Source organism: Pyrgilauda ruficollis, unplaced genomic scaffold (genome assembly GCF_017590135.1).
Source record: "Pyrgilauda ruficollis isolate IOZ18807 unplaced genomic scaffold, ASM1759013v1 scaffold87, whole genome shotgun sequence".
Lineage (NCBI taxonomy): Eukaryota > Metazoa > Chordata > Aves > Passeriformes > Passeridae > Pyrgilauda > Pyrgilauda ruficollis.
Window position 1 is genome coordinate 2,287,438 of NW_024530710.1, and position 144,179 is coordinate 2,431,616.

Sequence of the window (144,179 nt, forward strand, 5' to 3'; positions counted from 1 at the left end):
TTGCTGATCTGTAACCCTGTAAACTGGGAAGATTTGGTACATTTTTCACTGAGGTTCAGTAACAAGATCTTTGTCTGAATCCTCAGGCAGCCTGAGCTCACACTCAGTGTTGCAAAGTTTCACCTTTTTAAAGAGGGGGTGATAATCTCCTGGGCTCCCAGGATAAGCACCAGTTCGATTCTATCACTTTCTGATGAAAAGACAAAATATTTCTTCCGTGCATGGCTGAATGTTCATCTTGCTGCCCCATCCCATTTTCACAGCAGCAAATGCTGGGCTGTGACCAGAGCTGGAGCTTGGATGGGGCTCTGAGCAGCCTGGGCTACTGGAAGGTGTCCCTGCCTGTGGCAGCAGGTTGGAAATGGATGATTTTAAGGTCCTTTCCAGCATAAACTGTTCTATAATTCTATAATTCTGTGATTGTTTTCTTGGACACTGAAATCAAACTGAGGAGCACTCAATTACAGCTTGATCTTTGCTGGGCAGAAGATCATTTGTGATAGCCAGGTGCACTGGGATCTTGAAGTCTTTGGGAGATGTTTCTAGCAAGCTATGAGAACAAAAGCATTGTGAGACGAATGGTTTCAAACTCTTGAATTCCTGATGGAATTTTAAGCTGAGCTGAGGGGAATTTATTTTTTTCAATCTCAAAACATATTAATAGGAAAATGATAACAACGAAAAAATTGAGTGAAGGATTTTTACCTATTTTGCAGAAGCTCAGACAGAGTCAAAAACTTTCTTAGCAAGATTGGTTTGAGCTGTGTTTTACCAGTTCAAAGCTCTCTTTTAGAGGTTCAAACCAGTAGTAATAAAATTAGAAATGTGGTCAAAATGCAGCATTTTGACCAGTTGAAACAGATTGTTCCCATGGTCCTTCCTGAGCCTTGAGGTTTCTTGCAGTACTGCTGAAGTTGCATGAGGTCCCTTAATGCAACTGAATTTGCAATTACTGTTTTTTTGGCATTTCTCTGAATTCAGCAACCTGACAGCAGCCAGAGCCCAATTTTTATTCCTTTCCAGTGTGGAAAAAGCAGGTTCAAACAAAATGTTTTCACTTTCTCTTAATGCCACAATGTCAGGCCTTAGAAATTATTTTCCCTTGCATGGCAGAGGTTTTGGGCAGTGCAAGGCCCAGAGCTTATCCCAAGACTTTGCTATTGCTTGCAGAAGCTTCCAGTTCAGCAGCTTCTTGAACTTTGTATCCCACCTATTCAAGTGATTTAAATGCATTTAAATGTCTTCCTGGATACTTTCTTGTTCCTTTGAGTCCTGGTAGGCCTTGTGGATGTCTCAGAATTCAGCACAGAAGCCAGCAAGAGAATAAAAAGAGCTCAGAGGAAGAGATGCAGATGAGGATCCATTTTGCCAGATCACTATCAACTTCCAGGCTGAATTACAACTGAGCTGCTCCTATCTTGGCTCAATCAGTCCGCCCTTAGAAGAATGATCTATCAAAGAAAGTCTAAATATATCCAGGCTTGGAGAAAGGGCTCCCAGCAATTCATCATGGAGGCCAGAGCCAGAGCAGCTTAAAGGTATTCTCAGCACAGCTCCTTCACCTGTAGCTGACCTTTCTGCTCAAAAAAAGAATTAATACTTTCAGGCTGTCAAGAACTTGTTCTTTGGAAGCATCACTAAAAAGGAAAGTGCCTGTACCACAAGATATTTTTGTCCTCACCAGGAAGCTACAAGAGCATTAATTTAAATGCATTAACACGATGTTGCAATTTGTGGATATTGGAGGGAAGCCCATGTTCCTCCCCACTCCCTCAGCTGCCTTTCAGCATTTCTGTCTGTGACAGGGCTGTGCTGGACCCGGTGCTACTGGACACTGAAAGATGTCCCACTGGGAAGGGTAGGAGGTGTGGGAAGATGAACTGGGTATTTCCAGGTCTCACTGCAGCAGCTCACAGCACAACAGGGAGCAAGCCTTTTGGCCTCCAGCTTCTAAAATTTGCCCTTAGATCACCCAGGTACAAGCTGTATTAATCAGCAGAAGCTCTGCACTAACAGAACTGATGGAAAGCTGAAGGCAAGGATGACTTGGCCAAACCAAAAGGCCTCATTCAGATCTCCTGAATACCTCTGTATTTCCCCAACAGATTTCCAGCAAGCTTGGAAAGAGCAAAACTTTGCAATTAGTTGGAAAATTTCAGTGAGGATTTCAGTGCCTAGACTGGGATTTGTGGTGTTTGAAAGTCCCAGTGCTCACTGTTTCATGCCTTAATTTCCCTACCTTCAAATGGAAATGATGTGGCAATAATTAGTATTTGGAAAGCACTTCAGATGTTTATACAGGGCATTCCCTAGAGCCAGTTACCTACAATCAATGGGATATAATGGCCTCATATTATCACAATAATTAAATACTTCCAGCTCTTCACTTAACTAATGTTTACAGTGCAGCAGTGAGATAGAGGAAATCTTAACATTACCTGGTTGACAGAGAACACATGTAAAGGAAAAAAAAAAAAAACTACAGTATTCAAGACCTCATATATAAAAAATCCCCATGTGTTTCTGAGCAATTAAATCCAAAGAACTGTTAGGCAGCCTAGATCACTTCGTTTTTGGACTGCAAGCGTCCACCCTGAAGCTCAGAGAACTGCAGCCATGCACGGCAGGTCTTACCCTTAGATCCTGGTAATAAAAATTATACAGACTGTGATTGGAGCAGCTGTGCTTCTGCAGCCCTCTCCCAGACATTTACTATCTCTGGTTCTAAATATAGATCTTCAATAAATTATTGCTGGGGCAGGAGTCATACTTGTTTTCTGAAGCATCTGTCTCTAAGGCCAAAGAAAATTATTGATATTACACTTGTGATAACCAGCTTGTCTTTAACCCACACATGGTTTTGGAGAACATTTTTACCTTTATCACACTTACATGGTATTCAAATGTAAAAATCTGTTTGGATTGAGAATAGGTGATAGAGGCATTTTTTACACAAATGTGTCTAGGATTTCATGAAAAAGACCAAACAAAATCTTCTAGGATTTTACGTCTGAAGGCTGGGTTCTGTTCTGCTTCACCTTTCCTTCCTCCAACCTGGAAAAGAAATTATAAATCTGGTGCAGTCAGGCCTATGGTCTGGGTATATATACATATATTCCTTTTATTTTGAGCAAACCCACAGGCTAGAACCATAATGACAAATGCTGGCTCACCAAAACCTGAACTTTTTACAACCTACTCCTGTGTTTTGTGCACTTGAAAGAAAACAGAGACTAAAAAGATGTATCTGAATAATACAAGAAGTTCTGTGCATAGGATGGTGCAAAGTGCACCTCCAATGTGATTACCAGGAGCCAAGTGGGACTGTGTAATTTCAGCCTGATTCTGAGTTGTATAATGTATCCCCCAGAGAATTTATTGCAGCATAAGTAACAGACCATCTCATGTATGAAAAACATACTCCATTTGATGCATCTTCAGAGTAATACTGAATAATAGAAGATACTGTGTATCATCTTAATTTTTTATGATGCAGCACCACAATACAGGTCAAATATAAATTTTCCTTCCTAAAAAAAAAAAAAAAAAAAAGGAGAAAACAAGCTTAAACATGTAAAGCTCTAAAAATACAGAAAGTGTGACTCTAGAAGAAAGACTCTAGAAATTGGGAAACTTTGCTTTGACTTCTGTGCTAGATCAGGCTGCTCCTATCCTTATTTTCTGTGTCCTTCAAATATGACATGTGATGTCATTTCTTAAACTTGAGATAAAGAAAACTTCATGAAGAAGGCTCTTTAAGCAGCTTATGAAAAAAAAAATGAAAGGAACTTCTGCTGCCCATTTCTTTACACCTCCTCTTGCCACTCTGTTATATAAAATTGCTCATAAGCATTCACTGAGAAAATGCAATTCAACCTCAAGTAGAAATATAAACTGACATAATGGTTCAGGTTGGAAGGGACCTTAAAGACCATCCAGTTCCAATCCCCCTGCTATTGGCAGGGACACCTTCCACTAGACCAGGTTCCTCAAGGCCACCTAATAATTCCACCATTCCTGATGGACTTTCCCATCAGATGCCTGACTAAAGTTTGACTGGAACCTATATAAATTCAGTGTTGTGCCAACAGGAGCTCATTTCAGCAATGCATGGTAGAGATCCTTGGCCTTTTGTTAGATACCCTTGACCCAACTTTCTGTCCCACATGCCTTCAAATCCACAGCTCCTGCTGCTCATTAAATCTCTTCTTTTGGTTTAAATGACTCCATCAGTACCATCAACTGACATGAGCCAAATTTTGCTTTATGTGAGCAACCACAATAGCAGAGAGCTTCTTGTTGGCTCAAAAGGTTTTTGAAACAAAGGGAAAAGATATAGAGACCTTGCCTTCAGCAACATCTACTGTGTCTGTGCACTTTGTGTGATTTGAGAAGCATTAGCATTTTGTTTTGTTTCAGTCTTGTAATTAGAAGGATTGTGCTTCATTATCCCACTGTAGCTCCCACTGTGACACAGTCCTGGTTATCTTTGTAAAAGCAGTATTTTATACCAGCATCCAGTTCTGTCAACTGAGTACAAAAGCACTGGATGTTTCTCCATTTCTTATTTCAAAACAGGATTTAAATGAAAAGGAAACAACATCTCCCCCCCCCCCCCAAGCCATTTCTTTTTATGAATTTTTATGAAGTCCTTATATTTGGGAATGATATAAGGAAGCATTTCAGACAAGGGAGTTTATTTCCATGGAACTGAATACTTGAGCCATTGAGGGGAAAGATATATTTTGGGGGCTTGGATTTTTTTTCCTTTTTCTTTACATGATAGCTCTTATTAAAAGGGGAAAAAAAACCCAGTTCATATTAATTAACTGATATTTATGTGATGGGGGGGGTCTTTTTTTTTCCCCCAAAAAGGTCCTGAAGAGCTGTTCTTATCAAGTGTGTTTGTAGATACCAGCAGTTTTCAGTCTAAGTCTCCAAGGTTGTATCTATGAACTGTATCCAAAGAGCTCCACTGCCTCCTTCTTTTCGTCAACTCATCTGCCAGTATCCTGCCCTTCCTTTAACAATCAGAGCTTCTCCTTGTACAAAACATATGCTCATAGCTAATAAGATGATGTTGTCAGTGATACATATAATCTTGTGTTCCTGTGTGCATATGTTAACTGCAGTATTCATTTGGAGTATTCTGATATTCAGAAGGGAAAAGGGCTTTCCTGTATTTATGTTAATTAGCATAACATAGTCTACCCAGAATTCATCATATTCTGCTAAGCTCTGCCAGAGAAAATGTATTAATAGCTGAACTGTTGCGATCCTTTATTAATATCAGCACTGCAAGCTCTGTACCAATTTTAAGGCTTATCCAGAAGACAGAATTCTTGTATTTATTCCTTAAGTCTTTCCTAGTAAACAGAGAAAATGAAAAAATTGCTCCAGGGGAAGAAGCTTGGGAGGAAAGTCAAGTGGTTTTTAACACCATACTGGGTTGTGATGTCCTGTAGCTGTTGGATCAATGACAATGAATACTTCCAAGGATTCCCAGTTCAGGGGAACATTTTGTGCTTCCTCATCCCATATAATACTTGCCATGAAGGTCTGGGGAGGCCCCTCTGATAGCAGCACTTCCAAAGCAGCTATGTCTGTTTATTTGGAAAACTCTGGTGTAGCAGGATGTTCTGCCTAAGTGGGGATAAATCAACTCAAACTTTGCCCAATTTTCAAAAGTTATCAGTGGATGGAGAAATGGGGTCACACTGCTTTTGGTACTGGAGAGTGCTGAGATCAGCCTGACCCATCAATCCCCGAGTCAAACATTGGGAGGATGTTTTCTAGCTGAAAATGGCACTGGTGAGGGTGTGGCCCTTGCAGCTCACCCAGAAACATCTGACAGACAAGTCAGTCACTTCATACTATAAAAGTCCAGTCCTTTTTAATGGCAGGGACTTCTAACATACTCCTAGGAGTGTATGGAGATTCCTCCCTGGAGTGGGGATGTCCCTCAAGGTCACTCCTCTAGGCTGAGCAAAAGAGAATTGCCAAAAGTCATTGATATGGATAAGTAGCACCAATCTCTACTTAATAATTATTAGGCTTTGGAATTGTTAATTTGATAAATAATGCACTATATTAGTAGTTATAACTATCTATACTGTGTAGTAAATAATACTTATTAAAGCCTCTTAGTCTATTCATTATCATTATCATAATCAATTTAAAGAAATAATTTATTTTATTCATATATTTGGCTTAACATCCTTAATCCTGTGGGACAAAGTCATGTGAAGGGTTAATTACACCTATATAATCCTTTAGACAGAAGTCATTGACAACGTCTGGGGCTAGAAGATGATCCAGCCACACCCAAACTCCTTTCTGAGGAATTTAGAGAGCAAGGGGGTCCTTTCTGCTTCTTGTGACTAAATGGAAGGGTCTCCCTGATCAACCTTGCCCAGAGCTTCCATTCAGCCCATGATATTTGGTGTGACACTGTTTTCCTCTCACAAGGATTCACTTCAACTTTCTTCTTTTCACTTCAGCCTTGATCTTTCCTCTCTGCTCTCACATTTTCAGCACTTTTTGGTACCCTTCACTTCTTTTTTTCAAGGTGTCCCCTTCTCTTTCTAGCTGATCATCTCTGAACTGCATGTCTGACCTGGGGCATAATTTTTGCAGAGAAAGGAAAGCAGGGAGAATTTTAGCACACCCTGTGTGGGCAGTGCATTGTCTAAGACAAGATATTCTGTCTGGGGGATCTCTTCTGTTGATGATTTTTATCAAAGGAACTGTTTTGCTTGCATACTAAAAGGACTCATTCTTCTTGAACTCCTGGGTACAAACTGACACAAATATGATTAATACAAACCTCCAATAATTACCACTGTTTAAAAAAAATCATCAAGCTGAATAGGGAAAACATGAAAATAATTAAGAGAAGAAGAAAGGGGAAGGAAATGCTTTATAATTTGAATAAGAACAGATGCACGACTATGAAGCTGAAAGGAAAAAAAAACATGAAAAAATTTCAAAACAGCAGGACATGTTAGTTCCTTTCTAGTATCTCTGTATTTGCAAAAGAAATCATTGAGTCAAGGCCTACAGGTGAGAACCACACCAAGGAGAAAACCTCACCTAGGCACAAGTTTTACCAATTGGCTGCATTGACCAAGAATATGAAAAATAGTAACAATCACATATCTCCATCTGGCACAATTTTTACAAGTCAGTCCTGGCACAAAAGCAGCTGTTCTAGCAAGGTAAACCTTTACACCTGCAGGAAAACACTACAGGGGACACACATTTCTGTTTCCAAGTCCTAAGGTAAGGACTGCCTCCCGATGTGCCAACAACCTTTCCTTGCCTTCATTTCCTACTATGCTTCCCTGAAGGGGATTTTGAGATCCCACTGGTTTCCATGAGGTCTAAATTTCACTAAATCATAATCTTCCCCACTCTATTAATGTTTTATTGGAGAGCATTTTTTTTCTGAGCTGCTGTCTTTGCATCTTTCCCACATTGCTCTGTTTCATCAATATAGTTTTGCATCTTCCCCACATTGCTCTGTTTCAACAATATAGTTCATCTTTTGTTTTCTTTTTTTTTTTTTTGTGAGGTTCATTCATTAAGTTTTGATATGAATTTGAAAGCTGCTAACCCTGACTACTTATCTTTAAAGAAAAGAAAAAAAAAAGCCTATTTTTACTAGAAACCTTGTCAAACAGTCTCATTGGGATCACAGAGCTGTGGTGAGATAGGGAAGATGGCTGGAGTGCTACAGGGGAAGGATAAAGGATTTTCAGGACAGGCAAATTGTCCTGTGTGAGCTGCAGAAAGGCATGGAGCTCTGCCCAGGGATGGATGATGAGCCAGATGAGAGGCCAAGAGCAGTGGTCAGACAAACAACACACATGGCTGATATAGCTAAAGGCCACTGGAGCTGAAAAGGCAGTAGTTCAGCTACTGAAAAAAGCTAGAAAAGCTTCCAGAAGCCTCACATTCACAGACTCTGGTCTCCAGCTGGGTCTTGAATCACTCTGGTATCTTCTGAAGGGGGAGCACAGCAGGTCACAAACAACTCTCTGCCAGGCTCAGAGTTCTGTGGTCATGTCTTGGTTTGAAAGACAGGTGTCTGCTTAAGGAAGGCAGGATCCTCCCTTGAAATGGAAAATGTAAACACCCTCCCTCTGAAGTATTATAATTTTGAAATTAAAAGGCTCTCAGGCAAAGATATGGGAATAGAAATAACAGTTATTTACTAGGAAAACTAAAATAAAATACAAACGTAATAGTGCAAAAAAAAAAACAAAAAAAAAAAACCAAAAAAACCCCACCACTGACAGAGTCAGAATACAGCCTGACACCCTGTGGGTCAGGAGGGTGTTGGTAGCAGTCCAGCTGAAATGGCAGCTGCAGCCCTCCTGCAGTGCCAGGTGTGGTTCTGTTGGAGCAGGGATCCTGTAGAAGGGTGGAGTTTTCCTCCAGAGGTCTAGTGGTGGTGTAGATGGGCCTGGTCTCCCTCTGGGAATCCAGTGGGAAAGGCTGCCTGTGTTGTTCCAAATTTCAGATTATATCCAGGTAGGAATGCTTGGCTCCTCCCCCTGGGCAGAGCTTTTCACAATGGGATGATGTAATTTTATCAGCCATGCAGTGACACTCAATGGCCCATTAACAGAAGAGATCTCCTGGAGGGAAGATTGGCTGTGGAACAGATAAAGAAAACTGCCCAATTAACAGAAGATAACTGTCCCACCTTTAGCAGATAGGAATAGAATACACACCCCCATTTCCAGCCTAAGACAGGTCAGCAGCAGCCTGGCCAGAGGTCAGTCTCTACGGGTGTAACATGGGTTTGATGTTGGCACAAGTGTTGTTTAACACCTGCTGAACTGGCAGGGATGACTTGGCTGTGTACCCTCGGGAGGTTTCCAAGTGACACAAAACTGGAAGAGGTGATTGATACATGAAAGGGTCATGCTGCCATTCAGAGGGACCTCAACAGTATGGAAAAACAGATTGACAGGAATCTCATGAAATTCAGTACTCAGAAGTAGAAAGCCTGCATCTGCCAAGGAACAACTCCCTGCAGCAGGATGGACTGGGTGCCAACCAGCTGGAAAACAGCTTGTCACAACAGGACCACAGGGCCCATGGTGGACACCAAGTGACCATGACACAGAAATTTGTCATTGCAGCAAAGAGGGCCAGTGGCTCGTGGGCTGTGATAGATGGAGGTGCCAGCAGTTGGGGGAGCTGATCCTCCCTCTGCTCACCCCTGGTGACACACACCTGCAGGTTGTGTCCAGTGCCGGGCTCCCCAGTAGAAGAGAGACACGGACACAGTGAAGGGCTGTGAGAATGATCAGGAGCATCTGTTGTACAAAGAGAAGCTGAGAGAGCTCAGATTACTAATCCAGCAGAAGACAAGGATCAGGAGGATCTTATCTTTGTGTATAAATACCAGTTTTGAGGGAGTGAAGGTGATAGAAATTCTTCTCACTGGTGTTCAGTGACAGTAAAAGCAGTAATAGCATAAACTGAAATACAAGAAATTTCACTTCTAACAAGAAAATGCCTTTATATTGTGAGGGTATTTGAAAATGGAATGTGTTCCCCAGAGAGTCTCTAGGGATGTGTAATGTCCATCCTTGGAGATAATAAAAATCCAACAGGACATAGCCCTTGGCAACCTGCTGTAGGTGACCCTGTTTTGAGCAGGGCATTGGACTAGATGAGCTCCAGATGTGCCTTCCAACCTCAGCTGCTATGTGATTTTGTGAAATAGATTCAGCCCAACTGCCCAGTGCCTGGATACAAAAAAGCATTCACAAATATTCTTTGGTTGAAAGTCAGTCACTGTATGGCTTACATTCTGAAGATGTATAAAACAAGGAGTGACAGGAGTGCTTTGCTTGGTTCTTCAATGAAATAAATTCTCTGGAGTAACACTTCAAGGTCACTGCCTCCACCAAGCTAAGACCTGGGGGCTTGTACTACAGGTCTGACATGCTCAAATCCCTAGCACACACAACAGTGTTTCTTTATTCTTAAACATGAGATTCTTAATGAATTTTACTGGAGTGGTGGGCAAAACTAGAGGTCAATAGCTGACCTAGGAATTAGAGCCAGACTCTGAGCTTAAGGTCAGACCGCCACCTATGATACTGGGACAATGCATCTGACACTGGGATATGCTTTAGTGATTAGACTGTTGCCAGTTGGCCAAAACAAAAATTCCACAATTTTGGGTATCTTCAGTTGCTCTTGTTCAGACTTGAGCAAGATTTGCCCTCTTTCAGAGCAGCTGGAGGATGTTCTGAGTTTACAGTCGTAATTAGACAAGGAGAAATTGTTGGAGGGACTGAATACTGATCATTTGGTGTCTCAACAGAGTAACTCTTTAGAAGTCAGCACAGAAGATACAAAGATGGAATCAAGGTGGCAAATATACCCTGGACACTGACATGTTTGTCCTTCCATCAGGAATTCTTAGGGGACAATTTCCTCTGGCATCCAGGACCTTCTTTTTGCAAGAATCTCCATATTTTTGGCATCCTAATGGTACAGTTTAGGAAGAACAATATTCTCTAGAATTTAATTTTTTCTACTTCAGCCTAATAATTTCTTGATCGGCTCCAGCAGGGATTCAAACTTAAACTTCCTAATATCTTATATATAGTAGCAAGAAACCAGTAAATGCATTTTGATTATTGCAGTGGTGATCAGCTGTGCCTCTTGATACAGCAACAAAGAGGAGGTGCTGTCTGGAGTCATCTTGAGATGCTAAAGGAGGGGGAATAGAAAGTGAGAACCAAGATACTGAGAGTCCCATGGCTGAGTAAAGGCAAAGGTGTTTGCATTCAGCACATTAATAGTGGATGAAAATTACTCTGAATATCTCAGAACAGCTGGAAGTGGCTTTGTGCATGCTCATGCCCATGTAGGACCATAAGTGGAGGGTCTGGAAAAGACATGCTGGGGGTTGCAGGTCTCTGAGATCTCAGCAGGGAACAGACCTGCAGCCCTCCAAAAGCCAGAGGAACAAGAGCTGAGAAGGAGATCTAAATCCACCATGAAAGCTATGGTCACTGGGTAAAGTCTTGGCTCAAATGGTGTAGCATTTGATCCCTGGACAGAAAACCTCAGCCAATGTTCACTGGAAATTACAAGAGTCAGGCCATCTACTGCAATGCAAGAGAGACAGAGGCCATTTCAGAATTGAATTAATTAATGGGGAAGGAAAAAGTGTTGTATTGTGAGACCCAGCCCCTTAGTATGCAGAGAGAGATATAAAAGCAATCTTTGGTGCACACAAGCCCAACCTATGAGTCACTGTGCCAAATCCATCCCTGGTTTTTAAAGGCTGAAGAAAACAAAAATAAATTTATTCTTTTCATTCTCTAGAAACAATCTTTGAGCTCAAATACTTACATCAGAAAGAAACTCAAAGAGGCTGAACACTGTGTTATTCAAGCAGGTTAGTTAAAGTTCTCCTCAGTGTTTGTGCTAGGGTCTAGCTCCTTACAGATGCTGTATCTGAGCTCTCCTTAAGGGTCAACCAGCCCTTCTCCTTTGTCATACAAGCACTTTTCCATCCGGGTTTGTGGAGCAAAGAGGACACTCAGTGGCTGGTTAGGTTATCACAGGTGTGTGTTCCAGCAGTTTTCCAAAGGAGCTGCTCCTGGGCGCTGTTGGCAGAGGCTGTTCACAGAAACATGCAGTGCCATGTTGGGTACAACACCAGCTCCAGCTTTCAGAGAAGGGCAGGACTGCCCCACTCCAGTCACGGGCATACTGAGGCAGGGATCTATTTCTCAAGTACATTTTTGACAAATGCATTTCTTAACAGAATTTCTTGTAGTTTCTAGGTGGAAGGAAAAAGATTTGACAATGTCTCAATGGGATTTTTTCTCTTTGTGTTCTTTGTAGAAAATATGATTACCTCCTTTTAGTATTCACAGCCACAACTTTCCATAAACCCAGGGGCATTTTGAGCACTGTAGGCACTGGATGGAGACAAATCAGGGCCATAGTGATGCAGCAAGGCAAAGGTAATGTTTGTGGGCTGAAAGGATGCAGGCAAGCATTTCCCCAGTATGGAGCAGAACTGAGTTTCAAGGGGTTTAGCCTGTGCCCCAGGGCCCTCTCACTGTCATGGCTGATGGAGCACGCTGGTGTGATGTAGAAAATATCTAGCAACCACTTTGCAAGCAAAAGACCTTGCTAAAAAGCCACCAGCCATATGGTGTGTCCTACACACAGTGTGTGTTTATTGTTATCTCTGCAGTGCCTGCTCATTTGCCTCAGCACCTTCCTTCCACAGGGTCCCCTTCCCAGACAGGGAGTGATGCACAGTCTTGCTTTAGTGAATGTTGTCACACAGCTTTCCCCTCATCCCTGTGACTCCCAGAGAAAGGCTGCAAGCAGCCTGGAGGTTTGACCACAACTGTGGTTGTATTCACTGCTGAGTTACCCAGACAAAATCAGCAGTGCCCATTTATCAAAAAATAGGTAATGTATGGGTTCCAGAATGAATGTATCCATGGGCTCCTTTCATTATCAACATAAATACAGGGAAGTCAGGAATTCAATTCCTTCTGCTCCCTGCAGGTTCCTGGCATTGGGGAATAAAGAATATTACCAGAAGAGCAGAGGCAAACCGCACCACTGCTGCCTATGTTATCTGGCATATTATCTATGTTATCTGGCATGTTATCTGCCTATGTTCCCTTAAAGAAGGGAAAAATTGGAATCTCCAAGGCTGGTCTGGCAACATTTGCTGCAATTAAGCTGATGTATCAATAAAGGGGAAAGGTGGGTGGAGAGAAGGATTACAATTTCTAACTAGAGTAGTGCTCATTTGGATAGTGACTGACACTGGGAAGTGATTGGCAAAGTCTTTTTTGACATCCTCAGGCTGATGAAGGCAGCAAGGGGATTTCCCACTGACATCAAGCAGAAATTTGCAGAGATCAAAGGCAGAATAAAGCATTCCTGCAGTGAGTAAACTCTGAAAAAAATCTTTGTTACTTCTAACATATTGCACTGGCTATAGTCAACAACATCCTTTGCAGCACATCACCCTGCTTTATCCTCCTTTGGCATCTGGCTTGGATTTCCTTATCTCTTCCTTTTTTGCCTCTCCTGCAGTCTCCCTGGCTGCCCCACCTGACAACACAGTCAGTAGCAGAGCTTTTATTAGTAGCATCTTCTGGATTTGGCAATTATTAGTCATCTCCAGGCTAAAAAGGAAATAGGTCTGATTACATTTATACTCCTTGCATGCTCTTTAGCACAGGGACAGTGTTTTCACCCTGTATCTGCAAGGCACAGCAAGTGATAACGAGTCACACTGGAACTACCATGGTGGAGAAAATAGTGCAGCTGCTGCCAACAAGGGTCTGAGTGACTGGCAGACATCATTCAGAAGAGGGGTTTTAGGCTGCCTGCAGAAGTGCCAACAAGGGTCTGAGTGAGTGGCAGGTACAGACATCATTCAGAAGAGGGGTTTTAGGCTGCCTGCAGAAGAAATAGCTAATGCTGCAACAACGTATTTGGGAAATTTTGTCAGCAGATGTGTTGGTGACTTAAAATACAAAGAGATTGATATATTTATATGCTTATAGATGGATATGAGCTTATGTATACTTGATCTTCCATACTATGCAGAATAATTGCCAAGCATACAGGTACAGTGAACACCTCAATGTGGACAAATCCTGTGGCCAGGCTCAGGTTTTGATTTGTCATATCACTGAGTTTCATTGTTTTTACTGCTCAGCCTTGTATCAAAATAGACCTGGCACATTCTTCTCGTCCCTTCAAAGCAGACTGCAGTAAGGTGATGCTCCTGGACTGTATCCCTTTACATCCATCTGGGACAGCTCCTCAAACTAAAGGCTTTTTGCAAATAATCATCTCTCAGATAAACTAATATGGAACCCATATACTGACATGTTTTCTTAAATCATATTTTTGTTAAACCTCCTAAAAGCAGTTCAGGTGTCTGACAGTACTGAAATCAAAACAAACTAATTGTTAAAATGTTTTAAAGTATCCATTGTTAAAACAGCTGCCTGGGACATCACTGGAGGGTTTTCTGCAGGGATAAGGACTGAACGGGCTAGTTTAGGATTTGCCTTGTGATTTCTCATTGTTTGCCTTTAAGTCAGCAATTTCAAACTAGTCCCACTGTGATTGCTTTGTCCTTCAAAACTCATTTCTTCCTGCCAAAATCTTTCTAGCATTATGTTATAACTTGTCTCCAACTTGCCTAACATTTCTGGAGTTTAATTGGATGTAGTTCAGTGTGACAATTAATGCAATATAATGCATAATCAATGAGCAAGAAAAAACAATATTATTATTTCTCAGTGCGTGCTGCAAAAGTCAAACTAGACCAATCTCAGTCCACAGTTATACATATTCCTTTCAGTACACCCACAAGAACTCAATTGGGGCTGGCACCAAAGACCAGAACTTTCTGAGAGTCTTTTGAACATGGTTAGTGAATATAAAAGTCCTTCACACTTCATCTAAAAGTTTTGAACAGGACTTCTGTAGGCTTCATAAGAATTTGGCTTGCATGCTACCAGATTATTCAAAAAGAGCCTTTGTCCTTATACTTGAATAAACTAGAATAAAAATGCTTAAAGAATACTGGAACAAAAGTAAAATCAATATGTCAGACAGAGGGACACAAATTTAAATCTGATAATGCAAATAGGCTCACGAGCCCAGAAGATGGCAAATGGAAGGAGGAACACATTACAGAGTAATTACAGAGAGTAATGTTTGCAAGCAGTAAAGTCAGGAGCTGCTGCTTCACAGCTGCTTCCCATGAAACCTGGAGTGGGAGAAACCCGGGTCTGCAGTCCAGAATTAGAGTGACTTCTTTAAAAACTGTGCTTTCCCTACTGCTTTTCAGGCTCATACCTAATTCACTGTTTGTGGTTTCCTTATGCCTCCCTCATTGTTTTTGCTTTCCCAGTGTCTTTCTCCTGTTCAGTGTTTCACCTGATTTCTTTCTTCCCACCAACGTGCTCTCACACAATCACCAAGTCCCATTTAATTTCCTGCTCTTATTGTAAACTTCTAAGAAGGCTTTATCCAGCAAAGGGGCTGTGTTTTGTGTCTCTTGTAGCCCACCAGCTGTCATTACTGGGATTCACAAGGCCCTAGATGCCTCAGTGTTCTCCAGCTTTCTCTGTACCTCATCAGCAATTACTGGCACTGCATTTCCCAAACTGAGTGCAACAAGAGTAGGATATCCAAACTGAAACACTTTGTCTTATATTCTTTCTGCATCCTAAAAAGACACTTCTAAAGTAGGACAGTTCTTTTCAGTCTGGACCTGTATCTTTGGCAAGGTTGGCTATTAAAATATCACTGCCCTCTCTGCACTGGCTGTCAAGTAGTTGGGACCTCTACAGAATCTTGTTTAATACTGTGGTTTGGGAAATCTGTTTCCCACATAATGACTAGCAATGACACTAAACCACTCCATTCCTTGGTTTCATTTTCTTTAGCAGAACAAACCTTTTATTCATCCTCCTGACACCCTTCTTCAAAAAGGCTTAGTGCTAGGTAGAAGAAAATTGCAGGTGGGTGCATGTAGCTGAATGTAGCTGCTGGAGTGGAACTGCCTTCCACAAACATTTGCACAGCCCTAAGGAAAAATAATATCTCAAATTCAAATTTAATTCAGGTTTAGTTCTAACAGAAGCTTTTAGAAAGATATTAGCTAGATCAAGATGTCCAAAGAAGAGCATGTCCTAGGAAGATCAGCTGGGAAGTACTTGGAAAGTGTGAGTGAGCCTTTTAGGAGTCATGGCATATAGGCAAGGTGGCTGTGGAAGAGATAAGTAATGTTTTTTGCTCAGTGAGGGCAGAACAAATGGTGCTGCTTTAGTCTACAGCATGAAGACAATGTGGCAATAGATGCTGCTTTTAGAGGCACATGAGGCAAGCAGCTGAGAAAATCTGGGGGTAGCTGTTCTGATCTTGAGGAACTGAAACAGTCCCTATGTGTTCTCAGTGTTCTGATTCCTCTGGCTCTAGGGGACCCCCAGCAGTTCTGGGAAACTGGTGCCAGGCTCATCCAGTGCTGTGTGGGTGGGCACAGGAAGGTCTTGACAGCAGAACCCCACTGGGATGCAGCTTAAAAGCCACACCAGCTGTGAAAGCCACAGGCTCTTTATGGCTCTTCACACCTCTTTCCCAAGGGAGTAGCTGCTCCACAAGGGAAGTGGAAGAGGGATCTCAAAGCCAGTCACAGCTTTGCCAAGGCTGATTCTGCTGGCATAGTCTCTCAGAGTCATCAGTGATACTGGTTTAATTGCATTTGCATACTGTGCTATTTCCGAACACCCTGCGCAACAACCCTAAATTCGCTCTTGACAAGATGTGACGTCTGTGACTTCACTGAGAGTCTAAGGTGCTGAAAATCTAAGTTTTAACTCACAAGTGACTCATAGTCCTGGCCTATGATCATGACCCTCAGTACTGGTTCCATTTCCTTTTCAGATCAGATCTGTCTGTTGCTCTTTAGATTAAATAATTGAGGATGGCTCCTGTAGGAGGGCTCGATGCTCTCAGAGAATTGTAACATGACTGACCCAGAGACCAAACTCTCCCTATTTAAATGCAAGTGATTTCCTCTCCTGCTCTGCCCATGGAAGGGCATCCATCACAGACTGCAGAGGAGCAGTGAGACTGGTCTGCACTGCCAGCCAGGGAAGTTCATGGTGGTCTTCAAGAAGAATCATTAGTAGGAAGTAGAAAAACAGGACAAAGGATGAGATTCAGATCATTGGGAACCTTAAATCACCTCCCTCAAAAACAGAAGCAAGTAACTCAATGTGTAGAGAGGTAAGGGGTCAATCATGCTGTTGTTAATATCATATCACAAGGCACAGCAGGAGCAATAATTTGGAGTTGACCTAAAATTTTTATAGTAGTGGAGGGAATTCAGCCATGGTTTAAAAGCCTGTAATGATGAAGACTTTACTTGATTTATCATGAAGTTAGTTAATTGCCCTCTCAGTTAAACATTAGCTTCATTTTTCCATTTCTGGCAATGTGGCTCCCTGGTTTTATAGTTTATAGTTCCTGGGTCTTGGTGTACCTTTATCCCCTGGACAGGAGGGCCTGTGGTTCCCTGTCAGCTCTTTGAGGAGCTGCCTGTGGGCTGCCAGGAGTGTTCCAGCACTGCCTCTGGGCTCCCACATGGAAGCTGGGTCTGGGGCTCTCACTGGGGTGTGGTTTTCAGAGCCAAGCCAGCTGTCACTAAAGCCCAATTCGTAGACTCATAATTCTAATACAGGCACTTCTTTCTCTGACTTTGATCAGTGCCCTGTTATCTATGATCTGCAAACATGGTACAAACCACTAGTTACTCATCAAATCTTCATCAATCTCATGATTTTCAGTCACTGTTTTAGTGCAAATTCAGGGGCTTTTTAAATTAAGTTTTTCCCTCTGTTCCTTTTTATTACTGTTTATTTTTAGAATAAGAAATATGCTTAACATCATTTGATAGCTGAACACTGAACAAGTAGTTCTATTAATAGACTGAAGTGTTCCTGTTGCTGAGGGAGATTAGTACAACTCTGTCTGCTGAATGAAAAGCACAATAAAAAGAAAACATTAGCATAAATGAGAATGTTTTGATTGTTTACTATAGTTGTCCTTGGTAATGAAATACAAGGTGAAGCTGCAGAAATTCTATGAAATTGAAAAAATTCACATATTTGAAGAATTATTTGTGTGGGGGGAGTTATTCTATATGTGGGATTGGTTTCTTGGTGTTTTCCCCATGGCAGTGCTCCTGCAGATCATGACATCCTTATTAATGCAGAAGATGTTAGGTTAAATGGAGTACACACCTCCTTAATTTCGAGCATAACAGGTATGACTCTACCTCTTCACTTTAGGCTATCTGAATCCAGAACTTCAGGCAACATTTCTGTGTTACAGATTGAAACCCAAACTAGCAAAGGTAGCAACTATCAACAGAGATTTGTGTAACCTCTGACCTCTCTCGTGACCAGTGAGAGGAGCCAAGGGAATGGTCTGGAGCTGTGTCAGGGGAGCTTTAGGATGGATATCAGAGGTGGTTGGGCATGGAACAGGCTCCCCAGGGAAGTGGTCACAGCACCAAGCCTGACACAGCTCAAGAAGTGTTTGGAGACCACACTTGGGCACATGGTGGGGTTCTTGAGATGTCCTGTGCAGGGCCAGGAGCTGGACTCCATGATCCTTGAGAGTCCTTTCCAGCTCAAGACTTTCCATGATTCCATGGTTCTGATTCTTTGTTTCTGATTCTAACCACCAAGAGCACAGTCAATGATTGTTTACTGAAATTAGTGTTTTGTTTTGCTTTAAAATGAGCAGTAACATGCTTGGCTTATATACTTTCATTATATTTTATGCAAGTATTTTGAAGATGCAAGAGTATCTTCTCCAACTAACTCCTGGTGAAAATGACGTGGGTGTTAAATATTAACCTGCAAGCTAATTAAAATTCTTAAATAGTCCTGGTGATTTTAAGTCCTGTCAATTTTTATTTCACTGGCACTTGGGTTACAATCTCTTGGCTGATTCTGATCTCCCATAAAAGTTTTGTTTGGATGGTTAAAATGTTCTCCTTATACTTTTATAGCATTTCTTCTCAGACTCAAAAATCACACACTTCTAAACTGATCTGGGGTTGGCCTTACTGAAGCTGATTTTCTCCATGGCCTTAGGTAAACCAATATTATCTTTATTCTATGTCAAACTGAATTTCACAAACACATACCCAAAGTCATAAGTGTTTTAAAATCAGCTTTCATTTAATAAACCTTTGAAGAAAAGTATTTGAGCACTAAAAGGCACAAAGTGCAAGGTATCTTGCAGACAGGGAGAAATGTCCAGCAATATGCTATCACCATGTGAATCACCAGTATTTGTTTAGCTTTAAATCTCTTTCCTTCTCTGTGAATGTCAAAATACTTATTATATTGCTATATATGTGTATAAAAGCCAGGTGTAGTAAGATAAGCACTGGAATTACTAACACAGGCATTAAATGAGCACATGATTGGGCTTCCATTTGCTCTAAGTAATGCAGACCAAGAGTTGCACTGTAGCTCCAACATATTGAACTTGTTTTCTAGTCTTTCTAGATTTCTTCCTACCAGGCCAAGCTGCATCAAAATTGCAAGGGAACTCAGTTCTGCTGCTGCTGACAGCACTTTCTTGTTAATCTTGCTTTACAATACATGATGCTATTTGCTTGATTGCAACGTTTGCCCTAGCCTTCATAGAAATTTTGTGCCATGGAATAATTTTTATATGAGGAAGAAAAAACCCTTTTCATCTACTCAGATGCACAAAAGTCATGAATCCAGACAGCTCCAGAGCTGACCTGTACACTGGACTAAGTCCTTAGGTTATGTCTGCATCCCCAGTCTGACACCAAGGGCAGCTGCCTGCTCCTGTAGGAACAAATCCTTTTCCCTGTGAAACAGAACAGCTGCATCCTTAATCCCACAGGGAATAACCCCAGTCCCTGTTAGCTCCTCAGCTGTGTCTGGGGACTGTGTGGGAGCATGTTGGTTGGTCCCAGGCAGAAAATACACCAGGAATAATTTCCAGAAACTGTGGATAATCAGCACTGTTAACTTAATGGTACAGATGTAGCCTGAGTCCTCTTCCAGTTAAACAGGAGAAATAGATGCTTTGTCATAAACACCAAAAGTAGATAATTCACATCTTTAGCTGCTTATTTCTCTTATTACAGAGACTTTAAGAGTATGAGGGGTGAATAGGAGAGAGACCGACATCTCCATGGTAGAAATCTAAAGGTAAATGGGATGAATCTTTCTGAACTCACAGCTACACTTGCAACATAATGTCCCATATTAAACTCAGTGGAACTTAATTAATAGTTTAGTTTTACACATGCACTTCAAATGTCCTTCCTGTCCATCAATGATTTCTAAAATCAAGGCCAGTTCTTTTAATCCTGTTTTCACTGAAGCTAAGGGCAAGCTCCCATTTCTTCATTGGACCCTGGATTTCCTTGTTCAGGTTCAAGTCTCCGAATGAGAGATGCTCGTTTTAATTGGATTACTCACCAGTGTCTCTGCTGATAGGCAGCAGAGACTGAGAAAAACAATTATAACTCTGATATTTTGGACAGCTCTGCTACTCTAGCTCTCCCCCAGCATCTGAAGAATTGGCAGTTCTTAGAAGAAAGTCCATACTAAATTAGGAAGTGTTCCTCTCTGCTCTATATTAACAGCTTGCAAGCAGCAGGAGACCAAAGAGTTTTGCTCTATGATTTTTTTTTTTTTTTTGAATGCAGAGAATTAGTTCTTTTCTTGTTCTCTATTTTTATTGCAACACTTTTGCCAAGATTCCATATGCCAAGATGTAATTAGCTTTCAGAGAAGACATTTGCAGATCTGGCAAAGACCATGGACAGTTTAACAGCTTCTTTTCTGTTTCTTCTGAATATTAAGCAGGAGCATATAATTGCTTGTGACTTCTTTCCATGCATCTCTGGAGTTTAAATAATTTTTCAGAATTAAATAAATATTTTAAAAAATAAGATTAACACAAATAGTATTCAAAGAAGATATTTTAGGCACATACAAAATGAGGAATTCCTACAATTATGTGGTTCATTTCAGTGCAAATCCAGCCCTATCTTTTAATTATACATATATTCATTCTCTCTCTCTTTCTATATAAAGATGCCAGGTGTGTGCACTAGAGAAGAGCTGATTTGCTGAGGGCCACCATGTCTTTTGGTATTCCTTGTCTCTGGAGTGCTTAATATCCCATTCATTTTTCTTTATATTTTATGGCTTTTAATTTGCTCAGCAATTTGTTCTTATCCAGACATCTGGAGCTAGCACAATAATTTCAATTAGCTTGAAGATCATTGGGAGCATTGAAAATTTTTACTGATATCACTGCTTTTCACATCACCCAAAACCAGTGCCTGCTCTCCATGGTACAAGCCATGACTACCCTGCCCCTCAGCTCCCTCAGGCTGGCTGATCCTTGCTGTTTTACTGCCCACCATCATCTGAGCCAAGTACAAAGGACACAAAACCTCACAGCCATGGTGGTAGTCCCCACTTTGCACTGGAACAAGCATGCAGACAGGAATGAGGGAAATCAGCCTCACTCCTGGACAGGCTGAGAGTAAGGGAATGTCTGACCCAGAGGTGGAAGCTGCTGGAAGGTGCATTACCAGTGATACATTGACTGGGGGATCTCCTCCTGTGTCCTACTTGCAAAGAGGCCCTCTCTGACTGCAGCAGCTCTGTGAATAGCTTCTCCAGGATGTCTGGATCTTTTTGATGAATTTTCCACAGCATATCTTCAGCTCTGTTTGCTGGACCACATTTGGCTCTGTGGGCCTCTGTTCCCAAAAGTGACTGGTATTTTGAAGGGCTTTTTCCCACACTTTTTGTCTGGCTCTTCCACACATTCACCTTCTGGCTCCTGTGCAAAAGCAGCTGCCAGTGGGACTTGCAAGAGCTGCTCTCAGTGGCAGTGAGCTCTCTTTACTGTTTCCCATCAGAAAAAAAATATAAAAATTAGAAGTTATTTTATTTCTGTAAGACTGTCAGGAACTAAACTCAGTGATCCTTGTGGGTCCCTTCCAGCTCAGGATATTCTGTGGTTCTGTGATGACTGCCAGTTGTGGCAATGCACCTATTAGACAGTACATTGTTAGAAGATACTGTGGCACAGGGACACAGCAGGAACAAATTGGTGAAGCAGCCTTGTGTAGGTCATGCATAGGCATGAGGCTGCTCTGTGCATGGCACCTCTGCTCAAGAGTTCTTAGGATGTGCTGCAGTCCATGCAAAGAGCTGGTTAAGTTTCATGTAGGTAATGTTTGGCTGAGGTAGGAAAAGACACTTGAAAAATCACAGACTTATGGTGGGAAAGCCCCTTAAGGATGATCCAGTTCTTCATGGCAGGGCTGCCATCCACTAGATCAAGATGCTCAGGACCCCATCCAATCTGTCTTTGAACACTTTCAGTGACAGGGCATCCACAACTTCTCTGGGCAACCTATTCTGCCCAATTAAATAAGTCCTCAATTAAAATGGAGTGTCCAACTTAAAAACTGCTTAGGATTTTAAATTAGAAAGGGTGACTTGACCTGAATAGATTGAAGACATAACAAAATTCAATTTCTTACATAAAATACCTAACTGAAATGTTTTGCTGCTTGACTGCACCGTGGTAATGCACCCCGAGGGGCAAAAAAAGGGATCTTGGTTTGCTCAGCAATTTAATATGTAGGGCTATCAAACAAAAAAGATGTTAGTGTTCACTGAGCTGGTAACAGAAACTAATCCACTGCAAGGCTGGAAAAAATATGCCTTGGGTTGTACCTTGGTAATGCACCCAGAGGGGAAAAAAAAAAAAAAGGATCTTGGTTTGCTCAGCAATTTAATATGTAGGGCTATCAAACAAAAAAGATGTTAGTGTTCACTGAGCTGGTAACAGAAACTAATCCACTGCAAGGCTGGAAAAAATATGCCTTGGGTTTTACATAATCTGGACAGCTTAGCTTTTAATGGGATGTATTTTTGCATGCCAGAAAGTCAGGTTCTGATTAATAAGGCATTTAACATAAATGACATGGTTTTGACAAAGGAGAAGTGACAAACAAGCAGAATGTAATACCTCCCCTGCCCTCTAGCTCCCTCCAAAGACTTTTTCAAATCCCATACCAATTAGATGCATGTGCAAACAATTGATGTGTCATGCCTTTAACAAGCAAAGGCTTGTTTTCTATGAGCTAATTGCACCAAAAATTCGTGCAGATTCTCCTGTCTTATCCACAGGCAGGGATGTTAAGGATGGCTGAGTACCACATGCCGTGGATCACCTGCCTTCAGCCTTCTGGTGTCCCTCACCAGCTGATTCCCACTGCCTGAAGAGCTCAAGATGAGGCAGCCACTGTGAGATTCCATCCACTACTACCAGTTGAAATTCTTCAGACAAATGCCTGGGATGCTGCAGGCTTTCTTCACCTCTCCTGTATGGACACTCCAAAGCAGAAGGCTGGCTGTTGTCACTGGAATGAGAAGCTATGGATATTGCAGTGGGAAGCTTCTGGAAAGCCATGGATGTTTGATCTAAACAGCATCCTACTCATGAAATCCAGCATAAACCAGCTGAAGGCTGCCAGCACATGTCCCTCCTCCACAGCTCTGCACATGCCCCTCCTCCTATTTTCCTTCACCCTTTGTGTGCATCCTCATCCTGTGCAAGTGTGAAGAGTGTGGAAAATGTGTGCTTTTCAGACTGCCATAGTAAGGACAGTACAGGTCTCTCTATTATCACCACTGCAGGAGAAATTTTGTTGCCTTACAACTCAAATATTCCCACTTTAAATTAGGAAGCAGACAGAGTGAGGACCATGACCACATAACTGCACCAATCCTGTGAGGATTATAGGAGCACTTAACAAGAAAGAAGCAGGTATAAGTGACCTCAGGAAGCTGCAGGGTATATGTCAAGCTAAAACAAAAAGTAAAATAACATAAATAGGAGCAATAAGGAAAAACTTTTAGCAAGGCCGTTGTTTGACTCTGAATACAACACCAGGAACCAGGCTAGAGCAGCAATAAGGCTGAAGGTTGAGCCCCCATACTGCTGTCAGCTCTGCATGGGTGCCTTTCTGTACAACATGTGGAGCTCTGCACTGTGGGAAATGGATTTGTAGAGAGTTGTCAGGGCCTGACAGAAGGCCCACACAGTATGCATCTGTATGCAAACTATGAGATTAGAAATGCTGACTTAGAAATGCCATGGAATAGGACAGATACTGTTGAGAGAAATGGAGCTAGAAAAAAGTTTTGAAGGATTACCTTGCAAATAAGACTAGATACTTTGAAGAAATAGAACTATAAAAGATGCATTGTAGTGGGACCCACGAGGGGTAGTTTTAGATTATTGGCTTTAAGGTCTCTGCAGCATGGTGTGGCAAAAAGCTGATATGCCAAGAAACACAGTGTAATGTAATTGGGAGATGGCTTCCGATTGTGGTGGTGTGAATTCTAACATCTGTATTGTCTCACCCTTCTCATGAGACTAAAAATGGAATAGAAGTTTTAGAATGCCTCTCAGTTGCCCCATCTCTGGGTCAGGAAAAGGGAATTGTCTGACACTGCACAGCCTGAAGGATGCCTGCAGGGTGGTGATGGAAGAGCCAGGACCTCCAGCAGCATTTCTGATTGGGTAGACATGGCAGGAGAAAGAGACAGTGAAGGAAGAAGTAGGAGACAGAGACAGTGAAGGAAAAAGTAGGAGAAAGAAAGGTCAACAGTCCTCTCCTTCCTAGGCCACACTGAGGGTTAAATTATTCACTTGATGGGCAACGTGAGGATGAAGGCAGCAGAACTGACACAGCAGAGATCCACAGCAACAGCAGTCATTAGGATGTTACTTGTCTGAAGCATGGTGGAGGAGAATGTATTTGTCACCAAGCCATGGATGGCATGGACATGTGGACTGCAGGAGGAGCACCAGCTGGCATCGCTTCTGTTGCATTCTGCAGCTCCTGAGATATGGCTGCAAACATGGGCTGAGAGGCAGGGCCCCATCAGGCTCCTAGAAGAGTTCAATACTCTTCCTCAGGATGGACTTTTTTTATCTAAACTGTCACAGAGTAGAGCTGCTGTCCTCAATTTAAGCCAATTTGTGAAATAGAATGAAGAGTCTCTTCTTTTGCACCCGGAGGACATCTAGAAAGCTGGTGAAAGGGCTGCAAGGCACGTCCCATGAAGAGGGCTCTGGGCTTGTCTGGTTTGGTGGAAGAGAAGGCTGGGGGGAAACCTCAGTGTTCTCTAGCAGCTTCTGGAGGGGGTAAAGGCGAGGGGGAGCTCTTCTCCCTGGGATCCAAGTGACAGGATGCATGGGAAGGGTTCAGGTTGTGCCAAGAAGGTCAGAAAGGACATTGGGAAGATGAATTTCTTTACTGATGGGACAGTCAAAGACTTGAACAGGCTTCCTAGAGAGGTGATCAATATCTTAAGTTGTGTCAAGAAGGTCAGAAATGACATTGGGAAGATGCATTTCCTTATTGATGGGACAAAGACTTGAACAGGCTTCCTAGAGAGGTGATCAATATCTTAGGCCTGTCGCTGTTTAAGAGGCATTTCGACAATGCCCTTCACAATGTTTTAAATTTTGGTGAGCCCTGAATTCATCAAGCTGTTGGACTAGATGTTTGTTGCAGGCTTCTTGCAACTGAAGCAGTCTGTTCTGTTCTATTCATTTCTGTCCTACTCTATCCTATCCTATCCTATTCTATTCTTTTCATCCCACTTATGTGGGGTTTGACATATACAACCTCAGGGGTGCATCAATGGATTTATATGCATAGGTTCTGCCAAAATTCATATGAGACCTTGTTTCCAAGGATTCAACATCTATGCATGGAGTGCAGTTGAATTTCTCTGTCTGTCTGGTATTGAAATGCCAGAACAAAGGAGGAGACCAATAAGAGTGACTCAAGTTCACAAGGACTTAGTGCAAGAATTTTTCATCTCCTGTATTCAGACCACAATTCTTTCTCCTGACTGATGTTCTCAGGTTCACTGATGTATTTGCCATTTAAAAAGCTATTTTTGAACTCCCAAGTCATGCTTCACTCCAAAATCCTTTACAATGGAATTCACAATGAGTTTCTTGACTAAGGTCTAAACAAGTCGTGCATTTTTTATTGTCTGCCATATTTCTATACCACACTATCAGAATAATCAAGGTTAAACTGCCAAGGTCTGAATCTCCTGACAGAGTGCAGTAATAAATTTAGTGGAGACACCGTAATTGCTTCACCCCGAAATGTCAATGAATATGTTGAATATTGTAGGGCTTCTCATTGCCCTCTTACCATTTCCCAGAAAGATGTATTATATGCAGATACTAATCTGTTAATTGTCGTGCAGTCAAAGGCATGCAGATGATGTAAAAGTGGATCTACTAAAGAGTATTGACATGCAAATTTTAAGTTCTTTCAAGTCTAAAGGGAACAAGAACATTCAGCTCTTTCCAGCTCCAGTGAAAAATAAGAGTTTATTCGCTTCAAAAAATAATTTAAAAATAATTTGTATATGGGCTCCTAAAGGTAAAAGTAAAAATATGTACCTGTAATTATTGGAGAACTTCTCTGCTGGAGTGACCTTTCAATTGAAAATTGCATTTTTGAAAAGCATTGTAAAACCAGATTGCAGTGGAAGTGATGACATCCCAACAATTTACTCTCAGGAAGTGATATAGACAAAAATGCTTGAAGGGTTTTTTGCCCTTAGTGCCTTTGGATCTTGGCATGTTCTCCTTTCTCCTCAACTCCAGTCCAGAAGAAGGGAAGACACTCTCTCCTCTGCTTTATCTGCAAGTGGTGGTGTCTTTTTTCATCTCATCTGCCTTCTGGGAAATAAATCTTGTGCATTTACCTCATCTGACTTGAAAAATGCTGCATGGGAAGTAAGTATTTTGTGTTTTTTGAAGATGTGTTCTTGAAATTCTTGCTTTTGTGTTTTGTGACGAGTCCCTGTCCAGAATAAATCAGAAGTTCTGCTGTATTCTAGTTTCTGTTTATATATTTCCACAGATCCAAATCAAGTTCTTAAGCAAGAACTGGTGAGTTCAAGTTTAAATTTCTCCAAGGAAATGATGAAAGGGTAGGGTCTGATCACTTATTGAAAAAGTGGAAAATCATTGCCCTCCAAAGGCATCTGAGATTAGATACTAAATACAGAAGCAATTGAAATGGCCAGTCATATGAAAGATTTACTGTCAATATTTCAACTCAAATAAAAATACTTTTACTGAGCCTATGGAAACGGATGTTCTGGTTGATATAAGCATTCATTTTTTCAGAAAGATTTTGACAAGGTTGAAAGATTAGGAAAAGGAACTAAGCTGTCATGGCATAAAAAGGAAGGTCAGCTCAAAGAATTTCTTAAAGACAGGCAACAGAGTAAAAATAAAGATTTTTTCACAATGGAGAATTATCTGTGGATCCCTAGAGAGACCAGGGCTCAAAGCTGAGCTGCTCAACACCTTCTCAAATGGTCCAGAAAAAGAGATGAACAATGAGATGATAGTATTTGCTAAAATAAATGTTGAAGTGATAAAATGGCTTGCAGGAATCATATCTCTGACTGTCTGAGAAAAGCACAAAAATGTCTGAAAATCCCAAGGAGTTGAGTGACTAAAGGAAACAATAGCTCAATATATCTTAATACAAAGGGGAAGATAACTCTGCCTAAACCAGCTTGATCTGTCAGTACACAGGGGCAGGTTCTTGCCTAGCTATTGAAACTCAGGAAATAAAATTTGAGCTCCCTGTAGGCAGTTTTATAAATATGTGGGCACAGTGCTTGGCAGTACTCAGAAGATAAGAGACCATTAGGAATCTGTAGGGAAGTGAGAAATAACATGGTGCTGTGTAAAACCACAGGGCAAACACTTAGATTTTGCCCCACTCTGTCCTGCATGTAACAGAAGTAGAAAAGGTTCTGAGGAAAACAACAGGATGAATCAAAGGAACTCAGAATCCCCAAGGATATGTTGATAGGCTTGAAATAAACTAAGGCCAATATTTACAGGATGCACAATTAAAGCACAAAGCTTGTAGCCTCAGGATAAAGGATGGAGGAGGTTTATAAGCACAGTTAGTGTGAAATACCAGCAACACAGATTCCCAGAGGAGCGTTCCATCAAATATAATTGCATGTCAGCCCTCTAGGTCAGACTCCTCTAGTTGCTGACTGTCTGAGATTGTGTCAGGGAAGTATCACTCTTTTCAAAATTTCTTATACAGACCAGGCTCAAGTCTGTCACTGTCATATTTTCTGGAAAAAATCTCTTCACCAGGATTCTTCTCCTGGGAAGCTGAGAAGCCTCAGAGAAAAATGAAAACAATAATTATCTGATTTGCTTCTCCTGTGTTTTGTTGCTTTGGAATATGATTTGGACATTGTTTACCAACAGGTGCATGTTTGATTGGTTTGTGAATTATTGATGTGAATTATTTTGACTTAATGACCAATAATGGTCAGACTATGTCAGGACTCTGGAAGGAGTCACAAGTTTTCATGATCATTCTTTGTAGCCTTCTGTCTGTATCCTTCCTTTATTCTTTAGTATAGTTTAGTATAGTATTCTTTAATATAATATCATAAAATAATAAATTAGCCTTCTAAGAACATGGAGTCAGATTCATCAATTTCCTTCCTTCAATGGGGACCCCAGAAACTGCCACACAAGTCTTCCCAGCAGGGTATGCAAAATTGAATTTTGCCTCTCCCAGAATGAGGGGAAAGGGCTGGACTAGGTTGAAGTGTGCAAGAAAACCTGCCTGCCTCAAGGGTTAGCAGGTGTGATGGAGCAGTCACACACAGCCCTCCAGAGTAGTGGGAGATTGTTACTCACTGTATTTGCTGGCCTAGAAATGTTCTCCTTGAACTGAGGCACATCTTGGGCTAATTGGGCTTCTGTCTTGGCTTCATCTGGTCTTCCTTACACCTACTGCTGTGGGAAATGGCATAAAAATTTATTGGTGAATTTGTGCCTCCTGCCCTTGAGTGCTAGTTTTCTGAATTATATCCTCATCTCTGCCACTGCTGGATCGAGTGACTGAGGTATATCACTTTATCAAAAATTCTTCATATGATCACCCATCAGATGAGCATATCTTTTCCCAGTTTTGACTCATAGTTCACCAATAAGTTCAGCATCAATTAAGCTGAAGTTGGGAAGCTTTCAGGGTTCCTCAGGAGGTGAGTAGAGACTTGATAAAACAGTAGAGCTCAGCCCTTACTGGGAAACTGCAGAGTATGATGTATGAGGTTCTGAAGTAAGGCACCTGTGGATCTGAGTGCTGGGAAGTTCTTATTGCAAAGGCATTTTTCCTTAAGTGACTCATCCTGACAATAAACCATGCTAGATGCAGAATTTAAGAGTTAGTTTGTAAATCAAGCTGTTAACTCAAATTCCTTTAGCAAAAGGAAATGGTGAGAGCTCCTATGAACTCTAACCAAGAACTCAAAATCATCATGAAAGATACAAACCAGCAGCACATTCTCATGGCCTGGAAATGGACTGGTGGAGTCTGGTTTAGTTCAAGACTGGATGGCAGTTTTGAAGTAGGTCTCCATTTGTTGTTGCCCTCTTTGCAAGGTCGGGGAACAGATTTTTAGAACCACCTGAGCAGACCCACTGTGTCATGGCCCAGAATGGGCACGGAGGTACAAAAGCGGTGAGAACACTGTGCAGGACAAGAGATGGGGAGAACATTCATACTTGTGTTCACACACAGATGTTCCTTCCTCGGACAGACTGAACAATACCTGGGGTCCTCTTTCCCAGTCTGAGTAAAGGTCCAGCTCAAAGAGTCCTAGATAAAGTCTTTACAACCAAATGGAACCTGGAACCTCAGTCTGTCTGACCAAACTATGCATCTTTCTTTTCAAGATCCCAGTGATAAATTCAAGGTCTGATATTTCAAGAGCTATCAGTTGCTGAAACTAATTTCACAGCTTATTTAATAGGCAGACTTCCCTGTCTCTAACCACATGTAGTAATTTTCTTTAATCCTGTGATTCAGATATATCCAGTAATAAAATCTCTCCTACTTGAGTCCCCAGCTGATTTAAATGGTCATTTTTGCCAGCTGTCCTTGAGTCTTCTACACGGAATCCTGAATTAATACAAGGGGAAAGAAAAAAGAGCTTCTTTGTCTATCAAAAGAACATGAACTAGATTTGAGGTTTTCAATGATGAGATAACAGGTTTGAGCTGACCCAGAGAAATTCATTTGTTGGATAACTGTGATTTCCATGCCACAAATTTCTCTACTACTTATGAGCAAATATTAGATTGAGTAATCCCTTTGAAACAGGCATTAAAAAGCTTCCCTCAGTCATTAAATCCTTTCATTGCCTCATTAATTCTAGCAGTATAATCTGGTTTTGATTAACCAGGTTGTTAAGCATCCAGTGTTGAACACTGATAAAGAGGGAGAATTTGCTTTACAGATCACAGACATGTAATTATGTATCTCAACACAGCTGATAAAGTGTGAGAAATTACCTGCAGCCCTACAGAAAACCCCCCAGCATATTAGCACCAAGTAATCTGTGACACCTTCACAACAACAGGTACATATTAACGTGTCACAGGAGCCTTTGATACTTCACTACCACTTTGAGAATGTTCAGACTGAAACTCAGGTTTTGTAGGATAGAAACTGAAAAAGTTTAATTGATTTATCTAAGATACTCTAGACCTATACTGGAAGCACACTTGGAAAAGTTTTAAGAATGTTTGACAGTGACTTAGTTTCACACATGAATTCCCAGATTGAGCTAAAGTGTCGGCATAAATTTAAAAAGGCAAGCATTTTTATATAGCATATTGAAAAATAATTTTAGTGAGATGAATATATCTTTTACTACAGACATAAGGAAGGGTGACACTTTAAAGCATTTAAATAGCTGAAGCCGTAACTAGATACTGAGCAGAAGTACACATAAGGAAGTTCTGGAAATGGTGCAGGATATCAGCATCTTTAAATATTCAGAAATACATTACAGAGTCTTAGGTTCATGGAAATTTTAAAAAATGAGTGAAAAAAAAAATGGACTTGATTCCCTTAGAGGATTTCCTTTCCACTGCAGAATGGAGTTAGGTGCAGGAAAAGCAGACAGCTTGGATTTCTTCTGTGGCTGATGTCATGCTGCACTTCAGCTATACTTCATAGGTGTCTGATAAATCTCCGTGGATGCTTTCCCTTTGAAAATTTTTATACTGATGATGCACTTTCATTTTAAATATGGAAGCATATTGGAACTTTATTATCAATCTCAGTGAAATCCTTAATTAAAAAGTCAGATGGCTGCCTGCCTCATTGCAAAACCAGAGGAGCCAACACTAATTTATGTACACTGTCAAACAAGCATAATTATGCTGCTGGTAGACTTGCAGATGGTTAACAGTAAGAGCACAAAAACAAGGGTCAAAACATAACCACAGGTCACATCTTTCTAGCCAAATGTTCACCGGTCAACTCTTCTATACACATATTTCCTACAAAGTTTCTGAGGAGAAAAATGCTTATTGTTTAGAGCTGTGGAGTTTTTAAGTGCTTCTGTTCATATGATACATGCTGTAACTTCTGAGATCTTTTTTTGCCCAGACATTCAGGCTGTACTACACTGAGAGTTGTATTTCCAGGAACAGAAGTACAACCCCCAGTGTGGACCTGGTTATTATGATTTTCCTAGGGATCACTTTTTCATATCAGAAAAGTGGCTTATAAGTAGAGACATCTCCATATAGTGCCCTATATGGGAAAACCGACACTTTGTGCAGGTCTGAACTCATCCAAGGGCAAACTGTTATGCTAACACCTAGACAAAGCAGAGGGCTGTTTCTATCCCATCTCCTTCAGGGAATCGGCTTTTGTCTCTTGATCCTTGGCCAATTCCCACATCAGGCCTTCTCTATGAGGAGCTTTAGAGTCTCTTTAAATGGATCTGTGGCTCACATTTCTGTGCTCTCTGTAAAGGAGTGGTTGCTGTTGTCTGTAGGGTTTGTAAGGCAGAAGAACCTATGCCCACTCTGTCTAACATGATTTCCTTGCTTCCCTACTCCTTCTAATCTCTGTGTTTTATAATTAGCTCAGGTAATCCATGGTGATTCTGAAACCAACAAAGTAAACAGTCTCCAGTACTGATGTACGCTGCAGCTCTCACAGTGTTTTGACTGTGACATGTTTGATGCAGGAACAATTTGTACAAAACCTGCCTCAGAGAGATCTCACCTGATTATTAGATAGTTCCAGTGCACAACTGTGCAACCAAGAGCAGCACTTCTGGCACTAATAATATCTTTTATCATTTCTGCTTTTCAAAAAGTAAAACATGAACTGTCACTCTGAGTAAGCTGTATTTTCTAAATTATATCTTATCTTTTGTCCCTGTTAATTCATACGCTGTTTTCTTAGATTTCAGCTTCATTGAGCTTTCACTCTGCCTGGGTGTATCAGAGGTGGAAGGAGAAAATGTGTTCTGTCAGTATTGCTCAGGTGCTGCACATGAGAACAGTAAGCTTCAGCATGCTACAGATGACTCTGTAACAGAAGATATAAATTTACTCACAAATAATTTGCAGTTAAACTGTGGTCCCCAGTGACAGGACCAGAGACAGTGGGCACAGGCTGAACACAGGAAATTCCTCCAAACATCCGAAAAAGCTTTTTTTTTTACTGTGAGGGTGACCAGGTGCCTGCACAGGTCACCCAGGGAGGCTGTAATTCTCCATCCCTGTAGATACTCTAAAGCCATCTGTATGTGGTCCTGGACAACTGGCTCCGGTTTAAACAGGGAAGTTGGACCAGATGACCATCACAGGCCCTTCCAACCTTGAACATTCTGTAGGCTATGATTTAGTTTGGGTGAAGTTACCCAGTCCAGTACTGACAGCAAACAGCTGGTCTTTAGCAACTGTTCAGAAAAAGACTAATGCTCAGGCCCCCTACATCTTTCTTTCATATTCACTAACCAGTAAGAAATATATTTGCTACTCACCAGTTCCCCCTGATGGGAATTGTCCTGTGAAACATGCAGTGGGAAAGCATATTTTGCATGTCCAGTACTGTTACTCATATGTAAAATACGCTTACTGAGTATATTCAGAAATCTATCTACGACTAAAAGACTCTTTGATAGTATTGAACCAAGTTTGCTATCTTATTGCACATTGTTCTGCACTACAACTGTAACTGGAAGAGTAGGATAGCTTTACCCTGTCATAGTGTAACAGATTCCCTTCTCCTTTTGTTTTTTTTGACCTAGATGAATCAATTTAGTGCTGGAGGGAACTGGACACTTTCTGTTTTGTACATCAACAAAGCTCTCATTTTGATGGCAAATCCAAAACTTACATCCCATCCCAATTTTAGAACAAGAGGAAGATTTTGTGGCAAATCCAAGAGCATTCCTGAAGTGTTACACATCTTTCCTCTCAGTACTGCTAGAATTTGTCACTAACTCCATCCATCTCCTGTCTACTGGATGATGAGTAAATCCATCAACTGCATACTGCTAAAATTCCTCCAGTCATATAGTTAGAGGTCAAATATCACAACACACACTCAGTGCTTTCTGAAATTTTAATCTACTTAACCCAATTACATAGTAAGAGATAATGCTGTATGTTCAACTGCTGAGTCTGCAGTGGCAGAATGCAGCAAGAGGCAAATCAAAAAGCAGCACTTTTTGTCTCCTCTAAGTAGGAGAGTTGTGCTCCAGATGCACAATGGCTTTGATCAGCTGTCATGTCCTTAACTGGGGGGGACAATGCTGGAGTTTCCTTCCTCAGTCTTCCTTTCTCTGGTGGGGGCTCTGACTATCTTTCATTCCTTTTGTTATCTTCTAATTTTCACTATACAGGGAATATTCAATCTGTGTTGGCTGCATGTCCTTTGTCCTCTTTTGTCTTCTTTTCTCAAAATTGCATTGCAGTAATCAGAAATTTTGTAAGCTGTGTTTATGCTCTTGTGGTGTCACCTTGTGCTCGTGATCAACCTCTGCTTGTGTTCTCCATGGCCCATACACAATTGAGAGGTTTACTGAGGTTTATTGAACTGAGAGGTTTATTGAAGCTGATTCTCAGAAGACACTCCATTTTCAGGCTGGATCCCAAGATTATGTTACCATATGAAACATCTCTTTCTTCAATAGTTCCAAAAATGTTTTGCTGTTGATTTTCCTATGAGGTGTAATTGTAGCTCAATAATTTTTTTATTTTTCACCCCAAAACCAGAGCAAAATCTATTCACAATGAAACCAGATGAAAAAGAGAAGTAAATTGGAATGGGGAAAGATACAATCATATTATCCTTTGGTTTGACATTAGAGATTAATTTTTATAGTTCTCTTTATGAAAAAATAAAATAACCATACCTGACCAGGCTGCATGGATGCCTCTGTTTTCCACAATTGTCTCAAACTCTTGACAGATTCATCCATATTGGCTGAAGGTTTGAAAGGTTGATAGTCGCTACAGATTTTTAGAAATAAGCAATGAAGGAAAAAATGAAATCCTGTAAAAGGTTCACTTCTTAGAAACATCAGGAAATCCTCACAGCAATCAATGAAATTACAGGAAATAAAAAATAAATTTTGGATCTGCTGCCAAAATTTACTGATTTTTATCTTTAAAAAAGTGGTGGAGCCTTTTCTCTCTTCATCTATCCCAAGGTTAGCAAAAATTCATATATCTGAAACAAAAGGAAGTAGTCTTGAAAGGAATAAAAACATAAATTGTCCATCTGATTGCTAAAAATTACTTTATTTGTTGCCTGTTTTCCCATTTGGGCTGCACTGTTTCATGAAATGGCACCAACTTTTAGGACTCCCAGGCCTCTCCCTGGGTTGCAAGGTTGTCTCTGTTCCATGGGGATTTCTCTGGGGCTGCCAGGGGGGACCCCTTCTCTGAGCCTGCAGCTCCTCCTGCCCTCCTCCAGCTCACCTTGGGGTCCCTCCTCAGCTCCTCCTCCTGTACTGCTGTCACCTTTGGCCCTTGCTGGAACCTGTTTGTCCCCAGTATCCTGCAGCCCCACTGCCACCCCTGGGACAGGGACACCCTGTGCAATCTCAAATACAGAACCTTGATGTGCAGAAAAGGATCCATGCTCATCCTATTGGCATTTTACTGCTCAGTGAGATCAAGAGATAAAATTTGTCTTTTCCATAGTTAGCTGGCAAGGTTAGGCATTTCTAGTGAATTGGGACATATTGCAAAAGCAGTTATGTTTTTATACTCCATTAACCAGAGCAGAGCTGATTAAATATATTCCAGGGCTCAGAGGTTTGCATCATTGAAGAATTTATTCTGGAGTTAGAAAAATTGAGTCAGTGCAAAAGAAAAATCCAAGATGATATGATGGTCCATCAGATGATGCCCAAATTCAACTTTGGTTTATGTCTTTGAGAGATATAAATTTTCTTTTCAGCTTTTAGTATATCCAGTATTAGTATGAAACTTCATTTTTTACTCTATATCCATTTCAAATTGCAACCAAAGAAAATGCATCGGTTCAAGCCATCAGCCTTAGTTGATGAATATTTTCTGCTTCTCTTCAGTGCACTTTAAGATAGACTATTTATCTTTACCTTACATTAAACATCTGTGAAGAACTATAAAACACTTTAGAGTGGCTAAAAATTCCCAGAATTCAGTGGGAATATTTTCATTCAAACTGCTGAGGTTTTTGCACGATGTTTTTCACAATTAAGGACACAGCACTTTCAAAGGCTGTGTTATCAACGTGACTATGTGCTGAGGATACTGTGGGCACTATCTGAACTTAAACAGTCATTCAGTTATAACTGCAACTTACTAATCTTCTGTCTTAAGGATGAAAACAAGTTTTAACCAGAAAATATTGTTTGATTCTTCATAACTTTTCTTGCTCTTGACTAAAAGCAAAAGCTGATTTGAATCTGAAGCATTTTCTCTTCCAAATGAAGTCTTCCATTATAAACAATTACAAACGCATAAGGAAGGTGATGTAGGTCACTCAACTTATTTTTTTTCTTGAAGTTTCTCTTTATTCTCTCCCAAAACCTTCAAGGAGTGGGATTGTTAGGAAAGCTCCAGAATCCAGGAGCTGTGCATTATGCTGGAGATTCAGTGACGAATGGTAGATTACAGCAATATCTCTCACTTCAACCATAACCTTTTGTTCTCCTGTTGTCTGTCATGAAAATGAAAACACTGAAGAAGTACACAGAGATTTTTCCTATCCTCAGTTTAATGAGAAAAATCATAACTCTTGTTACAAGTGCTTTCTTCCTTCCTTCCTTCCTTTTCTCTTTTTCTACAGTAATGTGTCATCTCTCAACCCAGACAGTAAATTGTTTGAAGAAATTACAATCTGTGATATAAGGCCCCTATTCTACTTTCAGAGTTACTAAGTAAACAATCTAGAAAGAAGAATTTATATAGCAATATAATAATGGAAAATGCAGCGGAAAACACCAGCATAAAAAGTTATTGATAGGAAAGGTAATGATATTGCCAACTTCAGCTCTATCTTATTTTATTTACACATAGGGTAATGAATTCAACACAAGCATTCACACTACTTTAGAGGGAATATTTCAGAATGTTTCAAATTAAGGGAGGAACATCTTCATTATTTTCAAAATCAACACAGCTCTTCTTAACCTCAGTAACCTTCTGCGGTTGGAGCTTTATAGGTCCCTGTCCAGTTCGTTCCTTTTCTTGGATTATCTTTGTCACATCAGGGAATGAATATTTACTAGGATCCACTTCCAACTTCTCAACTTGTCCACTCCTGAGACAAGAGGGAAATAAATGGAAAAAGCATAATTTCAGTGTCAAACATAACAGGACTCTTAATTTATTTTGGGTGCCTGCCTGTAAACACATGGTATGAAGGTTGTTACTGAGTCCAATTAAACCAGGGTTAAGAGTTCTTGTAACTTGAGAATTGATTGCTAAATAAAAACCCTAAGTGTAAACACATGAAAGTAATACAAAATCTCTAAGATTTTTTACAAAAGAATCCTTAATCTTCAACTTCAAAAGTTAATTTTAGATAGCTGTAATTCCCTTTATATCAGAACATGGTGACTGCTGGTGTCACAGGACAAATGGTTCGCAAGTGTAGGAACTTGTCTGCCTTGATCAGCTAAGTTTTATATTTTGGGGCTTTTAATGTCAGATAATTTTTTTTAATCCAATTTTTTTTTCTTCTCTTCATTTTTACACAGTTCCTTCCCACTGATTGTCTATTAATTTCTAGGTGACAGGTCCATCTTTGGAAAACATAAATACTTGCATTTATAGAGAAAATACAAGTGTAGGAACTTGTCTGCCTTGATCAGCTAAGTTTTATATTTTGGCAACATGAACCCTCATCATGTTTTTATTATGAAAAAAATTAAATTAAATTAAAAGTCAGAGTTTTAACACAATTTTCATATTCTATTGCTATTAAGGATATTCTTTCAGATGACACTCAGAAATGTGTACTGGCCACTCATTAAGGCAACCTATTCACATCACATGATGATCAAAGATGTGAAACATACTGTCTGTCTTGCAGTATTTAATCTCATTGTTTATTTCTAAGAGAGGAGCTCAATGATTAAACTGAAAAAATCTAACCTGCTTTCATGCAATTTGTAACTGTTTACATGGAAAAATGGCAAAATGGAAATTTAATTGTACAATTATGTTTAATTTCTTCAAATTACAACATGATTTGTACATTTTCATGCTCTTCATTTTATACTGAGTCACAGTTCCCAGCTCAGCATTAGAAAAGACAATGCCTCACCCTTCAGAGATGTGAGAAAACTGTTTACCCAGGAGATCAGAAAGGCTCCTTAGAAATGGAACAAACAAGGGGGAGGCAGAATTCTGTCTGCGTGACAGAATGCATTTTATGGATGACACCACAGAAAATAAAAATTTGAATATAAAGTACAGTAAAAGATTTTAAACTGAAAATACACCATCTTTAGTTGTTAAAACAGGGAGAGTTTAGCAGGGCAGCTTCCAGATTCTGCCAATGCTTCTCCATCAAGGCTCCGGGAGATATGAGCAGGCATCCCAGCTCTCGCTGAGTGCAGGAAGGGCTCCTCCAGGAGCTCCAGAAGAGGCAATCACCAGCCTAACCACCTCTTTCAGCTCTATGCTACTAGATTTTTCTTGTACCAAAAGAATAATTTGATCATTTTTTTCTGAGCAGAAAACAGCCAGAGAAGCTAGCTGCTTTAATAACCTGCATAAATCTTTTCCAAATAGTGGCATAAGCAAAAATTACTCAGAGTAGAATTTTATGGGTAATGAAAACAAATACAAGAAAATTCTTATTTCTTTACTCTGAACATTCTTCAATTTATAATGCTAGATTTTTTTCTGATATTGCGCTATACTATTTAATGAAACAAAAAAAGTGTTCATTTGTAGCAACACTCCAAAAAGTGTTCATCCCCCAAAACAGATGTTTTTCTGATATTGCACTATACTATTTAATGAAACAAAAAAGTGTTCATTTGTAGCAACACTCCAAAAAGTGTTCATCCCCCAAAAGTAAAGGGCATTTTTTTCCCCGTGTAATTTATGAAATGTGCTGTGACCTGGAATCACTTTATCAGTAGCTGTTGGTGAGATCACAAAGAGAGCAGACCCTTAAACTACTCATTTACCACTAAGCTGAGGCACCTCAGAAAAAGCTAAAAAAGCATAAACATGAGAATAAATTAGGCTCAGCTCATGCCTCCATCACATGCTAGAAAAGAATTTCCTTAATTTGAAATATTTCAATTAGCAGTGGTATCTCACACTTGTTCAACAGCTCTAAAATTGTACAAATTGTCAGTCATGAAAACACAATAATGGACTTTGAATATCTTATTGCTTAATAGCAGAATAAACTTCAGCATTCCAGAAATAAATTAACACTGAGTCATAAGTGTCATAAGTAACAATCCACATCAGCAAGCTATGACAAGGTTATTGCATCATCTCAAAATTGCAACAATACATGTAATCTCAAAGTATGTTAGCAACAGGCAACAGGTAAGACTGAGAATCAAACACAGTGAATTTTTCCAGAAAGGAAGTGGTTTTTCATGTACTTGCATGAACATGATCAAACATTCTACACTTGTTTAGTAAAGCTCCACAATGCTATCCCAGCTACTACAATACAACATTTGGCTGACAGCAAAACTCTGCTAGGCTGAAATCAGTGCAGCTACAACACAGATCTACTCCTCACGTCATGCAATCTATGCAAAAGAGGCTGGATATTATTGAGGTCAAGGTCATTTTATGAAGAAAGAACAAGGGTTTTTCCACGTAAGTAACAGACTAAAAATCATCTTGTTGCTGAAGCTCTTCCATGAGCAATGGTAAAACAGCTGTTATGGAAACAAAAATATTCCTTGAAGCTAGAGAACATACCTGAAAACCTCAGTGTTTGCAAACTATTTCAAGTTCAGGTCTAAAACCAGATGAAGTTCACAGTTTTTATGGCACTGCTACCTGCTGCTGAGTGTTCTCAACCTAAAAATTATGTTCAAACACTAGAGTACCACACAAAAACAAATTAAACCCTTTATTTCCTCCTGACAGTTTCTTCCCTTTGAAAGGCTATTTCTACCTCCACACAGTTTTATTAGGCTTTTAAAGAATAAAATTAGAAGACTCCACAAAAAAGAAAGTTTTGCATATCTATAGCAGCCTGCTGAATAATCTGGTGTGTGACATATGTCATATCTGATAATTTGGTATTTCTTGATAATTTACACTTTTATTTACACAGTCTTTAATCTCCATACTTGATATTTAAATGATTTGACAGTTATATTTCCCTGTGTCAACTTCTGAATTTCAATAAAATTTAGATTGCTAGAGATTTCTCACATCTTTGATCCAGAATATATGGTTATTGACATGTGACTGAAAGTTTCCTTTCTGGTATCAGGATATAAATATAAATATATTTAGGACGCACAACCAACCACTTTGAAGAGGCACTTTTTCAAATCTTTTAATACTGTGAATGAAACAGGACAAAAAATCATTATCACCCTAGACGAAGTACTAATAAATCCTTTTCTTGAATAAGAAAATAGACTGATTCCAGTATATGGAATGACATCTCTTTTGAGAGCTTAGAGCTTAGACAATTCTTTATTTAAGTGTGTTAAAAACTGACGGTGAAGGTAGGACACTTGTCAAACTCTGGTCTCAATTTTTGAAATAATAAGCTTTGAAAAAATCTACTAGGTAATCTAAGCAAATAATTATGGTTTTTAAAGTACCTGGAACATTAATTCCTCTTTCATTGTGTAAGAGACCTTTTAAGTCTCCATATATGTGTGTAATCTAGAATCAAATGCATTTGTCAGGGACAAAACAACAGTGAAGAATAACTAACAAATCAGTGGTAAATGCTCTGATAAAGAAAAGGCTGATATCTAGGCCATTCTGTTCTAAAAGACAAATATATTTAACAAGTAGGATTCATCAGACTGAGAATATATCTATTACTAATGTTCATGTTTCTAAAAGTTAGACAGAAAATAATAGCCACTGTGACATTTTCAACTTCACTGTTAAATCCCTTTCCTTCTTTTGAATAATCACTTCAAGACACTAAATTTTAAACTAACCATATCTGCAAGCAAGAAATATGCTCCAATACCTGTAATATGCAAATTGACTCTGAATTTCCATATGTGGCTATAGTATCATCTTATTTTCTCTCCTTTCACTGTTAAATTTGTCAGCCAAACTTGAAACCCTTGAACATTTGGGAAACATATACCGAAAACACACTTAATTCTAACAAAAGTTTTTTCAAAGTTATGGAATGGTAGAAAGCAACTTTCAAGTCCATTTCTGCCCTCAGACTTTTGTCCTTGTCCCATCTGCAAAATCAAAGACAACATTAGACTGCAGTGATCAGGAACTAACTGAAGTGTTCTCTTGAGAATGCTTTCTCCAGAAGGGCACATTTCTGAAGCCTTCTCACCTTTATTATAGTTAAGGATTATCAGATGTCAATGTGCAAATTAGTTTTCAAATCACTTCTGAGGAACCCCACGTTTTGTTCTCCTGGTTAGTCAAATGATGGAAATGCACACCCTCTACTTTGATTAGCTCCAGGTCTCTATGAGAATTCAAATGACTCCATACTTTGAGATTAATTTGATTTAAAAACACTTTCAACATGTTGCTTAGTCATATCTGACTACAGTGTCTGGTTAAGAAGCCAAGTGAATTACAGTTCCTATGATTCCTCTTTCCCATACAATATTACTTGCATTCTAAAAGTTCTCAATGTCTTCATGACAGCTAGCAAACTTCATTACCAGAAAATATTAATTCTGCAAACTATTCAGCTCTTAAGATTTGTGATCTAACCCCAGGTATTTATCAAAAGAATCACATTTCAATAGAACTGATAACTAACTTGCCATTTGTTATTTTTGCACACATTTACTTATCTGTCATTCAGGCCACTCTTCAGATGCACTTGTCTTTCTTTACATTGAAATGTTTGTGCTTGGTTTAGACAATGAGAATTTGGCTTCTGAAAGATCACGTAAATCCCCTTGCAACTCTTTCAGATCAGTTTATCAACACCATTCAGTTTCTGACCTCATCTTACCTCCCCTTCCCAATCCTGAGGAAATGACTCATTTTGTTCTACTGCATTTCTCTTCACAACACAGAGTTCTCTCCCTTCCAACTCATCACATCCCTCTGTGTAAGCCGTAGGAATTTAAGACTGGGAGAGATTTTCAGCCATTCAGTCTGTGGAAAGGCAGTATTCTGACACTTCACAAGGACTGCTTCAAGAATTCAGATTAGAACTTCTCACTCCCAAAGAAAGATTCTTACTCTTAGATCTACAATTTTTCCCACAAATTTTATCTTCACCTCTTCTCCACCAAAATGAACCAAGCTAAATTAGGGTCATTGAGTAAAACAGAGCTTTGCAGTATGTTTCATCTTCAGCAACAATAACATCTCAAGTGAGATGGCTGTAGCGAATTTTTTAAATAATCAGTCTTTTATTTTTTATCTGTTAATAAGCAAAGAAAAGCTCAACTAAAATCAAAGACTTTTCCAAGAAAAGTAAAGTAATGCTTGTTTATCACTGAAACTACAAACCATAAAAGTTCTGTTAATGAGTCTTTTCATTACATGTTTGCTAGAAAAATATTGGAATTAAAATCCAATACAGTAATTTAAAACATTCAAGTTTTCTCAGTCTCAAGTTCAATATAACTTACAGGTTATTTTATATATTTTATGTCTCTCACAATTAGTGAAATTTGGTTGAAACTGGATAGCCTATTCAGAGGCATTTAGGGGCTCACCAGACAGAGGTGGACAATCCAGCAGCATATTTTTCTTTTTTTTTTCTCCTTAAGAATCCAGATTTTAAAAAAAAACCAAACCAAACCAAACAAAACAAAAACAAAACAAAAAATGACCAAAAGCCAAACATTATTCACTGCCACTAAGAACTGATTCCAGTAGAATGTAAGTCAGATTTCCAACCTAATATATTACATGGCATTCTCTAGAGCATGTGCTGGCTTGCACTCAGCGCACTCCTGCAAAGCTAAGAGGGGAAAAGACACTTAGAGCAGTCAGATTTGCAATGCCTGAACTACTAAGATAGGAATCACCTCTACCTTACTTTCCTTATTTCAACATAAAAGGTGTGTATAGATCAGAATTTGCTGATTAGTTTTTAATTCTGCAGAAGTTGCTACTCCATTCCTTTGCATCTTCAAATTAAACCAATCTCTGGCTACATTTCTCAACCTCTCTGTATATAAAGATCTACAGTAATAAAAAAACTCCAAAATAAAAGCAAAAGAAGAAAACTCAAAAAATGAAAGAAAAAAAAAAGTTGTATTCCTATGAATACTTCATTACTGGAGGAACTCAAATTGTGTATATTTACATTTAGAGACATTTTGTGGTTTTTTTCTTTTTTTCTCCAACACACTAAATGAAGAATAGTCTAAAGCTGAAAGTATGAGACAAAGATTGTTGACATTATGTAACTGTTACTCTTAAGATTTCCAGCTTTAGAAAAGTCAGTTTCTACCTATCTCTGAATTTCCTCTATGCAGCTATGGAGAACTCAGGTCTGGTATCTTACAGCTGAACTGTGAGGCCAGTTCCAGTAAGGAATGGCACACTCAGCTACTGCATTAATAGAGACTTTGTAAATATAATGGATCAGTCTATTATTTTTATATTAGTCTGAATATTATAGATCAGTATAATTCCTTCCACAGAACATTGCCTCTTTGAAGGCTCCAGATACAGTTTCATATACAGTCACAGAAGGAATCTCTCATACATGGCAGAAGTAATGACAGTATCACCATGTAATCTAGCTAACAAGAGTTAAAGAGATTTAAAGCTCTGCATTAAAGTTTGGCAGATTATATGTCTGACAGCATTTAGCTAAGACATCTGTAGCTGTCAAGTATAATCACTGTAATGAATGTTCTTCTGTAATCTAAGAGACAACTATTCAGCAAATTTTTAACATCTGGCTAGTCAGCGACTTTTCAGCTAAAGAGGTCAAAACATACTATTTTTAGAAAGAACTGTAATTCAAAGACTCTTTTTCTACTTCTACTTTTGTGGTATATATTCCTGTAATATTTTAGCCCTCAAAATCTGCAGGAAGCATATTATTAAAACTGCACAGAAAGCAAACACAAATTTTTGGAGTTTCACCATGCCACAGAATATCTTTAGTTCATCAGCTGGTAGGAAAGGGCACCATTTCACATAACTACCTCCATGCTCCCATTGTTATTTAAATGTTTACTATGCAGCCAAAACTAAAGGCAGAGAGTTCTAAGGAAATACATTTTCCTAATCCTCAAGTTGTTTCTTTGACTCATTTTCTTGTAATGAGTCTAAAGATTTAGCTGCATTTCTGTAGAAAAGCACCATTCCTTTTGCAAAGAAGTCATAGAATAGACTCACAGAATGGTTTGGATTCGAAGGGAATTTCACAGGTCATCCAGTCCAACCCCTCTGCAATGAGCAAGGCACATTCTCAAGTAAATCAGGCAGCTCAGAGTCCCATTCAACCTGACTTAATGTTTATAGGGGTGGGGCACCCATCACCTCTCTGGGCAGCTGGTGCCAGTGTTTCACCACCCTCATAACAATTCTTTCTTATATATTTCCCCTCTTTTACTTTAAAACAATTATGCCTTGGAATCTGTCCCCATCTTCTTTACAAGATTCTTTTTTGTGTGAAAGGCTGCTAGAAGGTCCCCCTGAAGCCTTATCTTTTCCAGACTGAAGAACACAGGCTCTCTCAGCCTTTCCTCATACGAGAGGTGCTTCAACCCTCTGATAATTTTTGTGGCGTTCCTCTGGACTGGCTCCAGCAGATCCATGTCTTTCCTGTAATAAGGATCCCAGAGCTGGATACAGAACTCCTGGTGGGGAGCAGAGCAGAGAGGGAGAATCCCCTTCCTTAACCTGCTGTCCATGCTGCTTTTGATGCCACCCAGGACATGGCTGGCTTTCTGGCCTGTAAGTGCACACTGCCTGCTCATGTCCAGTTTTTCATTCACCAGTATCCTCAAGTTCTTCTCAGGGCTGCTCTCAATCCCTTCTCTTCTCAGCCTTTATTTATACCAGGGGCTGTCCCGGCCCATGTACACCACCTCACATTTGACCTTGTTCAACACAATGACGATCATGTGAACCCACTTCTCAAGCTCCTCCACATCCCTTTGGATGGCATCCCACCTTCTGGCATGTGAACTGCACCACCCAGCTTGGAGTCACCCACAAACTTGCTGAGAGTGTGCTCGACATGAAAATGTACTGATCTCTGAGGGACACCACTTGTCAGTGATCGCCATCCAGAGATTGAGTCATTGCCTACTCCCCTCTGGACACAACCATCCTACCAATTTGTGATCCATTGAACCAACCATCCATCAAATCCACACCTTACCAAGTCAGAGAGAAGAATACTGGGAGGAACCAAGGCCTTACAGAAGTCCAGACAGATGAGAGCTGTAGCTGTTCTCTTGTTCACTGATACAGTCATTTGATCACAGAAGGCCACTAGGTTGGCCCTGCCTTTGGGTGGAGCTGTGCTGTCTGTCCTGAATCACCCCTCTGTCCTCTGTGTGCCTCAACACAGCTTCTAGGAGGATCTGTTCCATGATTCCCAGGCAGAGTAGAAACCCCGAAGGTGAGGATAATATCCTGTCAGCTAGTTCCTAGCCTCCTTCTCTCTACTCTTTTTTAAAAATGGGTGCAATATTTCCAATTTTCCAGTCACCAGGGACTTCACCTGATTTCCATGACTTTGCAAGTATAATGGAGAGTAAGTACCCTCCACTTGACCTAGACCTTCTAAAAATATTTGAAATACTCTGTAACCAAAGTGATACACTGTTGTAATGACTGCTGCTTAAGGAAAGGGTACAGTCATTGGGGCTCACTAGTAACCTCAACAAACTCTTGCAGGTGCCCTCTCATCTTCTCATAAGGTAGATCATCAAGAAAAGAAGTTAATGACTGATTTTTCTTAGAAATAAGAAATTAAAAGTAGAATTGATTACAACTGACTCTTGCAGAACCATTTTGGCAGTGTCCTAAATACTGAGACCAAGAACAGCCAGGATCCAAAATGCCATTTTTTACTAACTGCTTAGCCTTTTTAACAAGATTCAACACAATAAAATCAAACAAGGAAACAAGTAAAACACTTCAAATATAAATGGATAAACAGCTTAAGGGACTTTGCTGTTACAATATCTTATTCTGGTATGAATACCATTGCTACAGCAAAAGGAAAAGGACAGATTAAAACATGTATTATGGTATTTGTACTTAGGCCAAGTGTTCATAAACCCCACTGTCTATCTACAGTAGCACTTGCTAAAGGTAAAAACAGAAAACAGTGCATCACTGATATTCACTTGCTTTGGGCAGTCATTAATTACAAGATTTCAAGAGCTGGAGTTGACATCATATTTAATAGGATGGATTTGTGTAACAAAACCTTACAGAATTGTTTTTTGAACCTATTTACTAGAGCAGTAGATCTTACTGTATAACAGTAAGAAAATACATTCATGAGAGAGATTCAAAATAACTGCTTTCTAAAAGGTTTCCAGAGTTGGGTTCCACAGCAAGGAGTTCTGCAGAAGCCATTCTCAGTAGGTGATTTTGTTTTAGTATATATCAGTTAACAACCTGAATAAGCTGATGGAAAAAAAATGATAGGCAAAACTAAGTGGATTTTTGGCTCTGCTAGTGAAGGAGATGACTTTTTAATAAACAGCACCAGACAGGTTATTAAGCTAAAGCTTTTAGACATACTTTTACTTGACACTAATCAATATTTTCATATTTTCATCAATAACATAAAAGAAGTACATATTCTGTCATGTGAATAACATACTGATAAAAATAAAACTGATGCAGAAGAAAAAAAGGAATTACCTTCTTGTGTTTTTTTGCTGTGTATTGCAGTCAGAATGTTTAATTGAAGCTGAAACTTTTTGCTTAGCCAGGATTATTTCTTTAGCCTAAAATAAAAATAGACAAAACATAATTCTCATAAAAGTTGACACTTTTGCTTGCAAGCATTTAAATAATCTTTCAAAAATAGAAAATTTTGAGTGTCTGCATAAATTTTCTCTTGTGACATTTACTCTTTCTGTTACATTTTAACACTTCACTCAGCATGAAACACAGACATAAGGCAAGTTAAACCAAATTATCTGAATGGAAATATAGTCAAACATTTATAAAATTATACATAAAAGAGTTTTTAAATACATACATCTACTTGTGTTTAAATACATACCATCTAGTTTAGCACCATGTTAATAACGCACATTACTGACTGCATTTTGGTTCTGCTGTCCAAGTACATGTTCTGAAATTTTTTTTAAAAATCAGCTGCAATCTCCTCACTCAAATGACAAGTGACCACAAACTCCCTCAGCTCCTTTGCTAAAACAGAAACTTAGGTTCAAAGTCCAGATGAATTCCCTTCTCAAAGAAAACACGTCCATCATGATAATTTGAAAGACTGGTTATTAACAAAAGGGTATCTCATTGCAAAAGGAGATTGCAAAAGGATGTCTTGTCTCTTTCTCTTCATAACAGCATGAGAGAGGGATCCCTTAAGCATCTGAAAGGAGGAAGAACAGGAACTATACCAAATAGTTCATGTTATTCACTGTTTCATAGTCCAATTGATTTGAGAGCAGTCTGCTCCAGAAGCCCTTTGAATTTAGTCTCCACTCTGAACCCCAAATTATATAAAGACAGAGTCTGTAGCTTCAGTCATCTGTTTCTGGAAATCAGTGTGAAGAGGCTGAACCCCTCTGGTTCTGTATATGCTCTGATGACAGAAAGAAAGCTTTGTTTCTTTCTACCTTTCCTCTTTTCAAATGTTCTTTGTTTCTAACAGAAATTCATTCTGCTGATCCCCTTGAGACTCATGCTTCTTACTTTGTCCTCAGAGCACACCATCAAGGATGGTGAAGAAAGGTGCTGATTCTGCACTCCTAAGAAAATACATCCTTGACAAGAACTGACCTTGGAACTTAGGAAGGGTTAGGATTTGCCTACTTTGGGTTCAGTGGTAAGATAACAGTGTGAAATTTGAAGCCTGTGGTATATAAGAAAATGGACTAAATTAATATAATGAAGCTTTCTGAAAGTTATTCTTTGATACTAATATTTACAATACTAATACTATGATTTCTAATATTTGCATTTTTCTGTACAGTTTTGGACACCACAATATAAAAAGACACGAAGCTGAGAGCATGCAAAGGAGATCAAAAGGATGGTGAAGGGTCTGGAGGAGAAGCCGTATGAAGAGTAGCTGAGGTCACTTGGTGTCCTCAGCCTGGAGGAGGTGGAGGGGAGGCTTCATTGAGGTCTGCAATGTCCTCATGAGAGAAAGAGGACAGGCAGGCACTGATCTCTTCTCTCAGGTGACCAATGACCCAAGACAATGCCTGGAGCTGTGTCAGGGGAGGTTTAGGATACTGGGAAAAGGTTCTTCACCCAGAGGGTGGCTGGGCACTGGAACAGGCTCTCCAGGAAAGTGGTCACAGCACCAAGCCTGAGAGAGTTCAAGAAGTGTTTGGACAAAGCTCTCAGGCACATGGTGTGACTCTTGGGGTGTCCTGTGCAGGGCCAAGACTTGCATTTGATGATCCTGATGGGTTCCATCCAGCCCAGCACATCCTATGAGTCTATGATTAATTAGAAAACAGAAAATGCACCCCTTTTAAGATCATTATCAAAGGATTCTAGATAGAGATGTTTTAAATAAAATCTGGAGTATATTTGAAAAAACAGAAGGGATATCTGAAAGCCATATTTTTATTCATATTTTCAGTCCATCTTTTTTTTTTCCTACAATGGCTTTCTTATTCTACAATGGGAATTTCTCTGAGTAAACAGATTTCCCCTGAAACACATTTATGCTGAAGGATTATTAGATTTCTAGGGTTCCACAGCTGTGTCTCCACATGCCTTTGATGGTAATGAAATATTACTGCATTTACCGTACCTAGGTAAGTAAGAATTATATAAAGTAATTCTATCAAATAACACTGACATGCATAATACACACCACTTCTATTTTTAGATTAATTAAAGAATCTAACTCTCATTGATCTTTAAATTTCTAATCTCTTTTGAAATCCCCAGCAATAAAAAGCTGTCAGCATTCATTTGTGGCTGGTAATATAATAAAGAATTAATCAAAAGTCCAATTTTTACTCTCTGACTCACTAAAATGAGAAAAAGTTTTAAAACATGACAGAGGATGTCTCAGAACCCTAAATAAAACCTGCTTGTTAATAACACTGGTGTTTGATGCTTTTAGAGAGGCAGTGATTAAAATGCTGGTGTAATGTACTGATGACATTTTATGAAATCATTTATTTAATATGCCAATTTTAGTCAAATTCTATTAAAGAATCTCCCAATTTTTCATTTGCCTGCATCATCTGCAAAGATGATGCTACCAGAGCATAGAGGTTCAAAATCTGAGAAGTTTCATGTCACAAATATTTTTCCCAGAACACAAGGCATGTACAATGTACATGTTACCTTACTCATGTAAAATCTCCATACAAAGGATTATTGCAGTATAAACACTACACTTTGAAAGTGTCACAATATTATTTCACTGAACATTGTGTCCTTCAGTTTCTTTTGATGACCTTCCAAAAACTGTTGGTAAACACTGCCTTAGAAAGGCACCCATTATGTGGTGATTTGTTGTGTAGCAAGTAATATGGTTAAAAATATGTTTCCAGAAATGAATGTGAAAATTATTCCTTTCTTTTACTTCATGTAGAATTTACTATCTCCAACATCTGTGATGTGACAAGCTCATCAGAGAGGCAAGGAAAGAGGTTTTGCTTTTGTTTTTAAAGACTAGGAAACTATAAACAGGCTGGAAGATGAATGGTGAAAGGTTTATTAACCTGATCAGAAGCTCACTAAAACAAGTGAAAACCACTTAGAATTCAGATAGATTTCTATTGTATAACTGAGAAGAGATATTTTTAGGATACTATTGCATGAAGCTTATTATAGGAAACTATTTTTAGATTAGTGGACAACATTTCAGTTATGTAAGGAATGTGCTAGGCTATTTATCTAGCTGCAAAACAAACAAAAAAATTCATAACTGTTTTTCAGAAACAAAAGGATAAAATACAGCATAATATAGTCATTAAGCTTGTCTTGTCACTGATACAGCCTGAAAGAAGTTGAATGTATTTTGGTCTTCCTATTAACTTACTAAGAGGAATTCCCATTAAGTTGCTGATCTTGAACTAGTATTCTAAAGCACTGATAAAATCAGCCACAATATCCTGCAAGAAAATATCTATTGCCCTTCCTGTTTTCAATCATTATTCATTTACCTTTCTTCCTCTATTACATCTATTACATCTCATTAGTCATAATGATAAAATTTGTATGGTTAGAGATCATCTGAAGAGGATCTATGCCCCAAAAATTTAAACTGAGCATTCTATTTCAGTCCTAGGGTAATAGAACAGATTCTGTGGCAGTAAAAAGAACAGTGAACAATAGCTTAGTATCCTTTACATGCAATTGCAGTGAAGTAACACAGATCCATCTTTGGTCAGCAAATCCATGAACTTCACAGGGTCACAGAATGCTGGAGATTGGCAAGGACCTGTGGAGATCATCTAATCCAAACCCCTGCTCAAGCAGAGCCCACTTGAGCCAGTTGCTCAGGACCACATCCAAGGTTTTAGAATATCTCCAGGGATGGAGGATTCACAACCTCCCTGGGTGACCTGTGCAGACACCTGGTCACCCTCACAGTCAGAGTTTCCTGGTCTTCAGAGGGAACTCCTGTATTTCAGTCTGTGCCCACTGTCTCTGGTGCTGTCACTGGGCACCACTGAAAAGAGCCTGGCTCTGACTCTTTGCACCCTCCCTTTAGGTATTTCTGCATATTGGTAAGATCCCCTTGAGCCTTCTCTCCTCCAGGTTGGACAGTCCCAGCTCTCTCAGCCTTCCCTCACAGGAGAGTTGTTCCAGTTCCTTGATCATCTTTGTGGCCCTTTCCCGGATTCTCTCCAGCAGGTCCATGTCTCTCTTGCACTGGGGAGCCCAGCACTGGATGTGTCTCTCACATGGGGGGAGGGATGAGGGGGAGGATGGCCTTCCTCCACCTGCTGGCAATGCTCCTAAGCGGCTCAGAACACAGCTGGTGTTCTTGGACAGAAGAGGGTATTGCTGACTCATGTTCAGCTACCAAGACTCCCAGGTGCTTTGCTGCAAAACTGCTTCCCAGAATCCACTGACAACAAAGACACCCTGCAGCATTCCATTCAGGCATCCCTCCCTGTGTCCAAGCTACTCAAGCAGTTTTAACCAAACCAAGTCCAAGCTGAGAACATCAACTCAGTTATTCGATAGTGCTTCTCTCTCCTCATGAGCATCATGTATTCTGAGATGAAGTATGCTCCAGAGCCTCAGGCTAGGCAAAATATCAAGGTAGGTTAAATATAAAGTTAATAATGGAATAAAGGCAGTTCTCAATCACGGTATGAAGAGAGAATATTCATTTTGCTGATTTAGGTATGATTTTATAGGTAGGCAGCAGAGTTAATATATACCCAGAAACACTTGGAAATATTTACATTTTCTAAGGCATTGATCATCCACAAAGGAACTAGCAAAATGTATGAGTAATAAAAGCAGGGTATGGGACAGAAACTGCAAAGACAAGTAACTATTAAACAAAAAAAAAAATCATATACATTTGAAAATTACATCCAAATTGACAAATGTCAAGGCCTCATTTTCAAACAAATTTATGGAAACATAAATTATCACTTGAGTGAATTTTGAACATCCAGAAAATACATACCTTAACCAAGTAACTACAATTTGCAGTATTCTTACAGTTTTTGGCAAAAATGCATGTTTGATACTAGAGTGACAGTTTGTGATTCGATGAGGGCCTGTCCTCATAGGGACAGACAGATGGTATGGGACTGGAGTGTAGAAGGGAACATAGAAGGTAATAACCACAAAAGTTAGAGCCAAAAGTTAGAGCTACTAGATGCATAGTCTCAGAATTAAATCAGAGCACAAAGAGAAAAAAATGACCCCATATAGCAGGTGAAGCTATTTCAGCTAAATAGCTTCCTCCGTCAGAAGGAAATGCTGTATTTGATATATTCTGGTGAAGTCACACATATCCCCTGCCCTTACACAACAGAGAAATTTTTCTAAAGGGCAGAAGGGTAAGGCTAGAGCACCAAGAGATTGGTTTTTCATTGTAACTATCCTTGGGCAGGATTACTGTATTACAGAGGCCTAAAAAGCAACCCAACCCTCCCAAGGCAAGAGCAGAAGATGTTGCAGTTGATTAACTTCTCCCTCAGCATCCAGAACCCCACCATATAATCCATTCTCATCTCTGGAACTCCACCTCCCTAGAACTTCCAGCTCCCTGTCTGCTCCAAGCAGTGTCAGTTTAAACACCATGTTGCCACAAGCTTCTTGCTCTATGGTCAGAGTAGTTTGTACAGCTGGTCGGGGGATCCTTTCCAGAGGATGCCAGGCAGAGCATGAAGGGAAAATGAATTAAGCAACTCTTTTTCCAAAAACATGAGAAATGAGAGTAGTGCATCATCCCTTTATTTGAACAAATATGTAACCTTCATACATATGTGTGCCATACAAGTTTTGATAAACTGATTTGTTCTTATTATTTCACAAGTGGAAAAAGGAAGTAGGTATGTGTTTATTTTCATTATTTAAAAAAACCCCTATCTCCTTAGACATTTGCATAATACTGCATGTTTTGCATAGTCTCTTTTAGCACATAAAAAGCTGATCTTGTTTAAAGTAAAGGAAATATGAATTTCTATTAATACTGATTTTTGTTATGCTCCTTTAGAGGGATTTTAAATACTAAGGCTTGGGTCTGCAATTAAATTGTCTTTATGCAATGTTCCTTTTTTTGGAAAATATGCCCTGATGGGAAAGGCAAGACTGCATATCTTCAGCAAGCCAGATGTTACCTGTAACTCAGAGACATTCCCAAAGTACTCACAACATTTAAGGACCTTTGTGTGATGTCTCCTATTTTACATACCTTTGGCATGGTGACAACTAAATGGCCAGTTGTTTGTGATCTTTTAGCAGAGCTGCTGTCTGGCTTCACTTCCTCAGGGAGCACAAGCTGAAAAGGCTATGAAACAAAATGGAATTGAAGTAGATAATGCTAAAATATTTTTTTCTTTCTTTTACATGGACAAAACAAATACAAAGCTACCATTATCACATCCTTTGATTTTAAGGACACTGCAGGTCTAAATGCTTTCACTTTATGTATGGTATTACTAAACCTAATAAATTATGCTAAATAGCTTTTGCTTACAAGTAGTGTCAGATGTATGTTGCTGAATTGCTGCCATTCCTGAAGTGGCATTTCTAAAGAAGGTTATAAATGATGCTTGACTTATATTAGCAATTAAATGAGAAAGATTATCCAGTCTATTTTGACATAAATCAATTCTCAAGTTTTGTTTATGCAGTTGGCTCAGTTAAAAATAGGGATTTTGGTTTACTGTGGAAGTACTTTGATTTTTTTTCTAAAATGATGATAAAAGTAAAACCACTGTGAAGAGAGAACACTAGAACAACATTTTAAATGCCCTTCCAAAAGAATATACATCCATTAGTTTCTGTCAGCTACAAATTCCAGATTGTGAAATTGCTAAATTCTAGCCTAGGGCAACTAGGAAGCTCTCTTCTAAAGTGAATTATGGTACACTGTGTGGGGGGAGTAAGAAGAGAGGAGAAAAGGAAAGTGAACTTTTATTTCAGGCTTTGTACATCTGGTTAGGATTTCCAGAGTTTATGTGTGGTTCAAAATAATGCTGGTATTGAAAGAACATTCTCTCTGCATAGATGCAAACGATTGGTAACTTAAAGAAGTCAGATCCAGAGTCCACTGAATAACTATGGCAAACATGAACTCTTGATTTGAAATGATTGTAAAAGAAATCACAAACCTTTCCCTTCACCAGTACTCGTATGTAAGTTGGCTGCACATCAACATCAAGTAAAGAAGTGTCCAAATGTCTTCAGAATGAAATATAAATAAATGAATCAATCAACAAAGACCATATAGCTCTTTCAAATTTTCACAGTTTATAAAGCACAAGCTTAAATTTCGGTTATTAAATTTTCCAAAATACTATTAGGATTTAAAGTTTTGGGGAAAAACACCCCATGATCTTCCTGTGAATGTCACTTATAATAATGTCTAAATTCTGTCAAGTCCATGACATTAATTATTGTATAACTGCAAGAATTCAAAATCCTTGAGGAAAACAAAAAGGTCTTTCATCTGTTAGTTTAGTTCTTTACATTAATATGAAAATTAATCTATGTGCTATTTAAAATTGTGAAAATAATTTCCAACTTTTCTTTCTGAAGGTTTTACTACTAAAATTATAACAGAAATTCCCTTTTTTTTGTACAGAATTTGCTGGAAAACAATGAACAGATATACCTTCTATTCCCAGAAAACACAGTAATTTTAAATCTTTCAAACAAAATTTGTGGCCTGTAAAAGCTCCACTTTTACATCTGCTCTTCCCTATGTGACACCTGGTGTGACTCATGGAAATGCACAAGTACATATTTCCCATTTCCCTTCTTTCACAACATTACTTTACAGGTGAATTTTTCAAATGTTTTAGTCTGCATTTCTTACAAGTGAGCACAGAATATTAAAATATGGACTACCCAGGGTCCCAAAGTGTTCAAGAAATGACTGTACGTGGCACTTAGTGACGTGGTGTAGTTGACAAGGTCATGATGGTTCAAAGGTTGGACTTAATAATCTTGAAGGTCTTTTCCAACCTAAATGATTCTGTGATTCTGCAGTACATCTAGCAATTTATTGCACCTGAAGAGATTTTCTGAGGTTCCAGAAAAAGATCTGTATCTTCTAAGTCAGAAACATAGAGCAAACCTCTTCTGAGGGAAATTAATGACTTTCAAGGGAAGCACACCAGGCATGAATAATATTTTTGTGCTATAAAACTAGTTCAAGTTTTATGTAACAAGTTCCTATTATGGATAGATACATTTGTGGGTTTCCAGCCCCTTCCTGAAGAATGGAAAAGGTCATTGTAGTGCTTAGCAGTATAGGTACTACCTCCTTGTCATATTTTGCCTGATTCAACCAAATTTCTTCCAAGCAAGGCTCCGGTATGTTTCAAGAATAGGCACAAGCCATGGACTCTTTCCACTAATCAAGGAAAATAAGACAAGTCTACTCTACTCTGTCTCAGGGAGAAGAAGAATTTAACTAGAAGCACACAAACTGTACTGAGGCACTTCTAGGGCCAAAGCATGAGCAAAAAACCCACTCCCTACAGCCCTTATCTGCAAAGGAAGAACGGAAAAGATTTTACATACATACAAGAGAACAGGTGTGGAAGACACCTGCCTGTGGGCTGCAGAAAATATCAGTTCCCAAAAGGACTATTAGACACAGTTTCCATTCAGGATTCACAGAACAGTCTGAAGGGCCTTTGGCTTATTCAGCTTCACTTCTTTGGCACAGGTTTTGAGATTGGTTCCATTATCCACTACATTATTTGTTTTCTTCTTGAAAAGTCCCCATTACAGAGAGCAGTATAATTAAAACACTGTGTATTACATCTTATGAGTGGCAAAAATTATTGGGAAAAAAGATCTGACCTGTAAACAGCAAGATCCAAGATGATCTGATTGTTTTCTTCATCATCTTTCAGAGAGAAATGAAGCCTAATAACAATGACAAGAAACACCTCCAGGATAAATATTGCTGAAGTGAATAAGCAAACATTACAGCATAGTTCAAATGTTAGCAATTTTAGATGAATACAAACACCATTTATACAATATGTCATGTGATTATTTAGAAACAGTTGCAATTTGCCCCATGAACAGAAAAAAGTAACTGGCATTTGAGCCAAGGTCATTCTGGTATTTATTTTCTGTTCTCCCCACTGAAACCACAAGAAAAAGAAAAAAAATGATCTGCTGAAGGTCAGTTAAAATTAAGTTTATTCTGACAATGCAGAACGAGAGACATCTGCTGGTGAAACCTGTCTGCTCTATTACATCTTCATAGAAAAAAACTGCTCCAAAATGCATGAAAAACACAGAACTTTGTCATTCTAGCCTTATTGTATGTTTAAAAAATATGCACTTTTTTTACAGTAATTGATTTGCCCCAAGTATAAAAATCTGTCTGTGCATTTCCAGAGTAAAACAAGATTTGCATAATATCCTTGATTCTATAAGCTTTATATTTGTTGAAAATGAGCCTGTAGATTGTATTAGCTGTGTGTTTGTGAACTGTTGGCTGTGTTCTTAAAATTGAGTATGAATCTTAACAGTTATAAATTGATGCCATCTATTACTACAACTGTAAGGAGATCTAGTCTAGACTTACAAGTTCTGCTCATATGCTCAAACACTTCCCATGTATGAAAGCAGAGAGAAAAGAGAATGAAATTACCTACAAATGAGAAGCTTTTGATAAATTAGTTTTTAGTATTAAATGAAAAGATTTTGCTTAATATAATTTATCTGGGCTATTTCAGTGACATTAAAATACTTAGATAAAATGGGTTCAGGTAATGGAAAGATGCTCAAAATGTTAACAGATTAGATGATAAATTTTTTCGGCAATAAAAATATTTTATAGATATATTTTTCACTCTTTGCTCTCCTATATTCTGGAACAGTCAATTTGCAAGAAAGTTTACAAAGGGTTGTAGTTTATGAGTATTTTTTAATGGAAAAGTGCAAAGAATACAAAACAGCTTTATTTCCTGTCTTACTGCATCACTGATCTTGAGAATCCATTAAAACATGAAGGGTGAACAAGAGGACAGAATCATAAAATTTTCCAGGAGGAATCTTAATTAGAACTGAAGAAGAGAAACAATCTGTCCTCAGCAGCAAGCAGACATCCCTCTTGCTAACTTTCCAAAAGAACATCAGAGAAGTTTGGACATTTTTATGGACATGAGACTTCCACGTTGAAGCAAAAACTTTGGAGAACACCATCTGCTTACTTGTATCTCATTCTTTATCTCTCTCCAATACACTGCCAGATTGCACTGAACAGCTGTGACATTCTTGTTGAAGTCATGACAAAAAATGCTCATTGGTCTGCCTTTATGTGGGCACATCCACAGACTAAATTCAGAAAACTCGGGTGACACAAACAGGGATGCTACTAACAGTGAACTCTGATTCTTCTAAAAAAGATAGCTAGATATTTAGTCTAAATGTCTCTGCTTTTTAGAGGCACAAACAACTTCTATTAACATAAGATTTAAATTATTTTAGGCTTGTCTTTTTTGATTAGAAAATGATACCATTTTTTTTTTTAGTCAACACATTTTTACTGAAAAAAGTATATCAATACAATGGAAAGTATCTTCTGGTATAGATAGACTAAACATGGCTCTACATGACACTAAACATGACACTAAAATCTTCCACTATCTTTAACTCTCTCTGTTCTACTGAAAACTCTGCACTACATAAAATTTCTTGAATTTGCAAGGACTTCTAAATTTCCAAGATTTAGAAAGCAGTCTTCATGCTAATGATAAGCATGTTCATAGATTTTGTTTTGCAGCTAAATCAGTCTTAAATGGAAAACCTTCTTCACAGGACAGCAGAGAGGTAAGTGGCCACTTTCTCATCCCACTCTGCTACAGGAGGCCCTATGGGGAGCTGTTTACAAGGAATAATGTTTGCACTCAGTCCCCTGCTTTCCCTTAGAAAATGAAGGTTTGGTTCAAGTAAAATCAATGGCTGATATCCCTGGAAACTTATTCCAAAACACCCGAAAATCCAAATGCCTTTGTCAATGGTAAAACACAAGACACTCCTCTGTATCCCCATCCTGTGTTGCTGGAGACCTCACTCAGGGTCACAGGGTCTCTTGACACAGGAGCTGATTATCCTTCCCAATTCTGCCAGTGTTACACTTGTCATAGGAGGACAGAACGAGTTTGTCCAGAAAGATTACTGGGATGTATCTTTTCACATTTAAAGTGACTTCTTATTCACATTTATCTACAACAGTTAAACATTTACACTATTAGCAAGATGCTCCAAGAACGAGCCTTACTATAGAAGGGAAAAGACTAAAATATCTTATATCATTTACAGAAAAACAAGTTCTTCAATCTTTAAAGACAAAGATGTTAAATTAAACAATCTTCAACACTTAACGCAATGACAATTGATTCTTTTTCCAGAATCAGAATATAAATTTAGAATACAGTTGTCCCACAAGGAATATAATCACTGCAACAAGAATTTCTCAGCCCTCTTATTTTTGGATTGTCACATATATTGAAATAGTTGCCCAAATCAACTACAGAGAGATAAGACTGTTTAACCTCTTAACCTCACATACTTAGGCACATTCACATTCAGAACTTTTCCTTCTGCAGTGACCAATGTCCAAGCAGTCTTCTCTCTCTTTTTCGATTCCCTTAACCAAACAGAAAGAAAAATTGTTTATGGTTAAATCATTAAAAAGTGGCATTATTGTGTTTAATAACAAAAATAAAGAAAAGGATGGCAAGAGGTAAGAATTGTCTAGTATTTGATGTTAAGGCTATAATTTAGTTCAGGAACAAAACAGATTGCATCACAGGTTCAATTGCACATTGAGAATATTATTTAAAGATGAGAAAATCATTTATAATGTCACAACTTACATGGACAGTGACTTCTACTGCATGTCACCATGTCCATTACCAAACAGAAATATATCAAATTGTCTGGTCTACCACAAGAAAACCATGGATGGCTTAAATGTATGAAATGGGACATTTTTCTAGTTAGGAATGGTCAAACGCATCATGAGATGTTGCCACTGAAAACTGGTTTGATGCATGGGCAAGCAATTCTAAAGAGTTTCTATTCATGCTCACTTGATTACTCCTACTGAACAAATGCCTGGCCTGCCTTCAAAGAGCATCTGTCTCTCAATCACTATTTTGCTCCAGCAAAAAGAATTTCAATGGTCAAAAGATTAAAAGCAGCATCAAATAGGATACAGGAGGACCAAAAGGGAGAGATATAGATAATTTGTTGATGCATATATTACATTTTTTTTGTGTTCTTTGTTCAAATATTCCCGATTTATTGATGATGTACTGATATATTACTTTAATATTCACTATCCATTTCCAGCTATGAGCAATTACACTATATCTATCATTTAGTACAATAAACCAGCTACGATAGATTTATCTGCCCAAACAAAGTAGATCAAAGTAAGATCATTAAGACTTGCAATACTGGTATTTTCCTGTGTAAATATTTAGATTATGAGCAAGGGAAGGAAGAGCAAGGAATCTTAATAAAATGAAAAATAAAAGTTTGCTCACATCTAAGTAAAAATATGGAGTTTTCTTCAAAAATACAGCACTGTAATTGTCACATTGCATTAATCCACTCTTCAGCTGGTCAATATAGCGGGTATGACCACTTTAGTCACCATATTAAAAGGAAAAACATTTCTCAAAAAAACTCAACAACAATGCATTGCTTCTTTTTTGTTCCTATTTCTTACTATAAGTTCAAGATTAAGAGCGTGTTAAAGGTAAACCACTAATGATAGATATAAAATATTATACATTTAGAACACCTTGGGTGAAAAAAAACCATAAAAATATATTTGGTTTATAAATACAATAGATTTGAAGAAGAAATAAAAACACTTTAATAGACCTACTGGAACGACTACATAAAACTAAGGTCTGTTTAAAAAAGACAATTATCCAAGTTTTAAACACTATTCTATAATATAAATCAGCTTTTATGTGGGATTTGTGGCCTGCTAGTCTCCACACCTGAACTCCTAGACTTGACACTTAAATGCAAAGTGAATGAACCACCACTCAGTTCAAAACATGTTCTCAGAAACACCTCACAAATGATATTCTACCACCTGTTAGCTTTTAATAATCTGTTCCCAGATGAAATTGTCTGTTCATGTGAACCATTTTAAGGAGATGCCATGAAACTTTCTCAACACCAAATCAAATGACTCATGAAAGGATTTTTAAACTCTTTCAATGCCTTAGAAATTTAGAAAGATTCAGAAATTAATTATTCTATCTTTATTATAATACTGTTTGGACTGTCCTTAAATTTTTAAAGGGAAGCATTTGGAATACATTTGCTTTTGACTAGAGCAAGGCATTTCCAAACACAGCAAAACTCTAACTGGCTAGAAGTTGAGTTTCACAGAAGTTCTTCCAGGAAAGTGCTAGAACTTGAATTAATAATAGCAACAAGTTATGCACATTTCCAGACTTCCTGGAGAATTCCCTAGCACTGACTTTTTCAATACTTAGCCTTGACAAAAAAAAATTTAAAAAGCAAGCCCTTAAAAAGAACAGCTAAAAAAAATCTCCAGCACAAATTATCTTATATAAGTAGAAGACAGGGGAAAAAAGAAAGGAAAAAGATATTGTAAACAAAAAGACACTGTTTACAATGTCTGTGGAACTGATAAGCCAGCAGCAATAAAATACTGGGGGGTTTTGCTAGTATCTGCATATATTTTGCATGTTCAGCAAAACAAGTGACAAATTTATAAAGTTTTAAAGGATTTTCAGGGACTAAACTTCCTCAGATTCACCATGCCAAATAGCACAGATAAAAGAATCTTATGACTTGTGACAAATGTCTTTGATAAAGTATGAGAAAAAGATTTCTCAGTTACATGGAAAAAGTGCCTGAAATGCCACTTGTGCAAAAAACTTGTAGCATAGCCTGCATTACATAATGCAATCTGCAGTATAGATAAATGTTTTTAGCAGAATGTTAAATGTTGAACAACACAAAACAGCTGACAGAAAAGTGGAACTTCTAAACTCCAGAAAAAGAAGTTGAAAAAAAAATATATTTAAAAACACTGAGGACAAGTAAAATAAGGAGTTTAGAAGTTTAGAAAATGAAAGAAAACAAAATGATCAATCTGACTATTTAGTTTAGACTGTATAAGCCTATTTTAACAAGCACCAGTGATTTAAGCTGTCAGTTCTCAGTAATATTTAATGTCAGGCAATCATCTGCCTGTTCTCTGCATCCTTAAAAATTTCTCCTTCAATTCATCAAAGATATTAAAACAAAGAAGTACCTTACATTATCTTTAGCTCTCCGTTTTTCTTCAATATATCTGTGAGTTTCTAATCTAGATTCTGGAGTGTATGGTGTAGGCTCTTCCCAAAATTTTCTGTCTTCATCATCATTTTCAACTGCTCTGCATCCTTCCCGCTCTCCATCTCCTTCTGCCTGATTGGGTTTTTCCTGTGGGGAGTCTGGGCTATACAAGATCACTGAAGTATTATCCCAGTGAAATGAAGGAACAGTAACTTGCTAATAAATTGCTGCAATAATATTTTTTCAACCCAATAATAACTGTACAATTCCTACCAAGAATGGTATCTTACATATTTGGAGAACATTCTCTGCTCTGCTTCTTTTGTCAATCAACAAAGCATACTTCACATAATGCTTTTCATTTACCTATGAAGTGATAGTATGGCTATACCTAATCCCCTGAAAACCCTGACAGATAATCCAACAGATTTAATTTCAGAAAAAGAAATTTCAGATACCCTCACAACCTTCAGGTGAGAAAAAACCTTTAGTCCATCTGCTGTTTAAGAATTCCCAATATTAGGCAGTAACAGATTAACAGAAATTTATAAGGTAGCAATGAGCATCTCCTCAAATTCAATCTTAACACCTGAATAATTTTTTTCTCCCTAGCTCTAAGTTTCTGTAAATCTCCATCAATAGAGAGAGAAAACTAAATTTGTGATACAGGTGTGATCTATGAGGACACACCTCAGAACTTCCGCTGCCTGAAGTTCTGCAGGCAGAAAACAGTTTCTAAGGGATTAAAAATAAAATGGGTAGCCAGAGCAATAGAAGATGACCCGAGAAAAAAATCCTGCTGCTGTCTAGGTAATGTCAGTGACATGAAGTGGAAGAAGTAGGAAAATCAACACCAAAGGCCTGCAATATTCCATTTCAATCTTCAGATACTGAAGATAATGCTAAGACAAAAGCAATTATAGATGAACAGCTGCTATCTCTGGAACGCCTGCTTTACCTTGAACAACAATTTCCAGCTGTTCTCCTGAAAGAAACTATTAATTACACTATTTTGGCACCCAGACAACTTAGCTTGGAGTTTTGGGAGAAAAAAAATCTACTGAAATGTGTCTGCAGGTCAATAATAAATCATGTTTGTAACTAATTATATTTTCCATTAGAGGTAACATGCATGAGGAGAAATAACTCTGCTTGAATCAACAATAAAGATGAACAAAAATATTTAAGTGGAATGATATAAACTCTTTAATGGAAAAAGCCAAACTTGTGAATAAAGAAAGAATAATGTTTACTCACAAACTGTTGTTGTTTACTGTTACCTGTGACATCCAAGCTTAGAGTCTATCTGTTTCTGTTTCTCATCCTTTCTTTCTTGCATCCTTCTTTGAGCCTCTTCCTTTTCTCTGGCCCTTTTGAGAAGGTAAGCTTGCTCCTGTTCTCTGATTTTCCATTTCACTTCTGGATAGTTTTGAAGGGCTTTAATCCTCTCTGAACGTTCTATTTCTTTACTATCCAAATACTTCCCAAAGGGGAAAAAATCAATATAAATATGTGAGAAATTAAACATATTCAAATCAAGAAATCTATTCAATTGTAGTTTAATTTTTATAATTAAGTTCTGTCTATAATTAGAAATGCATCTTTCACATGTCAACAGCACTATGTAAGTTATACTTTATTACAAAGAATTAACAATAACTTGCTATTCAGATCTGAAAATGGTTTTGTGTTTCTAAGACCTGCTTTTAGTATTTTCCAGGAATTTTAATTAGTCTTATTAGACTATACAGCAGAGAGAGTCCCTTCAGCCATTTCTAGTCTTTGTCTGACTTTCATTCAGCCCAAAATTATTTCTTTTGATGTCTAAGTTTATTGCCAAATGAGTAAGTTGAATCTACTCTTAGCAAGTTAAGCAGTGCCTGTGCTTCTCTGAGGAAAATTGTGAGAACATATTTCAGGCCTGAGACTGTTTCACTGACAGGAAATCCTTACATCGGTTCAGTCACAGCACAAAACCACAATCTCAAAGTGTCTATTTCCAGCCAAGGCAATATAGTGCAATTTTACACCAATTTGTATTTTTTTACTGTCTCACACTGCAGGTTTAGTACATATTGTTGGAATGGTACCAACAACCCACTAACTTCTGCAATCGTGCTAATAATTTAAAAATACATTGTATATAACAACCATGAGGAAAAAACTGCCAGAACTGTGCAATATATTTATTTGAAAAAAAAAAATTGAACAACTTTTGTTTAAGAATCTCCAGTAAAGATGACAGAAAAGTTAATGAATAATTGTGGTTTCATCAGAATAGAAGCAATTACTATCATATTATTTATTGTAGTAATTTCTTCTTTGGAATAGAATTTAATTTCCTGTGAACATTTAGAAAAAGTCTATTAGCTTTCCAAGTACAGGTGTTTATTTTGTTTAGGATAAGTATGTTCAGTCAGCAGTACTCATGTTTTATTTGGATTTAAGTTTTAAAATCTTACTTTTAATTGCTGAAGAGTTGCCACTACAAATTGCCTATAACCTTCAAATTCAGTACATGGGTTACCCATTAGAAACAATTCCTTCAGATGAATATTGCATTTTAGGGATTCAATACTGGAAAGTTCACCAATGAAATTTGCTGTCAGGTCAAGTTTCTTCAATTCTTCACAGCCTGTTTGAAAGAAACCCTAATTCAATTTGTCCATAACATAACATGTACACATGATATATACACACACACGTGCACAGTTGGATATAAAACTGTCTCCATTTGTGTTCTGTAAACTGGTTTCATTCTATCAGAACAAATCTCTTCCAAGACTCTTTCTGAGTGAAAGAGTGACTCACAGCTAAAGTTTATGAGTTTACAATATTTACAGGAATAAAACAAACTCAAGAAAATACAAAATACCATAACATTATTGGCTTTATCAGTATCAAAACTTTGTTGACATTCACAGACAAGCTATTAAATATTTAATTTTCAGATAAACTGGATTTACTTTTTGACAGTCTGATTGCCTTGATACCCCTTCTCAACTAAGTCTCAATCATATGGCTAAAATCCAATCCAATTGCTTAAGGACAGCAGGATCAGTTGTGAGTTTCAGTTCTGAGTATGGTTAATCTCTGATAATATTATTCAAGTACAAAGATAAGATTTCCCAAAAACTCACTGCAAGTTAGGTTTTCCACTCTGTGGACTCAGCTGTCATTGTAAATACTTTATCACTGGTTAAATTGCAAACACTGGTGAGAAAGTGTTGGTACTAAAACAATTCATTACAAACAGAAACTCTAAATTAGATAACAAAATGCTCTGGAAAGTCTTATTTTTTAATTTATTAGCCTCTCCTTTAATCATAAGGTGTCCATGAGTCATAAACTTGACTCTAAGAGTAAAAAGTTTAGCTGAGAGCAAGCTCAACTTTGATTCACATCACTGTAATCACTTTCCTTTCCTGGTCTATCTGCTAAATTTTATGCACAGTTGAGCTGTAAGAAAGTAAACAACATTGAACAATTTATTAGGGAATTTAAATAACCCAAATTTATGCAAGGGCCAATCCCAAAGGTTGTAACTCCTAAGTAAATGACAAATCACAGTAATAAATAATACAACCTGATAGATTAATTTAAAATTTAGTGGCATGAAAATAAATGCAACTTTCTCAACAAATTCCCAAATATGTACTACACTACCTACTTCTTCATAATTTTCAAATTTGTGTTTAGTATATTTGCTTGGTTTTTATTTAAGCCATCCTCTTGAATCAGCTTGCAGACTTAAAAACACAAAGTAAACCAACCAACCACCCAACTAAACCAACAAAAGAAAAACAAAACCAAAACACACACACACACATACAAATAACCAACCAACCAACCTATCAGTTTGTCTCAGTTTTTTTTTAACTGTTTCTTTGTCAAGGTGGATACAGGAAAGATTCAGCAACTGGCCTAATCAGAACTGAGAAACAGAACACAATCAAGTCATAAATTATTCAAGTAATATGGAATGTGTTTATGGGTCGCTCCAAGTCTTCAATTTTAATCTTGGAAAATGCCATATTTTGTACATGAAATGTGCAAAAGTGACAGGATAAAGGATTAAACACAGATAAAACAGACAGGATTTCAACCACAAAAGAGAAAAAAGTCCTCTGAAAACCTCTTTTAAAAAAACTCAGACCCTCAGCGCAACCTGTGCTGAGCACAAAACCTTCTTGTGTGTGACATTTGATTCCTGAAGATGAAACGTCACCCGGAGACATTTAGGAAACTTCAAAGAGAAAAATTCAGCAGTAGGAAGTGCTTGCTACAAAGAAGAACTTACTGAAACCCTGCACCCAAGGATCTTCTACATATTCACAAAATACCGCTACAGGTGGGCATGCTTCATGGCTTCCACTCTCTTTTACACCAAGTCACAACTTAAGTGTTCTAATACGAAAAGGCAAAATGGCTTTTTTCAAAATCTGACCTTCCAGATTTTCAATTCTTTCAATGTTGTTCAAAGCTACATTTAAATATTCCAGCTTCTTTAGTTTGCTCACATTTTCTGTAACAAAACATAGATGGATTATTTCAGTTTTCAGCACTGAAAAGTATGATGGTTTCACTTGCTTATTTTCACTTGCTTACTTTACTTTAAAGCAACAATGAAGCAGAAAAATAGGAAAGGACAAATCAGAATATGTACCACATTACTGAACATTAATATTTTAATGTTAATTAAAAAAAAAAAAAGTTTTCTGAAAACACAAAATAAAAAAAGCAAAAATAAATAAGGAAAGTTATAAACACATTTTTATCACAAATCCATAAAACACATATCTAATTCAAGAGGAATGGCTGAAAAAGCAGAGTGAGACATTCCATCTTGAGAAATGTGAGATATCTACAAATTCAGTGACATGAATCGTACCACAGTTTACTGAGAACTTGGAGAGGTATTTTCTACATAATTCACAAACAAACGTTGACATCAATTTCTCAGTAAGAACTTGTGTAGCTTAGTTCTGATGTTTGTTTTTATTGCAATATTTCTGTAATGAAATTAATCATTCTGTATTTCTGTACGATGTGAGAGCTAGTAGAAGCCAGTGGTAACACTCATGTACACAGGGGATGCCCGAGAAGCTCCTGCCAGCTCATGAGGCAGGGCTGATCTCGAGAGCTGCATCAGGGTTTGCTTTAAGAAGAGAAAAGACACAGCCCAACAGAGCCAATATAAACCTTTCTCTATGATATTCAGGAGCATGCTTGGAACTGTTGCGTCCTCTGCAAGGAGGTGTTGGTATCCACTGGGAAGAGTAACTTCTCAACTTCAATACTTTGTAACACAGCCCCTGTTGACAATGTTTTTGATCTCCACTATAGTGTGGAGAGGGGTTGGTGGTGCTTGTTTTGGTTGTTTTTTGGTTTAGGGTTGGGGTTTTTTTTTCATTTGTTATTAAGGTATGACCTCGGAAAGCTGTCATGTTATACAAGAATATATGAATCAACAAGTTGCATACTTTTTCAACACCTATAGTTAGATTATGGTAACAAAAATTGCTAGTCTCAAAAATGAAATTGCTGAAAAAATTTTGTGTTCAAAAAGCAACAATCTCAATGTGGTATCCTGTGGTAACCTGAAGGAGGCCTGAGTGTTGACAGAAAAACCACAAGATGAAATCTTGTGCCATACTAAGGATTCATTAACAGAGAGAAAACCAAGTTATTTTAGTCCTTCTTGTGATGGGGCAAAGAAGCAGAAAGCAGTTTAAAAAACTTGTTCTCTCTGAGAGAAGAATCCTCCATGTTAGGAAATGCTAAATCTAAATCTCTCACTTTAGAGACAGTTTCCTGATGAGTCCCTTGATAAAACTTAAAGGATTTGCCTTACAAGTTCTGAGCACAGAACCTCCACCTAAAACCTTAGTATTCTTGTCTTCCTCTTAAGGAACTTCAAAGAGATATTTTAATACAATTTCTGAACACTTTCAACTTTTTGTTGTTCATCTAGACAATACGTGTAAAATCTAAGCTTTTCTAGTCCAAGGCTTCATGCCACATCGACCAATATGGAACTAAACCAGACCATATGAAATTATATCTTGTCCTGTTGTGCAGGAAGACCATTAAGGCTTTGCTGCAGAAAGTTTGGTTCATGCACACAAGCAAGTATTTTATCTGAATAAAAATTAGTTCAATGTTAACCAAAAAAATATGATTTGCATGACAATGAAATTTTCAAAAGAGCCTGAAAGAGCTAATCCAGTGATATCAGATTCCATGGTATGTAGTAAATTCTTTGACTTTCTGCCACAAAATGGGATATTTAAACTATATCCTAATTTTTGAAAGTTTAATCCCTGAAAGGTGTTTCACATTCATATTCTAGTGACTTGTATCTCAGTAGTATATTTTTAGTTTTAAATTTCCCTTGAAAATTTCTGAGCTTCTTAGAAATTTAATAAAGAAACCAGGAAAGGAACTCTTGTTAGGAGCACATTCCCTTAAGTATAACACAACACTTTTTTTTCTGATTTCAAAATTATGAATGTGAACACATTTTAAAAGAATCATACTGACAAAAGACTTACCAATTTTTGGAATTAGGTTATTCTGAAGATAGAGAATTTTTAAATCTCGACACCATTTGTCAAGATGCTCTAGCTTTTCTATTTCCTGCTGATGTAAAGAGATTTCTTCCAGTGAAAAAATTTCACAGTTGTTATGTTCTGCACGTCTTCTAACAAGATCTTCAGTGACTGAAAGAAATATTAGATGTCATATTTCCCTCTAATCATTTTCTGCCATCTGACTTATGAGCAAATTATAAAATCATTAAAATATTTTGTTCCACCATACCAAATAGCCCAGCAGAAATGACAACAAAAATAAAATCTGCCAGAAAAGATATCAAGATATCAAGTACTAAATAGCTTCGACCCACTGTGCCACAATAAACATCTGTGAAACACAATCACGTCACCTGTAACATTTGGAAAGATCCATATGAAAATTGCTGAGTCTTCCATAAGAATGTGATACAACCCTTGCAGAAATGAATCCAGCAGCCACTATTTTCAGCATAGCTTGGGTTGCAGATTGATTCATGTAGACAAGTAGTGGAGTGTTTTATGCTGTTTTATTTCCAGATGCCAGATGTTCACATCCCAGACAGCAGCAGGGGGTGGGGGGGATGAAAACTACAGTGTGTCATCATATTCTTCCAGCAGCACAGCGTGCATAGAAATAAGTAGAATAAATGCTGAAAGGGGGCAGATATTTTTTATGACATAACTAACTCAGGCTTATAAATGTTTATGTTAGAATGAAATGTATACCTGATATTTCTTAGGCACAACCAGCTCATCAGAGCCGGCAAAGGAGTTTCAGTGGCTGAAAAACACCAGAGACCTGGGCTCAGTTATCAGGTTGTAATATTTAATGCCAGGCAGTCTTTCAAACAGTGAAGAGGCTCTGTATAATGAAGGTAGAGAAATTCTACAAGAACTAGTGCTCACTCCTGAGCTAGATGCTAGAACTTTGTTTCCAGCACACTGTACCAAAAAGTGCCAGCATTTTCCTCTCCTTGACAAGCACTGGACTATAGTGAGGTACTGAGGAAAAACACAGGGTTTAATCAAGTTAGCACAGGGATTTTCATGATTTTTAACGCTTAAAAAAAGACAAGCCTTACAAAAAGGATTTGAAGAACAGTAAGTAAAAAGAAAAAAATATATAAAGATCTGTGAAAACAAACTTCCTACCATGCATTAATTAAAAGTACTCTTTATTTCTTTGTCTCAGGCAGGTTTTGTGAAATCATCCAGTTTTATTACTGGTCCTGGGATGGCTGCACACATTCACATGGACCAGCAAACTATGTACCAACACAGCCCAAACTCTCATGTGTCTGTACAGCTCCTCTATCTGCAGTCTACAGGAAAGGCTGAAACTGGTTGTATTTATATTATATTCTATTAATTATATTATATTACAATATAATAGTAATATATAATATAAACATATAATATAGTATAAATATATAATATAATATTAGTATAATATAGTATAATGTAATGTAATATAATATAATATAAATTATATTTATTATATTATCTTATTTATAAATGTCCAGACTTAAATCTCCCTTCTTGTCAAAAGACTTTCACCTGACAGAATTAATTTACAGAATTAAATGTGGAGATAAAGATATTGGTTGAAGGGGGAAAACTATCTGCACTTAAATGTTGGGAAAGGTGTCTTTGTCTCTTTTAACTACGTTGAGCAGGTTGTTTTGCATCTGAACAATCATCTTCCCTTGCACTTGAACTTGATTAAAGTAACAGAGAAAAAAAAAAAGTCAATAATTGTGACTAAATACTTCAGTCTTCACAGTAAATATGAAAAAACTGTGATATTTCTATTAAGTTACTTGGCAAATCTGCTGGAAATTGCTTATTTCTGTGTTTGGCTGCAGATTTTCCAGTGCCTCTATTACCAGATAATTTTGAGCAGGAAAACAATACTCCCCAATGTGCATACATTCTGCAGTCTACAGGAAAGGCTGAAACTGGTTGTATTTATATTATATTCTATTAATTATATTATATTACAATATAATAGTAATATATAATATAAACATATAATATAGTATAAATATATAATATAATATTAGTATAATATAGTATAATGTAATGTAATATAATATAATATAAATTATATTTATTATATTATCTTATTTATAAATGTCCAGACTTAAATCTCCCTTCTTGTCAAAAGACTTTCACCTGACAGAATTAATTTACAGAATTAAATGTGGAGATAAAGATATTGGTTGAAGGGGGAAAACTATCTGCACTTAAATGTTGGGAAAGGTGTCTTTGTCTCTTTTAACTACGTTGAGCAGGTTGTTTTGCATCTGAACAATCATCTTCCCTTGCACTTGAACTTGATTAAAGTAACAGAGAAAAAAAAAAAAAGTCAATAATTGTGACTAAATACTTCAGTCTTCACAGTAAATATGAAAAAACTGTGATATTTCTATTAAGTTACTTGGCAAATCTGCTGGAAATTGCTTATTTCTGTGTTTGGCTGCAGATTTTCCAGTGCCTCTATTACCAGATAATTTTGAGCAGGAAAACAATACTCCCCAATGTGCATACATACACACTGGTGGCAATACTATGCTCTATACCCTTTATACAAAAAGAAGTCATACAAACTATAACTGAAAGCTTAATTGCAGCCCAATTTCCATTTGCTGATGAAAATTGAAATTATTTTTGCAGCAATTCTACAAAAATGTCCACTTTCATTAACAGATGATTTGCAAAGCAGAGACTATCTTTCACAATAGAAGCTACAGTGAAGCTTTAGAAACCTAATTTGACATCCTGCTGTAGGGAACTGTCTGAATATTTGACATTTTGTGTAAGACCTAGTTCATTAAGAGGAATGAGAGAAACAAGCTTGCAAGAGAAAACAAATATTACATAAAATTTTAAATAACAGCATCTCCAGGACACTGACGAACACACTGAACTCACTAAAAAGTCCATTAACCAGATTTTCTGGTGTTGTGTGCAGTAACTGGAGAGTGGAGCAGCAACCTGAGAGATCACAGCTACTCCCAGGTTCCCAATAACACAGGAGGAAATGAGGGATGGCATCAATCAAGTGGAGAGAACAGATCTTGAAGCTCTAATGCCCGAGCTTCCAAAAATGACATGTTTTACTAAAAAAAGGAAGCAGAAATTAAGGGTAACATTAAAGAAATTGAAAGAATAAGCAAACGGACAGCTGCAGGTGTATCAGGAGATGGTGGGGGAAGCTACATTTCAGAAAAGTGCAGTATGCCACCACTTTAAGACTCAAATTCATGCTGCGCTGTTCAGGAGATAAAGTCATTCTCCTTCAGGCAGTGCCTGCTCCAAGAGGGCATCTGCCAGCTTCCTGCAGGGACAAGGAGCTCCTGTCCAAAGCACTGCTTGAGCCCAGCATGGGACTGGCAGTCCAGTGATAATATACAATCAAAACAGATTACAAGAAAAATCACAGAGGAAGGGAACTCCTTTTTCATGAGTAAAAGGTGTGAGCACTCAGTCTTTTGGGTCACACTGCTGTACCTGTAAAAGATGATCAATTCATAAGTACCAGTATAGAGTGTTTTACCTCATTTAGGGTTTTTCCACATCTGACAGACCTGGGCTCTGGCATAAGCCATCCTATCCAGCATCCTCCCTTGCAGGGGCTGCCCCACGCAAGGAGGGGTCCCCACCTGGGCCACCCCAGTCCCCACTGCTGGCCCCCTCAGGGCTGTCTGGGGAGGCAAGGAGCCCCTGTGCTTTACAGGTGAGATAAAATGGGTGTTATTGCCAGGGAGGAGGAAAATCTGACAATCATCCGAGGGAGGCAGTAGGGCAGGGAGCTGCCAGGGGAGTGTGGGGATGGCGGGGACGGGAGGCAACTGTGGCGAGAGGGAACGTGAAGCAGAGAATTGTTTAGATTGGAAAACACCTTTAAGATCATCTAGTACAACCCAGCACTGCCAAATCCACCATGAAACCGTGTTCCTAAATGTCACACCGACATGAGTTTTAAGCAAGTCCAGGTGTATTGACTCCACCAGCTCCCTGCTCAGCCTGTTCCAGCGCTTGACAACCCCTTCCATGAACAAATATTTCCCAACATCAAAGCTAAACCTCCCCTGGCACAACTTGAGGCCATCTCTTGCCCCGTCACACAGGAGAAGAGGGCGACCGCGCCCTGGCTACAGCCTCCTTTCAGGGAATTGCAGGGAGCGGAAAGGTCTCCCCCGAGCCCCCGGGCTGAGCACCCCCATCTCCCTCAGCCGCTGCTCATCAGACTTGCGCTCCAGCCCCTTCCCCACTTTTGTCGCCCTTCTGTGGACACGAAGGAGGAGCGCAGGGCGCGGGGCCCGTCCTGGAGAGGGGGCAGGGCCCGGGGAGAGGAGGGCAGGGCCCGGGGAGAGGAAGGGAAGGAAGAGGCTCTCCGACACTCACTGCGCACCATGGCCGCCCTCGGGCGCCGCCGCCATTGCCGGACGCGCCGCGCTGCCACAGCAACGGCCGCGGGCGGCGGCGCTGAGGGCGGCGCCGGGGCCTCGCCGGAACCGCGAGCGGAGCTGCGGCTCCCGGCCCTGCCTTCCTTCCCTCGGCAGGCGGAGATCAGGGTCCTTTCCTCAGGCATAAATCGCGCGTCTCGTCCTTTGCACGACACTTCTGTCCTACTCTTGCCTATCCGTCAACTAGTTTGCCTCACACATTTTGGGCTGAAAACTTGTTTTCCGTTGTTTGTGAAAGCAGCCTGTTCCAGTGATTTACAGCTTTGTACAAAATAGAACAGTTTAGGCTGGAAAAGACCTGTATGATCACCAAGTCCACCCATTAATCTGACACAGCCAAGTCACCTCTGAACCATGTCCCCCAGTGGCAGGTCTACGCCTCTACCAAATTTTTCTAGGGATGGTGACTGCACCACTTCCCTGTGCCACCTGTTCCAATTCTGGATCACAACCAGCATCGGATCAAAGTGGCGACATCAGGAAAGTCAGTCTGTATTTCCTACCTGTCTTCATTAACCTAAAGGTCTAATCAAACCTGAAGGTCATCTTCTACTACCAGGAAATTCACCTATAAATTTAAATAAGGCAGTAGGCATTTTTACAATGGTCAAATTCATTAATTGAGCCCTTTACCTCCGATGTAAATGCAACTCCGCACAGCCACTCTGCAGCTTTCTATCTGTATTGCAAATTAGAGGAGTATGAAGGTGCCATTGAGTTAATGCTCCTGAGATTTGTGGAGATGATGAGACACAAAGGAGCAGGAGTAGTTTATGCACTTTCACTCCATAGTATTTGTCCTGACCTATCTGATGGGATAAATAACAACTCCACTCAGAGGACAGCGAGGTTTACACAGATGGTTGGATGTGACCCAGCACAGAATCACAGACATTAAAGAAGGGCCACTAATCCTCCTACCTACACATCTATATCAAATTGCAGACCTCTTCAAATAATAATGATTTGCTAGTAATATTTTTTTTGCTTGGGAGCAGAATTCACAATCAAAGTATTAATTTCAAACAAGGAAAAAATCTTGTTTTCTCTGTGTACAGTATTTTAATCCTTGTGTTTACATTGTATAACATTGAAATACCTATGTTATTTGGTTAAGCTAAAATCAAGGGGGGAAAGTGTTCATCCTTTTTTTCAGGTATCCTAGATGATAGTTCTGAAGAAAGGAATTTAAAATCTGCAATTAATTTAATTACCAAATAAGTGAGTTGGCTTGATGAGTGGGATGACTTGGCAGGATGCCAGATGCCCACCAGTTTGTTTTTATTTTTTTGTTTTGTTTTGTTTTGTTTTTCCTCATTTTTTTTTCCTTCCCAGCCTCAACAGAAGATGGAAGAGAAAATATGATAAGAAGCTCATGGATTGAGTTAAGGGCAGGGACATCAAACAACAATTACTATCATGGGCAAAACTGATTCAGTTTGGGGAAATTAATTTAACTTTTTGCCAATTAAACAGAGTAGGATAGAGAGACATAATGACAAATCTAAATCCACTCTCCTTTTATTTCTCCATTCTCCCCAGCTCAATTTCAATCCAAGCCGTTGTACCTCTATGTCCTGAGTTAAGCCATAGTTTGTTTTAATCAGTATGTACATAGATCCTGTTAGACAAATCTAGTTCAGCTGCAGGACTTCTTCAAGCAGGTAACTTCTCACTTGTGATGAGCACAAAAGTAGAATTCTCTGTACACCAGTGACTGAAAAGCTCTCAGAATGTGTTTGATTTTCTCTTGTGAAGAACAGGGTATTTTGTGATTCAGGGCTAAATTATTCAGGAAGACAGTAAGCAGCACTTTGGAGCATGTGTTTGCAACACACTGGTCCTCACCTGATGGTCTGGCACACACAGAGCAAAGCTAGGTGCTGAAGCATGTTATTTGCTGTGTTCTTTTATTTTCACATAGTTGTTTGGTTGTTTGGTTTTGTTTTTTTTTAATTATGTACCAAGAATTTTCAGCAATACAAGCCTGAAATCCTAGCATAAAACAATGTACATGCCAGAGATAAAGTAAAGAACCACATTACAAACAGGACATTGGAGATGAAGGAAGAACAAGTCACCTCTGGCATGCCTGTCCTGAAGAAACTCAGTTTACCATTCAGTTTAATAAATTACAACTTTATTTGTTACATGTGTAAAACAATGCAATATGTATTTCTATGTAATGACAAAAATAAGCTTTATAGCATTATTATTACAATAACTAATACAGAAGTATTTTGAACATGTCTTGACTTTGTCCGTGTATACAATCATGTAAGGTGCTCCAACCCCAGAAAACTGATATCCATGGACAAAGCTGTTGAAATGCTGCAGCTCAGAGTCTCAGCTGGTGTAAATGAGCTGATTGATAACCACTCAGAATTTAAACCTATGTATTTTTATTTATTTCATATTGAATTACTGTTTTTTTCAAATATTATTTTTTATTTTATTTTTCTATGGTGCTAGGTAATGTAGTCACCAGTACAAAACAAGGCTTTATGTTTGCACTAAAGTACCAAAAAACCCTCCCCCAAAGAGCACACAATCTGCACTGAAATATATGCAACTTCTAACAATAGCAATCTTCATTACTGAAAAACACTCTCAAATATGAGAAGAAATGAGAACAGGAAAAATTTTACTGATATAGAAATGCCAGAGAAAGGGGGGAAAAAAAAGCAGTGTGAGAAACCATGAAAAACAATATAAATGAAATAACAGTTTTGCTCAGTGTATATAGAAACATGCAAAGAGGTTTATAAAATAGTGCAGCCAATTCATAAAAATGTACATCAAAAAGCAGATTTTGCAGACCTGGACTAAGTGGTCATAACCTGTATTTTGTACTGTGTAGTTTATTCCATATAACTTAAATAAAATATGTTAATTTTTTTATGGTTTGGCTTCTATGAGTAATGTTTTCAGTCTAACTACAAACCAGACTTGCTCACAGACCAGGAACATTAAAAATTAGGGAATGGCATCAATATTATAATCTTCCACATGAACATTCCCTCTATAAAGCACTACATGATATATACTCAGGAATGACCCTGAAATTCAGCTGAACACAGCTGAAGTAAGAGAGAATAAGACAAGGTGTAATGATAAATATCATATATATTTAAAAAGCAATAAATTGTATGAAAAAAATGCATAGGGGGTATAAATCTACATCTCAGCACTTCTATTTCATTATTTTCTCTAAATAAGGTGCTATATTAAAGGGGAGTAAATGTTTAGTCACTGGGGACAAAAAAAAAAAAACAACCAAAAATTCTAGGTTTTTTTCTCTGTTAGTATATGTGTAAGTTAATCACTAATCAATAAGTTTTTTTTCTGTGAGAGAATTATATTCCACAGTTATCCTAGGCTTGATACTGTAGTTACCAGAAGCTTCAAATACTCACTACCTCTGAAAGTCTGGATTTACACATTTAGGTTGGAAATTCTTTTTCAGTTTTGTATCAGAAAAATCCTGGCTTCAATTTTTTATCCAACAGGAAAAAACATATGATTGCGCCTCTTTTCAGAGAAAAAAGATGAGGCATGTTTTTTATGTCCATAGGAATATACAGAAGGGAACTGCCAAAGCCAGCCAGTCTGGTAACTGACTAGAACTTCGTTAATTCAACATCCACGAATATCAGGGAAGGCAGATCTTAATAGATCCTGAGCATTTTGAGCATTTTATTTTTACCCCTTGAACTCCAATTGAGAAATTGTCCCAGGAGTTCCCTCACTCCAGATCAGAATAATTCTAATTTACAGTTTGTATTTATTAATAGACAGATTATAGGAATTTCTTGTAAACCTTTTTTTTTTTTTCAATCTCAATCAGATTTCATAGGAATTTATTGTAAACCTTTTTTTTTTTTTTTAATCTCAATCAGATTTTTCTTTGATAGTTTACAGTGAACTAATGAGTTTAGGGTGAACTCTTCTATTTTTCAGCATAATTGCTTTGATGACTGTGGGCTAATTACAGTCTTAGACTTTTCTCTCAGAATGGGATTTAAATTTCCAGATTATTATTTCAAGAGATTATTTAAATACTAAAAATCTTTACAATCCTTTACTTTTAAAATTATTTTAGTAATGGACTTTTTACAATAGGCATAAAAGCTAACAAAATATTTACATGTTTTACATAGTGATATTTACTCTCAGTTGTCTCTGTACTTTAAATAAAGAAGAGGAATTGTTTAACACTTACAATATTATTCATGTGCATTAACTACAATTAAATATGAGGATGAGCATTATAAAGACTGTTTTAGTTACATAATATATCAGTTATCACATTTACTCAGCCACTATCCAAATCCATTATCTTTGATAGCATGTTGTAACAAGAAATTAATATATAAAATATGGGATTACATCGTTTTTATAAAAAAATATTTCACAGGAATTACAAAACACTTTTCATATTATTGAGATAAGATACTACAGATACAGCACTTTTTTGTGTGATTTCTTTCAGGTAGTCACCAAGAACTAAGGCCTTACATTTGAACAGAAGAAAAATAAAGCTAAAATTTATTATGTTTTGGAGGAAGAATACTATAAAATCTGGGTTTTTTTTCCCCACAGGAACATGTAACTATGGCCATAAGGAGGTATCCAGGAGTTCAATGCTGAAGAGATGATGAAAATAAATTGGAGGAGGAGGAGGAAAAATGAAAACTGTTATTGAACTCATTTCAAAATGCACAGAAGTAACAACTCTGCTTTTAAGTTTTTACAAAGTGCAAGAGACAAGCATGTTTTGAACTGTGGAAGGTCCTGTCTTGCAGTAACCTGTGTCAATCTGTGTTTAGTTTAGTCCTGCCACACAACAAGTGCTAAGTTCTCTACTCCATCCTGTTGCACCTGCTTTTGTTAACACTGACAGTGGCTTTCAAAACCAGAGTGAGCTTTCAAGCTCTGGTGTTTCAGCCCTTACATAAACAGTTCCACTGACTTTAAGAAGTGCCATAGGTGGTGCCCCCAGCTTGGCACGCTGTGAGTAGGACATTTTGTCACCATAGGCAAAGTGATCAAATGTCTGCACTCCTTTCTAAAATGCTTTGTTCTCAGGATTAACAGCCTCCTTCTAAGAGCTGAAAGAAAGGTTTTCCAGGTTGTATCTGCAGCTGTGCAGATGCCTTTAGATCTCAGAATCTGAACTGCACTCAACCAGGAAACTGATGAAGAAGGCTGTTCTATCCCCACTATAAGGAAACAAACGGGGCACAGCTCCACTTGGTTCCTTCTTTTCATTTTTAACTGTACAAAGTAAAGACATAAAGGAAATAACAGAGCCAGGACTGGGATGACCAACTCCAAGTACAAATAAATCAGTGCTCTTCTTTTAAGGGTTTGAGCTTCAGCAAGGCTTAGAAATGCTTGATAAACAGAAACTGGAGTGCGAGTGTGAGGAAAGAGAACAGGGAATAGAAGAATGTCTAAGTGTTTTTCAGATATTCTGGACCAATTCATGTTGATGCTGCTTCACTGCTTCAGTGGAATGCAACCAGCTCAGAGCAGCACAGCACCTGGTCCTGCTGTTCAGTTCACACTTGTGAAATGGAAGACTTGTTTTGCTTGTTACTGAAAAACATGTTTTCTCTGGGCTGAAGCACAGCAATTGTTAACAGCTTATACTATTTAAACACTGCTGCCAGACAACAGAAAGAAAATATACAATCAAAATGCAATAAAAAAGGAGTTGTAGACATCAAAGTGGAGTAATTTGCAGTGAAAACTGGCAAGAGTCCTGTAGCTAAACCTTCTTTTAATAAAAAGTCCATGGAACCTTTCTGGTATGTTTGGACCCTATTCCATAATAGGACTCATCCCCAAAAATATTGAATTCTTTCTAAATTTAAACATGTACTCACCAATTGTTCTTTATTTCTTACTATTTTCTGTAGGGAAAAAAAGAATACATTTTGTATGTCTTGATTTAAATCACAGTTTCTTATAAGTATTATATATTATCAGTAGGTCCTGTTTGGCAAATTCAGCTAAGCTGCAGGACTACTTGTTTGAGCAGGTAACTTCTCACTTGTGATGAGCATAGAAGAGGCATTCTCTGTATATCTGCTGCTGAGAAGCTCTCAGAGTGTGTTTTTCTCTTGTGAAGAACAGCTTTGTTATGACTCAGGGCTAAGCTATTCAGGAAGAGGGAAAGCAGCACTTTGGGGCATGTGCTTGCAGCACAATGGTCCTGGTGGCTTTGGTAAAGCCAAAGTTTTAGGGACTAGAGACATAGCAACAAACTGATACACCATCTGTCAAAAAATGGGACTGTCATTGCACTAGGGCTGTCCAAGTTGTGCCTTGGTGTTTCTGACTTCCAGTGGACCCAATTCAAAGGCTGAGGTCTGCCAGATTGTCTTGGTGCCCTTGGCATACACTGATCTCCTGAATCCTGACAGCTTCAGAAACAAAAAAGATCCTCTCGAACTTCACTTTCAGCCCATAAAAAATCAGATAAACCCAAACTTTTTAGTCTTTGAAGCATTTTGTATTTTAGACATTTAGAATTTTGTGGTACAAAAAAAGGTGAAAGAATGGTAATTCATAAATCCACCACATCCGTACTTGCTTTCAGCATGGAGGCCTATGTGCAAGCTAATGGTGCATTGGGTTAGAGGGGCCAAATTATGTAAATTCTGTAGTCCCTGGAAGTTGGTGATGTGACAAGAATCACAATTAGCTGGGTTTATTTTTTCCAGGTTAAAAAAAATTGCTAGGTGTGGTGGCCTGGGTGTGGACTTCAGTGCAAGGCTTGAAAGTGCTCCTCTGGAATCTTAAATTACACTGCTTGGACTGTGTCTGCATCATGTTATGGCAGATTAGGTTTACCTCCCTTTTCTGCTACAACACTTATTGCACATTATGAAAAAGCAGGTTTTTGAATTAACAGAAAGTTTCTATGAATATAAATCAGTAACTGTAAAAGCCAAATGCTCCATCAGCAACTTCAGATTCCACCTTCTATCTTCTGACATGAAAACAACAGGAGGAATCTCCTTCCTCTTCTTATTATAAAATTTCTAAACTACTCTATTCATCACATGGCACTGGAACCACTTACCAAAACTTCGTTGTTTTGAAAAATGTATCAAGACTGAAGAAAGATGACACAGTAGCGTCTTGGGACAAAAGAACTGTGAAATTAAAATGCAAAATGGTGTAATGGATTGAAGGCTACATTTGTCCTCATTTGACCATATACTGCTCTTATTAGGATCAGAAAGACCCATGGATATACATCCAAGGAAAGAATTTGTTCCTCAGATGTGACTTAGCAAAAAAAAATTATGTTGGAAATAAAGAAATTCTATACTTACAAACTAAAATCATCAGCAACAAAGTGGCAGACAGTCCTCCCAGAAAATATCTGAGAATGTAACAATACCCAGAAAGGTTAAAAAAAGCCAAGGGATGCATATTGGGTTAAAAGAGGTGAAACCTGAGTGGGAGGAGGAGGAAGGGTTCTTGCAGATGAACCCTCTGAACTCAGGTAGGTGAACTGTAATTTGAAACTTTAAATTACGTAAACTGTTGAAGATAATCTCCCGGAAAGAAAGACCTCAGCATTCACACTGAGAAAAAAACCCACTTAGAAAGACATGGATCCATTCTGATTCTTCTCAGCCTGCCAAAACCCCTGTCAAAGCACACTTGGCAAAGTAGCTTTCATATCTGCACATATATTTCTTACTTTTGTGCATATCTATATAGCTCAGATATTTGCCTGCATTGACTATCATGTGAAAATATATTGTCACAGTAAGATACATATAACTTTGAAAATGTGACCCTTAATTTAAGTTTTATTCACCATTTGAAATGAAGCAAGCACTTATGTGAGAAAAAGAAAATAAAATAAATAAAAATTACCTTGTACATGCTGAAATTATTAAACACATGATCAGTGCAACCATCTGAGCAATGACATTTTGCACTGTCCTGGATTCTAAAATAAAAATCAGGAAAATAATTGGTCTTAATGAAAGTAAATATTTTACAGGAGGTGTTTGCAAAGGCTACCTTCAGCCTTTGAGACCAGTCTCTTCAGTTGCTTTTAAAGAGAACTTGCCTGGAGTGATTCAAAGCAGAAACCTAATTTTCATGCTCTGGGTGTCTCTCAGGAGTCTTTTTCCCCCACAACTACAGAAACACTGTGCCCTCCATGCTCTCAGAAAACAAGCCTTTCTGCATAATTGCCTGTTTCAGTTTTTGCTCCCATGCCCTTTCCTCCATTTTCCTCTTCACTTCTTTTTTTTTTTTTTTTTTTTCTGAAAAATGTGTGAGGGAAAGATGTGAGCAGGGGGTAGTAATCAACTAAATACCAATTTTATGATTTTGGTTTTTTTAATCATTCATTTAAAATATTTGTTTTAGTAAATAAATTCTATTCTGCAAAGGCCAGATCTATATTTTTAATGTATTTTCATTTCACTCTAAAAATGAGGCATGCCAGAATAAGAACATAACATACCTGCATTGCTCCAGTTCTCTTCATTTGCATTTATCATAAATGAAGAGCAGGATTTTGAAGCACAAAATGGTTCCTCAAAATGAAGAAATTCATCATCTTTGGTGAGAAATGCTCCATTAGATGCTGGAATTTGCCTTTGTGACACATGGTTATTATATTCAGAAGAAAAGTCTGAATCACCTACAAGAAATGCATGTATAACTGAGGTTGCACAAAAGAGCTCTGAGACTTTGTGTTAATGAATTTAGGAATTAATTACTGAATCACAGGAGAGGCTGCAAATTGTTATGGGTAGGGAATTGGTTGGTTCCAATGTATGCAGGAGGAAATATGCAGAGTAAAGACAAAACTGCATAGAGCATAACAGATGAAGTTATTGAAAGAGCCAGGTGAAAGCAGACACTGCCAGGTATTAATCACACCAGAAAAAACATGGTGATGACTTTGCATTCAAATTCAGTCAAAAAATGACTTTTTGGCACAGAGGTCCTTGCAGACTCATACTCAATTTTAATGCCAGGAGCTCTGTTTATCCCTTAGAATTCTGTAGTTCGTTCTATCCTTCACCTGCACACCTTGGCAGACAACACCTACATAACTTCCAGAAAGAGATTCCAATTCACACTAAACACAGACTGCAATGTTGTACCTTGATTACCAGCTACCTGATCAGGGCTTACCAATATCACTGTGACAGGCTTCTAATTTACTGCATCCATCAGGCCAAGGGTCCTCTACATGGGAGAAATCTATCCTGCTGGGAATGGTGGAGCTGAGCCATGAGCTGGAGGCACTGAGATTGAACAAGCTGTCAAGAGAGCGACGGATTTTCTTCCTTCGCCTGAATACACTAGAAAGAAAAGATACGTTGCCAAGGAATAGAGCTAATTATTCTTGTTGAGCAGGGACAGAGCTCTAAAGCTTGCAGGAATGACATGAAAGAACCAGGTTCTGGGTGCTGTTCTCAGCCCTGTTCTTGACCCTGGGCACATCGCCAGGAATGGCTGCTGCACATCACAATGTGTCAGGGAAGGTCGTAACAGCAGGGCTGGTCGTGCTGTTATGATACTGGGTACTGTGGTACCAAATGATATCACAGCTACTGCTCTCTGATAGTACTTTGAGTGCTACCTGTGATTTTCACTGTTGTATCCTATTTGGGGTAGTCTAAATACATTTAATTCCAGGTTTTTTGAACTACATTTTACATACCTTTCTAAATTGTTGTTCTTCTGAATCAGGAGATGTTTTTCCTTGAGTAAGAAATCCAGTAAGAATTTTTATTTATATATACATGTGTGTGTGTGTGTTTTAGACAAAGATTTTTTTTTTCTTAGTCCTTATCAGAGTAACCCGATTGGCAAAATGAGCTGTAACTCTCTCCTTTTCCTTTATTGGACACAACTTCAATTATAGCAACAACTCTGCACTAAAGAGTTTTTAGGTAGTAAGATGTGACTGAAAATTGGGTAATTTCATTCACTGCACTCTCTAAAGCAATTGAGATGTTCCCAATCAGAAGTAATGCTGGTCTTATGCTGAGCAAAATGTAGACAGACACAAAGACACCTCCAGACACACCTCTAGATAAGGCCAGAGGTGTGGAGGCAATCACCAACATAGAGTAAAATCTGCACATAGTTCACTTACCGAACTAAATTCTCTTTATATGTAACACTTGTGTGGGATGGTGTCAGTGTTATGTTGCCTTCTTCATCAGACAGAAAACTGTCTTCTGTCAAAACATAATAACCATTAGAAAGCAGTCGAGGGCTGCGGCGGCATGTAGGAAGGGAGCCTGTCAGAGGATTTGTGGAGCACTCATAGGCAGGATCATCATCCAAAAAGGCACAAGCACAACTGAAAAGGAGAAATGAAAGCCTCTAATTTAGAGAAGGTCTGGACAGAGCAAACCCATGATTTAATAGTAATGAGTTTACATTTCAAGCTGATGGGGACTGGTAATGACATAGATTTAAAATATGTGAATGTAATGATATTACTCTGTACCGGGGGTTTCAGCCAGCTGACGTGTGCATCACACGTTCCAAAGCTTCAGATTACGGGAGGAATACATGCCGGGGAGAATTTCCTGAAGCAGGGAGCCAGCCTGAGCTCAGAAGTGCTTGGTGTGTTTCTGTGGCAGTGCTCTTGGCCAAGGAGTCCTGCTGGACCCACACTGACCTGGAGCCATCAGAGGCATTCCAGTATCTGGCTTCTCTGAGTTCCTTTACATGGCAGAATCTGGGTGCCCCTGAGCCAGGCAGGATTTACTTGCTTTTTTATAAATGCCATACTTGGTGAAGATTTAAGGATACATGACTTTTAATTCTCACAAATCCTAGCATGCCATGCAGCTGGAACAACATGGGATAAAGCCCACACATTGTGATAGCTCCATCCAGCACTGAAACACAATTGTCTTTGGGATTAAATACAGCACAGAAAAATATACTCTCTGGTGTTTAAAATAGAAGGGAGTAGTGACAGAGGTGAAAGGATCTAAAAGTTGTATTCATTGTACTTAGTTTGACTAAAATTTAATTTATGGTTATACCTTTCCCCTTAACACCTATGAGTTCCAAATTGCCATGAAGTGACATCATAGAAAGAAAGGAAGACACTGGATTGATTTAGTGTCTGACCTCTGTTTCAGTAAGAGGTTTAACTACCCCATATGGCACGTCACAGAGAGATACCATAATTTCAGTATAGGGAAAAGCAGATGGAAGACAGATACTCCAAAACCCTGTAATTGCAAAGCTGGTGTTTCCAACCTCCACAGCAGTACTTCTGAACTTCCATTTAGGGCAGTAATTAAATTATTATCAGCACTACATTTCGCAGTGGCCCAAAAAGACTGACATACAAAATCTATGCCAAAACAAAAATAAAATTAAGCAAGTGTAACTTTCCTTAATACCTTGGAAAAATATGTCTTGAGAGGCTGTGTCTACACTCTTCATTAAATGGTGTTGAACCTGCAGAGGAAAAGGTAAAATAAGAAGGAATTGTTATCATATTCACTGACAGGTAGCTTGTGCATACCAGAAAGATAATAAAAAAAAAAACCCTAAAAGTTAAAAGAAAATTAAGGGAAGAATTGGAGAAGACAAAACATATGAAGGAATTGGGGAAAGACTTAGCGTTTATATGAAATTCATCTCAACCAGGACAACACAGAATCAGAGCCAACAGAAATCAGATATTTGTACTCTGCCCAGATGACAGATTTGAGAGAAATAATTATGGATGCAAATACAATAACTGCAGTAATTTTAAGGTGTTTTACCAGAAATCTGCTTCATGCCAAAGCTAGAACCTGAACTGGCACTAGATACAGAGTAGAATGGAAAGGCCACCATTACCACTACATTACATTTTTCAGATGAAAATTGCAGACATAGCACAACGAGCACAGGGATTGCTACAGTGACAAATATTTGACAGTAATATTGTGGCAGGAGACTAAGGAAATAGGATTTGTCTGGATTACAGTGGCTCAAGTGTGCAAAGCACTGCTAGATGTTCCTCACCTGGCAGAATCAATCTTACAAAATATGAGCAAGGCCTATGCATAGGGAGAATTTATGACTATTATTACATGAAAAGATAAAAGATATGATCTTTCCCTATATTGCCTTGTCTCTCCTGAATCTTTAGAGCTTCAGACTTGCAACACTGTTAGCAAATGCCCATCCTTCACCTCTGAGAGGAGATAGGAGATAGGGCTAGGAGAATTTTATATTTTTACGTTCAGTTGTGAGCTGAGGCAAAGAAAAGACATGAAGGTCAGGGTTTCCACTTTGGTAATCTTGTTTAACCTCCTTGGGAGCTCAGTTGTCAGTCACAGACTGGGTGTGAAGGCTGACTCAGCCTTGGGACCAGGCAAGGTGACGAAAGAAGAGAAGCAAAACCTTCAGAGTATTTTTTATAAATCAGTTCCATTACCCTGGTCCCATGCATACTGTTTCTCCTACCCTTTTGAAAAAAATAATCACTTTACCATGAGCGAATTATGCTCTAATAGCAACAAAAATAACTTGAGAAGGAGAAAATGGAAAGAATTTGGGGAAAAGTACAGAGATATCAAGAAGCATCAGTCAGAACCCACAGAGCAAGTTGTACAAACAGTGGGTCCAGTGGTGTATTCCATAGTTAGACATGTATTAGAGCTTTTTTTAACATACAACTATCTCCTGAAATAATTTCTCTTATTTTAGGCAAAATCATGATTCTTAAATGTGCAAAAAATCTTATATTCAAAACAAAGAAATGCATTCAAACTCTAGAAGAAAATACAGGAAGGACTCAACAAGCAGTTTGCAGATCTGGATATAAACTAAAACCAGCAAAATCCTAAGTCTTATCAATCAAAAAAGATCCCTTCCACAAGGTATTTATTTTTTTTAAAACTCTGAGAAATGTATCCAAATTTATTTGCTCCTGGAGTTGATGCAACATGTGATGTTCCATACATCTTGAAAAGGACTGTTTTGCACACCCTAGGGTAACAGGGAATATAGATTATCTGTAGAAGAGTTTAAAAAGAAATGGAAGCATGTTTTTTTTACTTGTTTGAAAATCAGGATGTGTCAGTTAGTATCAGCAATATAGAAAAAATTATTAGTTATAATGTATTCTCACTTAGGCAAAAGTAACTGATTCTAGGGCAAATTTGTTTGAAAAGGGTATATAGAAGTATATGTCAGGATCAGTTATATCTATCACAACTCTTTAATAATCTGAGAGTGAAACTTTCCAGCAACTGAAACCCACAGCACAGCTGTATTGCACGCAATTCTTTCAGTTATGATAATAAAGAGTAGCAATGTCTAAAAAAGAATAACTTTTAGGAGTGGCAGCTTTCCTGTGGGGTGGTGCTTTCACTAGAAAGTGTTGACACATACTGATCACAGTGGCAGAACAAACCACAGTCCTTCTGTTCCTCATTTGAATTCTCTCATAACTTTGCAAGGTATATCTCTGCAGGTTGTTTATTTGCCACCCTCCAGAGAAATAAAATTTAAGACAAAATAGAGTATATTCATCTATTTCTAAAAGAAAGTGAGCAATTTACACATGCAGATATACTACTGGGGAGGCGAGGCATTTCCCTCTTTTCAAGAACAGTTAATAAGCAGCTGTAACTTGCTTTTAAACTATTTTAAGTAACGATAATATCAAGCTTCTGTGAACAGTCATGGAACAGGCAGTCCAACAGATTTTTTTGCTGCCCATGATCATGAACATTTTTGGCTCATGCATAATGAAGAGAGTTCTTGAAAATAATTCAATCAATGATGGAGAAAACATGGCAACATTATGTTGTAGACAATGCTGCACAGTGTTCTGCTTTCATTTAATATTCAGTCCTATTTCTGTGCTATTAATAGCGTGAGAAGCTATAGTAATGACATAACAAAGCTTCTCAACCACCACTGTACAATGGAGCAGTGGTGTTGTATCTGTAATCCATGATATGAGCCATCAACACAGCATGTCTAAACTATGGCATGAGAAAAAGCCAACAGCTCTATGAAATCTCACTAAAAGCGAATCTGAGGCGAATGTGGCAACATTTTATGTCAAGAATCCAAATAAAAATTTAAGGCAACAACCTCCCCTTGGATTTCAAAACACACAAAGGTTCATGTTGTAATATAAACAAAAAGTCATTGTCCAAACCAGTCAGTTTTAACTACCTTTCGCTCCAAAAATCAAATTAGTGTTTAAGCCAATGATGCCTTCAGCGTACAATCTAAATATTTACATTAGTACCTACCAAAATATAATGCTAACTATTCAAATAGCTGAAACCCAGCCAACCAGTTTTATTCTATTTTATCTGCTAAACACAAGTGTCTACAAAGAGTTTTATTTGTTCGCACATATCAGTTGTTTTTGAAAAGCAGTTTTGTCTTTTCTCCCTGCAGGTAATGGTAGCAACGTTCACAAAACCGCGAAACTTCCTGAAGAGCAGCACAGAAATTAATTCAAAGCTTAGCTATTCCTCAGCTGACAAATATATTAAGAGATAAATAAGTCTAAAATCCTTCAAACCTGGAAAATCCATTTCACAATTAACACATGCGTGCAAAATTTTTCTCTTCATCAGTCCGAGAGCCCATGGGACGGCTGGTGGAGGCTGTTCCTCGAGCAGCTTCCTGGGAGAGCTCAGCCCTGGCTCTTCGCAAGGGCAGGTCTAGCAAGTCCCCTGTTTCCTTTTGAAAACAGCCCGTGCAATCAGAGGCACAGAGCCCGAATGAGGTCATGTTTCCTGTAGAGTAGGCTCACATCGGAGGCATTCGTTCTGAAGAGCAAACCGAAGATAAAGATTAGCCCATGAACGCTCCTGCCGGCTGTTGCAAAAGAGAAGAACCACTAGAAAGAATGTCTCACCCCAATGATTGTACAGAGAACAAAGACAGAACATTTTCTCATCAGTGACACAGAGTTTTGTTTCAGATTTGCTTTTCTACCTCGCACAGAAAACTTCCAAGTTGTGTATACAAATCATTCCATTTGTTGAAATACTTGTGAGCTGGCAGACTTTGATGTATGAAAATGATCCAGTTACAAAAAAAAAAAAATAATAACAGTACATTTTGCAAAAGTGCTATTGTACAGAAGATACATTTGGTCAGAGTTTAGGGCTACGTTTCACAGCTGAAAACATTACTGCAAATATATGCCATGCAATGTTAATAAAAATTCCACAGAAAGGAGAAAGGAATAAAGACATTTGTAAACGTAGTCATTGTTGCATGCTAAATGTTTCATACTGTGTAAGGTATACATTCATCATGCTTTAAAGTATAAAAAATAAAGTCAAATCCACATAAGAGAAATGGAGCCTGAATAAGATATCCTGGCAATCAAAGGATTTGGCTACAGAACTATTATATACAAAAGTAATATAAATCAGCTGCTTGACACTGAATTGTACAGCCTTAGGGGGTAACACTTCATCTCCAAATAGATAAAATGATCTAGTAGTTTTCTTTCCTGATGTCTGTATGTATCACTGACAAAAAAAATGAAACCATAAATCTAGTAAAATGTGATTGATTTTATGATAGTTTGTGGGTTTTTTTCCCCTTTGGAGAAGGAAAAATACTTCCACTGATTGAAAGAATGTAAAAATCTCACCTCCCAGAAAAGGAAACAAAAATAGGAATTAGGCAATTAGGATGTTGCAAAAGATCTTCTGCTTGTGAGTTAAACTAAAATGAACATTTTATGATCCTTTTGGTCAAACATAAAAATAGGGACATAGTCCATCTTCACATCAGTTCTTTTAATTTAGTGGAATTATATCAATGAGGAAATTAGTCCAGCACTATTTCCATGGATGCATGGGCTTCATCACAGCAGCATTTCCCTGGCCACCCTGCCTCTCTACAGGCAATGAATATAAATTCCCAATGATCTTTAAAAGTAGGTCACTTACAGAAGAATTTCTGTACACACAGGAATTTACTCCTTGGACATATTTTTGGTCTCTTTTCTTATTATTCTCAACAGGAAGAAGTTAATTCCAAGCTTGAACTGCTTTTCTGAAGGACATTGGCATTTCATGTTTGTCTACATAGTTAAAATATATTGTGTCTATATCATATTCAGGCTTGGAGGTGTTGTCTCTTTTTAATCACTGCTATTTTTGTCTGAAACTCACTGTTCCACAGGCTTTTGATGCATAAACTTCATGCATTGGTAACTATTTTATGGGTGAGTGCTCGACTATAGTTAATACACACACACAAGTGTTTATATACAGCTTTTTTTTTTCTTCACTCTGTAGCTCTTCAAATTTCCTACTCCACCAACACACCCTTTCTCAACAATAACCAGGTTTCAAATTTTACAAAATGAGTACACCAACAAGCTTATTTGCAGTAGTTTTATGCCTGTGGCATGCATTACCATTCAACCCACAAAAGGAAGGAAATTAGAAATTACGATACTAAATACCACCCATCTTTGTACACTTCTCCCAGGCTCACTCTGCTTTTGATGCAACAGATTGTGCAGGGTCTGACAGTCCAAGAGAGGTGGGGCTGGGGCAGCTCCATGCCTGGGGTCCCACCAGCATTGAGCCACTACTCCTGGAGGGACAAGCACAGAGTGCATTTATAAGCAGGTTGCACACACAGCTGGCAATGCAGGCACAGAGAGAGCACTCCCACAGCACCAAGAGCCTCATCCTTCTCACCCCTCTGGCTGAACAGTGCAGTACTCTAGTGAGGATACACACATCTGTACACATCCCTCCAGCAGCTGGCTCAGGAGCTCTGTCTGCCCAGCAGCTGCCCCTGGATCCCAGTCTCACCAGTTGCATGCACATGGACATTGGAGCCCCCAGCCCCACAGCCCGGCTGGTGGTGCAGACCATCACACACACAGGTACAGCTGGCTGGGATTGCCCAAGTCCTCAGCATCCCACAGAGAGACCCCAGCCCATGTGTCCCATGCCCCAGGCAGCAGCTCCTCCCAATCCTGAGGTGCCCTGGTGTTAACTCATCTGGGTGGGTTCCATGCCTGGCCACAAGGGCTGAGACTCCTCTGGGACAACCTGGGAAAGGCCCAACAGACAAAGTGTCCCTTCCTCTGAAATCTTAATTCAGGTTCCCGCCTGCCTTTGTGCTCCCAGGCTCCTCTGGCTGATCAGAAAGGCTTTTCATGGGCTGATGGCTCCTGGAATGGGAACAGCTGGATGCAGGGAATTCTTTGGGCTCCTCCCCTCACTGTTGTGCTCCCACTCCCCCCACTCTGTGCTCCTCTGTGAGTGTGCAGATGAGTTTTTAGCATGTATTACACCATAACTTTGCCATCTCAACGGCCCACTGCAACTCAATGCAGAGTACTGTTATGCTAAACACCCCATTTTCAGGAAGGGCATTTTCTGGTGGAGTGAATTGAGTGGCCATGGTGGAGAGAGTGGAGTGCTTATTGATTGCATGTAATTGAGAGTAATGTGATGCTTCTGTAACTCTCTTTGAACCTCCTGGAAATCTGACAAGCTTTAATTGTCCACCAGCTTCAGTAACCATCAAATCAGGCCATTTTTCCTATATCACAGGCTGTGTCAATATTGTTTATACAGTACTTAAAAGTAAAAAAATATTCTTCGATATCTGAAAATTTATTGAAAAAATTTTAAAAATCCAGCAGGGGAAAGGCTGGTCATGAGAATCTCTGAGCAGCCTCACTGAATCAAAATGAAGGTCTATGAAACTCTCCTTGCCTGCAGTCTTGCTGCAGGGCAAACTAAGACCCATTTTCATTCACCTTGGTGAATGCTAACGTTTTAAGCTAAGTGCATTCCTTTATGCAGCAGAAGCACTTGTAATATTTGAGGGACTCTGGTAATTAAGAAAAAAAAATCTCACAAAACTAGACATTTTATTTCAATTTTAAGAAGAGGGTAATCCTGCATTAAGTTAGAATTTCGGTGCAGGTTACAGAATTGTCACATCATATATGATTTTAATAACCTTATCAGGTCAGCTATATGAACAAAGATTAATTAGCCTGAACAAAGATTAAATTGCCTTGAAGTGGAAAAAATCCATTTTTAATGTTATCAGATGGAAATCCCATCACACTCTGTCAGAGACTTTCTGAGTTTCAGGATTGATTTTTGCCCCCAAATTCATTATTTTAACTTAATTGTTCCTGCAAAACAGGCAAAAAAGGGCATTTCTTGTTTGCATGGTGGAGTACAACGAATAGACCTGTAAAATTTGGAATTAGTTCTGAGCTTGCTGATACACCCATCCTGCTCAGATCTCAAGAGTTTATCTCCAATATTGCTACATCAGCTACCTCTGTATTATACCACAGACACAGTCCAGATGGACAAAAAATGTTTAAAAAGGATCTAAATCAAGTAAGCCTGTGATATACAATGATATTTCTCTGTACAAAGCCATGACCAGTCTGTGTTGTATCTTCTTGCTTCTTGATTATGTAGTACCATAGAGAAATTTCTTTGGTATCAGAACCTGATGTATACATGGGAAAATGCCACATCATGATACAAGAGCAGTGTAAAAATAGACATGGGGAAAATACAAGAAGTGCTTCCATTAAAATCTGTAACTCACCCTGCATCTGAAAATACTGCTTTAAAACATATTTTATCAGAGAAAGAAAACAAAAGGAAGAGGTTCAAATCCATCAGCCAAAGCAGAATTTAGTCAAGGTTTCTAATAGAACTCAGGTGAGTCCTCATTGGAGTTCTTCATAAATTTCCTCAAAAGAAGATCTGACTGTTACGGAACAAGAAGGTAGGGACACTAAAAAAAGCAACAAACACACAGATTTATACTAAAAGCTGTCTGACTCAATTTTATAAAGGATGACAAAAGTTCATGAGTCAGCGCACTGCAGTGTCTGCTGTGACTACAAGCAGCCAGGGCAGAGTCAGCTGGTGGCCAGTTGTGCTCCAGCAGCATCTGATTTGCAGAGAATAGAAATATTAAAGCACAGATCAGTGGTCTGAGCAGAGAATGAGTGGGAACAGGTTTGAGGTGATGTATGAATGGTGTACACCCATGGTTCCTAAGCTCGCAGGCCATCACACTTCCAGCACACATCTACACGACACATTTTAGGACACACAGACTGAGAGGGAAAGGACAGGGACTAAAGCAGGTAGGACAGCATGGGGACACTGCTGACTCTCATCTCTAAGTGATAAAACCCATCATTATGTGACCAACCCAGGAACAACCCCTAAGACATGCAGAAGACTGAATTGCCCATATTCCAGTGTCCCATGTCACTGTAGTTAATGCTGGCACACCACCTGCATAGCAGCATCTTAAAAACTGAACAGGCCATGTAGATACACATGGCTTTAGGGACCTTCTTGATGCTCTAACTAGACACATAAAGTCTCATCTTTGGTTGGAGGTTCTCTTGTGACATTTTGAGTCCCAAAATAAAAATTAATATTCCTCTGGAGGTGGCCATGCACTGCTGCCCACTGTACCTGGGAACCAGGGTGCTTTCTGTGACAGCCCTCATGTGATCTGCATGGAACAGAGGGTCTTGCACTGATGTACAGTGAAGACTTTTGGCCAACATATGATTGTAAAGAATCATAACTTGCTTTATATATGCTGAAAATCTATATGCTGAGAGATGTTGGTCCCACTGGTTCCTGAGACAACAGCAGTGGATCATTCTGGTATCATGGTCTTTTCTATAATAAATCCTACTGAGTGATGCATAAATGAAGACCAGTAACAACCCAAGTGATACTCTAATAATGTTCTTTAAAATGCCTGTCTTTACACAGCAACCTTATCAGTTGCCTCTCTGTAGTCTGACATTGACTGAGTCCCTTTCTACCTGTATACCAGTATTTAAACAAAGTCTAAATTTATGAGGCTTGTACTGAGAGTCCACAGGCCTTTCTGGAATTGTTTACAATTTTTCCAGCCTTGCCCATGCCCAACTCACATTTCCAGCTAGGTTCAGTGTGATGTCCTGGACTACTTCAATGCTAGGGAGAGGCAAGAGCACAGGCAGCCTCAGTATCCAGTGGAAAACCACACACACGAGAGGCAGAGTTTTACAGCCTGGATATTACCCAGCATTGCATAAAGATCAAGGATTTGAATGTGGCCTACAAGGCAATTAAGGACAGAGAGCAGAACTCTGATAGACTTCCAGGAACCTGTCCATGTGACACCAGCACAGACCCAGTGTCCAAGAAACAAGTGACTCCTACCATGAGCACATGCTCCTATGAACAAATGCATTACAGACATTTTGCAGGCAGGGCTGGGCACAGAGGGCTGATCTCACAATCAACAACCATCCTTCAAAACCTGAGGACACCTCTGTTTACACTGGACCACAAAGGAGACAGGAAAATATCACACTAGTTTTACAAAGTGATTGGTATTGCCTGCTCACAGAAGTGATGTGTATTCTTCATTCTCCTGGACTCCACCAGGTTGGACATGTGATTTTTGGAATTCTGTTTCCTTCAGCTCAAGTTGCAAATTCTGTCCACCCAGAGCTCTTAGAAATGCAGACCATGAAAATCTTCCCACTGGGATATGTTTGTGAGTCAAGTGCTCTGTTGATCCACCAGAAAGTGTATGCTGCATTTCAGTCTCATATGGAAATAATCTGGGAAATCAGTGCATAGAGCAGCTATTATTACTACAGCTTTTGTTCAACACTGTACTCATCAAGGCTTTAAAGGAAAATTCTGTAACATATTTACTGATGTATTCCAATCTACAGAATCTCCTCTAAAATCAAAACACTATCCAAGATATATGGCTGCAATATGAAAGACAGAAGTAAATGACACTGCACAGCACTGTTTCTGTGGCAAAAGCACAATTACATCTCAAGAGGTCTAATATTCATTGCAAAACTACATTCATAGTGTGGTGAATGTTCCTTGTGCCCCCAATAAATATCAAATGATACACAGAAAGTGGTTTTGTGAGGCTGTAACATGACACAGCAGAGCTGTCTGCATCCAAAACAAGGAGCTGCTCCCTCCCAGCCATGCAGAGCATCAGGAGGTACCACTCTGGTGAGGAGCAACTTCTGCCTCAAGGCTTTCCTTTAACCCCATCAAATGCCAATGTTTGCTCTTTCTTCTCTTTCTTTGCGTGGATTTGGGACTCATTCACTAATGTCAGAACTACCTGCTAAACGCAAATTTCATGACCCACCTGGATTTACCAGACCTCACTCCTTAGCACTCTCACCTTACTGTACTTCACCCTTAAAATACTGCCCGTAGGGAACCTTACTTCTGCTTTACAGCTTCATGCCACCTCTCCAACAATGCAGTGAAACACAGCACCTGTGGGCAAACAGGCAGTTCTCTGAGAGAAACTACTGACAGAATTAAAGGCACTCCGCAAAGAACCAGTCAGCAATTCAGTAAAAAATGTCCAGTTTCTGTATCTTTCAAAACTAAAAAAGATGGGGTTGATGTCCCAAACCTACAGGGTTACTGTTTTGTATGGTGTCCATGGCAATGACTGTTAGTGACTTTCTTTTTTCATACAAGGCCAGATGCTTCAAAACTCATTCACTTTAGGGTATTTCCCAGCATCTGGAAAATTTAGGGCTTTAAAGGGGAAAGAGAAGTGTTCGGTGAGATAATGGAAATCTTCACAGAAGGAGGGAGGAATTTCTGGAGAGGAGGGAGTTTCTGGGATGAAAGAAGAAGAAAGGCAGAGAAAATGAAGAGAGGGCCATAGCAGCTTGATGTCAGATATGGAGCCAAAATAGACCAAAGAAGTGGCAGGAGAAGGACAGATGATGACAGAACAGAGCCAGGCCACAAGCAAGCTGCCTGTGCAGATGGATAGAGCAGGGCAGAGGTGCTGCTGCACATTTGCCAGACTAAGGCTATGCAGACACCATTTGAATACAAGCACCAGCAGTAATTTTAAATACACCTCTCTATTATAATAAGGGTAAAAACAACAATGCAGTTTTATTTTATTGACTTTCACCTCACAATTGCAATATCTGACATTTAAAGTAGTTCTTTTATGACCTAACCCAGTCGCCCACGAGAAAAAACAAATGGCAAAATAAACAAACTGATGTCTGGGTTTCTCACCATAATATCTTTCTTTTCCCAGGTGTTTGATCATTCTCCCAGACCTTTCCTGAACCCTTCCCATTTTTGGATGGGTTTTCTGAACAGTCCGTTATTTTAATAACAACGTACTGGTGCCAAGTGCAGTGATAATGTCACCTCTCTACTCCTACTCTGTGTTTCCATGTGCATGTGCTTTGCAAAGTCTGCATTAGTCTTTTCAGCATCAACAGCACACCATGAGCTCATGCTCAGCTGATTATGAAATCCTCTCTCCCCCTCCCTGAGTCTCAGTGAGTCACTGACTGGCAATATAAAATCTCCCATCCAGTTTGGTTTCCAATTTATGGCCTGTATATTCATGACGAAGCTGAAGACATGCTTCGTGACAAGATTAAACACCAAATTGTGTGAGGAGCAGAAACAGTGAAATCTCTTTTCTTGCATCTCTGTCTTGTCATGCTCTGGTGTCTGAAGGAAAATAACCACTGAGTCTTTCCATTGTGGAGAGGTCAACTCAGTCACCCTCCCCTGTCCAGTTGAGCATTTTAACAGAAAAGCTGGAATAATGTGATGTGTCTCTTTCTGTGTCAAGCTTAAAGTAAGATAGAAGTTTTAGGAGTAAGTGAAGAAAGGGAAAATGGCAGGCAGACAGGCAAGTGTAGCTGAAACAGGCTCCTGGGCCATGGCAGAGTTAGGGAGGCACTGGGAGAGGCAAGCCAGGGCCAGCAGGGGCTGTGGGTGCCTGTGGACTACAGCAGGGCAGGGATGGATACACATGGAATGGCAGCAAAGAAATGGGGACAGTGGCTGGGACTCCTTGTTTTCCTAAGTGTTTTGATAATAGTGCAAAGAAATGCTGCCCTGTGCTGCTGGACCACAAGTGGACTTCTGCTGTTCTGAAGGCAGTGTGGTAGGAGTCACACATGGCACCCTGCATCATGTGTCCCTTCCTCTAAGTCTTTAATTTGGTTCCCACCTGCCTTTTGTCCCTGTGCTCCTCTGAGCTTGAGGAAATGGCCTTTGATGGGCTGATTGCTCCTGGGAGCTGCCAGGGCTGGGGATTATATGGGTTTGTACTCCTTGTGCTCTTCTGTGTTCGCAGATCTGCTTTTGTCCATATTAATCAATACAAGGGGCTTGCTGTGCCTCTGCCACCTCCACCTCCCTCTCAACAGCCTCAGGAGCAAAGAAATGGGGTGCCACACACTGCTCTGAGCCCATCCCACACCATGGCATAACTCAGTCTTCAGCAGTGAAGAGCATGATTCAGTGACTCCCATTTACCCAGCTCCATCCTCACAGCCTTTTATTTTCCACCATTCCCTCTCCTTGCACAGAAGCACCTCCACTTTTCTAACTGTCCTGATGCTGCACATTCTTTGCCACTTAGAGCTCATTCCTTACACAACAACCTTCACTATCCTGTGGCAAACTCTCTAAACCAAAGATTGCATCAAAACTATGCCAACAGTAGTAAGAGTTGGAGAATTCAAATGAATGCAATGACAACTTTTTTTTTTTACTTAAAAAAAAGAAAAAAACTCCTTTCCTTCCCTTCCTTCCTTGTTTTCTTATTTTGTTTCCTTTGTTTTTCTTCAAGCCTCCTTCTTCCTTCAGTCTCTTCTGTTTGCCACCACCTTCCAGAAAATGGTAACAAGGGAAGGGGAGGAAAAAAAATATCATAGCAAATACTCTAAAATATCCTACTGAACAGTCTGTCTATAAAGACTCCTCAAGTGGGAGGCAGCCTCCTGGGGACTAAATGAAGCAGATGGATTGACCTTGAACAGCAGCCAAACGCCCACACAGCCACTCGCTCACTCCCCCAGCAGTGGCATAGGGAAGAGAATGGGAAGAACAAAAGTGAGACTCATTAGAGAACCATTAAGGTTGGAAAAGAACTCTGAGACAATTGAGTCCAACCATTAACCCAGCACCATTCTGTTCACCACTAACCCATGCCCCTCACTGCCACATCCACGTTTGTTTTTGAACACTTTGAGGAATGGTGGTGATTCCCTGTGCAGCCTGTTCCAATGCCTGACCACTCTTTCTGTAAAGAATGTTTTCCTAATATCCAGTCTAAACATCCCCTGGCACACCTTGATGTCTTTTCCAAGTCCTATCACTTGCTGCCTGGGGGAAAGACCAATCCCACCTGGCTACAGCCTCCTTTCAGGGAGTTGTAGACAGTGATAAGGTCCTCCCTGATTCTCCTTTTCTCCAGGCTGAACACCCCCAGCTCTCTCAGCTGCTCCTCATTAGACTTGTGCTCCAGACCCTTCCCCAGCTCTGCTGCCACTCTCTGGACACATTCCAGCAGCTCAATGTCTTTCTTGCAGTGAGGGGCCCAAAACTGAGCATGGGATTCAAGATATGGCCTCACCAGTGCTGAGTACAGAGGAACAATCTCATTCCCTAGTCCTGCTGGCCACACTATTTCTGACACAAGCCAGGATGCCATTTTTCTCCTTGACACACTGCTGGCTTGTGTTCAGTCGCTGTCAACCAGCACCCCCAGAATTGTTTGCAGATCTGGATGAGGACAGTTTAATAAATGAAGGAAAGCAAAAACCCCTGAACTAAACAACCCAACCTAACCCAAAAAAAACCCCAAGCAATTCAAAGGCAAGGACTCAGCACTTCCCATCAGGAGACCTATACCCCTCTATCTTCCAGCAATGGTCACCCTGGAAGAAAACGTCTCACCAGTCTTCTTCTTCTTCTGCCCCAGATTTTCTTGCTGAGGTCAATGTTTTATGGCATGGAATATCCCTTTGGCCAGTTTAGGTCAACTGTCCCTCCCAGTCTCTTGCCCATCCCTTGCCTGCTTGCTGGGGAAGATGAGTGGGGAAAAAAAAGTGAGCCCTGACACCGTGGAAATGTTATTCAGCAACAGCCACCACACTGGTGTGTTATCAAAATCACCATCAATCATGATCCCCCTTCTTTTTCATTGACACATGCACAGATGTCGTTCCCTTAGTCTGTGGGACATCTCCCAAACATCCATACAAGTGCAATCAATTAATTTGCTCCACGACTTGTGCTCCACCCAGTAGCTTTCCACATCAGATGGTTTTGCACAACACAACAGGAAACATTGGTAAACAGAGCATATTGCCTTTTGCCTTTTGCTATTTATTATACTTTTGGGCTTGAGCCACCTCCTGAGATGATGCTCTGAAATCTCTGCCTCCTGGCTCAATGGTGACCTCTTTCAGCATTCAGAGGCACTGGGATTCCTCATCTGAGCCCACTGTGTGATCAATCCTACTCCCTTATTCCATGCAGCTTCAGTAGCATTATGTGTAGAGGTGCCTCTTCCTATGAACATCTGTTACCTCTCAGACCCTTGATACCCTCCGCTCCAGAACCCCAGAGGTCCATCAGGTGTTTTCTGCCAGAGGTTCCAGGTGAGCACAGAGCTGGTCTGGGGGGGACTCTCTGGACAGGTCCAAGGGCTACCATACAAACTGTCCTGTCTGTCCTGCTGCTGTTTAGTGACCTTGTCTGGACACCAGGTGCTCACCAAAGCCACTCTTTCACTGCCCTTCCCAAATGGACAGAGAGTAAATTTAACAAAAGGCTTCTAGGGCAAGAGGACAGGTCAGTCCTAAGGATCACTCCTGAGATCACTCACCAGTTACCATCCAAGGCAAAACATTGTCACTGATGGCCTGAGCATTGGCCAGTGGTGGATCTGTCTTAGACCCAGCTGGCTTTGGCTCTGATGGACATGGGGGAAGCTTCTGGCAGCTTCTCACAGAAGCCCCCCACTAACAAAGTCTTGCATACACACTTCCAAAGTCTTGCTTGTGAATACACAAACTCAATACACTTAAAAATGTTCTTAAAGGTCACTTAATGGAAAGGACTCACAAGCTGTGATCCAGAATGTGCAGTTTCCAGAAATACACTATTTTTTTATTAATTGGTGGAAACTTGACATTTATTTTACTGATCACGTCCATGAGGATGTGATGATGCTGATCTTGCCATTACAAGCTTGGGGACATCTGTCCTGGAGAAGAATAGAAGGAAAGACTCCATGAGATTGTTCCCTGAGCCCTGGGATGACAGCAATGCAGGGGCCAAATGCCAGACTTGGCTCATGGTCATTGCCTTTATCATAGGCCTTTCAGGCAGAGCAGAACACAGTGATAAGCAGCACAGCAGTCACCACAACACTGGGTGTCACAGGGACAGCAGTGGGCTGTTCACCAGCTGCCAAGCACCCACCCAGCTCAGCAGCACAGGGGGAGGCTGAGATGAATAAAAGCAGGAAAATCTGTGGGTCAGATGAAGCTGGTTTCATGGGTGAAAAACAGAGGCAAAGACAGGCCACTGTGAGGCTGCTGCTTGGCTGGGGCTGTCCTGTGGCCACCAGCCACACGCTGTGGCACCTCCAGGACCATCTTAGTGACTGTCCTGAGTCTTTTTCTCCCTATCACAGAATTACAGATCCCAGAGTCACAGAACTGGTCAGGCTGGAAGGGACAGCAGTGGGTCATTGAGTCCAACCTCCTTGCTTAAGCAGGGTCATTCTAGAACACATTGCACAGGATTGTGTGTCTACTTGAATTAGTGGAGAGACTCCACACCCTCTTTAGGCAATGTTTCAGTGTAGGGTCACACACAAAAGTTATTCCTATTCAGCTGAAACTCCCCGTGCATTCTGCCCGTTCCCTCTTGTACTTCGCACCACCGAGCAGGGCCGGACCCATCCTCCTGACCCCTCCCTTCAGATACTCCGGGACGAGCTCCCCTCTCAGCCGCCTCTTCTGGGGCTGAACAGCCCCAGCTCCCTCAGCCTTGGCCGATACGAGAAATGCTCCAGTGCCTTAATTACCGCGGCCCGCCCGCTCCCAGCCCCGCTGCGCTGCGCCCTTGGCGTGTCCGCGCTGCCGGAGCTGGCAGGGGAGCCCCGCTGGAGAACGGGGGCCGGGTGTCGCTCCCCCCGCAGTGCGGGGCTGGGAGGCTCCGACCCCGCATCCCGGCACTCCCGCTCGGCAAGTGGGCTCGGGGTGGTGCAGGGAGCACCGCAGAAAGTCGCGGTGATAGCGACAATAGTTGCACAGAGAGGTTTTTGGGTTTTTTTCTTTTTGATAGTGACTGAGCTGCAAAATAAAATTAGAAGGCAGTTGTGACTGAAACTCATTGCTGTGAGTGCATAGAAATACTCAATATGGGGTTTTGTTTATTTTTTTGTTTGTGCTAATTTAATCGTCGGCCGATACGAGAAATGCTCCAGTGCCTTAATTAAACACCTTCCTTTCCCTCCGCTGGACAGCCCCCTCCGCTGTCTCTGTGGCAGTGTTGTTAGGCTGTGGCAGTGTTGTTAGGCTGTGGAGGTGTGTGGCGGTGCTAGGCTGTGGCCCTGTCCCACTGTCGCCGTCCCCAGCCGGGGCCGCCGCTCTTTGTCTGCCTCGCCCCCCGCCCCTGCGCAGTCACGTGCCGGGGGCGGGGCGCGTCGCGCGGCGGTGACGCGAGCGGGGCGCGGGCAGGATGGGGCGGTGAGGGGCGGCCGTGCCGGACAGCCCGCGGCAGCCGCGCCGGGCCCCGAGCGAGCCGAGCGGGCGGTAAGGGCCGGCAGCGCGGGGGAGGCGCGGGGGTAGCGAGGAGCTAATTTAATCGTACTTGTCCTTTAGGCCATGTTTATCTGTTCTTGATAAGGTAAGTTTTTCTTGGTTTGCCTTTTCTTCACCTGAGGAGAGCACATATGTCAACTATGGGTAAATTAAAATTTTGCTTAAAAATTATGTGAAGGAATTACAGTCTAGTAGAGTTCCAGAGATGAGCACTGTGTTTTTTTCTTATTATTTTTTGACTTAAGGTTGATGACAGATATTTTTGAAGCAAAAGAAATGTGAATAAAAGTATGTATGTAGGTTTTTTTATGCCTTTTTTGGGGGGGCCCTGACTGTATTTCTGTAAGCTAAGCAGTTAATATAAAATCAGGATCAAAATTTTGTATCTTTGCACCCTCTGGACTATATTTGCTGTAAATGACATATTTTAAACAACATAATGTATTTTAATGCAACTTCTTTCCTTCCTTAAAAGGTGGTGAAAAAGACAATATCAAGATGAGTAAAAAGCCTCCAAATCGTCCTGGAATCACATTTGAGATTGGTGCTCGTTTGGAGGCACTGGACTATTTGCAGAAATGGTATGGAAGACATTGTATAGTGTTTGCTGAGAGCATAATTATTTTGTGTAGTTTGTGTGCTTTTGATAATTGATTATAAAAATCAGTGCACCTATCAGTTGACAATTTCCACATGTGAACTTTATGAATTTCCATCTAAGTCTGTTAAAAGTGTTAGCTTTTAGGAAAATAGTCTCACTTCAGAAATCGAGCTAAACTTTTCTAGGGGTTTGTGTTTATTTGCTCTTGGTGGCTTGTGCAGATGTAGCAAGCAAAGAGCCTTCCTGAAGAAGTGTGGAATTCAGTGTCATGGCCGAGGTGATCCGTGTGTCAATGAGGCAAACTTCATGATCAAAGACTTCTTTTGTCTTCATTTGAAGGCATGCAAGGGGAGTTGTTTTGTATTCAGTTGTCACACTTGACAGGTTCACAAAACTGATTCTAAAAAAAAAAAAACCAAACCCACATCCTGAATTGGAGTTCATGGGATAGGCAGATACAGTTGTGTTTTTATTAAACAGCTAGAGGAATTAAGTGCTTAAAACTGTGACTCTGCAACCACCCAGGCATATTGTGAATTCAAAGACTGTGAAATGGAAGTTGTGGGCACAAGGACTGTGCTGCACAGCATGCGTGTTGTGAAAGGAGCTGTTCTGATGAAAAAAATTGTTAGTAAAAATTTTATTAAAGCAAGTGGGCTAATTTGTTGATGTGTGCTGGCCATGTTAGTTGAGTTTGAAAAATCCCTGGCTTTGTTAAAGTAGGTGACAGAAGTAGTTGATGCTTCTACTTAGAGGTTTTTTCTTAGCTGCTCTCTGATTTATTAAGGCTAGGAAATGTAGAGGTGTGTAGCTGCTTTCCTGGAGAGTTCAGCATGTTCCTGTAAATGTCTGATCCTTTTAACGCCAAGTGATGTGGGAGAGAAGTCTGTGTATTATTGACATGTCTGCTCCAGTGTTATGTGCTCTGGATAAAAAGTTTGGTCAAACTTTTTATTTGTAGAGCTTTGATTTTAGTTATAGGAAGAGTGTTTGTCTTAATAAATGGGCTCTAAAGGATTTGGTTTATAGAACTATTCTTGTTCTTACCTGTTACTGTAGACTGGGTTTTCAGCATACTGATTCTGTAACTGAATGGCAGGATAAGAAAAACATCCAAAATAGAGCAATAAAACTTTTTATAGCATCATCTGTGTCTAGAGATAATTTGTTATGTAATCAGGTAACAAAAATTAATATGTAAAAATAGCTTAACAGAATCAAAAAAATATCACTGAATATCCAGTGTGTGGTTTGTGTCAGACCTGCCCAGCTTTTTCCAGGGAAGGGTTGCATGTCAGTGTCGGAGTTCTTGTCTAGGTTTGGATTGTCAGGCATGGCCATGTCACAAGCTCTGCAGCTGAGTTGGTGGGTGTTTTCAGGAAGAACAGAATCTATCCTGGACTTTCCAGGATGTGATTTATTATATGTACACCAGGTAGACCCAGGTCAAGTTTAAACACGTGTAAATTTTTGTGGCGCCATATACAAAAGAAAGTTAATATCAAAATTTAGCAGTTGCAGCAATAATGAAAACAGGGCTGTATTTCAAGTGAACTTGAAATACAGTAATACTTAGTAATGCAAAATGAACTAATAATACAAAGCCAAGTACCTTGTGACAGAAAATCTACTGTTGTGCTATTATTAGGGTGTCAAGGGTTGCAATGATAGTCTATGGGATTTTTTTTAGTTGGCTTTCTGTTGCATAAGGGGGTGGTGGATGTTTTTAAAATTCTTTCTATATATAATCTGTATGCATTCTGCTCATTTGCATGCAGAAATACATACTTCAAAGAAAATAAACTTGCTGAACTTACATGAAATCTCTTTATTATTTTTTAACAAAAGCCAAATTGAAGAGCATTGGTATTGCTTAGCTCAGTCTTTCTGTAAGTGACAAATTGTGAACACTTGCTGAAAAATAGCCTTTAAAAGGATTTTATTTTTTTTCTCCATTTTTCTGAAAACTTGCTGTCATCTATCATCATGACTAGTTAAAATGTTAATCAAGAAAGGCTTTTAGAGGATGTAAGAAAAAATACAGTAAAATATGTTTTTGTTTTCTGAGGTACTTTTGCAGGTCTTTAATTTTCAACTATGTAGTAGTTGCTGAAATTGAACTCCTGGCATCTGATGTTTCATTTATGTTTTGTAAACTTTCAAGGCATCATCGGTGTACCTTGACTACTTACTGCTTTAAAGCCCTGCAGTTTTAAATGAAGTTTTTGCAGAGGGTGTTTGGATCACTGGTGTCATTTGTCATGTACCGTGACAGAGTAGAAGAAAGCCTGGTCAAACTGGTCAGCAAAGACAGGCTGTCAGTGAGCATGTTTATTTTTGCTTATTGCTCCTTTATCAAGTACAGCAATTATGCTGTTGAAGGGGATCATCTTGCATGAAGAACTTGTACCACTTGTTCCATTTAAATTTGCTAAAGCAAACTATGAACTGCAGCTCTAATCAAAACTGATCATCTGTCAGCAGATAATAAATGAGATGGGATTGAAAATTACAATATAAAATAGAAAATTATTAAGTATGTTGAAATGATCAGGAGCTGGAAGAGTGTATGACCTATGAAGAGGGAGGGAGGAAATTATTTCTTTAGCTTGGGGAAGGCTTCAGAAATCCTACTATCAGCCTTCTGATACCTACAGGGCTTTCATCAACAAGTCTTAGCCAAACCCTACAGGTAGTTAGAGAACAAGACAACAGGCACAAACTGAAATGGGATATTCAGACTAGGTTCAAGGAGAATTTTTTTCCTGTTGGGACAGTCAGGCAGTGGATCAGGTTGCCTGAAGAGTTTGTGGAGTCTCCATCATGGGAGTTTTTCAAGACTGGAAAACCTGGCCTGTTGCCATAGCTGACCCTGCTTTGAGTGGGAGGTTGGACTAGAGGCTTTCTGAGGTTCCTTTCAGTTTGAATTCCCCTGTGATCTCATACAAAAACTGATACATGTGCATGCACCCTCTTCTGCCTCTCTTTGCTGACAGAGCAAGTGAAAAAGCAGTAGAGCTGCACTTACCTGCAAGTGCATGTCTGTGTGTAAGACAGTTCTTGAGCTGACAGCTCCCACAAGTAGGACACTGTCCCTGCAAAGCTGGTGTATTTAAAGATGCATCTCTTCCTTTTTTAATATTTTTGTGTGGGTTTTTTTGGCTGTAGCTCTCTACTGGTTGTCCTGTAAGCAGCAGATACTGATTTGAAAAAACCCTGTTGTTTTTCTGAGACCATAGTCTTTAATTTGCTCAATCTAAACTCTTAAGTTAGGTAATAAAGTACAGATAGATGGCCCTGGTTTCTGGAATGGAAACAGCCCTCTAAAATAGGTTAGTTATTGTAACAACAGTACTACCTCTTGGTATATTTGATTATCTGGCTGGATTTCCACACACTTCCCCCACCCCAGTATGGAGGAGGTCTTTTCCCTGAAAGACTTGGAGAAATTTTACTTGGTACAGTCCTTGCTTTGGATTTCAGTTGACTGGGTTACTTGGTAAGTGTTAGAAAGGGAAGTGAAGTCTGCTTTATATTTAATACAATATATGTATAATAAATGTAGGTACCCAGGAATAGATGTTTGCAGATTTTGCAGACACTAGAACGCTGTTTGTGGGAAGTCAGTACGGAGGGTATTTGGTTTCATGTCCTCTATGAGGTAGAAGGAAGCACTTTTTAAACCAGCATTAGAAAGGCAAGAAGTGTGAGTGTGTTTGTAGACTTTATAGAGTGTATAGATACAAACTTGGGCAGATTTACTAATGTTTTTTTATTCCTTTTTACAGTCTGAAATGCCTATTGTCTCATTTCACCACCTTTTGGTCACTTTTGAAGGGTTAAAAGGATGATGAAAAAAAAGGTGCCGGTTGTTAATGGGTCTTGAGTGCATTGGGGAAAATATTTTTTTTTTTACACTGTCAAGAAGTGAAGTGGGAAGTTTTCAATTATTTTTTATTGTATGAATGTTAGAACACTGTTGTTGCCTGACCAGGGCTTCATAGTATTAGTTTTTAAGCCATATCAAATTCTGAGGCTTTCCAAAAATATTGCATAATTCTAATGGGTTGGAAGTGCCAAGATTGGAACCTGAGAATGGAGGGCAGGCAATGTGTAAACTGGGCAGGTAAATTCAGCTAACAGCAGTTCTCTCGTTTGCTCTTGGAAAAGCAAGAGCAAACCCCCTGAAATTTGGATGAAACTTCATTTCTGATTACTACATGCTCTTTCCAGCAGCTTTTTGAAAAATCACACCCAAAATTTGCAGAATATTATTTCTTCCCATAAAAGAAATTCCTTGATTATTGAATTTCAGTGTGCTGGTCTGAGGTTTTTTCTTTTCTTTTCAGTGAAGACTTGTCCCTCAAATTTCAGAGTGGAATTTTTCTGGTTTGTTCTGATGAAGTGTTGTCAGATCCAGTTGTATATCAGTTTCATTGTGATGACTTAGTGTGGCTTACTTGCTGGGGGAATTAACCTGACTGGGAAGTTGTTTTGGCCTTAGATATTACTATTCTTTGGTACTGTAAAGAATGATATTTGTGTCTCCCTTTGCAGTACTTCTTCAAATGCCTGATTATAACTTTGTGATGGAAGTAACTTCTGCATAAAAGTTCTGAAGTGTAAGAGGTGTAATCATCTTCATGTTAATCTTTTTAATTAATGAAATAGATTCTTTTCAGTTAAAGTACAAAATCACCAGAAAGATCTTTTTGTGCAGGGGATAATTTAAGTTCTGCAATAGATATGTTCTGGTCTTTTCCACTGTGGGATCAGTATTGTGAAATATTACTGTTTGTACATATTTGTGGCACAATGTGTGGCTAAATTTAGTGGATATTGGGAATAATAGTTTGTTGCTAAATACTGAGTTGTGTTTGGGTTACCTAATAACCAATTGCATATGGCTTGGGCAGTTCCATCTCTAAGGACATATAATGGATTTTTAGAAAGATGATAGCAGAAATTGTATTTAGCAAAGAGAAATTAACCTATAAATACCTTGAGCTTCATGTCTTATATAAAGTCATCTCTAATGAGAATTAAAATTTTGCACATCTTCTTTTATTAACTGATGCTTTTTCTCTTTTGAGTTTGTATATATATTAATGTCTCGATTCTTGTCTTGCTCAATTGTCTTTATAATTATCTTAATTTTAAAATGTTTGTCTCTAAACTGTGCTCTGCATCTTACTTTCCCCTCTTACATGGTTTGCTCTTTCCATGTCAGTGCTGTGTTTTCCCAGTTTATCCCTCCTGTTTTCTTCTCACGGAGTGCTTGGAATGATGTCTTGGCTGCTGCTGACCAGAGAAAGCTGCCGGCCTAACAAGGGAGCTGCTATAGGGATGCGCCATAGTGGGAGCAGAGTGTTTGCATTGGAGATATGTAGGAAAAGGAGAATTCTCTTTCAGCTGGTTGGCCCTGAATTTTGTAAAACAACCATAGTTTTGCATCACTGGTGGCGAGCGTGCAATAAACCTAAAATTCCCAGCTGTACTGGGAAAGGGCATCACTGTTCTTGGCTTCCATTTCTGATTGCTGCAAAATGAACTTTCTCTGCTCTTGCTTTTCTGGTGTTTTTCCTTCTTTCCCTCTGTTAAATATCTTCTGTGTCCTCCTTCTACTTGGAACTCCATTAGGTTACATTGTTTCTATCACACTTGCTGTTGTAACAGTAACTTGACTTTTTCCTCTGCTTTGCTCCTCTTCCTGCGTATTTTGATGTTTTAGTGTCAAGTTCTAAGTCTGAAACTGGAACACTCCGGAAGATGAAAAAAACCTAGAAATTTTATAATAAATTTTCTGATAATAAAATTTCTAAGTGTAGCAGCACATGGACTTAAAGTATAATCAGAGGCAGGGCTTAGGGAAACCATCTCATGGCTGACTTATTTTCTTGAAGCCTTGTTCAAAGTTAAACCAGAATGTTGCTGCTGGGATACAAGTTTGACCCAAGAGTTTTACAAACTGTTTTAATGCTGTACATCATCAGCTCCACCTTTCTTGTTAGATTGTTATTGTCAGTCTGCTTTAGAGGGGGAAGAGAGGCTGATCTTGTTTCTTTGAAAGACTTGAAAAAGTGACTTGAAAAAGATTTTATTAGGGGAGTGGCAAATGAGAGGCTTCAGTTTTAGACTATGACTTCGTGGGTTTTTTGGGAAGTTCAACGAGAAAAAGATGGGGTCTTAAAGAATGGATATAAAAATATTTAGTGTTTCTGAAATATATGGACGAGAGAAATGCAACAAGAGCTTGGAGTGTCTGTGAATTTTGATGTGAAGGGTGAAATATGGCTGCAGTAGTAACCTAGAAATCAGAGATTTTCTTATTCAGTAGCTCCTGAGATATTTTAATGTTGGGAAGCTGTATACATGACTGCAGTTGAAGAAGTAGGACAGGAGAAAAGAAGGAGCAAATTGAGATTGACATCTTTTGTTTTAATGTGCAGGTCCAAGTAGTAAGAAATAAGGAAGGTCTGTACTTCCTGGTAACTTACATTTTAGTCAGAACATAGTGTTAGAGACTCCTTTAAGAGCACAGTCAGTATTTTGGAGAGATTATATTCAAAATTGATGATGTTGACAGGTTCCCAATATATGTCAGTTGCCTTTCTAGCTAAAGAATTTGCAGTAGGATTGGAAATTAGTTGCTCAAGGTCTGCTCTTTTACTATTGGTTCACAGTAGTACTTGTTCTGAAAACAGGTTGTGAAAGTTAAAGGCAGCTGTCCTTTTCCTGTGGTCTTTCTTTTCCATACACATTAACTTTAGAACAGCCCTAATTTAAATGCTGTTAAAAAAAAAAAAATCAGTGATGTAATTAACTTCCTTTTTTTTTTTTAGGAGATTCTATGCACTTTTGAATATGTTTCAATACTTCTCTGAAGGGCAGAAGGAGCTGAATTCTGCCTGATTCCAATTTTCAATGTTGTTTATAGATTCTTGAACTAAATGTTATCCAATCCTTTCAGTTACTTAGCCTTTTTCAGACTTAGAGAGTTTTCAGTACAAAGTGTTCATACAACTTTCTGAAAGGTCACGTAGGCACTATTGTATGTAAACTAAGACAGAAACCTTTGAGACTTAGCAGCTTGTGTTTAACACTCCAGGTATCCATCTCGAATTGAGAAGATAGATTATGAAGAGGGGAAGATGTTGGTGCATTTTGAACGCTGGAGCCATCGCTACGATGAGTGGATTTACTGGGACAGCAACAGGTTGCGACCTTTGGAGCGACCAGCATTGAGGAAAGAGGGGCTGAAGGATGATGAAGAATTTGTTGTAAGTGGTACATTTATTTTGTTTTGGACTTTTGTAAACTGCTCTACTTGTTTTCCTGCATTAAATCTCTCGAGCACATAATACTTAATTTTTAAGGAAAAAAAAAATGGAAATTATTTAAATATTAATTACTAAATTTGTTTAAAATAGGATTTTAAACCTGGAGAAGAAGTCCTAGCTCGTTGGACAGACTGTCGATATTACCCTGCAAAGATTGAAGCAATTAATAAAGAGGGTATGTATTGCAATGGTCCATTGGTAAGGTCTGCTTGAAAATGCTGTGCTGTAGATTTAGTCTGCTTAAAAAAATTGATATGGCTATGAAGTTTTCCACTCTGCCCCAGTATTAAGTGAAAATGTTTTTTATATCATATTTAGTTAAATGTTTGTCTTTTATCTGTATCAAATTTGAAAAGTGGAATTTCTCCTAGAAGACAAAAAGTTTTTTTAAAATGTTGTTACTGTTTCAATGATCAGAAGTTCCTGTGCACAGTCTTAGGACTATTTTGTACTATTGCTAATTTGAGTTATAGTTCTATTTAGATTTTCATAATTTCATCATTGTTTTAATTCTTATTATTGAAGAAAAACAATGGAAATAGAAAAATAAGGGGACACAGATTAAATACTTCACAATGGTGATATTTCTAATGAACATAAGAAATTGACATTTTTACTGTAGTTTAGAGCAAATGAGGACTTGGATGTAAGTTGAACTGTTTCCCTAGTGTGGCACCTTAAATATTACATAACTATTTCAATGAATTATGAGCAGAAGTGACAATAGCTTAAACATACTTGGAATTGCCCAGCTGGACAAAGAGTAACAGTATTAAAGCAGGGTTTCTGTCATTTGTGTTTTTTTGTACCTCTCTTGATCCTGTGTAGTGGTAACATCTGGTTACTCTTGTCATACAAAGTAGCATGCAAAACAGAGCTTTCATAGTAACAAAGTGTGTTTGTTTCTTAACTACTCATAGTGATTCCATCAATCCATTCTAGGAACATTTACAGTGCAATTCTATGATGGTGTTATTCGATGTCTTAAAAGGATGCATATCAAATCTATGCCAGAGGATGCAAAAGGGCAGGTAAGAATACTTAAAGTAATTGCTTTGTTAGGTTTCGTGTAGTTGTTTGGGTTTTCATTGTTTGGTTTGTTTGGTTTGGTTGTTTTTTGTTTTTTTTTTGGTTTTTTTTTTCTATCAGACAGTAGAAGTGTCAGTAGCATAACTAGATTTAGATTAGTCTTTATTCTAGGCCCTGCACTGCCTTGCTTCACCAGTTTATGGATGATGCCTCAGAGTGTGCTGCTCAAGTGGCCTTGCCTCACTGAAATGTCTGGCTGCTGGACACTCCATTGCCAACTAATCTCTTCACAAAGCCTTGTCTTACAGAGTTTGCAAAACCAGAGGCATCCAATGACTTTCCATCTCGTGTCTTTTCAGGAAAAAAGCTTTAGCTTATCAGCAGTCTGTGCTGCTGATTTTTTTTATTTTATTTATTCCCCATCCTCTGCCTATGTCTTTTGTTTGCTACTATGAGAACTTTTTGCCCACATGTTCTTACAAACATGACTTTGGGGATTTTTCCCCCTGTATCAGAACTTTCAGGCAATCAGACAGATAAGTATTTCTTGTCTCTTATAATGTCCAGTTGCTGTTAAAGGAGAGATGCTGAACAGAAGTTGAGGGAGACTATGAAATAGAGGACATGATTTAGTCACTAGGCCTATCTTTACTTGTGAAAGGGAAACATCATTGAAAACTCTTACATGCTTTCAGTGCAAATGCCATTGCATTTATTTTGCATGGTAACTGTGTTTAATATTTAATGAGAAATTACTCCACTGAAACTATTTGAGACAAAATCCATGAAAACTGGTCTTTATTTGCTCTTAGTTTTCTTCAGAATACTTTTAACTTTGCAGACTTCAAATATTTCATAATTACCATGGTAGCCATCCATATTGTGACCAGGGCAGATGGATAATTGAATTGGCTTGAAAGCATCTCCACATCCTGGCCTCCTGGGTAAAGGTAGCTGTATGGTAGGGTTGATCCACTATGCAAGGGACACTGGAACTTAGTGCAGACATCACTGCATTATTTAAAAGGTGTTTCTTGAAGGAGATTAAACTGAAATCTATAGTCACACTAACCCTGGCTTCTTGCTGCAGTCTTACAGTAACTCTGTTGAACCAGTGTCCGGTATTTCAAGGAATACTGTCAGTACAACAGTAAATTAGGAAGCTTGAGTGTTTCTTTTTACTTCATAAAAAGCAAAACCTGGGTAATGTGATTGTGACAGAAAAGAAATAAGCCTTTTGTGACAGTGGAAAGAGCTCCCTGATTCTGTCCTGTGCCTTTTCTAGGGAGCAATGTTGTGTCTAATCTTTAGCTACTACTCTTTAGGCTGCAGGCAATTTCAGCTTTAAAAAAAAAGAGTAAATCCATTACTTCACAACCATTACGTTGTCCAGACTTGTTTGGTGGCAGTCCAGCTCATCTGTTATTTTTAATTTTTCTCAGTAGTTGAGAGTTATGGTGCCACTTATGCATCTTGGGGGTTGAATGTAGGCTGCTTCAATCTTGAGAAGGAATTGGGGGCACAAATTTCTGAGATGGATTTAGAATTTTTAAGTTGTCTGGATACAAGAACACCTCCAACTCTGCTTTCTGTAATGCTGATTGGTACTAGTTATAGCATTTAATCCTGCAAAATAAGAAATAAGCATGAAAGTCTGTAGCTTTCAAAGGCAAAGATATAATTTTTCTTGCAACTTCTTTTGCAGGTAGTGCAATGGAAAAATGTTTGTTTTTCTCAATGGTTTTGTGTTTTTTCAGGATAAAAACATGAACTAAGATTTGGTTGATAATCAGTTATTTGAGACTGAGCTTTGTTTAAGCCTCAGACTCCCATGGATATTTTTGTTTTTTTGAATTATGTTTTTTGTAAGAAAATATTCACTAAAATTTATGTATAGGTTACAAAAGTGCCAAGACTGTAAACTGATTTGAAAAATTAAGTAGAATTGTCAGATGCAGCACTTCATGCTTCATTTAAACTTATAACCTGTATTTTCCTTGTATCCAAACTAAAAAATACATTTCCAGAGATGAGTGTAAACTTAAGATACTTCAAGTTCTAGTACACCAATAAATTAAGAAAATTTTAAGATCTTTGTGGAAGGTGTGTTCTAAGTATACAGAATTCAAATTACTTGGAGAGAGATAGAGATTAGTTAATACTTTGATTTGAGCTTAGTGTGAAGGAAAAGACTGTAGGTGCTATAACACTCAAACTATTTCTGAGTTGCAGCAGAAGTGTGTTTTAATAAAATTCAGTAATGAGGGTAGAAAAGCAAAATTTTTAAAGAGTGAAAAATATTTGTCTCAGTGCAATGAGTGTTGAGGCTCAGCTGTGGTTCAGATAAGCACAAATTATTCAAAATCACACAGATCTGTGACTAACGTAGTACAGAGAGGGGAAAAAAGGGATATTGAGACTGCCCTTGTGAGAGCACATATGAAGTGTTTGGATAACTTACTTTTTCTGTTTCATGTTTTTTGTTTTATCTTCGATGTAATCAGGCGCGCGAGAGGGAGCAGATAGCGCCGGAGCTGAGATTAGTGACGGAAATCGAACCAAAAGAAGTGAGTTTTGAGGAGGGATTTGAAGGAGAGGGAGGGGACTTGGCACACAGGAAGAGGAAGCTGAGGAAAAAGCATGGATTTGCGAATGGGCCAGAGGAAAAAAGAAGATGTGGCAGGAGACAATGTGAGCCAAGATGTAGGTGGGGCAGACTGTGTAGAATTGAAAGGTGAGGGTAAGGAATCCAGGCTTGATGTGGAATCAGCCAGTCTATAGATTAATGTTTTATGTATGTGTATGTATGAACGTGTGGGAGTTGGAAGTTATGGTGTGACAGAAGAGGAAAAAGCAGCTGAATCCTTAGTACTGGGGAGAAGCAAAAAGGTGGTGGTTGTAGGCAGGTGGAGGGAGAGCGATGTATGTGTGAATTCTGCTACTGACGCAAGGGTTGGATTTTGGAAATTATTCTCGTTTTGCCTTCCCACTGTTGCAGGATTATGGTTACACAAGGAATATTTTAAAATACAAGTTTTTTAGCCAATTGATGTGTAAGGCCGTTAAGTAATTTCTGCTGATGTATTTCTTGATCGTGCAATTTCCTATGTTTTGATTTAGTGAATCTAATTAGCATAATGACAGTTTTCCTCAGTAGTCATAAAGTAATGCTTTGTTTTCTAACTGCTGTGGGTCATTACTATTCTCCCGTCAATTTTCTCAGCTTACTTGAAAGCTGAATTTTAGTAAGAAAGAAAAAGAAGGAAACACATTTTTGGATGTATTTTATTTTATATTTTTTTAAAGTTGCATATGTAAATCAGAAGCTCACTGAGGTGAGATACTGAGGGAAGTGGGAAATCAGGCTGGATGATGCAGAGTAGCTGGTTCAGTTACACAACTACTTCCAGTAGAGAGACAATGTCAGGAAATGAAAGAAAAGTAGGGAAAACTTCTCTTAGAAGGATTTTGCTTTTACTCTGTTAATTTCAAATGTGTTCATATTTGGGCCTTTGGCTTTGTATGATCTGGGAAATTGTCCTACTGTTAAATTTTATATCTAATTTCTGTGATATCTATGATATTTAGCGTCCTGCTATTATGGTTGATGGAATAGATATACTATTAGCCTGAGGCAGATTTCAGAATTTATCATGCTTTAGGATCTCACTATTATTCTTCAATTGTTTTGTTAATTTCTTGGTAAAAATTCTGAAAAAGACACAAATGTATCCTTTTGAAGGAGGAATTCTGTGTGCTCTACAAAAAAAATATAGTCACCTTACCATCTTAGATGCTAAATAATTCTCACATGTCAGGAGCTGTGCTGCTGAGCAATCACTCAGCGGTAATTCAAGGTTAAAAAGCAGGCATTAACTGAGTCATTTTAGTGCCTGTATGTTTACTCCAGAGTCAAAACAAAAATGGACCCACAGAGTTTCAGAACAATTCAGAATCACAAAATTGTTTTAAGTTGGAAGGAATCTCTTGTCATAATCTTGTCCATCCCAACTGCTTCAGGTTCTCTTCACTGAGTTTAAATTTGTTAATTATGTTAATCTTGGAAAAAAGTATAACTGTCACCATAATGAGTGTGTCTCTTCTCTGGTTTCTGAATGTTCAACCTTTGTTTGCTTCATTGTTATGTGTCCTGCTACTGTAAACTCCATGCTGTAAGAACAGTGTCCAAGCAGTGAAATGAAATACAAAGAAAACCACAAAACTCCTTTCCATGTTGCACCAGCTGCACTTAGACCAGGATACTTGATTCAGCATCGTCTTTTGAAGCTTGGTATCTTCTGAAAGCTTTTGATTCCAGGGTGCTTAGCTTGACTGAAAATTAGGATGCTCTTTAGAAGCTGTTTTGATGCAGGCTGCAGTACTTCCCCTTCCCACTTTCTTCATAAGATCTAATCTCCAGCCATGTTACTGATCCTCTTCATCCCTTAGCCAGGGTACAGTGTAAGACTTCTACTCTCAGATCTCCTAATTCCTCACCACCACAAATAGCTCAATCCTTTTTTTTATCCTGGTGATGGGCAAGGCTCTGGATGGACCGGAGCTAGTAGGTGTGCTCATTTTGGCTGGCCAAAAGAGGTATGTGTGCTTTTGACTGACTATGCAGCTGGCAGTTAGACACGCTCGTTTGTGCTGGCATGTCACCAAGTGGCCTCAGTAGTTGCCTGTTGTGTGAGCATTGCCAAAGTGCTTCCAAACTTTGCTGCTGACTAGTGTGAGTGTCTGCATCTTGCACTGACAGTGTGGACATGGTACACTTTGTCTCAGAGGAATCAAAACTGTTGCTGTTTCTAAGTATGTAAGTTGGTGTAAAGAAGAAGCATAACCCATGTGAAGCAGTGATTTAAAGGTATTGAACTATGGAAAAGGAAAAGCATAATGCAAGGAGAATTAACTCTGTATTTGTGTTATGATTTCCTTATATGTCAAAGAAGGCAAAGAAACCCTCAACAGAACAGGAACTTGAAAGGCTTATAATATGTAACAAGTGGGGAAAAGGTTGCATTGGAACAAGATTTGTAAAATCAAGCTACTTTGAGTATCTCATATGATGACATAACAACAAGGAGATATTTCAGAATAAAATAGTCTGTATGCGGTTGAAAAAAAAAGTACTATTTGTAAAGCTCTCATGGGTAATTAGACAAAATGTCTTTATCATGGTTTTTTTTGTGTGTGGTAATACTTGTAATTCAGAGCACTCAGATGCTTCATTCTGACTGGTTGATCATTTCTGCTGTCTTCTATATTGCACATAACTTCTCCATGGAAGAATTTTGTATGTCAGTGTTATAGCAAATTAAAAAAAAAATACTTCAGTCAAAAGGATCAAGTTACAATTTGGGCAGTCAGATTGATCCCTGACATTCAGGAGACATAAGGCTGGAGTCTCATTGCTCTAAATTAGTGGAAAGAGCTTGGCTCAGCCTAGGAAGTTCTCTCCATTGCCTTGTAGGGTGGCTTGACTTGGTCTAAATGTCAAAAAGTAGATTAGAGTGGGATGTATTGTTCACCCGTTCAGTGTTTCTGTATGGTACAAATAATCAACTATGCAAAATGACACTTAATTACCTTAAATACAGATTGTGAAATTCAGTCATACTATAGAGTACTTCATTGAAGTTAAGTGAGTGAAATCTGTGATATGTAATACTAAAAGAGTCTGTAGTTGCTCTAGAAACAAAGGTGTAATGAGCTAGGAGTTATCCCTGGTTTATCGGGTTAGTTCAGGAGGAATTCCATGCAGCTGGACACTGCTTTGAGGCTGTTGTTGCTTTGCATAATAGGTCAACAACTATGGAATTGTGTGTTTCAGAGCGAGAAGGGTAAGAAAAGTGTCAGTTTTCTGGGACTGGGAGCTCCTGGGTTTTTAAAGCAATGACACAAAAAGTAATTTAACAGGGAATGTGTACCGCCAGAATTCTATATATAGTGGTTTTTTTTGAAGATTTTTTTTTTCTTTTTATCCATGTGGCATACTGATAATGCTTCAGGTTTATTTGGAAATTTGGGAAGGTCAATTTTACCACTCTTTGAGTGGTCTTTTATTAAAAATAAATTGAATTTCATTTGAACATTTCTAGATAAAGTTCACTGGGTTTACGAGTATTTTCTGTTTGAGTCTTAGGCACTTTATAATACTTACTCACCATTTTTTCCTTTTTGGAGGATTGGATAGCTTTGGTCAAAGCTGCTGCTGCTGCAGCAGCCAAGAACAAAGCAGGAAGTAAACCTAGAACCAGTGCAAACAGCAATAAAGATAAAGAGGACAGAAAATGGCTAAAAGTCCCTTCAAAAAAGGAAGAAACCTCAACCTCTACAATCATGCAGGAAGTCCAAAAAAAGGAAGAGGAGCCTACCTCTAGTGACACATTTGGTAAAAGCACATTCTATAAACACAAAATTGGTTTTTCTGTAGTGTTGAACTCCTGTTGCTCATTTTGCAGTTAAGTAATAACCAATATTTTTAGAGGAAAATGTTGCATTTGCTGTTATGATGACCTTCTGATACATAATGGTAATCAGTTCAGAAACTATTTTTATCAGATAAATCTAGTTCAGTCTAGTTCATTTACTGCTTGTGCTAAACTTCTGACTAAATTTATCAAGAGCAGAACATAGCTTTTTATTAATGATTTTATTGTACAATTTGGTTGATATTCCTGGATCTTCTCTTCCCTGTGAGATAATCCCTGATCTTGTTTTAAGAAAAAAAAAAATTCCAGTATGCATGCTATATCAATATTCAGAGGTGTTTGAAACTGTATCTGAGTTGATAAGATTTGTTCATTTTAAGTCTTTAATGCTTATTTCTCATAACATTCAGTAAAAATTACAAATTTTTAGATAGGCTCCATTTATTGTTTCGGTATGTAATTCTAGATCTTCAGCATGTATCATTTAACTTTTTTATAAACATTATAAACATTTAAAGTTTCTTTACTACAGTATTCTATTACTTAAGTATTTTGGGTGTTATGCATTTATGAAATGTGAGCTAATGATGTTTTTCTTGTGTTTAGAAGTAGGATTTCCTGTAGTGGATGTTCCAAAGATGCCCTTTGTGCAGGCAGAGAGCACGTTATCACACAAGAGGAAAAGTAATCTAGGCAACTCATTTCAGGCAAAGAGAGCTCGCCTAAACAAGATCACTGGTAAAAGACTTTTTTTTGTTGTTGACTTTGTTCCCTTTTCATGTAGTGAAATATTCATGCTTGTAAAGAAGGTGCTGAAGTAGATTGCATAGAAGCACATTCATGAGGCAGATGGTCACTGCAGTCTGTACTTGTTTAGAATTTTAAAGGAATTCATAAATGGTAAAACTACCTGGTTCATAAATTAGTCACAGACTGTACTTGGTCTTTTTAGTTTTTTAGTATAGAAGCCATCCTGAATTGTTTCATTTCTTGAGCATATTTTACCTCTAGCTGTACAGTTTTCTTCATTATTGGGTGATTTTGGGTTTATACAACTCCTTAAGAATGTCATGAATTGCATACTACTGTAAATTAAAGCTAGGGTTAGCTGTGGAGAAACAGCAAATATTTTTTCCTGAAGTGAAATTGTTGCTGAAAAGAGTTTCTCATTTAGAAAAAAACATCCCTACAAGTTGAAGCTAAAAAGATCTGATTTGTTTTTTAGTGTCTAATCATTCATTCCCTATCTTTATTGCTCAAATATATTAATGGAAAACAGGGATATTAGTACAGAATACATTCTATACAACAGGAAATGAAATAATTTGTCTTATCTTTAAAAGCTGAAAAATGCATATATTCCGGAATTTAATAGATATTTACTTACCTGTGAAAAAAATATTTCAATTTCTAGTCCTCCAAATAAGAAAGCTTCGATCCTGTCAGTATTTAGGACAAAGTCTTATGTTTGTACCTGTAGTGGGAAAGTATCAGATGCATTTCAAAAACTGGGTTGAAAAAAGTTGTGAAGTCCCTCCCTTAACAGAGGAGTCCTTGGACATACTGTAAGATGGAAATTAATTCCACTCCTTATTCTAGTGAATAGTATTTCGTGTGAAGGCTGGTAAACTTTTCTGTGTTACAAATGAGAGGGGATTTTTTTGTTGGGGGTTTTTTTGAAAGTACATAAAAATTCTTACTTGTTTCTCTAAAACAAAAATAACCTAATTTGCTAAAATGCATAGTGAGAGGATTTCTTGTACATGTTTTGGCTTATCCAGTCTTTCATTGGTCTGCAGTGGAGGATGTTTAGTCAATTTTCTTATGAGAATGAGAGACTAAAACAGAACCAATCAGTAAAAATAAAATGCTACAAATCATGGAATGGTTTGGGCTGGAAGGGACCTTAAAGTTCACCTGCTTTAAACCTTGCTGCCATGAGCAGGGACACCTTCCACTAGACCTGGTTGCTCCAAGCCCCATCCAACCTGACCTTGCACACTTCCAGGGATGGGGCAAGACAGCTTCTCTGGGCAACCTGTGCCTCACCCCCCTCACAGGAAAACTTTCCTCCTCCTATCTTAACATACATCTAAACATTTAAGTTTGAATCTATTCTCTTTTGTCCTATCACAGCATGCCCCTCTAAAATGTCCTTCTCCAGCTCTCTTGTCGACCCCCTTTAGGCTGTGAGGTATCCCTGGAGCCTTCTCTTCTCCAAGCTGTACAATCCCAATTCCCTCAGCCTTTGCTCACAGGGGAGGTGCTCCAGCCCTCTGACCACCTCTGGGTCCCTCCCCTGGACTCACTCCAGCAAGTCCATGTCCTTCCTGCGCTGGGACCCACGAGCTGGGCACAGCAGTGCAGGTGGGGTTTGAGCAGAGGGGGAGAATCACCTCCCTCATCCTTCTGCCCACAGTGCTTTTGATGCAGCCCAGGAGAGTGTTGGCAGCTCATGTCCTTCTTTTCATCCAAGAAAGGATGAAAAGGATCTGTTCTTTTCGTACAAAGGAAGCAATCTTTACAAAAACCCATCTTCTGCCTCCAGGATTGTTATTCCTGGAAGTCTCCTTCTTTGGTTGCAAGTTTTGTTAATGGATGTCAAATTTATCAGCCCCATTTCTCTTCTCCTTTCCCATGCTACATACATTTTCAGTTAAGTTCCAATTTAATTGCTGCCGTGAGCAGTAGTAGTATAAGATGTGGAGACTAGAGATGTATATTGACAGAGGCCTGTTAATTTCTTTCCAATAACAGTTAGTAGCAATAGATACCAATAGATACCAGCTGAAAAACCTTTACCTTTAGAAATTATATTTGCCTGTGCTTGAGGATAGATTGTTATTACCTCAGGAGTATTATGAGAATCATAGGTTCATACAAACTGAACTGAATAATCAAACCATGATTTTGCAGCCATTGACCGTTATAATTTTAAAAACAGTGTGTCTGTCTCCACAAGACATACTTGGCTAGCAGAGGATATGTTATCTTACAGTGAAAGTGTATTAATCCTTTAACTGCAAGAAGAAACTTGTCTTGCCTTGTAGATACTTCATGTATCTGTTCTCAAATTAACACACTTCTGCAGTTCATACCATACTAAGTCTTTTATACCAGTATATTTTGAAAATGTGACTGCTAATGATCAGATTTTTTCTTGACACGTTTATTTCCTATGTGTTAAATGCTTGTATATACAATATATTTTATATCAGTGTACACTTGCATTGTGACATTTTTGTCTCCAGCACAAGCTTTTCAATTTGAAGGAAGGTTGGGAATAATGCTGGTGTACCCATTAGAGTGGCTACAAAATAATAAAAGAGTTGTAGCTGTTAAGAAAACATTTACCGGGTTTTGATGGCTGTATTCTGGAAATAATGCAAAACACTGTTGCTGGAAGCTGTATGAAGGGAACCGTTCCCTGGATTTCAGTTCAGCATTCAGCATTTGATGGAGAAGGGTCTTCTCATCTGCCACAAGGCCCACAGCTGCCTCAAGTATTCTTTGCTCACCATTCAACAAAATAAAGTTGCTTCCTTTGCACTTTGTTTTGCTACTAGCACTGGTAGCAATTACATTTCCCAAAGGTGAAGAATATCCCCTGCTAAGCACATATTCATGTTGTCTTCCAATAGTTTGCTTCCACATCTTCTCCTGCTCTGTTGGTACCTAAAACCAGATAATAGCTGCAGTGAGCTTGCAGAACAAAACATTCCTGGTTCACTGTGCCACTCCCTGCTTTGGCTTTGTTAGGTGCTCTTACAGACAGGGTGGTGAGCCTGTAGTTGTGGTTTGCAGTAGCTTGTGAGGATGCTTTGTCCTACAGGCATGGTGCCTGGTTAGAAAAATACTTAATGGTGTAGAGAAAAAGGAAATCATAAGGATTATATAGTGACAGATCTGACTCTAGATTGATTTAATAGCTTCAATTTCTGAGCAGGGATCATCTAGCTAAAACTAAAAATCAGTGAATCTGAGAATCACAGAATGGTCTGGGTTGGAGGAGAACTTAAAGGTCATCTAATTCCAACGTTATCCACTAGACCAGCTTTCTCTAAGCCCCATCCAGACTGGCCTTGAACTCCCCTAGGGATGGGGCACTCTTCTCTAGGCAACCTGTGGCTTACAGAACCACAAACACTTCCTCATAAACTGTAGTTTGTTTTTGTTTTGTTTTGTTTTTGTTTTTGTATTTAAAACTCAACTTCACTTGGCTTTGAAAATGATTTTACACTTTTTGATATAAATGCATGATTGCAATGACAAATAACACTGCAATTTTTACAATTTGATTTAAATAGGATAATTTGAGATTAAAATGTTCATTTAAGTCCATAAAAACTAAATCTTGTATGTAATCTAATGCAGAATTAAAATCTTACCTGGTAATTTCATTTTTATCTAATAGGATTAAGAAAGTTTCTGCTTTTCAGTGAACCTAAACTAAAGCATAACTTAAACTAACATAAGTAGTAAATGAGATAAAACACTTGGTATTTATTGTTGAATGCTGAATTTTTTTTGTTTTGTTTTAATGTCTTGAACATGTTCTTGAGAGCCCAGGCTTCACTAATTTATAATTCCTTGGACATTGTGAACCTTATATTAATTTTGGCCTTATCTAATTTTTATGGAATGCAATAGCAATTCCCTCTGAATTTGTCAAGTTAATGTTGAGGACTTGAACTCTTCACTCCTAAGATTGACATTCCGAGAGATTATAATAGAAATTTTTATTCAGATTTGGTTTTTTGGGTTTTATTAGTTCTGTATTTTCTTAATGGTATAGAACTTCTGTCTCTGCATTGTTAGGCAATTAAAGTTATTGTGTGAGGTACAACTGAAGTTATTGCCATATTTCGCTGACAGAAAGCTTTCTTGTATTTTTATTTCCCTTGTCTTTCCAGATTTTTTGTAGTAATGCTATTTTACATAAGTTGGTGAATGAAATTACATACTGTCATATGTTATTTGCTCCCAATATGGTAATCTTATTGAGGTAATCTGGGAGCTCCACTGTTGAGAATATTTGTTTGGAAATTAAAATTCTTGGTTGTATTATGCCTAAGAAAGGTTTGCATGTGTTTTAATTAGGAAGTGGTAATACAAATTCTGATGTAAATTTCCCAAAGACTGGAAAGAGGAGAGAGAAAAAAGTTTTGTAAATAATTCTGATTTCAAGGTTAATTTATGTATCATGTATTTGGTTTTAAAGCTCAAGTGCTTGGGCTTTGGAAGAATGTCAAAGCTTTATTTTAGAATTGATAATTTGATTTTCTTCTTGTTAGTGAATATGCCAAAGAAGTGCTTCCTATGTAAGCATGCCATTGTTGGGATGTCCTTTAACTTTTTGTTTCTTCTAATTTAAGGTGTTCAGCTTTGTGTGGAACCATTTCAGAAAGCCATTTCCTTATTTTGTAGATTTGTGCAGTTCATATTTCTTGTCTCAATATTTTACTTCTTTCTCTATGAATTCTTGTTGCAAGGTACTTCTAACTAAAAATATCTGCAACTTTTCTCCTAAGGTTTATTGGCATCCAAAGCTGTTGTTGCAGATGGTGCTGAAAAAAAGGAAGGCAACAAAGAAACAGCTCCAGTCCTGGAGCAGGTATGAAATGGTAGAGTTTGATTCTTTTGCAAAGTTCCCACTGGAGTGTGCCATGGAGATGTAGTACCTACAACATAAAAATTTTCCCCTTCAGATATAACAGGGAACTGAAAATTTATCTTATGTTTACATTTCTGGCAGAGCCGGAAGTATGGAATTTAATTGTCTCTAAACACAGTGTTAACTTGAATTTCAATAACGAGCTTTTGTGTTAGAAAACTAACAGAAAACAAAATAAAGTCTCCGTGTAAAAAATATGAGGAGACCAGTGTCCCAAGGTCCAGTTTTATAGCTGGAATGACAACTGGCTTAGAAACAGGCCCTTACACAAATTTGATTTGTGTTTGAAACAGGGTTTTTGACATCACTTAGAACTTCTTTTAAAAGAAGTTTCTTTTATATTGTAAGAATTTGGTGTTGTAGGCTTGTATGTGTTTTATGAACTGCTCAATGAGCCATACATTTTGCAAGAGTGTGTATTTTAATAAATACAAAAAAGAAACTTTTAAATAATGTTAAGGGTCTGATTTTTAAACCTGCATATTGGCAGGATCTGGAGGCTGCCATTTTGTCTTTGGCTTATTGTGCTGTGTTCAGGCATTGCTTGACTCCGAGTTGTGCATTATCTTGCATTTTAAAAGGGCTGAATGCCTGAGCATGGTAAAGCAAGCTAAGGATGAACAGTGGTCTTGATTCAGGACATCTTTGTTTTCCAATTATTTAAATCAGAGCCTTAATGTATCTTTAATACAGCTTTTTTGTATGCATTTTCATTCTTTAACAGCAGCATTTGAACGAAGTAGCCTTGCTGCCTGCAATTCTTTAACAAGCACTTCTGTTCTTTAGCCCGGCACACTCTATGATCAGTCCCTACCCCAAACCTGATTTGATATTTTGGTTGTACTGGTTCTTTAGAGCTGATATATAATTGCATTGCTCTGGTTTTTCCATTGATGCTGCATTGGATGAGAGTCAATGGAACCTGATTTTCTGTTTTTGATGCTGTCACTGTCAGGGCTGGTGGAGCCACTGCGGTGCCGATGCATTGACCGATATTTTGCATAAAGGTTTACAGTGTACTGACATGACATTCCATTTCTCAAATTTTTGCATATTAAAGATGCTATGATTTTCTTGCTACTGTGTGTGATATTTTCAATGTGCAAAAAACTGTGAAATGGCTTACAGCATGTTGTTTTTGGGAGAATCATTACAATGTAAATCTTGCCATGCAGAATCCCATTGCGGTGAATGGGACTTTGTGGTTTACATAGACTGTGTATGCAACAGTATAAACTGCAGTGCATATTTACTATAACCTTTTTGTTATTTCTCAGACTTAGTAACTCGGCTGTTCCTGTTTTATTGATCAGATATAAAAAACAAGATGTCTCTGTCATTGTTTACATGCTAATGGTCTGAAAAACCTCATTTTTTGGAAATAACAGTTAAGCTCTTTTAAAGAGGCATCTAAAATCCCAAATAGTCCTATTCTTTTGTGTATAACTAAAACCAGAAACCTCACAAACATTTAAACGATTGACTGTGGGGAGGAAATTTTTTGAGCTTAAAGCTTTTTTCACTGAGTTCTTGTGCAAAGTGAAATTAAAATGGCCAAGTTATAAACCTCCCCAAACGGTTTTCCGATAGTGAAGCTGACATTCCTCAGAGGCTTTGTCTGCTACTGCTATAAAATTGAATGGATAAAGTATCTTGTAGGATTTTTTTAATAATGTAATGCAGAATATGGTAGAAATATTCAGGCCAATAGCCGAAAACTGATTCTGTTGATGCAAATTTTTGTTTATATTTATACATTTTTAGTTTACAGTTGTCTTAAACCCAAAACCTCAGATGATTAGTTGCAGATACAGTAGTTTATTTAATTGTATTAGGGTATGTCATGTTATATTTCCTTTTGACCAAGACCTGAGTAGATGGATAACATTAATTCATTAAGGTTTTTAATGTTAATTTGTCCTGTTAAGAGGTTAAGCACCTTATCAAAATCTTAATTTAATTTTTTTAATCTTGTTTAAATAACTTTGTAATTTGAAAGTAATGGATGCTGTAGTATGTCTTTCACATCTGTGAAGATGAACAATAAAATTGTTTATTTACAAGTTACGACTCTAATTAATTTCTGATACTACCTCTCATAACCAGCATAGGTATACTCTACAGTTCATGGAATATTTTATTTAAATGAATAAACTGCACTTAGTATGTGTGTAATGGAGTTATGCAAGGTAGAACTGATGTCTGCTGCATGGGATATTTTGCACCGGATCTTTACAGGATACTCCCAGTGAGCCGTTCATGTAGAATTCAGGGGCACCCTTTTACAGATGTAGAATGTGCACTTGTGGGGTTTTGTTTTGCTTTTTTTTCGTTTTCCTCCATTGGAACATGGGAAGTTCTAGTGGAAAATAAAACTGCAATTTATATGAAAAGTCAATAATACCCTCAACTCACCAGAGATGTGATGTTTCTAGTTTGGATAAAGTGGTGCACATGTTCTAGAAATATCTTTCTGCTTTGTTAGTTATGGTTTTATTAGATGTCACTATGCTGTATGATGTAACTGGGATGAGAAGGGAGACAGGCCTAAGAAATTATATTCAGATATTGCCTTATTAGGCAAGTTGTAACACATGCACAGTTTTGGTAATGTAGGAAGAACTTCCAGTGACAAATTTCAAGTGCTAATGTCTGTCAATGCATGCTAATGGTCTAAAAATAGTACTGTTTGTGTTAAGAAGGATGAAAATTGAGGAATTTGGAAAGATGCGTTATATGTTGACTTCTTTTCCTTCAAAAACTGTTTTAACTCCTCATCTGCCAGTTTTCCCCTAACAGTTAGCAATCTGTTTAACCCTGTGGTGCTAGAAGTTGTGATTTCTTCATGTTTGCACAAATATATAATGTGGTGAAATCCAGACTCCCAGCACTGAAAGGGGTTGTGCGAGAGTGTGCTCAGTATTGGAAACTTCTCATTGTTTCAGACATTCCTTAAAGGAGCATTATCAACTTTTTCAGTTTCTCAAAGATACAAATTCCTTTTTAGATATAATTTTCCTGAGGAACTGCCTTTTTTTTCTTTTTTTTTTCTTTTTTTTTTTTTTTTTTTTTTTTCCCCTGGGGGGGGGAAAAAATGGAAGGGGAAATGACTGTGTAGGGAAAATCTTGGCAACTTTCTTTAGAGCTGCAATCCTTCTGAGGAAGGATTGTTTGCTCATAGCAGTGCCAGAGTTTAAGGACAATTGTCCCAGTCATGATTCAGCAGCAGGCACCCTGTGAGGAGCAGGGAGAGGAGGACTTGAGGATCCTTCTGGGTCCCTTCCAGCATGAGATGTTCTGTGATGGTGCGTCAGTGTGTGTGGTCTGGCTGGGAAGGGATGCTCTCCAGGTTCTGCTCGGAGACTGCACTGACAGTGAGGATGAAGGAGAAAACTAAAAATACTTTATTGAATTTTTAAATTGGAATTAGAGGGGAAATGTTTTATTTTCAGGTTTTTTGTAGGTATTTCAAATAGTACGAATTGAGTAGTCTGAATACTGAAAAAAATTGGTAGTGCTCCTTTAAAAAAAGCAAAATTTAATATGATGCATTTTAAATAGTTTTCATTTGTACTTAAAATAATGTTGCTTTATTATGTGTTTGAGTACTAAAATTGCTTTTAAAAAGATCAAAATAGAATACAAGAACTACAACGAAGAAACTGAAATAAAAGTATCAATTTTTTATTATTTATTCAGGAGATTTCACCTAAACCACAAAGTCAGAAAAAAAATGAAGCTGATATTAGCAGTTCTGCCAGCATTCAGAAACCTGCACTGTTATCCTCAACTTTGTCTTCAGGAAAGGCTCGCAGCAAGAAATGCAAACAAGAATCTGGAGATTCTTCCGGGTGTATAAAGCCCCCTAAATCACCACTTTCCCCAGAATTAATACAAGTCGAGGATTTGACGCTGGTCTCTCAGCTTCCTTCTTCTGTGATAAATAAAACTAGTGAGCACAGACATTTTAAAAAAAATACCGTAACTACTTCTAAGACATATACAGAAATTTTCTTTGGTTGTAAATGGCTATTGCTTTTAAAAATGAATCTGCTTTAAATAAAATGTCCAAGTGGGAGAATTAGGGGTAGCTCACTATTTTAAAAGTCAAGTCACATAATACTCTACCATAAATAATACATTTAAATAATATCTTGATATTTATAGAGTCATGGCTTTTAAGGGTTGGCTTTCCCTCTAGCTTAAATCTCCACACTAGCATTAACAGTGATACAGGAAAAATCAAACCTCCCTTCTGAAAAGGGCCTGATTCATTAAAAAGAAAAGACGTACACTTTGGTGTGGACCTTTCCTTCTCTGAAACTTCACCTTCAGCAGGCTGATGTTCTGTACCTGTTGGCTGTGCCATTCGTCACCTTATGTGATATTTCCTCCAAACACCATGTGAAAGAGAAGATGGGTTCAAGATCTGTGGTGGAAAAATATTGAAAATTGAGTTTCCTTGTCCCAGAAAAATCCCATGGGTGTTCATCTTCTTAAAGTGCAACTGATTTGCCAAGCACAAAAATACTGTTTATCAGAAGAACAGGGAAAGCTTTATGCTGCATGCTTGAATATGCTATTTTTTTGTGAATATTAAGGTATTTCTATGATTTTTTTTTGAGATTACATTAGGTTTTTTAGTGTTGCTTAGTGCCAGATTCTTTGCCTAAAGAATATTACATGATAAGGCCAGAGGTTAACATAAATGCAGGTTTCAGTTAAGTCAAAAGCTACTTTTTTTTTTCATTTTAGTATAGTGATTGAGGATGGAAGACTCATCCTGCATCATGTGTTCCCCTCAACCTTGATTTTGTATTTTCACTTATGAGATAAGTTTCTTTTTAATCTTTGCTCATAGATAACTTTAAATGAGTGGGAGAGGGAGGAGTGTAAATTCTGCCTTCTTTATTCAGGACACATTGGTAAAAATTGTATTTTGTCCCCGCAAAATGTTAGCAGTCATCCATATTGTAATATGCCTTCAATCCCCACCCCTAGAGCAATGGTAAGTAGCTTTCCTGAAGCATGCTTTTATTTTGGATTAAGTTGGACTTCTCTGTAGCAATTTTTTTTTAAAACCAGATAATGTAAAACTTGGTTACTTAGTAGCTCAGATCTTGTTAGTGTTGTCTTTAATCTTTGGCTTCCAACTTTTTTCTACCTCTAGTGGAAAGTTAGTTTTGCTGTGTCCTAATTTTTAAATCTGTATACCTGTCTCTAAAAACTGCTTACAAAAAGGAGAGAGCAGTGATTTACAGTGTAATAGTAACTTAAATGTTTCTCTAAGGCAAAATTTTGTGGAACTGATTAATACTGAAAAGAGGTAGGGGAATGTGGGTTTTTTGTTTTTAATGAATCAGGCCTATATTAACCTATATCAGTCCTCCTCTCCCATTTGTTTGGTTTTTTTAAGTATAAGGTTCTGGAGCCTTCTTACTGTGCCATGCATTGGCAGTGTGTGTTTGAATTTCACTTGGGGTATTGATATCAGGTTATCAGAAGGCAGGAGTTGGGATATAAAATTAAACACTGTTTTCAGTTATTTTTTTTAAGTTGTATGTTAACACTATCCATGACTTTTTAGATCTTTAACTGTGATCATTTGTTCTGTTTATTGTTAAATCTTATTGCCCCCCTTCCATTATAAGTAACCTGCTGCCTGGGTTTTACGGGGAGGGTTGCTTACTGTAAATACACTGCTTGCCTAAAACAATCACCTTTACAGTGGGGAAGTAGGTGCCCTAGTAATTTATAATAAGCAAAAACCAGAATCATGTCTTGAGCATAAATCTTTCTTTGCTCCTAGTAGTCACAGTTCTGTAATTACTTTTACCAGTTTGGCTGTGATTACCAGCTTTGCAAATAAGAGCTATTAAAAGCACTCCCCATCTTTACATCTCAAATGCTGCGGTAAGATGATGGTGTATCTCTCTGCTTCATGAACATTGAAAGATCTCTTTTTAGGTCCATCACAGCCAGTGAATTCCCCTAGATCCTACAAACATAGCCAACGGAGAAGAAGATCACAGCGTTTAGCCACTTGCTCCTTGCCTGATGATTCTCTAGAAAAAGTTTCTTCTCCCTCTTCAGTTACTGATGGAAAAGTGTTCTCCATCAGTGGTCAAAACCAACAGTCATCAAAATTGGAGGGTAATGTATCTTAATCTAATAAAGAACTGCCCAAGAGAAATTGAATCATAAAAGTTAGACCTTTCATAGTTTTCAACTAATGGGATATTTTGAACTGCTGTAGCTAAAGCTGTTTGCTGTTCCTATGTTATATAACGCAATCCAGACTTGATGTTGGACCCTTGTGTCTTTTTTAATATGACATTTTTTCTTTTATGTAGTACCTGATGTTGCTCATGTGTCACTTGAGAAGCGTGGACCATGTCTCCCTCTTGATTTAAGCCGTAGTTCGGAAGTTACAGCACCATTATCCACAGAATCCACTTTCCATAATGAATATTCCAGTAAAGACAAGGAAGATATTCAGATGATTACATATCTTTCTTCCAAAGCAGTAACTGATGGAAGAGTAGCTACAACAGTGTCAGGTAAAGAGATTCAGTATACAACCAGAGAGATTTATACTTGTAGGGTTAAAATGTGTGTGTATTCCATCCCACAGAAAGAGGGGATGCTTTTTATTTTCTTTTCTGCACACTCAAAAACTTGCCTCTCTTCTGGACTCCACTCATCTGCGTATTCTTTGTCTTCACTGGCTTAGGGCTGCTTTGGCACTTCTAACGTAATTTAATGAGAATGTGAGAGTGTGGAATGTAGTAAGCAGTATTTCAAAAATATTTTTGCTATTGCTAAAAGTTGTAAAAATAATTAACAAAGTGAAGTCTTTACTAACATACTAATTTGTGGCTTCAGCTTTAAAACAGTACTGTTCTCAAAGACAGTCAGCATTCCTCTGCTTTTCGTCTCTGCAGTGGAAATTCTATCCTTCGCTTGCTGCAAAATGTTACTTAAAAATATTTCTGAAAAATCCTCAAAAACTTTTATATAGACTTGGTCAGCCTCAGCACAGAGCCCATAGCTGCAGCTCTGGGCTGCCTCTTCTTTTGTAAGAGCTTACTGACTAACTTACTACTTGGATGGAGGTAACCGAGAAATCTGGGGAAGGATTTACACAGTGGGAGCAGCAGACCTTAAGAGTGGGATGTTTTCATCCAGTGTATGCTAAGTGTTTATAGAATTTTTATAAGGCTAGATGTTTATAGAATTTTTTATATGTGGATATTATACCATTTTTAACTGGCTTCTGAGAAAGAATTCTTTTAAAGCCTTTTTCTGTTTTGTTTCATGAGAAAATTGTTCAGAAAAGTAGGAAGAGGGGAAAAAAATCAAATTATTATGTTATGCTCAGAAAGTTTTTGATAAATGTGATTGATAGTAAGGGAGGACAGCATGACCTTAAAAGATAGAGTTATGACAGTTAAATTGTATCTTGGTCTATTAATCTATGAATCTCTTAAACTAATTTGTCAAAATAAGGGCTGTGGGTATCTCTAGTGAGCCACCACTTAAGCTTTTTAAAATATTAAAGTACTGCTTAATTACTTGAGTGAAACCATGTGACAGTCTTCATTTGCACTTGATACATGGCATAGCAGCAGAATTACAGTTTCCTGGGAAAATTACTTCTATAAAAGTCCTTTTTATGTCATGTCTACTGCCACTAAGAGAAGTGCTTTTGTGAGTTTTGTATTTGCCCACTCATTGAACAAGATCATAAAAGAAATCAACAGCTTCCAACAGCCATCTGTTGCCTGTTTGGTAAAACTCATTTCAGTTACTAGAAATTTATCTTCTGGTTTTTCTGATATATTTTCTAGCTCATTTTATGTATAGTTGGTAATGCTGAAAGTTGCCTGCTCCTGTCATAGGCATGGCTCAGGGCAGATTGATCTGGTTCTCAACCCAGCACTCAGGAGTGCACTTTGGACGTACTTGTTGAGCTGGGTCTCGGTCTTGGCCACAGGTGAAGCAATAAAAGAAAGAATAAGTTTCATTTAGACCCACCATAATTTAATGACTCAGAATTATGTGACATGTCTACACAATTTGTGTCAGGGAAAAATTCCATGAATCAAATTGTCTGTTGTCACTACTTGAGTCCATAGTGGGAAGCCAGAAGTGCTTGCAACCTCTACCACACCATAGAGTTTATACTGTATATAAAGTTTAATGATCCCTCTTTCATATCTATGTAATTTTAAGAGTTATAAGCTCTAAAGGAACTGATTTGCCAGGTACATTTTTTGTCTTATGAGTTTTTGCCTTCCAGGCTCATGTGTTTTGTTCCTAATTTTCATGTATTACAGTTTTCCATCATGCAATAAATGGAACTGTGTCTTGAGATTTCATCCTGACTTTCTGTCAGAATGTTAGAAGTTTTCAGTAGGTTGCAGTATGTAGCCCAACAGCTCTTTGAGTATCAGCTTTGTGGCCAGAAAGACTAAACTAAGCAGTTTGATATCTTTAATTCACAGATGTCATTGCAGGTTTTGGAGCTATCTGCCCCTGTCAGTGGTATCACTAGGACTCTATAAGTAAAATTCACATGTGTTTGGGGTTCATCCCAGTCTTCTAACTCTGGTAGAGCATGTTTATCCTCATAATCTTAGAAGAAAAAGAAAAATGTAAATTTAAAGTTGATGTTTGAAACATCTGGAATTAGTCTACAATACTGAATAAATTTGTTGTATTCTCTGCTTTAGAAGGCATCATTTTGCCTTTGAAACATCACAGGTTCTCAAGTCAGATTCCTGAAGCACACATAATTACACCAAATTCTTGCATGCTTCAGGAAAATAAGTGGGATCCACTCTATCAATATTTTTTCATTATCTGTTTAAACACTAGCAAGCAAATAGATACAGGAGAGGTGCCCAAAGCTTTCCTTTCTCATTCCTGTCAATTCTTGAAATAATTGAGAAAAGTTAATTTGCATTATGCAGAAACATCTAAGTGCAGTTTAATACACTGCATTGTTTAAATGTATGCATTGTGACCCTATCCATTACAAATTGAGAACGCTGGTGTAAAATCCAGATTATTCTGTAATTGTGTTTTCTTGATCTGAGAAAACCATTGTAAATCTGCATCTGTTTATGGTATTTCTGCTGCTAAGATTTTATTAACACAGAATGGACATATTTGGAGTTCTAGATTTTGACATCGCTACAGATTCTGTTAAGTGCACTTGAGTTAGACCTGCTGTCTTTGTAATAATTGAATAATTGATAATGTGAATAGTTTCAGAAATACCTCACAATGGTATTTAGCCTGGAACAGCCTGGTCTGATCCATAATCCTGTAACAGAACTGAGCTGGTTTAAGCCCAGAGATTTGTGATGTTGCACATTGTGACTTCTGATGGAGGCTATCAGTTGAGTCAATTGAAAAAAATAATTTGGTGGTGTTAAAAATTATGCATTTTAGTGACTTTATTCAGAAAGTACTGACATGGTGTTTTCAGAGGAGAGGGACTAGGTACACTGAAGTGCCAATGCATAAATAGCAGCTCATAGTATTAGCACATAGATTTCATTGCTCAAATTGAACACCTTAACATTTTGTAGAGGCAGAACAAAAGCTCTGTGATAATTCCTTCAATCCAAAGTCTCCATGGAAGTACTGTGCCCTTGGGTAGACACCTGTACACTACCCATTAGTTATTGAACAAAGATACTGCTTTACTCCACTATTGTGAGGTCCTACTTGTGATCACCAGGTATTGCACACACATAACTAAAAATCTTTGCTTTCTTTTGCCAAATTACTTAAAATGCAAATAATTGGCATTTGATCACTTTAGCATTTCAAAGATTTTAAATCCACAGTCAATCAGAATATTTGCAAAGCACAGTAGTTGTGCCATTCTGAATATATTGAAGTTCAGGTCTTTCTCTAGTTGTGCTTCTCTTTAAATTTGTGATCTTTTCTCTTGGCTTCTGTAAACCTGCACCATTTATGTTACCTTAACTGTTAAATATTGAGCAAACAATTTCAGCAAGCAATCTGGGTTTTGAAGTTTAAGTAAAAGAAAAATATTGTTACACTTCCTAATCTAACAATATAATATTTGTAATGCTGATATAACAATATTATCACTAGCTGCTATTTTCTATTCTAACACCAATAGGTGATTTTGCTGGTAGGGTAACATTACATTAACTATATGGGAGAAATTTGAATTTAAGACTAAAAGAAAAAAAACATTGCGTACTTTTATATAGTTTCCTTGGTAACAGTTTACTGCAGCAGGAACAAGAAACAGCTGATGTACAAAATTTTCAGAAAATTAGGTTGGTCACTTTTTAAAAACTCTTGCCAGTGTTTCTGGTTGACCTTGCTTTTAAGAGGGATAAACTATTGTTCATCTTGTTACTTTCTCATGTTACCTTGTGGCTGTTTGTTTTGCTTCAACCATCTATTAACAGTCAAATTTACTCCCTAATTTGAATGCCTGCCATTCTAATCTCTGCACTGAAGTTCCAAGTTTGGGCTGGTCATGAGGCAAGCAAGAACTGTTTTATCAGCTTATTCTTCCTAAAGACATAATTTTGGGCAGGATTCCAGTGTTAGTCTGTGATATGCAATTAAAAATTTGTTTAGATATAAAATTGATCCTATGCACTGGAAATTCAAAGCACTAAATTAAACATGACCAGCATGATTTATATTTCTATTGCAATATGATTTAAGTTGTTTATTAATGCAGATAATGATATTTATGATATTATTTTAAACATGAAAAGCCATGAAATAGAATATCAGTCAACAAAATAAATTGCTTCAGATTGCTACAATTCATTTGAGCTTGATGAATTGCAATATGCAGTACCACTGCAAGCCCAGTTGTGCTGTTGTACTTGTGGCACAACATCCTGTCCTGTGCCTGTACTTGCACAAGGGGGCTTGTGTCACTTCTCTCTTCTGTAACAGGACAAGTAAAACTGGAAGCATGTTATAAACTGGACGGGGAATGCTGTGGTTTGCATTTCTTTTTAATCTGAAATTAGTCTTCTAGTGATAAAATTGATTCTGGAATGGTGACAAAATCAGAAGTTTACCAAGTCTAATCTGTGGTCGTCTTTCTCTGTGCTGAGTGTTAACTGCAGACCTCCCACTCACTGTGTGGGAGGTGGCTGGCTAGACTCCTTAACAGGAATAAAATTGCAATTAAAAGCAGCAGTTCAATTAAAAAAAAAGGTAGTATTTCCATAAAGAAACTAAATTTCCTGGTTGTATTTGCTACTTCTGACTGACCACCTTGTCCAATTTTGTGGTTATGTGTAAGGCATAGTGATTGCACAGTTGAAAAGCAGAGTTTGCAAGCTATGACACTTTATGTAGGATTTGAGAATTTAAGATTCTTTACCTAAAATGCTTTTCAATGAAGAAAAGTAAAAGCCAAGAATAACATTGCAATGTATAGAGGCATAATAGAAGTTTCTGTTTTCAAGTTATTATAGAAAGGTAGTTTGGGGAGTTCTGACAGCAGGATGGGTATTCGCTTGACTGGAGAGATTTCTGCCCAATATAAGTGTTCCCTCAAGCAGTTACTAAGCACCTTGTCAGATGTTCTTGTGTTGAAAATTTTTGAGATACCTAAATCTGTTGTATTGCGACTGTTAGTATTAAATCATATTTGGATGTCAGGTCAGGATTTCTTCTCAATAATAATGATTAAATACAAATTGATCTAACGTTGAAACTAAATTTCTCTTGAGATTGTTTGGATGGAGCGTTCTCACATCTTTCCATCAAAATGGCAGTGACCTAAATGAATTATGTGCATTTGGGTGCTCCTTTTGAGCTCTTTTTAGAAATGAGACAAGACGTTGTTAGCAGGATGATGTGGGAAAGTGTCACATTTTTATTTTACTAATGTGCTAAAATATACTTATTGCTCTGCAGATGGCAGAGCAGTTCAGTCCTGTAACAGAGACAAATGGTAATTAGGAAATCTGAGAAAGGAATAATTTGGATAGTGTTTTGTGTCAATGCTAAGTATTCCAGCAAGCTAAATGCACTTGAAATACAGACATAGGCAAGAGCCTGAATCAGTCTTAAAAGGATTATGCTCTTAGGTGAGATGGTTGATTTGAGGCAGTGGAAAGAGTCAGGTAGCCCCAGGTGTGGCTGTGCAGCTCGTGCTGTGTGGCAGGAGCCAGCACACAGAGCTGAGCAGCTGCTGCTGCCTGGGTTGCACAGTGCAGAGGTGTCCTGCTGCTGGGGACACCTGGCACTTAAAGGTGCTGTGTGCTGTGAGAGCTGATGCACCACTTTCCATTGTTCTTGCTGGCCCTTCAGCTTTCCAGCTGGTGGCATTGTGGTTGTGTTCCCAGGAAGGCTCAGCAGTGCGAGCAGGTGTTGTGTGTTGTATTCCAGTAGAATTGGGTCGGTCTGTTCCTGTTGGGCAGGCTTGATTTGTTCTTGCCTCTTCCTCAGAATCTTTTTATGACTGATGAATTTAATAAATTATCTTAATGCTGCTTCTTTAATGCATTCTAGATCACTTCCATATTTTGTCTTGTTGAATATCTTGGTCAATAGCAGGTATTTTTCAGGATTTTTTTTTTACTTGCTTATGATTTTGTTGGGCTCTTCTGTTGAGGGACACCGAAGGTAATGGGTGCCTCCAAGTTTTTACAGCTGGCACAGAAAAACCTGATCCCTTTATGACTTCACAGAGCTGCATTTTTGTACAATATGTCCTTGGCGTGGTCCTAAAATGGACCAAGGATCTGATGAAAATTAGACTTTCCTAACTACAATTTGATGAATCTTGAAGCTCTTAACAGTATTGATGGACACAGTAATAGAGAGTTTTGAATTACTTCAATAATGTTCTTTATAAATAACTTTTATTCTTGTTTGATTATTTGAAAATTATTACAAATATTAGCAGTGAAAATGGTAATTTCAGTTTTGCTTTGTTTACAGTTTGTTACTTCCTAACTTGCACCAGATAAAGAACTAAAATAACAACTAAATATTTCACTGAATAAACTTTTCTAAATAGTACAGGATAAGAATTGTCAGTATATGATGCTGAATTCTGACAAGTCGTGGTACTTTTACATCTTATTTAAATGTGGATTAATGAAAGAAAGTGAATTATTTAAATATTATTAAAATCAATGAAAAATTCAATGAGCAGAAATGTTTTATACATAGGACAACAAATATTGTACCAGAGCTTAATTTCTCTGTTAACATAATGGAGCATTAACTTAAATGATAGTGACAGTGTCAGCACCTGTTACTCTTGTCGTGGGTTCCTATTACAGTGAAAAAAAAAAAAGGAAACAAAAAGTCTTAACAGTGTCAGCAAAAGTACATTTTAACCAGTAGAGATAGTTTAAAAGTGAATGCAAATTTCCAAAATATAGTTAGAAACCTTCTGTGGCATGTATTGTCTTGTATGTAAGACTAAGATCTAGGCATTCATGTGCAGTAATGATCTGTAATATGTGATGGTGGTATGAGCAATATTGACATTTCAGTGATCTGACCCAGCCCTGGCTGGCTGCAATCCTTATGGAATGCCGAGTAAATCCATCTTCTTGTTTTCAGCACCCTCGTCCCATGTACATGCCTTACATCTGGAAATGCCTTTAACCAATAGTCTCAAGTTACCCAAAGGGAATAGTAAAAAAAAGAGGTCTTCCACTTCAGTGAGCTCTGAAGGGACAGAGATACAGTGCTCTGTGCCCATAAAGGAGAAATGTTTTGAGAGTCTGAAGGAGAAAATATTAAAGAACATGATTGAGAAGGACAAGCGTTCAGAAGTTGGTAAACTACAATACTTTTTGTTTCCAGTGCTTTAGACAATAAAAATAATTGTAAAATGACATTAAAAATAATTGTTTTGTTTGTATGTTTCTTAATATTGTGTGCCGTTAGGATTTTTTACAGTCTAATGACTTTTACAAGAAATTAGGTCATCAGCCAGACACTGGCCTTATGTGATACATTCTTCAATTTGCAGGTGCAGCTAGAATGGAAAGGAAAGGAAAACTGGAAGAGAAAAGTTCTTCAGCATATGGTATGTAGAAAGCAATATTATTTTTACAAAAAAAAAAGAAAAATTCTCTAACACTTCCTGTTTCTGAAGAGCAAATGTAAAAGCATAAAATATTTCCTGGGCCCAGCTGCAGTTTTTGTTTGTTTTGTTTGTTAAGGTCCTAAAAATAGTTTTTATGCATATGACAGGTTTGTAACAGAAGAATAATTTATAAGATAAAATGTAAGGGCCCATAGCAAGAAGTTTGAAGGATCCTAAAGTATCTATGCAAAGGCCCACTGCCTCTGATTTGATTGGGGTTTTTCTTAGTAGAATGAGTAATACTGTCTATTGTACTGTCAGATTTGAGATGAGAAGAGCAAACAAGGGTTATTAGCAAAACATTTGGCAATTCATGAAATAAAATACAGATTAAGAGGACTCTGTTTTTATCCTCTGTTCAAAATAAAATAAGTTACTAGCGACTGGCAAGAATTGAGAGGTGATTCTACTTTGTTTTTCCAGGAGGTAGAAGCTTTGTCTCTGTGTTCCCCAAGAAGATAAGACTGCTCCAGTTTGTGTGTAGGAAACAATCCTGGCTTTGAGGCTTATATTTTCTAACAAATTAATTTCCTTGTTATTTTCCTCACTGCTGATAACTTAAGAAGTTATTGTGGAGCGAAAATGTGGGATGTATTTTGTCTAGGGAGAATTAACAGGATAAAAAAAATCTTTCAAAGTCAAAGTGCTTGTCCTCATCTGTATACCAACAGTGGTTAAAAGTGAACTGCAGCATAAAAATTGTGTCAAATTTGAGTCAGAGTGAGTTTTCTGAGAGGATGCTGCTATGTAGTGCAGAGTGCTGACAGCAGCACTCTGATAGTGAAATTTCCTTCAAATGTCTTTCTGTAGGCCTAATATGTGTTTGTAGGACAATGTAACCCTTATAATTGGGAATTTTACCCTTATGAAAGCTATTTCTCTTGCCCAAATGTTTTTCTTATAAACTGTAAGTAAAATAGAAGTTATAAGCTATCTATATGATGTTACATATTTTGTGTACTTTGCTGTATTTTTTCTGCCTTGATATCTTACTTGGAAATACTTAAATGATAAAATATTATTTGTCAAATGAGATTTCTTTGAACTGTTATACCAGCAAATAATAAGAGGTATGTCCAAGATATCAGTTAAATTAACTGAATCATTTTGATCTGACTAGACAACTAGAGCACTTGATTTTGAATGCCTTGTTTAGGCTAGAGCTGCTTTAAATTGTTTAATTTTTATTTCAGGTAAAAAGAAAGAAAAAGAAAAGGAGAAAAAGGAAAAGAAGGAAAAAGATCATAAACCAAAACAGAAAAAGAAGAAGAAAAAAAAGAAGAAATCAAAACAGCATGGTAAGTTCAATTTATATTTTTTTAAAGTAAGTAAAACCACCCAGTGTATTTCTATCATTAGATAGTAAAATTTGTTTGTAAACAATATGAATGTAAAATTTTAGAAATGTCCAAGAGTAGTTTTTAGCATTAAATATGAAAAGGACACTTGGGACTTCTTTTTTTCTTGCGTTTATAAAGCCTGTCTCGCTCTATGTGATAGACACACATATTTCACAGGTTTTTTTTCTTTTTCAAAAAAGATAAGCTTGTTGTTTTCATCTCTTTAAATTCTTCATTTGAAGCTCTGTATACATGTCATACCTGTTTTGCTTGGACAGTAAAATCAGTCTAGTGTCTAGTTTGTTGCTACATTTCAGTGGTTTGCTGTATGCAATGCACCCCCTCTTTGACAATTAACCCTTCACAGCTGAGGCTGGTGTCTCTGTTATAACAGCTTTGTCTGCTGCCTTGACAAATGGGGATTGTATTTTGTGGATTATGTGTTTCTCTGTCCAGAATTTGTGCTATAACATGAAAATGCTTCCAGATCATGCAGTGCTTTAGTGTGAATTGCAGTATTGTAGGTTTTGTGTGCTTTATCATCCTTATACTGGAGTAATATAATTTTAAGCTATAAACTTCAATTGCTTATTCTGCTTAAAATAGTTGGGAACTTCTTACTTGCACTGAGAAGGCATCTTAAGTATTTGCAAGAAGATACTGATAAATGCTAGGTATGTGTCCAGTATTGTTCTTTGGTTTTATCTTCTTGTGGTCACAAGGTGGTCTATTGTGGGCTGGGGTTTTCTCTTTTTCTCATCTTTTTATTCCTTTGGTCTTTTTGCCAGCTTGTCTTGAAACTTAGAAGCTTGGCAGAGGTACCATGATTAAGTTCCAGTTTCTAGGAACTTTATCCAGTATTTGTAAATACGAGAAGAAAATATGCCCAATGTCACAACAAATAGAAATCTTAAATCCAGATGCAAAAAGCAATTTGGGTAACACTTGAGCATTTTATTCTTCGGAAATTAATCTTGTGAAAATCAGGGTTTAACAATCCAAACATATTGAATTTGGAATTCTTTTAACTGGGGAAAAAATTTGAAATATTCTGGTAGATTCTGACTCCAGTGTCTGACCCTGAAAAAGCCCATCTGTCAAAAGAAACAGGACTCTCTGCAGGACTAGGTCACTCTACTCCAGGTGTGGACAAAAGTGTAAAGGTGTGAGGCATTCTCCTTTTGTTCCAAATGAAGAGGGAGTGGGTACACTGTGTGCCCCAGGTAAGTTTTGAACAAGGCTTTAAGACAAAATAAAAGTCCCAGCAGAGACTGGTGTTGTGCTCCGAGTGTGTGCGTGACTTGTGATTGCATAAAGCCCACGTGTAGCAGAAAGTAGCAATGCCTGTTATTTATGCTGCTCTGTTGCAGTGAGGTTGAAAGCCATGCAGCATGAAGTAATCAACTCCGCTGCTCCTTGAGTTGACTACAGTTAATACACTTGGGAAATGCTGGAGATGCTGTGCTTTGGACAGAGACAGTAAAGAGGAAGGTGCCTTCATGGAAGGTGATCTAGGACAGAAGGATGTTATGGAACCCGTAGCAGGAAAACTGTAATGATAGGTGGGAGCAGGAATGTTTCCTGCAGGAGGATGGAAGTGCAGTAATCTGATTACTTGCTTATATTTGAAGTACTAATTTTTCAGAGTAGTAATTAGCTACTCCTAATTACTGATTGAAGCCATGGGCATGCTCAGGTGGGTCCACAGGAAGGCCACAATGATGGTCAGAGTGGTGGAAACTTCCCCTGTGAGAAGAGGCTGAGAGCCTGTTTAGGCTCTCTTATACAAAAGAGGATGCTGGGGAAAGACCTTGTAGCAGACTTCTGGTACTTACAGGAGACCTACAGAGGGGACTGGGAGGGACTCCTGAACAGGGAGTGTAATGGTAGGGCAAGGGGTAGCAGTTTTAAACTGAAAGAGGGTAGATCTATATTAGATTAGATATTCAGAAGAAATTATTTTCTGTGGGGGTGGTGAGCCACTGGAATGGGTTGCCAGAGAAGTGGATGTCCCATCCCGGGAAGTGTTGAAAGCCGGGTTGAATGGGCCTCTGAAAAACCTGGTCTGCTGGAAGGTGGGGGGGAACAGGATGATTTTTAAGGTCCCTTCCAGCACTAACTGTTTGATGATTTGCAATTACATGACTTTCCTAGGACAGTCTCTCCAGTCATTGTGATTAGGGACAGCCAAATGTGTTTCTTGAGAGTGTTGCAAATAGTTTGTTAGAGGAGAAGATACAATGCTGGTTATCAAGATAAATGTCAGTACCACTGTGTGACCAGAATGCAGAAGCACGTGATGTTGTCTGTGCTTGTGTGTATGCTGTGACAGCCTCATCCTTCTCCTCTCTCTGGCTGAGCAGGAAGATAACACAGAGATGTGTAAGTACAGTGGGAATTTCTGCAGCAGGTGGGCTCAGACACTGTCTGCCCAGTAGCCCCTCTGGATCCCAGTGTTTCCAATTTCTGTGCCTGCAGATATGAGCTCATGGGGCAGCAGCCCCACTGCAGTACAGTCTCACTTCCTTGTGCATTCTCACACGCTCCCAGTGTTGGCCAAGACTCCCTGGGTCCCCAAAACCCCCCACCCCAGCTCTCCTGCTTAGAGAGCCACTTCCACCCAGAGCTGGCCCTTGCAGACCCACTGACACCTTGCTCCCAGGCCATTTCACCTGCTCATCAGTTGGTCCAGCTTGAACCATGCAAGCAATCAGACACTTGGACTGGCTGCAGGTGCTGTAGAATGAGCTCATGGGCCTCTGTGACCAGAGATCCCTGGCATGGGGCTGGCACTGTTGTCACTGCAGTCTCTCTGAGTGCTGGCACCACAGACACGTGGACCCTTTGACGCGCAGGGCTACTCCATTTGCTGGCACACAGACCATGTACTTGAACCCTGAATAGAGAGCCCCTTCCCCAGGTGAGAGATGGAAATGAGGTTTAATAAAAATGACAGAATAGTCAAGATTGGAAGAGTCCTCTGAAGGTGCAGTAGTCCAACCCTCTTGTCCTGGTTGCCCAGGATTATATCCAGACAACTTTTCAATGGCTCCAAGGAGGGAGACTTAAAAACTGTGCCAGCACAGACTGGATGTCGGGCATGGCCAGGCAAGTGTACTGACCACAAAACTTTATGCATATGTGGCTTTTTTTGTCCTGTTATTCCCATGTTCTGCCCCTAATTGTTCTTTCCCAAATCACTTCAGTCCATCCATTTTCCCCGCCTTTATTTTCTTCCCTAAACATTTCATAAAGTCATTCACAAACCCAAAATTATTTTCCCCCATATCCCATAGTGTCTTCCACTGGCAGCCCCCCTGGGCTGCAGCTGCCCTTAGTCCAGAAGATGATCCAGAGAGCTGCTGTGGGTAACACATCCTGATGGGTTTCGTGCAATGGAGGTGATGGCACTGCTGGGAGATCTGAGAGGGGCCTGGCCAGGGGGTGTTTGTTGTTTGCCTGCTCGTCCTCCTCCTTTGGGCCTGTGTATGTATACTCTTCTGGGATGCTCCCTAGCCCATCCCAGGACCTGTTGGCCCATTGGTGTCTCCTGACATGGGCCTGGGAACATCCAAAGACAATTTTCTGAGGGCTCCCTGTGCTCCTCTGCAGGGGTGCAGACAAGCTTTTATCACTTAAACTGGCAGGGTCATCTGTGGTTGCTTCTAGGCAGCAATGCTGGTAGTGCTGCAAGCAGACTTAAGGCAAGAGAGTCACCAGCAGCATCTCTAAGGATAGCAGATGGTGCAGGATGAATTGTGGAAAAAAGAAGACTGCATAATATTCTAAGAAGAATTACCCCTCTGTACATTCAGAGGTGGCAGAGTTACAAATGGTGATGCTTATCTATCAAACTTGATTATGTTTCTTACTATAAATTTTTTAATAAAATGTTACAAGAGCTTTTGCCATTTCTTATTTACAGTTTCATCGTTCTGATACCTCAGCATTGATAGTCTTTGCTTGTCAACATAATGCTGCAGTAAAATCTATACACAATTATTTTTTTTACATTTGTTATAAATTTTACTTTTGTAAGAGTGACTTCTTTTCTTTCACCATTTCAGATTACTCGGATTATGAAGACAGTTCTGTTGAATTCCTGGACAGGTGCTCCTCTCCCTTGACGCGGTCCTCGGGCAGCTCCCTGACGTTGCGCAGTATGTTCTCAGAGAAGAACACTTCATACCAGTATCCAAGAGCTATCCTGTCTGTTGACCTTAGTGGAGAAAGTAGGTTGAATGAACACCAAATTTCAGTTCGTAGGTTTAATTTGTTAAGAAAGAGAATTTTAAAGGAAATAATTTGGTTTATGTATGGGATTGTAGCTGTAAATATGATGACTGATTTATCCTTCATCTGTTTAAATCAAAATGCTTACACTCCTCAAGCTGTTCTACATTGTACTTGCTTTGGTTAAGTGTTGCTACTCTGCATCTGAGGCGAGCACATTAAAGGCACTTTGCAGAATTCATCTTGAAATCTCATATATCAGCAGTGTGTTTGAGAGTGATTTTTTTTGCTAGTGCAGATTAAGATTTTTACCTGTCAAAGCTCCATGTATTTCTTTCAATTGTTGTGTCTCTCTGCACAGTTTCACATGTATTTATTTCTATTAGACCTTTCAGATGTGGAGTTCTTGGATGATTCTTCCACAGAGAGTTTGTTACTTAGTGGTGATGAATACAATCAGGATTTTGATTCAACCAACTTTGAAGAGTCTCAGGATGAAGATGATGCTCTCAATGAAATTGTTAGATGCATTTGTGAACTTGATGAAGAAAATGGCTTTATGATTCAGGTAAAGAAGTTTGGTGTGTGGAGTTACATTTTCCATGTGAATGTTTTGCTTGTGAAGGTGCCCTTTTGATGTGTCACAGACTGGAATTGTGTAGAGAGCTGTACATAAGTGAACAAGAACAAAATATTTCTTTGTTCTGCACTTGGTTTGGCTCTGTTCAGTGCATGCAGAGCTGTTTCTCTAGGATGGGGTTTCTCTAGCAATTTGATATATAGGACAAATTGCTGGGTAACCTTTATAGCCAGCTGATAAATTTGGAATAAAGTATACTTGGCTGCACACAAACCATTCTGCTTCTGTTCCCCAGACCACCCTGATTTTACGAGCCCTCCTGGCTTGGCCCTTGTGCTTTGCAGTACCACTTGTAGAAACCTCTCTGCTCACTGTAAATGTCCCTCCTCTGTGTGCAACATGTCTCCTGTGCAGACACTAAATACTGTCAGTACTGTGATGTGTGTTTCATCTTTAGAACAGCACTTCTCACACTGGGTATCACTACCAGGTTTTAGAAGCTGCTGAGAATTTACACCTTAACTTGGTATAGATAAAAGTGAAGAAGAGTATACAATGTTTGCACAGCATTCAGGTGTGGATAGATTGCAACTCCTGCTGCTTATTACTTTGTACTCCAATGAGGAGAGTGTTTCCCATCTATGAGTAATTTCAAGTATTTTTTCTCAAGCAATTTATAATGCAGTGATTAAATCAGATGCAAAAAGCAGTAAGGAAGAACTCAGTTGTCAACAACTTTAAAAAGGTCATGACCTGCTGTGTTTTTTACCCCCATTCAAAATCAGGTTTGTATTCAACTACTACTGTGGTACAGTTCCAGTTGATAGTATGGAGCTCTTTAGTTGATATTTAAAGGAAAAAGTAGGGCTGTCATATGTTAGTGGACTTACTGTTCTGGAACTGACAGAGCCCTGGAAATGAAGGGCACACAGGCTGTCTCGGGGAGCAGACTAAAAAGCTGTGCTGTGTTGGAGGAACTGAGCAGTTCAGCTATGGTAACAATGTGGAAAAATGGACTGGTGTAACAATCTTTTGAGACAGGAGGGGACACGGTAGCTGTAGGGACAGGAGGCAAGGTGAGTTGGTGTTTTGAACAGGCTGATGCTCAAAGGCATGTCAAAGCAAAGAGAGATTTTCAGCAGTGAGCCAGCAGATATTTGAAACACTAGCAAGTACAGAGTTGAGAAAGGGAAGCATCTTTATAAGAGGTAGTTTCCTGCCTGTTTTTCAAGTCCAGTGGCAGCCTGATTTTTCCTCTTCATGCTTATTTCACTGAGAGCAACCAGTTTGCTGTTTTTAGGCTCTCATGTCTTACCACTTCTATTTTGCTCTCCTATTCTCTTGTTTCTCCTCTTTCATTTTCTCTTAATTTTCTTTTTCTTTTAGATTTTCCATTGGTGCGATATTAAAAGCACATCTTTCTAGCGCACTGGAGAGATGCTTTGTAAATATAAATAATTAAACTGAAGAGTTTTCTACTTTTCACTGTTATGCTGTAATGTATTACATTATCTTTCTACTTTACTATAATATTATACTCCTGTCTTATGTTTCACTACTAAATATGTAGGTGCTAAAATACTGAATGTTGTAATAAAATACTATTTAATATTACATCTTCAGCTGCTTTTTTTTTTTTTTTCTCCAGTCTGGAGTTTGTGGTTGAGGTAACTTTCAGATCTAGAGCTCTTTTTTTAGCTTGATGTCTTTGTCTACCCAAACACAAATTGCCCAGCTAAAATAATCTTGCTCAAACCAGCTATTTAAATTAAAGTGCTGTTCTCTGCATTTTGATGATTCAAGAAGTAGCTCCTGGGTTTTTGCATCTACTTGTCTCAGTTTTAGTTTTTGCTTTTGTTGTTGTTTTTTTTTTCTGACATCAGTGTGAAGAATGCTTGTGTTGGCAGCACAGTGTATGCATGGGACTGCTGGAGGACAGCATTCCAGAGCAGTACATCTGTTACATCTGCAGAGATCCACCAGGTATGGATAAACCACCTTTATCTGCAGCCCTGCTTGGGATTTTTGAGCAAAGATGTTATGAATTTGCTTAAATTGTTCAAGCTTTGTCTGTTTTGTGTTACGTGTGATGCTTCTTTGGGGCAAGTGATTCTAAGTTTGGCTCTGAGCAGAAACTTACTTTTATGTTAGTAACATCATGGTCAGCTATGCTAAATCTTATCCATAAACTCAGTTACCATTGTTTTACTTGTTGAAACTTAATTCCTCCCAAACTTTAGCACTTTTTTATGTCAGTATAGTTTGGAAAGCCTTTCTAAAGAAATCATTTTTGTTCAGGGATCTGTTTTGCCAATACTTGGAATCACATTTGTTCATTTAAATACTTTCTTAGAGGAAAAGGACTCAGTACCACAGTACACTCAAACATACTGTGAATGGCATTTCATAGTAACTGCAATTTTAGAATGTTTACATTTGTCCAGAACTGTGTAAAAGTGTGGAACTGAATACTTAAAATACAGAAAAATCCATTCCATCTTGTAGTAAACAATAGTGCGCACACAGCATATGTTGATCTTCAGATAGTTAGGTCAAATTCATAAGAACTAGGAAAACTATTGACTTTTAAACTGAATACATTTGATTAAGAAGATGTTGATTTAAAAATTATTCTGTGATAAACCCATTTTTCTTAGCTGTTATTTGGAGAAAAACTAAAAAATCTGGAAGTAAGTCTTTTGTATTTTCTTCTGACAATTGATTCAAATGCACATACCTGTCCTCTGGTGAAATATCCAGCACTCCAGCTGTTTCAAAAGGGCAATGAGACCACAACCTCAAATTTACTGTCATTCTAAATTTAAGAAGTGAAATATGAAAATTGTTTGCAGAGATTTTATCAGCTATTTTTGAGATGAAATATTAGGAAAGTAGAGCTGGTTCGATGTGTCCCAGTGTGAATCAAAACTGGTGGTAGAGAGTCTTGTCTGATAGTTCTGTGTGGTGTCTCTTGAGCAGCTCAGCTTTTTCTTACTAAACCCAGCTAATTTGTCTTGTGCTCTTTCCCTGCACTGTGTTAGGTACTTCGTTTTCCCCTGCTATGCAGAGTCTGTGTCCCTAATTTTTATCTTCTCTCCCTTCCTAACCATTACTTCTTTTCTTTCTATGTCAGGAGAAAAAAGTCATTCTCAATGTCAGTATTTTAAAGTGTATTGGGATAATGGGCAAAAAGGAGATAGACAGGGTATTCTCCTGAAAGGTATGAAGGGCTTCCATCAACCCGTTCTTTGTTCTGTCTATGATGCTAGTATGATTTGAAATCGAGTGTAAGATACTGTCAGTCCGTCTGGGTGCCTTGTTGTAAACAATAACATTGCAATAATTAGCATTATGCATTTCTAGTTTTGGGTGGGCATTTTGGTTTTGTTTCATTTTGTTATGGGGTTTTTTTTATTATTTGTTTGGGTTTTTTAGTAGTTATTTAGCTACTGTAGAAGCCTTAGCTAAATACTCATTCCTGATGGTTGGGTTAAGGCATAGCAGGGGAGAGCTGAGGCCCACATACATCAATACCCTCGTTACAAGTCTGGTGAAAGGCACCTCAAAGGGGAGTGTGAGAGCTCTGCTGTCAGATAACTTTGAAATATCTTCTTTTCCTGAAGCCTTTTCTTGGCTTCTAATAAATAGATATTGACTTCAGTATTGAAGCATAACATTTGTCTTTTAGAAACAAACGGGGTGTTTTGGATATG

At 38.5% G+C, this 144,179-nt stretch overlaps 3 protein-coding genes across 7 annotated transcripts in view; 1 reads left to right on the forward strand and 2 right to left on the reverse strand.

The window, feature by feature from the left end:
• Nucleotides 1-36,038: 36,038 nt before the first annotated feature.
• Nucleotides 36,039-71,384, reverse strand: DNAAF11 (dynein axonemal assembly factor 11). Its single transcript, XM_041488086.1, has 12 exons — nt 71,349-71,384; nt 66,918-67,085; nt 64,811-64,888; nt 62,826-62,998; nt 61,644-61,843; nt 60,341-60,526; nt 57,599-57,676; nt 54,871-54,936; nt 53,169-53,238; nt 52,247-52,342; nt 46,063-46,148; nt 36,039-36,352 (listed from the first exon to the last, which is right to left on the reverse strand). The coding sequence occupies exons 1-12, from the start codon at nt 71,356-71,358 to the stop codon at nt 36,169-36,171; spliced, it is 1,395 nt and encodes a 464-aa protein (XP_041344020.1). The 5' UTR covers nt 71,359-71,384; the 3' UTR covers nt 36,039-36,168.
• A 3,890-nt stretch (nt 71,385-75,274) lies between these two features.
• On the reverse strand, nt 75,275-86,101 carry TMEM71 (transmembrane protein 71). 2 transcript variants are annotated; one of them, XM_041488106.1, is made up of 10 exons: nt 85,977-86,101; nt 82,837-82,894; nt 81,564-81,773; nt 80,594-80,763; nt 79,914-80,093; nt 79,313-79,388; nt 78,760-78,809; nt 78,504-78,576; nt 77,302-77,328; nt 75,275-76,056 (listed from the first exon to the last, which is right to left on the reverse strand). In XM_041488106.1, coding segments are annotated over exons 1-9 (870 nt in total). In that variant the 5' UTR covers nt 86,029-86,101; the 3' UTR covers nt 75,275-76,056; nt 77,302-77,327. The 2 variants fall into 2 exon arrangements, with proteins under 2 accessions (XP_041344040.1, XP_041344039.1); XM_041488105.1 differs by lacking the exons at nt 75,275-76,056; nt 77,302-77,328 and having other exon boundaries at nt 78,000-78,576.
• Nucleotides 86,102-98,981: 12,880 nt separating this feature from the next.
• Nucleotides 98,982-144,179, forward strand: part of PHF20L1 (PHD finger protein 20 like 1) — a 59,140-nt gene continuing 13,942 nt past the window's right edge. The window contains exons 1-18 of one of the 4 annotated variants that reach the window (XM_041488077.1): nt 98,982-99,092; nt 99,577-99,682; nt 106,811-106,982; nt 107,133-107,217; nt 107,985-108,073; nt 110,576-110,638; nt 114,258-114,465; nt 115,112-115,243; nt 120,037-120,119; nt 123,879-124,131; nt 126,147-126,332; nt 126,533-126,739; nt 134,197-134,253; nt 135,507-135,611; nt 139,721-139,885; nt 140,273-140,454; nt 142,350-142,449; nt 143,600-143,686. In XM_041488077.1, coding sequence (XP_041344011.1) covers nt 99,600-99,682; nt 106,811-106,982; nt 107,133-107,217; nt 107,985-108,073; nt 110,576-110,638; nt 114,258-114,465; nt 115,112-115,243; nt 120,037-120,119; nt 123,879-124,131; nt 126,147-126,332; nt 126,533-126,739; nt 134,197-134,253; nt 135,507-135,611; nt 139,721-139,885; nt 140,273-140,454; nt 142,350-142,449; nt 143,600-143,686 — 2,257 coding nt within the window. In that variant the 5' untranslated portion in view covers nt 98,982-99,092; nt 99,577-99,599. Of the gene's footprint in view, nt 99,093-99,576; nt 99,683-106,810; nt 106,983-107,132; nt 107,218-107,984; nt 108,074-110,575; nt 110,639-114,257; nt 114,466-115,111; nt 115,244-120,036; nt 120,126-123,878; nt 124,132-126,146; nt 126,333-126,532; nt 126,740-134,196; nt 134,254-135,506; nt 135,612-139,720; nt 139,886-140,272; nt 140,455-142,349; nt 142,450-143,599; nt 143,687-144,179 lie in introns of those variants that run through there. The other 3 variants (XM_041488078.1, XM_041488079.1, XM_041488080.1) reach the window with 3 other exon arrangements.

Coding starts and splice junctions, on each gene's coding strand:
- DNAAF11 (XM_041488086.1), bottom strand. Junction 54,937..57,598: donor CTGAATGTGAATGTGCCTAA/GTATGTGAGGTT, acceptor CATTGTTATTAG/GCTTCATTTCTCTCTGAAAG. Junction 53,239..54,870: donor TTGGATCTTGCTGTTTACAG/GTCAGATCTTTT, acceptor TTCATTCTGAAG/ACATTTGGACACTTCTTTAC.
- TMEM71 (XM_041488105.1), bottom strand. CDS start 86,028: ATGAAGAGAAAAATTTTGCACGCATGTGTTAATTGTGAAATGGATTTT. Junction 82,895..85,976: donor TTGTGAAATGGATTTTCCAG/GTTTGAAGGATT, acceptor TTTCCTCTGCAG/GTTCAACACCATTTAATGAA. Junction 81,774..82,836: donor TCAAGACATATTTTTCCAAG/GTATTAAGGAAA, acceptor TCTCCTTTTCAG/TTGTGCTTGTGCCTTTTTGG.